This window comes from Melanostigma gelatinosum (genome assembly GCF_949748355.1).
Source record: "Melanostigma gelatinosum genome assembly, chromosome: 13".
In the NCBI taxonomy this organism is placed as follows: domain Eukaryota; kingdom Metazoa; phylum Chordata; class Actinopteri; order Perciformes; family Zoarcidae; genus Melanostigma; species Melanostigma gelatinosum.
In genome coordinates this window covers 14,823,994-14,950,952 of record NC_136646.1, presented here as the reverse complement: position 1 = coordinate 14,950,952, position 126,959 = coordinate 14,823,994, and the positions used below count along the sequence as shown (strand labels likewise).

The window sequence follows — 126,959 nt, the reverse complement described above, 5'->3', positions numbered from 1 at the left end:
AGAGAGAGAGAGAGAGAGAGAGAGAGAGAGAGAGAGAGAGAGAGCAAGAGAGAGAGAGAGAGAGAGAGCAAGAGAGAGAGAGAGAGAGAGAGAGAGAGAGAGAGAGGGAGCTTCAGTCAGGGGTTTGTGCATAATGCTGAGGTAAAGGGGACAGACGAGCAGGTAAACTAGTCCAGTAATGGCGGAAAGTATTGGAGCAGTTGGTAGAACAGATGGGGCGGTTGATATGGGAGAGTGAGGGTGATGGGCGTGGGTGTCAGGGTGGGAAGGAATGTGATCCTGGTTTTTCAGGCCTGTTTTGTTTCATAATACTGTAACTGAGGAGACAAGGTTCATTCCTGAGCAGCATATATATATGCCCGTGCTTGTGTGACAGGTTCGTGTGTCTCTCCGTGTCTCCCGCTCTCCTTGTCATTGTCTCGTGTTCAGGTGTGTGCGACTGAGCCGAGCGAGCGGCGGGCTGCTCCCCCCGAGCTGAGCTCACCCAAACGTGACATCTCGTTTACACTGTGACTGGCGTCCTCCTCCGCTGACCCTTTGGCCCTAATAGAAATGAATGGGGGTCGACAAGCAGAGGCCCATTCTGTACGTCCAGATTACTGAGGTCCAGGCAGAAGGGCCTCACTGTTTACACTGCTGCGACTGTGCACACAGTAGGAACAGTAGCCCCGCGCCGCGGTCATTTAGAACGAGGGGCTATTTGAACTCTTATCTCAACAGGTGAAAGCCATTACTCTCCACACTCTTCACTGTGAAGCGGAGCTAAAGCCTCTTCCTCATACTGAACTTTAAGGACTTCCCTGATAAGATTGGGATATTTTTGTGGAGTTGGACAGGTGCAACAATAAGCAGGGCGGATGTTGGGGAGTGCTGATCCGAATCAACACACGGGTAAGTGTGTGGCGGATGGCACGTAGCTCACCTGCGTGTCTGTGGAAAGGACACCTGGATCACGGGTTTTTGTCCCATTGATAACATCATCGAGGCATGTGCAGCTCCGCCAAATTCCATTTGCGAACCTCCTTCCCCCTGTTTGAAGTGATGAAACTGTCCTTTAGATGGAGATGTGAAACACACCACTTCCTAAAAATCCAAATCCAAAATTTCTTTGTTTTGGATTCAACTGCGAAGAGGAAAAGAAATTTCCTTGCAAATGAATTTTTGTCGAGTGAGAGCTCTTCGCTGTGGGTCTGCAAAGCATTCCAGATGTAGTCTCTGCAACTCTGCTGGCCTCTTATCCAGCTGTGGTCCAATTCTTAATAGAATTAAAAAGGATTAATGGACTCTTTGGTATGCTCGAGTTCAGACTTGCTCCAGCAGCCTGCTGCTGTGCATATTTCTAAATCCCCCACTTCGTAATTACTCAGTGGATACACTGGCTGCCGCCATTAGGACTGCAAGGGCACATTGTGTCCTGATAGGAGTCTGTGAAAGGCATTAGTTTGCATGTTCCTGTTAGATAAATCTTCTTGCTTCCCTCGTCTTCTCTCTCTCTACTCTCCAGGGATTAGGATGCTTCAAAAAGACATCTCATTGAACAACACCAACCCCCAAACCTGACGCACAAAGAGTTGACAGGAACTACAGGTGGACAGCAGGACAACAATCACCGCCAAATGTGGAGAGCTTGTTGTTTGTTTGTGCAGGTGTGTGATGTTTGTGCATTTCCTCACATTACACATCAGTCCAGCACATATGGTATGTACAGATAAGATAGTACATACACTATCTGATGAGGACAGTTTCATTGTCCTATCTGATGAGGATAGCATCACTTGGCAAATACAAGCAGTCGTGTACTCCACCACACATTCCGTTCTGGTCAGCTGAGGCTGCGTATTCTTTTTTCGAAGTATAAATATTTTTTAGATGTATGAATTACAAATACGTTGTCGAAAGGAGCAGGAACGAGAGAGTCACATTTGAGGGATGAAGTGACTCTGTGGAAGAGTTACTCTCCGCTACAAGATTAATAGCAGCATCAATTTAGAGAGCACAAACCTTTCTAAGAATCTAATTTCCTGTCAGCATTTTAAAAAGAACAGTAATACTTTTGTTTGTCTGCTCAGGGCTGAACATTTTCACTGGGAGACTTATTATATTCTGTTGAAAAGCAACCGTGGCTCTCCCTGAAGGTCTTTCCTCACTAGCCTCGCATGGCCGGTCATGACAAACAGCAAATTGGGCAGAAAATGTCCCACTATTGATCATCTTAGAGGTCATATTCTTGTCTTTGCAAGGGTGAGGTGTTACGGAAATACAACACAATGGGGAAAGGTTACCTGATAAGACCTGGCGCCACAATGTGAGGTGTGTTTATTTAAGTGTCGCGTGTTTTAGGGTCGGGTGACCTGAGCTACCTGCAGCTTCTCTTTGTGTGAGCACGAAGTGTTCCTCAGCTCCCTGTCATTTGCAGACACAAGCTAAAAACTGATTTGGTCCAGAATCACAACAAGTTAGACTTTGACATAACATTCTTCAATAAAACAAGCTTATCTACCAGAACCTAGACAAGACACGTTGTCGATAGAGATACCAAACCACTTTGTTTATATTGTGCAGGCTGAGAGATGTCTAGTGTGTGTGGGTGTGTTCATGTTTATTCCATAACCTGCAGGCTGCTGAAGGCAGACTGGAATGCAAAAACAAGATCATGGGAATAAAAACAATAGTTAGGATCTGTGAGGTGTCAGCGCTGACTGCAGCGGAGAGGTGGGAGGACCAGCCATGGGTTCCAAGATCAACAAGCTGAGCCTCCCGCAACACACACATTCACATTTTAGTGGTAATGTAATAGTGACATGACACTCAGCCCATGTTAACAGCTCATTCGTCACTGAAGCAACCCACAGTACTCAAGTGAACCTCACGAAGTCAGCCAACGTATACAAATGAGCTCGGCACTCTTGAGATGATCTCACAAGTGAAATGTCGAGAGAAAAGTCCATTCGTGTGTTTAGCTTCTTTGCGTATGTTTAATCTGTTTTTGCCGACATGTTTACGGGTTAAAATGCGTGTGAGCATACACATACCTGTATACACATCTGTGTATATGTACTGTTCAAGAGGTCATACGCTTCCCTAACACATCCCTTTATAATGTCCACTAGACTCTCGCTCGCCACACTATCATACTCTCCTACATATAACGTGTTGCCCTCTATATTGTAATAAATGTGACAACACTGGTCTTACTGTGCGTGTGAGTGGGATTTGTCAAAGAGAAAAAGAAAGAATGATCGTGATTGTTTGAGAGAGAATAGTGATGTGTGAATTTAAATGACGGTGTGTGGACGGTATGGTACCATACATAGTTTACTGAGTTTAATGTCTGAGTGAGGAAAGTCGGAAAATGTGCCATTCATTTCCTGTTTATTATGTTTTTCCTTTTCTGAAGAATCGAGATGTTGGCCAATGTGAGTAAAACATACTATACATGTGAGAATAACATAAATGTGTGTGTGTGTGGGACAGTGAAGTGCATGGTGTATGAGCGTGTCTGTGATCTAGTGAGGATGGTGCTGTCAGTGCAGCGTTGGTCCTAATTACAGTCCTCGCCAGGAATCTGTTTGAATAACATGGCAAATTAGAAAACTCTTACAACACTGCAGTGCACCAGAGAGCCAATGAAACAGGCTTGTTAGAGCCCCGTTAAATACAGTGCAGACCTCTCTCTCTCTTTCTGCTAATGTGTGCATGTGTGTGTTCATCCTTTCATCTTCACTTTGGCTGCATGTTGGTGTGATGACAGCTTAGAATCAATAGTTTAATGAGCATGTGCACAAAACAGACACCTGACAATATTCCTGCAATTCCTAGAATGAGGTGAACGAGTGAGTCATTTGTGTGTGATGCTGATCCGCTAACATCACTTGCCAATGGGAACTTGTAAAGGACATTAAGTAAAGTACAGTAAGTAGCAGATATGATCTTTAACCAGTCATTATTACATGTTATTAAATCTGTTGCACATGCTCATCTTTTCCACTTGTATTACCTGTCTTCTAGTATCTCTTAAAAGAAATTATCTTTTTCCTGGCACTATTGGCCAACAGGTGGAATACGGCAGCTTTTACGACGTATTGTTTGCAGGCATTTGGTGTAACTGTCAAACAATGTCAGTCTGACAGTCACGGCGGCTGGCTACCATTGTTATTAGTTCCAACCTTGGGGGGATGTTGAGTTGTGGTTACCTCTGTCCTGTAATTATGTTTCTCCTTCCACCGTGGTTGCGGTGACAGATGATGCCGGCAGTGGAAAAGCCGGTGAAGGAAACCTCCTGTTGGAAGATGAGGAATGATGTCAGTGACAGGGGGACGACCTGGAACCACAGAGGTATCTACACTGCACCAGCTGTCTCCACAACAAGCTCGCACACTGCAAAGAAATAAATCCACAAATCAGTAACCGTGTCAAAAAAATGGATAAAATAATGCAACATAAATTGTTTATTTGGTTTTTAATAAACATTATTGAATTGAACGCCATTATTTTGGTCCTAGTTATCAGCTGTGTGGTCAGCCTTGCCTCAAAGGCTGGAGAGAGAATTAGTCACACACAATAGGCCTTCTTCAGATACTTTGACTTGTTATGGCAGCACACTCACAGATGGAACAAATAACCTAAATGGTGGCTCCACTCAATGTGAGCGTCCCAGTAAGGTAGACCACTTCAGTGGTTCCTAATTTCACCTGTGCTTCTTCATGCTGTTACATGTCATACATTTCTGCAGTGCAAATGGTCCATGTTTTTACATCCTGTATTTAATTAAGTTTTTTAAGTTTGTTGACATGTGCATTTTTGTTTTTTGCAGTGTGCTGCTCCCCTGCTCTTTTCTGCGTTCTCCTCTCTCCCAATTGTTCAGGTGAGTGCCTGATCGCCTCACTGATCCGCAGCACAACCGAACGCCAGGCTTTGTTTATTTAACAATAGGGCTCAGCCGAGTGTGAAAAGCTGATGGCTGCCATAACAAAACATGACAGTGATACACATACTGACTTAACTGGCATTTTACAGCGACGTAGCAACTCCCCCCCTTTTTTTTAAAATCCCTGTCCCCTAAAACGCCCGTCATGGCACAGAAAGCACAGAGAGCAACAGCATTAAACACGAGGGGAATTTGATGGGAATTTCTTGCATACTTTCTCATGGGTTCACTCAGTGTGCGGTGCATGCTGGAGCCTGTACATGCACTGTACTAGTGTGTCAGGACAAATGCTGCCGATGTTTGTTGTGAGTTGTATTGTCTGCGTGTGTGCGTTTGTACGTGTGAGGCTGCAGGAATAACAGAGGATATAAAATAAAATCCTGATTGTTTCTGAGGGATTATCCTGCACAATGCAGAGCTTTATCACAGGGCCTGGACTGCTGTAACAAGACACGCTCGCCCTGGGTTTCGCCCAGCCAAATACTAAGATGTACGCCAGCAACGAATCACAGGGGGGGGAAGAAATGAAGAGAGCGAAAGGAAAAGAAACACAAGGGCGAAAAAACGATGGCGAAGGAGAGTGAAGAGCAGAGCGGGGGACAATGAGATGGCAGGGGGGGAGAAAAAATGGAGTGAGAGGGAAAGTGAGAGGGAAAACAAGAGCGAGGAGAGTGAAATGTACAGAGCAAGGCAGAAGTTGAACAAGTTTAACTGGAGGCCGTGCTTCAAACAGAGAGGTTTGTTTTCTGACAGAGATCCCTCGCAGGAGATTGAGCTGGAAAACAGATGAATAGAGGCTGTCCAAGTTGCTCTCTGATATTGCACAACATGTGCCTCAGAAGCATGCGAATAAAAGCTGCTGTGCGTTAGCTTGTGCAGTGCTTTGTGTGTGTGTGTGTGTGTGTGTGTGTGTGTGTGTGTGTGTGTGTGTGTGTGTGTGTTATAGCTCACAATGTATATGATGCAGCCCCACCAAGTCGTTATACTGAAACACTGATGGGCCCTCAGGCAGAGGTTGGTCTGTTTGCAGAAACCGTCCAGTTCTTTCTTGTTTGGCTCTGTGGACGAGAGGTGTTTTTGATTGGGTTGTTTCATTCGAGTCCTGTCATAAGACGTTCTCAGCAGGATCGGGTTGCTGTGCCCAGGCTAACCAAGCTCTGTAAAGGGGAGCTGTGGTTTTGGAAATGAGGGGGAGAGTTGGCCGCTGTGGTAGAGGGGCTTTAATGTGTGTGTCGGAGGTGTAGGTCGGGTGTGGGTGTACATGTTATTGTGTGGGGCCCTGTGACTTCATATATTCACATATTCCCATGACACCTCCACTCCTAGCACTCATGAAGAATATTCTTTCAGACTTGCTAATTCACTTTTATTAGCTGTTCATGTCTTTGCTATGTAAGTGCCATAGTGTAACCACATAGCATAATTGAATGTTTACGTATTACAGAGCTATCCAGTGGTTGAGCTGGGTGAAACCCAGACGCTTGTGATAACTGTGTACATATTTCTCTATATGTGAGTGAGTACGCGTGCTGGTGTGCTTCCTGTGCTGGCAGCGTGTAGGTGTTTCCTTGTGATACCCAAACTGTGCCACTGGGGGGGTTAGGGCTTCATACTGAGCCGCCTGGACCGGCCAAAGTGTCTGTAACAGTCCCAGCACGATCGGCCCTTTTTCTAAACTCACTCCTCCGTCGGTCTTGCATTCTGAATGAAGGGCTTATGCTTATTACCGTTTTACTTGAAATCACCCCTGACTCTAAGCTTTTGCTAGCCACGGTACAATCACTGCTAAGGTTGGGGTTCAGGGTAAAATGCCATGTAATTGCTTGTGTTGTTGCTCTCTGGCTTCATAATATAACAGGGGACATTTGTTATCTGGGGGAAAAGTCCAAAGTCCTCACTGTTAGGGAGTGAACATGACAGTTTTTTCTTTAAAGGAGTCCCTCCTGGCGTGTATTATGCTGTTTTGGTTGCGGTCGACTTTCTACCCGGTGTATTTAGAAACCGTTGTGGAGCAAAGTGAAGCCAAGCAGGGCACCGACTGAGCAGCCAGAACTATTGTGTCAGAGCCACTCAGGATTCTCAGGGTGTTGCTTTGCCTCAGCTCTGACCACAGCTCACACGCTCTGAATGCTGCACACAGTTGTTGTTCTAAACTGGGGTTCATAATGGTTATTTGTACAAACTTTAAGGGGGTTCATTTGCCCCTGTCCTTCTTCTTCTCATATAACAAATCTTCGACATACCAGAGCCAAAACTCTACCTTTGAAGCTCTGAGGGTCGGCCTACTGCCCTCATCCACACCGACGGATGGGGAGAGGACTTAAAAGCAGCAGATTTGTAATTATTTACCCTAAAAGTCCTGTTCAGACTGGCTGGAATTTACTCCATCGTTCAGAACTAGGCGCGTGGTGTTTGTGGGAGTGTGGGGGCTGTGGGACATGCACGTTCAGAGCTTTGTGTGTGTTTTCAGCCTGTCCTGCGTCATCGCTGCTCTCTGTTTATGCAGGGGCTCTGTGGACATGGAGAGGGATGGTTGGATATCCAAGCCTCCCACTGTCACTTGATATCTATGGAAAATGGATCAGATGATTGGACAAGTCCACTTCCACTCAGCTTCCCACCGGGGGAGCTGAGCCAAGTCCATTTGCTCTCTCTCTTTCATGCCTGTTGTGAAGCTATCATTTTTATTCAGTACTTGGGTCTGGCCAAGAGGCGATGAAGCGATCAAGAACAATGCAAACTTAAACTGGTTAGCCTCACCAAATTGGCTAAAAAGTAGATCTGCTTGGCCCCAATATCAATTCCCACATCGAAGCTAATGTGATATTTGTGGACACTTGAGAGTTTGTTTTTGGAGGTACTTTTTTGCTCGCTACGCTGGTTGACTCCTGCAATGTAAGAGAGCCAGAGAAGAGCAAAGGAGAGGCCGGGAGGGACGGAGAGGAAGTAGACGGAGTTGCAGAGATAGAGAGGGGCCCGTATTGAGTGACACAGACGATGGTCTGTGTTTTCTCGGTGGACCAGGGAAGATGCAGTGTAAATGAAGCGTGCTGTAGCATGGCAGCTTCTGCTTTATCCTTGCTGTGTGTGTGTGTGTGTGTGTGTGTGTGTGTGCGAGAGAGACAGAGGCCTCTTTGAGTACTCTGTTCTCTCATGGTTCTAATATGTCAGGAGGACTGCCACCCTCTGTCCCTCAACCACCTCCTATAAGATAAGAGGGTATACGCAACACAAAAGTGAACATGGATGAATACAAGTGCATCCACCTGATATGGAAAAACTTGCCACATTACAGCATCTGTACACTGCGCAGAAGGATTGAAACGTCTAGAGTGGAATTCGAGCGCTGTGGTGATTTTGTGTCTCTGACCTGTAGGAGAAGGGCCTCCCCTTGTGTTAGCTTGAAAAACTACAAATCCAAATTTTGCACACTCGCAATATACTAGTTCAATCAACAAAACAAGAGGTTAGAAACTCAAGGAATTGATTCATAAAATCCTAGCACTGTCCCAGATATCTTGAATTTAACAACTGAGTGATGCAAGGGAATGTCGGTGAGATGAGGAACAGGGGCGTCGTTAGCCCCCCTAAACAATTTTAGGGGGGCATTATTGGCTTTAAAAAAAAGAAAAATCTTTTATTTTGGTGATTTAAATTAAACTATAGTTTCTCACAAGTTATTTATAACTCTAACATGCTACATATGTGTGTGCGTTGTGGTTTGTATGTTTTCTCCCCCTTCAAATTACAATACAATAGCCTATCATCATACTTAACGATATAAACCCCGGGCACTAGGACCTTGGGGAGGCTGCTGCGCTGGCTTTCTCACTCTGCCAAGTAACGTCTCTCGTCAACGACAGCCAGGATTATAGCCAAGGAGTTTAGCTCAAAGTAAATGATGCACGGAGTGAAATTGTAAGTACATGTAAGTTCAGCCCATCATACAATATTTATCATTCGATAATTAAGATATACTTGAAATGTGTTTTTTTTATTTTTGTTATTCATGTTTTTTCTCCGTTGAATGGTATATTTGACACTGAACTAGTTCATCTTTATCTCAGCGATAGTGTCCAAATGAGCATAAAATATCACTGGTATGTAAAAACTACACGGACAACAAAATAGATGTAAATGTTGATCAAAATCTTATTCCCTTCTGCTCATAATAAAGATAAACAACTCAAAAGTTGACACTGTCAGGTCCATTCTCCATCTATTGTGTGCGGCCCCCCAGAATTAGGATTTGGGAGTGATGCAGATATGAAAGCTAGTTTATCCGTCTTTCCTTTACAAGCAGGAAAATTATTTCTCTCTCTTTATTTGAGAAAAGTTCATATTTGTGTTGTCAAATTTCACTGTGACCCTGAAATTCTGTGTCTTGTGTTATCATATACTGAATACAAGCAAAACTACAGAGCAAAATCACACTCTTTCTGATAGAACCAATTTATGAACTGTCTGAAACAATGGATATCCGCGGCCCCAAATGGGCCCCAAAACAAATTGCCCGCGCTTTGCGCGCTAACATGCCACTCCCCTTGAGGCTAAGCCCCCCCTTTCTTTGAAACCTAGAAACGCCCCTGGGACTGAAGCCAACTTTCTTTCATGACACACTTCCTGTACTTCCTCTTTGGGAACTCTGTTTGCGCGTGTTTCGACAGTTCTCTCCATTCCTTCGACAAAATGAAGCTTCAAACTTGTTTCACCATCCTGATTACTGTTGTCCGTATCGCCAACTCATTAGGTAAGAGATGGAGCTTTGTAAATATGTGTTTCTCTCAATTTCTTTCTGTTTTTCAGGATATTCTTTACTTCCTATAGCCTTGTCTCGGTTGTGATGACGCAGTTGCTATTTCAGGATGTTCATAGAGAGCTAAACGTGTGTTAATGATACACTGTACATCTGTATTGTCTCACAGAATGCCCTCGGACAAACATTTCCTGCAAAGACATCTACACTGGTGACAGATTTACGTTCTCACATCGGTGTCCTATAGGCAGTGAGATTGAAGTGACTGCCAATAAGGTATTTTTATTTGCTTTTTCACTCTGTAGTAGTTCATAGTTTTGTCTTTAAAAGGTGTTATGGGCCTGTACGATGTGTGTTTTTAATGAAAGAAAGAGACGGAGAGAAGGGGGGGGCAATAACTCCACGACTGCAGTTAATCACAGCAACCTTTTCTTTTTCTTTTTTCCCAACAGACCCTGGTTGCTTTTGCTGTTCTTGGCAATCAGATGACAAAGCATTTGAATGAAGTGATCATTGGCAACCATTCAGTCAATACAACCGACTGTCGAGACCTGAAAATAAGATGCATGGTTCCTATTGTGAGTCTCCTTTTATTTTAATATGTACTTCTGTGAATTGAATCAATAAAAGGTATACAGTACATGTGAAATACAAACTCTGCACTCTCACAATATAGACTTTCATTTTGCTTTTCAGGGAGACAGCGGTGTAGACGAGATCTGCTCGGATTATAAAGTTACTGGTAAAGCAATGAGAACAACTGATTTACTCTTGAATCTTACATTGCTGATCATTGATACATGTATTATATATGCATGATGTGTATAATACATGTTTACCTTAAACAGAGATGCCAACACCAACACCAACGCCAACGCCAACGCCAACGCCAACACCAACGCCAACACCAACGCCAACGCCAACGCCAACACCAACGCCAACGCCAACACCAACGCCAACACCAACGCCAACGCCAATGCCAACGCCAACGCCAACACCAACACCACGGAACCACTTCAGTGAGTGGAAGTTTGTTCTGAGTGACATTGTTCTTATTCTAGTGCCTCACAATATTTTTGTTGACAACACGTTTGCATTTGTCTTCCAGTCAGTTGGTCCGTCTTCGTCTGTTTGATAGTGCTCATCGGGGGGCGTGGTTATATGTTTTGGAAAAAGTGAGTTTGTTTTCCATCTGCAATTAGAATTGACTGTTAATGTCATACACACATTTACTTACACAGTTTCTTTCACGGATTCAGAAATGTTTGTTGTGTGTTTCTTATGTCAGGAAGCAGCACGTTGCATCTACAGTATCCTGGATTTTACGACACCTACGTATCTCTTCCCAGGCCGAGATGAGAGAGACCGAACAAACTAGGTCAGTCTTTTTCACCCGGCATTGTTGCACACATAAATGCACTTCTGTCATAAAAGCCTCTTTGATGCATACACATTAATGAATAGTAAAATAATGTTGCCTGCCAGGAGTCACTCTAGACAAATGGTGAACTGGAAACATGTAAAAAAAGTAGTTTAGAATAATTGTCTTTGTCCATTCATGACTCAACATTAGGCTAACTCATTTAAAGTGGACATTTTCAGTGTTCCTGAACGTAACTTGATTTGGACACAATCAGGTGAGGTAACATTCAAGAGCTGCTTTCAGTGGAGTTGAATACATCCTCGTCTTTTCTTTGTCATTGTAGGCTGAGTGAAATATCTGCCAGAGATCCACGTGAAGGTGGTGAAAATGATATCCAGCAGGATAACGCACTTGAAAGTGTGCATGTTCACAGGTTAGGCTGCCACGTTAAAAATAAAAACATGTTTGTCAAAAGTGTTTTTTAAAATAGCAATTGGAAGTCTCGACTGTAATCTGCTCAAAGCTATACCTTTGTCTCCATAGTATTGATCCTACGGCTGATGGCAAGGCTCCTCAGTCCTTTAGTCTGGACCGCAACCAAGGAATCCAGCCGACTGCAAGGTAAGAATGAAAGCTGTTTCCTTTTGCTTGTGCCTGTAGCTCATCTTCCTTTGAGGATTTAGGTGAAGTGTCCCTTTAACTGGACAGGTAGTGAATGAGATTTCTCAGAGGAGATTCACAGCCATTCTTATCCAGTATTTGTTTTGCAGGGGAGACGTGATTGCCTCTGATGGTAACAGGGCCTCTCATCGTCGAGCCGTGAGCAGGTACGCTTTTGGTGCTGGACGGACTGTCAGTGTGCTTATTATTAATTATTTTGTATTATTGGTTCATCAACACACGTATTCAACAACTGTTGTATTTGTCTGCCTCGGCAGCTTGAGGGATGATCCAGGAGGAGTGAAGGACAACGACGAAAAAGCCATTGATGGGTACGTCTGTAGTCTGCCAATTAGAATAGCATGTAGAGTTGTAGAGATTTCATTCTGTTTTGCATCACATTTTACAGCAACCAACAGGTCATGTTAACTTCTGTTTGGGATGTTTGCAAACGGATGAAAAATAAAGTAAAATTAAGAAAATATGGTGAAAGCTAGAAAGATGTGTGATCTTATCTCATTGTGCAGATGAGATAAGAATAAGCAGCAAATTGTAAAAATAAAGATAAAGAGCGAAAGAAGAGTATTGAAAGTTTTAAAGAACATGCCCAAACCCAAACGCCACAAGATACCAGAACTAAGGACTGAATTTTCATATTCTAGAGCTGACAGACAAACCTACTATTTCCTAAATCTTTGAGTAAAAGTGTACACAACAACGAGTTGTCATCCTGGAGCCGATCCCAGCTGACATTGGCTGAAGGCTGGGTACATCCTGGACAGGTCGCCTGACACACATAAACAGACAACCATTCACGCTCACATCCACTCCTACGGGAAATCTAGAGTCATCAATTAACCTAAGCTGCATGTCTTTGGACTGTGGGAGGAAGCTGGAGAAGGTTTTTTTTTTTTTTTACCTTGGACAATTTGATTTGCCATTTGCCACAAATCTAACTGTCCAACGTACAAAAAAATGCATATAGGAAGTGAAAAAAAAGACATAATGAGCTGAAGCACTCACCCTGAGGTTTTTCTTTGCCCATCTGTTCACTGATACCAGCTGTGAATTCTTCTCCAGGATCAGGGAAGTGCGCAGCAGACGGACTGTTGGTGATCGTGCTCCTGAAGATCATGGGAATGAAGGACAACCGCTGCTGTCGAACCAGCGGTGAGACATGCCTCTTGCTCTCCGTCACTCATAACTGAGCCCAAAGGGAAATCACTGTCGCTATCCAATTTCCAGTCTGCTTCATACCTTGTTTCATTTTGCCTGTTGTTTGGACAGCTGTCAGGAGTAACTTTATGAACTGCCCCCCCCCCACCTCCACACCAAGTCTGACTTGAGAACTTGTCTGAGGTCTGCCTCTGAGAGTGAGCATTAACCACGCTTTGCTGTTTCTGTGCAGAGGCTCATGTCTCCGTTCCTTGTTGTTTCTGTCTCCAGAGCTGCCAACCAAGGTTTTGACATGACAGCAAAAGCCGTAGCTTTGGTGGACAAGCGCGGCTTTGACCCAGACCAGCAGGTCAGCAGGCGCTCTACTGTACCAGTGAGTGGGAAGCTTTCTTTATATGCTTTTTAATATATTTTCTGTGAAAATGCTTTTTTATTAAGGTTTTTTGATTTGGCAATTGTTTTGTTTGCTGCACAGGACGCTGACGTGGAGTCAACGCCCAACATGAAGAACTGAAGTATACATAAATACCGATGAAATAAAATAGATGTATGAGGAGTAAATAAAAGATAATAACAGCCTATATTATAATAATAAGTATATTCTCACAGTCAGGGTATGTGGTGCATTTACTGGCAGCTCCTTTGGATCAACATTTGTTGAAATAATAATTTCATCCCATGATGCTTTTCTCTTGATGAGCATGCTCTGTTTTTTCACAACATCAGACGATATATTCTCTAATAGCCCGATGTGCCAAAGTGTTCTGCGATCACATCTTTAAATAATTCCGATGACGGTTTTCTTTCGTCCGACAAATGAGACAATCCCGGTGGAAATTGGTGTTGTCTCCGTGTTTGTTACTGAGAATATAAAGTACATGACTTGACCAAAGGATGGGTGGACCACAAACATGTCAGCTAATGTACCACATCCACAGCTGTATATTAATATACCTGTAACAGGTATGATATATTGTATAAATACATAATTATGAACTAAACTGATATATATATATTATATTATACTTCATTAGAGTGTATGCTTTTAATGAGATGATTCATAACATAAATGCAAATCATATACAGTATATAGTATGCTTTTTCTTTGAAACTTTTCTTTGAAGTTTATTGTAATTTCATATTAATCTAATCAGTTATAAGTAAGCCTGCCATTACTAATCATTCCTGCATAATCAAGCAAAAATGTTTAATCTTATTTCCTGAATCACATCCTTTTTATTTTTTTTATTTTGTGAACTAACTGCGTGCATTTCAGTCTGTATTTGTGAATTCAGTGATTTTATTGTGATTTTGTATTTTTCTTTTCTTGCGCTTTTGCTTTTTAGTTGATACATTTAATAAACGCATTATGTATATTAAAATGATCAATTCTTGGAATGATTTTAAAATAAATTATTTAATCCATCTTGGATTTCACTGCCTGGTCATTTTTACTTTGGTTTTCTAAACACCAGCTGGAGTATCAACTTTCTACCACATGGGGGAAGTAAATGTTCACGAGTCCTGCACCATGAGGTACATAAACAGCATAATTACGCCTCTTATTACTTTTGTTGAATGATGCAAACGCCTTTCATGCGTATTTATTCCTGATCATTTTACTTTCACCTACCAACCATATATTTTACACACTTTATTTATATGATCAAACACTAAGGCCTCCTTATAGTTGTAATTTGTTGCTTATTGAGTGATGATTTATGTGATCTGAGTGTATGTTTCATTTGACGTCTGTATTTTCTAGTATAGGGCTCTGATTTATAAATAAACCAATAAAGGAACGGTAATTACATTAAACATCACTTGGTAGTTTAAGTGTTATAAACCTATGTTACAGTCGCCCCTGTGGCTTGATGTAGGTTGTAATTACAGTTACGCACAAACACAGGTTTGGGCTGAATTTAATACTCTTCTCTCTGTCTCTTGGGATCTGCTGAGAGTTGTTGTTAGGCAATGTCTCATTCTATTTTAAGCTTCTCCAAATGTGCAATGACCTTGAAAAAGCCCCCTTTGTCACCTCTCAGATGGGCTGAGTACCAAGAGGAGAGTGTGTCAGGGTGGTTGGAGTTGGCTGTTGCCCGTGTTTGGTACGTCAGTGTGTGAGAGTGTCACTGTACTACCAATGGAAAGAGGGTGATTGAACGGTCACTGAGGGGACGTGAGCGAGGCAGGGGCTGGGCAGATGGGCGGATGGACGGATGGCTCACCACGCGTCACCCATACATGTGAAGGAGGCAGTGTGACATGGGTGGAGGATAAGGAACATGATAGAGGCTGTAATTATGGATGAATCCTGTATGCTCTGATGCACATAATAATTATATAACGGCTAATTAGTCACCAATCACACTCGGCTGTGAACAGCATCATTGTGCAGTGAAGGAAACAAAACTCGGTGGGAGGTGAACACTGATCGCACCACATCGGGCATAAGAAGGCTTTGGGGAAGCGAGATGGGCTGCAATAATAACCCAGACACTTAGTTGTGTTATCCCTAACTGATCTCTCGTTGATCACACTGTTTATGCTTCCTCGAGAGTGTGCTAAAGGTCGCCTGCAGTTGCAAGCAAACAGTGCTGCATTCAGAAGTCAGTTATGAAAAGATTACATGGGGGATCACACGCCGCTGTATGATTAATTAACCTTGACTGATGCTTTGTGAAGAGGAATCCAGCTGAGCGGGTATGCCCACAGGTCTGCATGTACATACATGTGAGACGGTAGAAGGCATCGCCGTAGTTGGTCACGGTAATACTGAGTCAGGCTGAAACAAAGCTTTCTCCACATATGTACGGGACCCGTCCTCTCGTCCTTCCCCGTGCGTAAAGCTCTTACTAGTCCCTGTCCAAACACGAAAAGTGTTGTTGGGTTTTGTCTCCTTAAACTGACATCTTGCTTCCCCCCCCCCCCCTGCACCTCTCTGATCACTTTGTGTAGTATTCTGTGGCCACAGACCAGCATTTGACAGAATCATCATGTAAACCACCGGGTCAAATCTGCATTATGCATCAATCTGTGGTTCAAAGGGGAGCTGACACAGGAAGGGGGCTGGGTTGCTTGGCTTCAGTCCCCTGCTTCCCGTGGTACAGAGACGAGCAGCACAATGCTGACGTAACCTGCTGTACGGCCCATGAATAAAACATAGACGTCTTTTCATTTCCAGTTTGAATCATGAGGTAGGTATATTGAAGTTCATACGCACATGGCACGGCTTTTCTGTGTGCTGTTGTTTTTATCACACTGGCACATGCGTCAGCACACAATCAATTGTGCTGCACATAGGCGTACAACAACAACAACAACTGAACGGATGTTCCCAGAGAAACCCTGAAGCATTTATTTTTCAAATAGTTTTTTATTAATATGTGCTGATACAAGGTCGCTCTGACCTGCGATGACGCAAACACTCACGGAAAAAAAAAAACATCCCCTTTGGCCCAGAGAGCTGTCAAAAGCAATGGTCGTGAGAAAATAAATCAAAAAACAACAAATTAACATTATTCCTCAAAGAAAAATAGAAACAGAATCAAGGTGTTATATTAACCTCGGTTTACAAATGTCTCAGTGGTACATGATAAATGATGTATTTCATAGAAAAGTCACAGAAAGCTCTGGAAATGGTGATGTAGAACCCCACACGACACAACATCAGCACTCATTGTTTCTAATGCCTACAGCCTGTTATGTAAAACCGCTATTTCAGGGATGTCCAATACTGTCCAGGTTCTACTGTACTGAGCTCATTAATACAGCCCCGAGCTGATACGCATGAATATCCCACTCACACCTGCTACAGCCAGCTATTCTACCTCTGATGATGAACACAGATCGTCTCAGGCAGCGTTTCCCGGCCTGTCGCCGTGGACGATCATGGGATGGAGATCACTACAGCCAAGGACAGGCACATGCAGGCACAGTTCTGCTCCTCCACGCGCTCAGAGACAGAGTGCACTCGGCGGAGGAAAAAGGAAGAAATAGAAGAAGGAAAAAAACACATGCCTATAGATTCAGCCCGCTCCTGCTGTATGTATATATATATATACGTCTTTCTCCAAGTCAGCGTATAAAACTATCCTGACTGAGGATACTATATGTCTGTGTGACAAAAGATATGTTTGTTTTGCTTTTGGACCTTGGGGTCTCTATGTAGAGTGGGCGTCACAGGTTTGAGAGAAGCCCGTCCTACACAAAAGCCCCTCTGATGTTGGTCCCACCCTGTGCATCAAAGATGGCCTGAATTTGCTGGCACAGCACCACGGACTACATATTCAACACGAAAGAGAAACAGCACAATCCTCATCGCTGGGTTTATGCCATACCCCTACATATTCTTATAACAACTCTAGAAGTATTCAGTAATCATGTGGACACGTAACAACAGACCAATAACAAAATAGTACTACTTTATCATTGTTTACATTTGCCTTTTAAAAATCTGTATAGGAAAATCCTGTCGCATTTGTTCGCTCTCTAAAAATCTCGCTTTCATCGGCTGATGCAGCAGTGGATTCATTTTCACATTTTTTTCTTAAGGAAGCATCCATTCGACCAAACAACAATCACATGATCTTTCTTCATCACTAAAGTGATGACCTCTGGAATGCAAACCACCAACAGAAAGCCCTCTGCAACAAAGCAGCACATCAATCTCCTTATCTCCAGATCCAACCCTGCACCGCCTTCGCTGCAAAACCCCCCCCACCCGCCATCGTCTCTCCCTATAACTGCCTATGGCTATGCATTTGTGACATCTGTGACATCTCTGCTGATGTTGTCCCCGCTTTGTCTCCCCCTCGGTCCAGTCTTTGCAGACATAATGACCTCCTCTCTGCTGCCGTTGAACTCACAAACCAACCTTCCTACCGCCCTCCTGGTGTGATATGGGCCACACAAATCACTGGTAAAAAAAAAAAAAAAGGTCTGTGTGTTGAGGGGTCAACTGTGAGTCAACGGAAAAGGCCTTCTGGGACCTCCGCTGTCTAATGATAGACTGAACAATGCCACAGCTCACTCTCCACTGACATTAAGCTGCAGGGGTGAGACGGCACTGGGTCAAAGGTCGGGCGTCCCACCTTTTTAAACAACTTTCCACCGAACCACTGGAGCACGTGCATGACAGGCTCGCCACCGGCATCGAAGTGAGGAGTTTCGTCAAACACTTGCCGGCAGAGATGGAAAAAGAGAGTAGAAAAAAAAGAGCGAGGGCGAGTTCACTGCAGTAAATTAGTACCCACTGTGTTATTAATGTAATCACAGGTTTGGAGAGCTTTGAATGGTGGAGAAAGTCCCGTTGTGTGAGCCTCCGTCCAACAGCATGGGCTGCAGACCTTCTGTAATCACTATAATTTACCACAGTACAGCACTCCTCTGTTTATTGAGATATTAATCTGGGACAAACAAAGCTTTTGACAAAACAAATTAACACTCTCAAAGAAGTGCTGCGCTAATGGAGTCCATTGAGATTGATATTAAAATGTGGATGAGATGCGGGGGAGGGCGAGGAAAAGAAAAGGAGGAAAGAGGTGCTGGAAAAAGAAAGACAGAAAAAAAAGCAAAGCAGGCCCAAGGTGACGCACATTCCTCCTCTCGGGGGGGGGGGGGGGGGGGGGGAGTGCCTGTCTAAACAGCGTTTCTCCCCTGGGGCGCGTCCCAGCTGAACAGTAGAGATCAGCATCAGCACATTATGTCAAATACAACGAGGGAGGGATGGAGTTAATGATGATGCTGATGAGGATGATGGGTATAAAGATGATGATGGCCGTCTTGTGTTTGCCATTAACACTTCCGCCCCGGAGTGATTTGTTTCATCTTCAGTCCTGCTTGTTAAAATACATTCATTTGTCCTCAGTTGACCCGCAGTTGACCCCCCCCCCCACCACCACCGAGCCACGAGATCCACGCTTCACATCGTCCAGCACTGCAGCGGAGCAGAATACATGTGCACATTGTCTTTTCATTTGTAAACACCGATAGCTGCCAGGTTCAGCTGCAAATCCACGTCATGTACCATCAAAGCAGTATTGCACACATCCCCCCCCCTATGGCTCAAGTTATGATGACTAGGGCCGTCTCCCTGAGCCTCATCGCGCTCCGTGGCCCATACAATGTTACCTGCGCAAGTGATTTGAATAACAAGAATAAATGGTGGTAAAGCCTTGTAATCCCTCTCCCTTATCTGTCTTTAACCCCTTCTCTCTTTTAGCCCCATGGAGCCACAGCTAAAGGCTGTCCTTTGGGTTCTCTTAGAAGTGGGACAGCCAGGCCCTGTCCAAATGTCACACTGCAGTGGATGCATCTATTTTCTGCTCACGTTCCGTCCACACACCACACACTTTTGCTTTGCGCAGGTTTACGAGGGAGACAGTAAAAAAGAAAATAAAAAGAACAATGCTCTGAATAAATCAGTGAATAAATATTCAAAAAAAACATACAAAAAAGCAGATAAATCAACCATAACAAATACCTATAAATACAGCGTAGAAGAAGGCAAACTCTCAGTTTTTTTTTTAAAGGTCAGACAGATTGCAGCTGGATGAAAGGAGCCTCTTGAGCGTCTCTGTCTCTTGACAGCTAATTTCTCAAATGTATCGCTTGCATAAGGTGGCATATTGGAAACACGTTCCTCCCGATCAGTCAACCTTGCTTGTCATTTTCATGGTATATGGTTATCGTACGTCATCCCGAGGCAGTCTGATTTCTCCTGTCCTCTATAAACACCACGGCAAGAGCAGCTTCCATTTGAGGCGGAGAAGTATGGCAGCTCTCCTCTCATCCCCCTTTTGTCTGATGAGCATTCAAGTCATGTCACACGGCCAAAAAAAAAAAAAAAAAGAAACGTTCAAAAGTAAGTGCACACACAAAAGTCTGGTGCACGGCTCGCACACACTGGACAATTAACACACGCACGCAAGCAGCCATTCGGACACATTCATACGTGCACGTGCACACAGGAAAATTATGAATTGTCCCATTAGGCTCTGGATAAATGCTGAATCTACCCTGAAGAAACAGCAAAATGCAATATTCTCTGATAGCAAAACAAACATCATTATCACACATGCTAAAACCCATCTTGTTAAAAGTATGTAATCTGGTTATATCTTCCAAATAATACCAGAACAAACCAAATCCCTTTGTGGATGCTGTCGTTCACCCACAATGCTTCACCGTGCCTGTGAGGCACACTATGACATTTGACGACATCTATGTTGCACCTCTCGCTGCCATCTGCAACTCCACCCCGGGAATGTCAACCGGCAAACATCGACAACATGTAACGTATTATGTTACATAAAAATTGTGCCAGGGATATTTTTTTTTGTTCCGTTTTGTTTTTATCAATAAAATCTACGACACATTATAATCCGTCTCTCTCTCTCTCTCTGCCTTTCTCCCTTTTCCACTAAGTGGCACAGAAGAGCGAGAGAGCGAGAGATCAAGCAACAGGGGGGGGGGAGAGAGAGAGTTCATCATTCAGTTCACAAACTCAAAAACATTTTATTTTTTTCTTTCGTTGGTTTGTTGCAGTACAAGAAGTCATTTTTCATAGTATTTGTTACTTTTTGTTGCTTTTGATCATCTGGTGTCTTTATTTACATAGTAGGAATAAAGTAGATTCATGTGTGGCTCCTATGTACACGGCTATACCGATTGGTCGACCAGTGAGTTTGCGGTGTTTACAGTCTTGCTTGTCACAACCACACACAGGAAACAAGTCCACTTCAACTGGCTAGGCTCTAATAGCAAAGTACAGGGGGGTTGGGGGGGGGCGACACCAGTCCGCTCTTGCAGCCCCCAGAGGATGCAGACCCAAAGTCAACAAATTGAATACTCTCTTCAAAACAACAGCAAGGCAGTCATTTAACTTTTCAAATGCCTGAAGCAAACAACCAGAGAGAACAGTGGAGATGATTGGCCAGTCTTATGGATGCAGGTTCCGCTGCTCTGGAGGGGGGTGGTGCCGCTCCGTCTCTGCTCCACTTCTGTACAGAGTCGTCGATTCACAGCAAGAGAAAATGAAGGCAACCTACTCTGAATCTGCTCCCACTGCCTGCTTGGAACAAAGGCTCTTGTTCCCTTTTACTTAGATGGAGTACTGTTGTCACTTTTGATGTTCAGTAATGAGCACTCCTGGATGAGTGAGCGTATGTGTGTGTGTGTTTGCTTTGTGAATGCTCTAGTTTCCGTTCTGGCTCAATAAAAGATATTTTTGGCAACAATGAAGAGCTTTCTGTGAGACATTTTTTTAGATTATAATAGTGTACTATATTCCCTGTCTCCGCAGCTAACTACTCCGATCAAATGATGACTCAAAAAAGACCTATGGATGGTACGAAAGGGAAATGAGACTAAATATAAAATGATATTCCCATCTCAGGAAGCAGGTCTGAAGATAAATTACAGAAAAAAACTTTAACAAAGTTTTAAAGTTTTGAAATATCTGAAGGTAAAGGGGGTGGATCGGTACATTCAGAGTGCTGGACTTGGCCTTAGGGTACCAAAGGAACTGGGGAGGACTGGGGTTGGAGAGAGCCGACGAATGCTCCGCAGAAAAAACCCCATCGCTCATCTCCTTAAGACGAGGGAGGGTTCAGGATAAAGGCTGCTTCTGCAGAGTCAGCCACGACTCCCCCGGAAGGTCCCTCTGCTCATCTGTTAGCTAAATAAAAGTCAAGAGAAAAGAAAGGCAACCAAACAAGCAGAAAGTGGAGAGACACGAGAACGAGGTGGGCTAGGAGGCGGCTTTGGCCATCACATTAGTCTCCAACTTCCTCCTCCAGGCTCCAGTCACAGGCTGGTGACCAGCTGCATCTGTCCGTCTCCCTCATTGTGGGCAGGCTCCTGAGCCTGGTGTCCCTCCCCACTTGGTCTCCGGAGTGGAGTCTGGTAGAAGGTCTGCATGGGGGCCCCACGAGAGCCCAGGGCGGGCCTCCCGGAGCTGTAGTACAGCTCCTCGGGGGGCTGGGCTGAACGGGGGACCACCTCCAGGGGCTCAGGACTGCTGTCGGGGTAAGGTGAGTCTCGCAGGTTGGTGATGCTGGTGTACAGGGAGTCACGGGCAGGGGAGTCTGGCGCTCTGTTGCCCACCTGACCGCCAGCACTCTGGCCACTGTGGCCGCTGTGGCCTAGGCTCTCGGTGAGGTCGGCCGTGTAGCTCTCTGACTCCTCTGGATCGCTTTGGTAGAGGACCGACTGGGCTCGCTGCAACAGCAGGGGCTCCTCCAGAGCTTTATAAAGCAGCTCCACATCCTGCGGAGTGCGCTGCCGCCCCTGTCTCAGAAAGTCCTGGTCTTCATCCATGCCCATAGACAGCTCTGGCCCGGCCCCCGTTGTCCCCCGACCAACCCCACCGTGAGGACGTCCCCTGGCCAGGCTGCCACACACCCTGTCCCCTACGTCACCTCCTCCACTTCCTCCTCCAACACCCCCTCTTAGGTTGTTGTGCACGAGCTCAGAGATGATCATTTTTTCGAAGGCAGCGGCGTCAGAGAGGTTTCGTCGGATGCCTCCGCCTCCCAGTGCCTCTGAGCCGCGGGGATTGAGGAGGGGCGGGGGACTGTCTCCGCCCCCACCACCGAGGAAGTCACAGCTGCCCCCGCCCACACCCCCTGGGCCACTGCGCAGGGAGTAGCTGTTGTTGAAGTTACCATTCAAGGGCAGGGTTTCCATCCCACAGGGGTCGCGGGCCTTTGATAACGTGCTCTCTGGACCCAACACAAATAGAAGAGAGACAGAGAGGCAGAGGGTTTTGGCATTATTATGATACAGTCAGATAAAACTGTCGGCAAGAACAGAGGAATACATATCAGATGGTAAAATGATGTGAACTGAGGTGAATTACACTTACTTGGATCACGGAAGGTTCCTACGCGTCCCAGAGAAAGTCATGTGGAGTGAATCAAATGAAAGACACTAGTCAGTAAGTGTTCTTCAATGGAGTAACATTAAGTCGATTTATTCATTATTAAGACATTTCAAAAGGGAACCATTAATGGAATGAAAAATGTCCTCGTCCATCGGCCCCTTTTCTTTTCTCTCCGTCTCTCTCACACTCAATATCAAACCCTCCAACTCTTACCACACGCGCGCTCACATTGACTCTGATTTATGCAGACTTGGATCTGTTTGTTTGACACTGTATTCCTCCAACATTTACATCTAAGCCAAAGAAAATACTCTGGGTATTTATTTACCACTGGCAGTGATACTTGGATACATACATAATTCATGCAAAAACCTTGTACAGTAGCAGTAAGGTTTATTTTTTTTTTACGACTTTCTTTCAGCACGCCACAGATGTTGTGCTTTTTCTCCCAAATTACCATCACACAGCAAAGCAAAAGCCACAGCCTCCCAGAAAGTTATTTTGTTTTATTGAATTTGAATGCGTAGTATGACTTTAATCAACGTTATTCAGTGGTGGTGTGGGTAATTAGACATTCTAATGAAGTGCTCTCCCTACTTCCTCTCCCACTCTCTTCTAAAAATGTCTTCGCTGCCAAGCCCGTGGCCATCAGGCTTGACGTATTGTGCAGAGAGGTTTTAAAATATTTAACAGAAACGCCGAAACGCCGCCTTAAATTTCAGTGCTCTGACACGAGGCCTGATACACTGCGGGTGCACACTCAGCCAGCAACTAGCCACACGCAGTTATAGTTCTCACGTACCAAGTAAATATTAGTACCGTAGTGGCGCAATTACCAGAACATTCAGCGGTTATATGCACCCAAAGAGTAGGGATGCAGCAATGCGATAAACAGCCATCGGGCTGTTTAAAGAAACTCTGAGATAGAAGCAAGTATACACACACACACACACACACACACACCTGAGTGACCTCCACTCAGATGGACTGTCCCAGGCCACCGAGCTGCACTGATCCTTCTCTACGGCCGTCATGAGTTAAAGCGGACGACTTTTTATGCCTGGGAACAGAAAAACTGTCCTCAAGATTTCTGGCAGTCGCAGCTGTAGCTAAACTTCAAAATCAATTTGTGGCTGTTCTCATGAAGATTCGAGATCTGACCAGATGGCTGGTTAGGCTGTAAACGCTGTTAGGCTCTCTTCTGCTCAGCCTCGTGAATCTATCTCACAGCTACAAAGTCTGAAAAAACAACACAAACACACACACACACACACACACACACACGCTAAAAGATATAAGCTATAAGCTAAAAAGAAATGACATGATGTGATAGTTGTATTTATTGATCATTTATTCATATTCAGGATTCATAATTTTATGAATTACTAGTAAAACTAGTATGCTACTTTTGGCACTTGCTCCTCAAAACGCAGGCTGCATACCAGCACGCACAATGCAAAGGTAAAGGTAACGAGAAACATTTTTTTAAAAAAACGCTGCGATGCCAAGCAAGTGCAAGGCAATAGCTCTGCCAATCAAGGAAATGTTGTTGAACATGTTGTGTTGTCAGAAAGAAATGATAAATAAGGACATTGCCAGCACAAGTCCAGTCATGAGTGGACATACTTTATATGATGCTCCTGGCACTGTACAAATGAAAGCCAAGTTTGACCGTTTTACGGGGCTCGATATCATTGGCTTAATTGAAAGAAAAGAATTCGCAGAGATGTCTGCTAAACGTGATGACAACACATTGAAGAGCCTGTCCACAGAATGCAAAACTCTTCGATCTGAATAGATTAAAGTCTGATTTGGTGGGAGAATGCTGTTCACAAACGCCTGTACAGCTGCTTACTTTTTGGACAGGCAGCGGACTGTAAACCCGAGGCCACGACACGTTTGAAGCTGGTCTTAACATCTGTGGACAGGACCTTCTTAAGGAAAGACTTCTGGAACCCGGGAGTGCAGCTAACAGGGAGGCCTTTTACTACAAAACCACTGTCATCTTTGTCCAGAGGGATCGACGCATGGACTTTGTCTACAAATAAAGTAAGTGCATGATTTATTTTTTATTTTTTTCAAGGGGGCTGTACCGAATAGATTCAAGTTTCAAAACTTTTCATGCTCTCTGGAAACACAAACTCATATTTTCCCCATTTGTTTAAGGTGATGTCATCGCAAACTGTGACGACAACCATTCAAAGCCTCATTCGACATCCCCAGTAGAAGCTTACACAAATACATTAATTAAAGCCCTAAATCATTTTTTTGTTCAACCCTTTTATTGGCGTTGTGTATGTTGTCTGATGATGGGCTTCTGGTGCGCCGCCACCAGACGCGTGTGTGTGTGTGTGCGCGTGCTATTGCGCACTTTGTAGAATCCTTAAGCTGTTTTTTCTACCAGTGCGCCAACACAAATATTTCTCTCTTCTTGTCTTTATCCTGGTGGGCTGTCGCCAGAGCATGTGTGTTGCACTTTTCCACATTTTGGAGAAGTGAATAAGCTGTTTCTGATGATGCACTACACCAGTGGTTCTCAAACTTTTTCTGTCGCGCCCCACTTTGGAGGAAGAAAAATGTTCATGCCCCACCGCCACAACAAAATTGTAACAAAGTGGTCCATGTTGAACTTTTATTGAAATAACATTTTGTGACTCCTCCGTCTGTGCTTTTTCAAATCATAGAATAAAGAAAATTGCAATCACTTTTAAGTAAACCAGATTGCTCCATCAGACAAAAACAAATACAATGTGCAATCACTTTTTTAGAACAATGCAAATAAAGTTATATCTGCAAAAAGCCTCCTGTGGACAGGTGTTGTAAATTAGCCTTTCTCTTCAAACACTTAACACAGTGCATCTGGGCTTTGTGCATAAATGTATGTTACAATTCTAATGCTGCTGTGAAGTCCATATCAAATAAAATAAACATAACATTATTATGAGACAGTAAGTCATTATTTTGAGATAGAATCTCATGATAATGATTTACAGGATCTGTAATTTTCCTCACAGTGGCGGAACGGGCTTCCATACATTTCGCCATGTATTTATTAATTACTTTAAAAAAAATAATTTCCCCCTGCCCCACAGTTTGAGAACCACTGCACTACACCAAGATTTTCACTTTTTTTTCTTTTCTTTATCCTGATGCGCCGTCGCCAGATGCTCATTGTGCGTGGGTGTGCTATTGTGCATTTTGTAGGAGTGAATAAGCAGTTTTCTACCACCAAGTGCTCTCTCTTTGTTCTTTGTCTGGCTAACTAATATTATTATACAACGATATTTGATTCATCCAAGTGTAATGTAGACTTATGATATGCCACACTGATTGTTTACTGCCGAATCAGGCAAAGAGTCCTACACACACACACACACACACACACACACACACACAGACTGGAGTGTTTGGGAGTTAACCTGTAGAGTTAAAGACACCAGGTGAGGGTGGTGTGAAGCTCTCAGCCAGCAGAGTGTTGTAAGGAGAGGTGCGAGTCTGTAACACCGGGTTCGTCAGAAGGTGGTTGCCCATGGTTGCTGCAAGACACAAACATTTTAGAAATAGAGTCATAAATAGGCTCTTATCTTTGTCTCAAATGCAAGCAAAGCAATCACAAGCAGAAACACAACACACAATAGGTGTAGCGCTCTGAAATTCACGTTTCCAGACTCGGTCATAACATCTGGAATCATAAAAAATATTTCCTGTTTATTCAGATGGGGTTATTTTTTGTTGTGCCGGTGCTTTATGGAGTAATGCATTTCACAGTGTTCTCCTCAATGTTTATGACTGCTGATTGTAACCTTTGAGTAAAAATACAATTGCAGGGGAAAGGTGCTGTTTGGAGCATTGCCATTATTTTTTGTTTTTCCTTTTTGGCTCCTGACAGTGTAGTCAGATGGGGTAGAACAGTAATGCATGCCATTATGCAGTCTTGGGGTGCAGCCATTGAAACACAGTTAATTTCCCAGTGCAATGTGAATGCCACTACCAGACAAATATAATTCAAGGGAATGGCACACGGAATGTTGTATAATGCCCATGTATGGCTCCAGCCTCAGGCAACTCCAACAGAAATGCCATGAAATTAAAAATAGGACAGCATGACGGAGAGTCGTCCTAGGCAAAGTGCAACCTTCAAGTCCCACGCCTACCGTTCATCACACGAGCAAGGGAGCAGGGGATTCTAAAAAAAAAATGCAATAAGACATGCACTCACACACAGCTATTTATTTGTCATTTTCCCTTCATACACTTCCGCTGTCCATCTTTCTGGCATGCCACACAAACCCCTCTCTCTCTCTCTCTCTCTCTCTCTCTCTCTCTATTCTCTGGCTCCTTCTGCTGTGTCTTGACTCAACCACATTTCCTCAGTTCCGCGTGCCAGAATTTTTACAAACAACACCAAATTAGTTGGGATTCGCTGCCTGTCTGTACCTCCATAGGAATATCTTGTAGAAAATGAAAGGAACCAGCTTGAAGTGGGGAGAGAAAGTAGGGCACAGGGAATCATGGGAGGCTGTGTGTGTGTCTGTGTTCTGCACGCCTTGTCTTCTGGACATTACTATTCTCAGGAAGAGATTGTGGTTCATAAAGAAGTGAAGTGGAGAAATCAAAGAGATCCGAGATGCCAGTTATAACGACGCAGCGTCTCTCCAGATTTGGCCTCTTTAATTACTCCTCCATGATGGCGCCTCCCTCTCTCACTCTCTCGCTTTTCTTCTCCCTCCCTCCTGCGCTCCCCTTCGTCTTTCACTTTCTGCCAACTGACAAACTTTTCTCAAAGCCCAAAAGAATAAAGGCTTCACAGCACAGTTGTTTGTGTTTGACAGCACAACATGGAAGGATCCACATTGTGTGTCTTAACAGCCCTGGTGATTGCTCCGTCGTGACGAAAAGCCCCGGAAACTCTCTCACACACACACACACACACACACACACACACACACACACACCCTCATCCATGCAGCTCGCTCGTAGCATCCTCTTCCTCGCCCCTGCCTTGCTCCTGTCACTCTCTTCAATTAGAATAATTACCCCCTGTTCATTCACACGCTAATCACTTCATTAAAAACAAAATGGATGAAATTAGCATAGAGAGTGACGGCTGATTTAGCAACTGCCTCTGTTGCCATCATCATCACCCTCCCACCTCCCCAATGCGGAACCTTAGCCAGCCTTGATCGTCTCCGTGTCACTGGCGGCTGCGGCGGTGACGCCACCAGTTGCTGAGGCTGAGACAATCGGTGACTCCATGCTCCATTTTTCACTTCTTAAATAATTGCTAGTGCGCTATATATATATATATATATATATATATGTACTGTGTGGAGTTTAGTGGGGAGGGCATGCGTCACTGCGTTCTGGCAAAGAAGAAATGGGATGCAATTGATCCCATGACACGATAAAAAGGCTGAGGGGACAGAGTTCAAACTGGGGCTGGCAATCTCGGGTTAACTCGCAGCTACAACAATATTTTTCTACAATGATGAATCACAACACATGCGATTCTGGAGACCCTTTTACTGCCGGCGTCACGATTACATCACGGTGTTGGCTGGATAGAAAACAGTGGAAAGACTGGAGGACAACACAAATCACCTCAAACAGTAGGCTAAAGTTACACATGGAACATGTCCTCTTGCTGTGTTGTTGGGTGCCAGAATCGATATCTGGTACATTTTTTAAATGATGAGTGGTGATACGAGGATCTAGCGAGCAGCGATGTCGGGCAAAAACGGGAAATTCACAAAACAAAAGCAACAAATGAAGCTTAAGATGGATGACTCATCCTTAATGATGAACTATTTCATCACAACTGGCTGCAAACCATTTCTGGTTATCGTGGAGAGTTGAGAAATAATTATACCCTGTGATGAATGGGATCTATGTCCACACGCCCTCTTTCTTTAAGATAAATTAGTATTAATGACATTAAATACACAACAAATATTGTAAGTCTACCTAATTACAATAACAGGAGTTTATTATGACCCACCCACACACATATTTACAGAACAAGTGTTTCAGCTCCGGAGTATTTAAGTGCTTTTACTGACCAGCAGCTGCCACAAACTGAAAACCCTCCAACCAGCCTTCAACCACATGTTATTCAATTCAAGCCATTACTGTTTGCTGGCTGCCCTTCTGGCTGTAAGGCGACCTGAATCATTCGTTGACCTTAATATATTAAGGACATATATTTCATCATCCTGTATCCCGTAACACTGAATAACAGTGCTTTTGCCTTGGCTAAGTGTCCACTCATGCTTTATTTGTCTTTGTGCAATAAGTCTTTATGAGTGTGCTGGACTCTGTGAGTTTTGTGTGCATTTAAGCGTGTCACACTTAACACAGGTTGAAAGCAGTTGACAGAGGGAGAGGCCTCACCGCGGTTGAGTGTCGGGGTGCTATTGATATCTCCCGCCATGAAAGACGACTCCGTCTGCTTTCGAACCGTGTCGTTCCACATCCTGCGGATCCGACTCTGGAAGAAGGAGCAGAGCTCAGTGAGTGGCGGCAAGACAGACAACAAGTTAAATATAGAAACGCGACGGGTAGACTTTGTAACTCAGTGGGGCTGCTGTAATCAAAACGGTTGGGCTCGCTCTAATCCGCAAAGAACAATAGGCAAACACGGCACACAAAGAGATGGAGACGTTGGGTAAAGAGGCACACAGCCATGTCATGTTATCACGAGGGGGGCTCGTAAACGGGAGATGTGTAAGACATGATTGCAGTCGCTGATGCAATTGTTCTTTTGGAAGCGACTTATTACAGTGTGGGGAAGCTCGTTTGTTGATTGTGAGGACTAACTGTCAACGTGTGTGTGTGTGTGTGTGTACAGTATGTGTTTGTGCCATAGCTCAATATGCCAGCATGCACAGTGGTTCCGGATGTCTTGTATGGCGCCTGTGTCTATATTTAGTACATGGACTTCAAAGGATATCTTTATTAATTGGTCATGTACTGTGTGAAGCACAGTAATGGATGGAAACTTAAAAGTAAAACCTTTTGCAACAGAAATGTGTAATGAACTCGTCATGTATATCGTGATGTCACGTTTGATTCTGCCTCGTCACTGTGAACAGCATGTGTTGTAACACTGGTGTTTCACTGGCAGCTTTTGTCTTTTTGTTATTGGCACATGCAAACAATTTGAACGTGTGCTCAAATGTAAGTAAAGTAAGTCGATTTGCGTGCTTTGCAAAGCAATCGATGAGTCGTTTGTATTGATCAGGTGCACTCACTTTGTGCTCTAGAATCTTACATAACAGACCTTTTAAAACGAGAGGAAAATATAGCAGCAGGGCGAGGAAATGTCCCTTGTTTCCAAAGCTATCCATTTAATCCTTGTTTTAACACCCTTTTGGAGAGTGTTCTAAAAAAAAAGAAGAGAGATTGTATCAAGACAGTCTGGAGGGCTGATTTCTACATGTCGCCGCTCGGGCACATTTACTTTTCATTTGTTCAAAGAAAAATCCAATTTTAAAACTCGACGGTGCTCAGGTTTTTTTGTGTGCAAAGCTGGACGAACAATTGCACCCGCGTCGTGTGTGTGTGTGTGTGTGTGTACTGCTTAGTGTGTCTGTCTTGCTCGCACCTGTCGGTGGGCGGCTGCGTGGCGAGCTTGGCTGCCGCTGTAGTAGCGGTTGTTGGCACGTAGGCCTGAGTTCTTCAGGGAGCCGTGGGAGCTGGTGGTGGAGGTACGGCTGCAGCAGTAGGAGTGACGCAGACACTTACTGTACTCCTTATGGACCTGTAAAGAAACAACACCACCGGCACAGCGGGCAGGTTTTAAAAAGCCACTCGTAAACACAAACACTGGGGCCGGGGCCCAATGTGGAGCAGCGGAGGCTTTTAACACAAGGCAACAGAAGAATCACTCTGAACATGTATGCTGAATATTAATCACACATGCACATCCGTCTCAACATTTCATCTTCTTATTCAAAACGTTATATATAGCAAGTCTTCAGACACTAGTCTTGTATCGTTACCTTCTTCTGAAGTGCACAGTGGAAGATGAAGATGAACATGCCCTGGAAGGCGTTGAAGGTGGTGAAGAGGTAGGCCATGATTACCGTGTTCTCATTGATAAAGAGGAGGCCAAAAGCCCACGTCATTCCCAGCAGGAACAGCAGAGCAATGGCCCCCAGAGCCCACGACCTGAAGGAAGTGGAGTGGAAATATTGACAAATAATGACTTGATGCACAGAGTTACTGAATCAATTTGGAATCCATCTGACGGCGTGGCTTATTTATCACAAGTGATTGAATAATTAGAACTCACTTGATGTTATCCAGGCGGCTGGAGTCGGGTTTGAGTGCTGAGGAGTTGCGGATCATCTTGTGTAAAGTGATCATGAGGAAGATGAGGTTGAGCTGAGGACGAAAGATGGGAAGAACCAAATAAATGTGTGGTGAACTTTACAGTCTGCACCAAAAGTACCGGCTTTGCACCATTAATAACCTCATAATGCAGGCACGGGGAAACAGTTTTAGTTTGACTGGCTGATATCAAAATAGAGAGGGAAATAATACTGTCTGACAATAAAGCTAATACCATAATAACAAATGAAACGGGTCCAATGAAGCTCCAGATGAAGTAGTTATCCACTCGCAGCCAGCATCTGGAGTGGCACAAAGGAGAAGATAGTTACACACAACTAAGCTCACCAACACACACACACACACACACGCACACGCACACGCACACAGGCAGGCAGGCACACACTATTTCCCTGTATCAGCGGATTATCTTATGAAGGCTAATCATCAGGCTTTGGAGAAGTGTGTTCAGAAAAGCCAGTCCGCAGGGAGGTGCAAGAGCCGTTCACACAGCGCTGCATATTACGGTTCCAGCTGGGGGAATAACATAATCCTACTTCTCAATCTGCAGGTGCAAAAGACCCGTCTTCACACGTACGCTTTCTTGGTCCCATAGCTCCTGTAGTCGATCGCCGCGGAGATGCCCACCACCAGTGCGGGGAAGCAGTAGCCGCACAGATAGTAGTACTTTTTGCGGGAGTACTCGCTCTCAAAGACCTCCACCAGCATGAGATAGAGTTGCACACCCTCCAGACACATCCAGGAGAAGGCAGCCAAGAAGAAGAAATGCAGAAGGCCGGCAAAGATGGGACAGGCAATCTGAAGACGACAGGAAGGGAGAGAGTAGAGAGAAGAGAGAGAGAAGAGGATTGAAAATATTAGAATGAAAGAAAGGAAACGGTTAAGATCAAAGACGTAGTTTTGACAACTGACCTGATGATGCAGAGTTTTAAAGCAGGGTATGTACTGTAGTGCAATTCTCTCTCTCTCTTTTTTTTTTTTTTTTTAAAGATATATTTCCTTCCCAAGAAAACAAGCGAAACCATTTTCATGAGTGAGACCCCAACATCCTGGACAGACATCCAGAAACTCACATGGTATTCCGTCTTGTCGATGCCGATGAGGAAGAGCAGCTCGGCGATGAAGAGATTGATGCAGAGGTTCTTGTGGATGGTGTTGCGGTCGGTCTGCAGGCCGCGCAGGAAGCAGAACGTGGAGATGCAGATGGCGAGACACACCAGGGAGATGACGATCCCCACCCAGGTGATCACGAACAGGATCAGTTCGTGCATTCGCCCCGGGTACTGAGGTCCGGGTAGCGACGCGTAACCGAACACAGGGGTCGAGAGAGTGGAGGGGAACGGGGTACAAGCAGAGGGCAGAGGGACGTAGACAAATAGAGCGGGAAAAGAATATAGGACAAGGCAGGGTAATGGGATATGGGGAGTAGAGAGATAGATGGGAGAATAGTGGAAGGAAGAAACAATAGGGGGATAGATAGACAGAACGGGGGGACGGGAGAGAAAGAGCAAAATTGCTTTATTTAATATTTGTAAATATATGCAAGGAGCTAAAGTGTAGAGACAAGAGACAAGACGTCCTGGAAAAAAAAAATACATGACATTCAAATTCATGTGAATGTCAGCTAGAAGTAGACATGAATTTTTAAGCATGTGCCTCCCTGAATGTCGGCGTGAAGGAGGGAAAATAGGAAATTCAAAACAAAGGGCCTGTCAGCCTTGAGAGGGTACATTAATGTGCATGTGTGTGAGGGTGTGTGACTGAGAGCCAGCGAACGCTAATGCTCGCACGAATGAACGGCTGCATAAATTACCCGGCTTCAATTTGTTTTTTAGCCGCGCCCCTTGTTTACTCACATCGGGCTCGCGGTGAGCCATGAGCACGGCGAAGTTGGTGAGGTGGCTGCAGGAGCAGGTGGTGTGCGTGCTGTTGGTGTCCAGCAGCTTGCAGCCCTGCGACGACCACTGGCCCGTCATGGAGCGCTCGGAGTAGTTCCAGAAGGAGCAATTCGGAGTGTTGTAGTTCTCCAACTGGAAAGAAAAGAAAAAGAAAAGCAAGGGATGATGGAAAAATGTTAGATTGGAGTCTATGTGAATGAAAATTGAGTTTGACAATCGACTGAAATAAGCCACCTGTAGGTGTTTGAGAGTGAAGACCACCGGCTCAATGAGAAACACCCTGCTGGACTCTTTGTTGATGGAGGCGGCGATGACGTGGGAGTTGACCGCCAGGCGCTTCTTATCGTGGCTTGGCCCGTCAAGTTCCATCTTCACAGTGGCGTTCTCAGTGGACAGGAAGGATCCCAAGTTTTTGTACAGAATGAACACCACCTTGACTTGTCCTGCACATGGAGGAGGAGGAGGAGGAGATAAACGAGGAGAAAGAGAGTGAAGGGAAAAGCAAGCAAAGAAAAGGCCGGCGTTATTTGAAAAGGGAGATGCAGACAGGAGGATAAAGGGAGGAGGAGGAGGAGGAGGAGGAGGAGAAAAAGACAGAATTCAGAAATGGGGGCATAATATGGTAATGGCAGTGAGAGTGACAGAGATAGAGGGTGGGGAGTGACAGGGTGAGCGAGAGGGAGACAGAGAGAGAGAGTTAGTGAAGGTTAGAATGATGGTAAGGACCGTTTCATTTTGACTGGTGGAAGAGAGCGAGATTTAATGTGGAGGGCAATGGAACATTCATCCCTCAAGCATTCACAGATCTCTTATTATTCCATATGAATATTTCATGTGCGTTTGTTTCAATCATTCTAATCTCGTTCCCACTGCAGAGCCGAGCGGAGACAGAAAACAGAAAGGGGGTATGGGATGAGGGGAGAGGGGGGGGGGTGACAGTGGTGGGGGTTAGAAACAAGAGAGATGAGAGAGGGGGATAAGGCGGCGAGGAGACGGAGCGAGGGGACGGGATGGGGAAGAGAGGGAGTGCTGAGATTGCTCTGTCAGACTGGGGCCGATTGTAATCTACACGCCTCCCCAGCTATTCTATTAAGAAACCATCAAGAAAAGAAATTGTCTCAGCACTTTTGTTCATCTGATTAGCCTATTATTGTGAACCAATAATGTAGTCCACTGCATGCAGATTGTTTTAAGCTGGCATGAAACGGAAACATAAAAGTGGGCTCCACAGGACAGTACAATTTATCAGGCCGTGGGGTGAGGATGGGGCGGGGCGGGGTGTGGCTGCTGACCGTTGCGACTGTACTGTTTGATGGTGGAAGCCGAAAGCTGGATGGTGCTGTCGCTGGCGTAATTCTGTGGGAAGGACAAGTCCTGCAGGTCCATCTCTGTGTTTAGGACATGCACCTCGAGATCTGATGGGGGGGGGGGGGGGAAACACAGCACGCAAAAGTTAAAGGAAGACTTCTACGCCGTCAAATACGCAACAAAATAAAACGCACAAAGAGAAATTCAGATTCACAGCCTGCGAGGTTTGTTTCCACAAACTGTGGGTCATCCACACATTCACTATAATCAGTGCTGCTTTTCTTACCAATGCTGTGCGCTCGGTCAGAAAACCGATTCCCGTACATGTTGTTGGCCAGCAGGAAAGCTCCCTTTTCCAGCACGTCCAGTAGCATGGTGGCAGTGTGCGCCTGCTCTGTGCTGTTCATGTCCTGCCACGACTCCAGGGCCTCGGAATGCAGCAAGTTGTCCACTATCTGCACCACCGCCTGGATACATGCAGGAGACACGGCGTTCTTTACCGTTACCGGGAACACGTCACAACAAGGTACACAAAACCCAGAGTAGTCGACGAGGAAGGAGTAACAAACGGATCAGGATCCAACCGATAAGTAATGAATGGCTTATGCGTAGTTCCAGATATGATGTGAATATTTATGCGTTTAAATGCACCGAATAATGTTTTTTTCGTTCTCATTTTTTCTTGTCTTTTGAGAACGTATAGCTTATTCCCACTTCATCTTTAGTAGCTATTTCTCAGTCCACTAGGATTTTTTTATTGTAAGATAATGATTATGTAAAGGTCCACTCCTGTTTTACTGTGATATTCTACTCCACATGAGGGTACAAACAAATCCCTTGTTTCTACAATAAGAATAACTTAATACTATTTGTTTTTGTGCCATGTACAAGTTGGAAAGTGATAAACGAATACAAGAATGTGTTAGTACGCAGAATCACAGATATCAGTAGTAGCTAATTATTACACACTCTGGAGACGGTCTGTTCTCAGTTTTCAGGAAGTGCCGTTTGATATGAATCAGCTAGTTGTTATCAGTTGGTTCTTCATTTGTTTATCGCATGCTCTTGGTAATCACTTTGTTTTGTGTCATTTTCTTAAGTGAAATCATATCACTTGAGCACTTTAAAGTACAAAGTCCCTACGATTCCACGATCATTTCCTCGAAACTCACCACTCCCCTGCACTACATTTATTACCGCGCTATGTCAGACATACTACTTTTCTATTTCACACTTACAATTCATTTAATGGCAATTTTGATGGTTGTATCAGCTATCCAATTTATCGGAGTAGCCTGCTTGATGAATCATGTAATTCTCTTGCTCAGGCCTCTCAAAATGAAGGATTGACTGCTGCGTGGAATAAAGAGCATTGCTGTTAACAAAATGAATTCGCCGTCAGAATGCGCTCTTTCGGGTGTAAAAAGAAAAAGACGGAGGGTGTTTTTCGGTTCATCCTCTGAACGGTACACGGCGCTAACTTGCAGCGAGTGACAAAAAAGAACGCTGGTCAGTTACACACGACGCAGCAGCTCTGAACTCCGTCACGCGCCAACAGAGATGAGAAGATGCGGTGTCGTATTACAGCACGCTGCAGACGGGTCAAGATACACGAAGGACTGTGTGCTGCAGAGCGCATGCATTTCATCATTACAGAGAGGCATGCACATGATATGAGATTACAGCGCTCTCACAACCAGAGATATTGCACACATATTGGAAAAGAACAGAAGGGCGTAGTAACACATACTGTTGCCTTTCATACAGTACTGTCGGCAAATTACATTTTCCCAGAGCCACAGATATTGTAGCCTTTTGTGCAATGCAATGAGGAAAGCTCCATATTACACACATGGGATCAATCGCAGGCCAACTTAAGCGAAGCTTATGTCGAAGACGGACGACCTCCACATGAGTTGAACTCGTATTTTATACATATGTACATCGTGAGCAATTGGAAAAACTACAAATCAGCTTTCACTACTCTGGGAAATACTGCAACGACGTCTGCCAGGAGTTGTACCAAAAGTTACTCCCACTGCTCTTTTTTGGGGGGGGGGAGAAAGCCCAGAAATTCTATAAGTGATGATTCCAAAGGCAATATGAATCAAAAATACAGAGCACTGAGCCAAAGGAATCTCATCCTGAAACCCAGTCGACTCAAGGATTTATCTTCCCCCAGTTATTCTAAGTCGCAGCGCAGTCCTACTCCACAGGCATGTAAAGCAGGCAGATAACCCCAGATTGGGTGGGCATAACTGGCATAGCGTTAGACTGGTTTACATCTTACCTCAGTGACAGAAGTTTCAATGTCTCTGTGGGTGCTTTTGTGTCTGTTACCTCTCCACTGTCTTGTGGTGTACCGCAGGGCTCGGTTCTGGGGCCTCTGTTATTTTCCCTTTATCTGTTACCTTTGGGACCGATCATAAAAAGCTATAATGTGTCCTATCACTTATATGCAGACGACATCCAACTTCATCTGTCATTCAAACCCAGCGAGGCATTCACATTAACTAGGCTCCTGGACTGTGTCAATGCCATCAGAGACTGGACGGCAGAAAACTGCCTGCAACTCAACGACTCTAAGACGGGGGTCCTAGTTATTGCTCCAGAGGAGTTTGTCCCCATGATCAGGCAGATTATTAGTCCTCTCTCCTCTGCTTCCCATTGCAACCTGCGCAATCTTGGGATTTTCTTTGATCGCTCCATGTCATTTGACCCTCATGTTAAGCAGCTGTCCAGGTCATGTTTCTTCCATCTAAGAAATATCAGTAAACTGAGATCTGTATTATCAACGCCTGAATTAGAAATGATCATACACACATTTATCTCCTCTCGCATTGACTACTGCAACTCACTTTTCACATCACTCAGTGTATCTGCTCTTAACCGTCTGCAGGTCATCCAAAATGCTGCCGCCAGATTACTCACCAGGACAAACCGACGGTCTCACATCACCCCCGTACTCCGATCTCTCCACTGGCTTCCTGTAGCATCTCGGATACACTTCAAAATTCTCACCATCACTTACAGAGCACTTCACGGTCAGGCTCCGACTTATGTAGCTGATCTACTTCGCCCCTATTCACCCGCCCGCACTCTCAGGTCAAACGCTCTAGGTCTTCTGTCAGTCCCATGCACACGATTTAAGACCCGTGGTGACCGAGCCTTTGAGGCAGTGGCCCCGAGGCTCTGGAATGCTCTGCCTGCAACTCTACGCCTCGCAGATACTGTGGATACTTTTAAAAGCCAGCTAAAAACCCACCTGTTTAGGCTGGCGTTTGTGTAAAAGTAAACCCATGTCCTAGACCTGCTCTTAACATTTGTTTTACATTTTTATTTTATTTTTATTTTATTCTTTAACATTTTTTATTCATGTATGTAATTTATTGACCCTAGGGTCACATTGTGTTTTTTATGCTTTTAAATGTCTGCTCTGTTAAGCACTTTGTGATAGTACTGTCTGTGAAAAGCGCTATATAAATAAAATTCATTCATTCATTCATTCATTCATTCATTCATTCATTCATTCATAAAAGAGAGAAGCTACCTGGATGTAGGCCCGGCAGGTCCGCTCTCGCTTCTGGAGCTGGAAGGGAGAAAACAAAAGCATGGAATTAAACTGCGAAACAAAAAAAATAAAAGTCCGTAAATCAAAAACTCACTCGTCCTTGCATGTGCACTAGGGGAGTAAATTCGTATTAACCTCAGCACCCTTTTCTAATGCTTGAATTAAATACAGGCGCATGTGTGTGTGTGTGTGCTTATGCGCGTGTTTGCACTTTGCTCTACCTTGTTGTAGTTTCGTGCAGCAGACTCCTTGTTCGCGGGCCTCAGGGCCTGAAGCTGGGCATCCAGTATGTCCAGCAGCTGCTCAATCAGTCGCACCGTCGAGCTCACATCTCCGGCCTGGATCCGGCCCCGCGTGTGGTTCACCAGCTCTCCCGCTATGTTGGCCGCATTCTCACCGCTCTTTATCTGCACGTGACCAAACGCGTACACATTTTAGATACAGCGACAGTGTAACGATGATACAGCCGATCTGGGTTTATTCGTTGAGTCATCTTCAAAGCGGGAGGGAAACTAACTGTTTAAGTGTTTACATGCGTACTAAAATGAAAAGAAACAACATGTTTTGCTCATCTCTGTCACTCTTGCATCGTTGTAAACAAAGATGGAACTTGTAGAACCCATCGTGAACTCTTTATGCTCACTTGTGCTGTTTCACTTGCAAATCGCACCCATGGCAACCACTTTGCAATTGATTTTTGCCAAAAGGAGAAGGTATAATGGATTCTTTCAACGATGTTGCTTGTGACCGTGATGCTGCTTTCCCTACCAGGCACATGGACAGACGTAAAAAAAAAACTTTACGAGAGCCGATCAAGGGCATGGCTAAATAATCTGGGTTATCTCCTGCAGAAATGTAGCCGCGTTTAACGACTTACTTTTAATTCACATTTATATGGACTGAAATCTGATTCCTGCCCAAATTGGGATTGATCAGATTATTACCCTGAATATCAGTGAGCCGAGGTCAAATCATGATGTTTACATATACTGCACAGGTATAATGCATTATGTGAGACTTTGAGAAATTGAAGAGGCAGAGTACTTTGTAAGCTGCAAGGCCAAAGGCCTGATTTTTTAAAATAATTCAACCAACTGTGATTAAACTATATTATGGAAAAAAAGAGAGTTAATTAAGTATCAAGAGCAAATGCCTTGTAATGAAGGGCCAGTTGAAATGAGCAAGTGTTTTAATCAGGCCAGCCTTGGAGATATGCTAATGTCTGTGTGGAGGTGGACAGGGAGGATGGTCGGGGCGGTGGGGCAGAGGACGGGGACGGACCCGTGGCCAGGGGGTACTCCAGGTCTCACCTTCTGGGCCACCTGGTTGACCCACGGGGAGGTACAGTTACTCAGGTCAGGACCCCGCGGGTTCCACATGACCTGCTCCACCATGCACTGGAAGGAAGCGATGCCTGGAGACGAGCAGAGGGAGAGGAAACGGAGAGAGAGTGGAGAGGGAAGTATAGCGGAGAGATAATAAGCGTTAGGTGTCTGCAATTAAAGAGGAAAGTGTGGAGGAATTATTTCCTCTACCCAAGAAAAACGGAATGAAATGAATTTTAAAAATGCAACAGTCAAAGTGTTTGAAGATGAGAGGTAAGAAGGAGGGAGGAGGTAGAGTAAAAATGGGTCACAAATGGAAACGGTTCAACAATGGAGTGTAGAGCCGTGAGAAGGTACGGGGAGAGAAAGGGAGGAGGAAGAGGATCGGGCCTTCATGGGCTGAAAGGAACGGTTCAAAAGGAATACATGCAGACGTACCACATGGCATTTACTGTGTGCACACAGACACACACCAAAGACATCAGGTATGATGCCTCACTTTCAAATAAAAACACCCTGAAGTGAAGCGCCTTCCACCAACTCTTATCTCCAGCGTGGTCTCTCTTGTTCCGTGGGTTCAGAGAAAGGACACCACGTGGGCATAAAACCAGAGAATATGCTGCTGCTAACACAAATAACCAACGTCAAGTCACAAAGACTGGGAGGCTGGGAAAAGAGGAGATGAGAGACCACACACAGAGAGAGAGAGAGATGGAAGCACGCCTCACAGTTGTAGAGGGATCAGAGAAGATGTGGCGTTGCATGTTCATGCCGCCTTCTTCTCTCTCTCCCAATGATTTTATTTCCTCCTCCTCTCTCTTGCTTTTCTCTATACTCTCCTCCATCGACCACAGATTGGCTTTGAGAGCTCTGCCACGATGCGGCAATTAAGCCAGCTGCTAATTTAACGTTACTGCCGTTCACAGAGAGAACATATACAGAAACGGCAAAACGGCGTTGGAGAGGGAGATGGAGGGAGATGTCTTTTTGATTGCTGCATGTTGAGAGGTATAGAAACTAGCATGAAGGGAGGTGAAGCCTGTGTTGTCTAGCCTTTCATTTCGTTATTCGCCACTTCCAATCAGCTCTGTTTCTGTGGGAGATGAGCCTTTCATGTGTCGAGGACTGGCTTTCATCTGCGAGTCCTCGGGGGACTGTGCCTGCTGGTGGGACCAACGCAGGGACAGAAGAGGACAGCAGTGGAAAACAACAACTGAGCGCACAAACATGCTGATCACTAGGGCACACGCTGAGAGATATGCTGCACGCACAAAACACCCGCATGCCTGGAGAACATACCGTGTGAGTACACTCTAACACGATGATGATGTTTGTTTAATGGAGAGGAAAAAATGCACACCAGTTTTTTAAAAATACACACGGGGAGACGTCCTCACCTAGAGACCCTTTGGGACATGGGCGGTCTACCGTTTCCCCTCGCTGCGTGGTGGGCCACCGGACGTCACGGACCAGCTTGGCCTCACAGACGTGGTTCTCCGGGCCTTGAGGAGGGCGAGGTGGCTTGCGGGTGACGGGCACGGTGGCCGTGATTGGGCGAAGATCAGGGTGCTTGTTGATGGAGCCGATCGGGCGCGAGGTCGGGGCCGCAGGGCGGGCGGTCGAGGGGCTGGCACTGGAGGCGAAGGGCCTGGTTGGAGGAGTGGTGGTCACTTGGGTGGTGGTCAGAGGGCCTGAGGTAAACCGAACTGTGGTACAGAGAGAACAGACGAGTTAGAAGCCACAGACCCAGAGTGAGTGAGAGACAGAGTTGCAAAAGGATGTTATGGGAGTTGTTGGAGAGCAGCAAAAGCCGACAGCAAAGCCGAAAAATATCAAGAGAGTGAAGGACACATGCATGTGAATTAAAGATGTTTCTCAGAAGTTGAGCTCAAAAGTTAGCCTGACAATAATTGGGGTGACAACTTATTTTTTGAGCCTCCCAAAGCCTGCTTTCCAGAGAGACGAGAGAAGCAGAGGTGCAGAGAACGCGCCATCTCAAGTCGGCGAGAAGTAAATAATTGATCAAATGTATCAGAGAAGTCACCATCACTAACAACCAAACCTAATGCGAAGTTAAAAGCAACACATCACAACTACAAAATCCTAGCTGATCAAACGCAGAGGCAGCGGCGCGCACGCTGAAAGCCGCTGCCGGCGTGTCTCTGCCTCTTCTCTCTCTCTGGGCCTATTTCATGCTTGATACGGTCCTTTATGCGGCTCAGATCGAGGCTCTACAATACAGCCAAACCTCCCTCTCATACTGATGGACTGCCAAAAACGCAGTGAGGTGTCCTCATTTTGTCCTCCCCCTTATCGCTTCAGGATGACTTTTTCATTATCCATGACACCGAGAAGTTGATATGAAGTGCTATAGCAGTCGTACCTGAGAGGCTGCTCTTTACTGTAACTAGTATGGCTGGGGATGGAAATACAATGGTTTGATATCCAAATGTCAGATAGGAAACAGTCACAAACACATTCTGCATGAGCACAGATCAAGCAAAAAACACGTTTCTTTTTAAAATACAGTCATTGCAAGTGCTTAATAAGAACTGGGTATCGGTACTCGATACCTTTTAAGTTGCCCACCGCCATGCATTTGATCCATTTCGTGTTCTTCAATTGAATGCAACGTGTGATTGTCTCTCTACTGCAGCAGCTACGAGCAATACAGATGCTAACCTTGCCAACGCCACCGCGGGTCAGGGGATGGCGCTGAACGAGTGCCATCATATGGGCACTGTGACGACATTCACATGATGGGTATGCTATTAAATACTCTATTGGCGTCTGTGCTTCTCTACTGTGTTTCTGTGTGTTCTCAGTGGGGTCACTTCTTACCTGTGGTGGGGTCCGGCGGTCCAAACTCCAGCGGGTAGCGCAGCACATTATAGTTGTTCCAGACATAAAGCTGGTTGTCTCGAGGGTTGTAGTCCACGGAGGAGATGTACTGGTAGGGGTTTGGGAAAGGGATGTTGACGGGCTCCTCGCGCGCTCGGTTGGTATTGTAGGCATACATCACCAGGTCGCCGCCTGCTTCGCTGTCATCGTCCTGGTAGACGGAGCGCACTGCGTAAAGCACGCCGCACGCCATGAAGGCGTTGGATGCCACCCTCTTGTCAAAGCTTGTATCCCAGGTGCCTTCAAAGCGCAGCGTGTAAGGGTTCACCTATGGGCAAAGAGGAAACGCTGAACTCGGTCATGGCTTATTGTACAATCGATCATACTGGGAAGCTTGAAGAGACAGTTTGGGGGGGGGGGGGAGTCAAATACAATTGCAACTAAAAGAGCAAGTCTATTTACATTTGATTTCTTGATCCTTTTTTTATCTCTGTGTGCCGTTTTATGTTTATTAAAGTTTGAAAATGCCATTAATGCACAGCACTGATTTTGTCTCTTCCCCGGAGTCCTTGTGCTTCCTCTCCTCACAGGTTTCCATGGAGCATGGTTTCATCTGGACCCTGGTCCTTCCTCCTACCATGGCCCTGCTGACTCCAACTGCTAATATCACTTTTATGATTACTCACATTGCTATTTCATACTACCGATACCATTAATGCACATTATTGACCTGCTTCTTCACCAGAGTCTCTGTGCTTTCTCGCCTCACAGGTTCCTGTGTATCCGGGTTAAACCTGGACCAGGTGTTGCCTCCTGTCGTGGTTGTGTCATACATTGAATGTGCTGTAATTACATTGAATGTGTTGTAATTCACTATCCTGTTCTACACAGTTTTTACACATTTTTTTTTTTGGGGAGTTTTTCCTGTTCCGATGTGAGGGTCCCGGGACAATAGGATGTCAAATGTGTACATATTGTAAAGCCCTCTGAGGCAAATTTGTAATTTGTGATTTTGGGCTATACAAAAATAAATTGAATTGAATTTGATGTAACATTTTCATTGTTGCGCATGTTTACATAAGCCCACAGGAGCACAAATGGTACTTCTGTACAATATTGTTTTAGATTCATAAGCACTTGGAAAAACATTCAAAAAGTAATTAAACCTCCAGCTTAAGCTTTGGAGAAGAGATATTTCTTTGCTTTTATGCAAAGCTGCTTCTACTCAATATATTGTACTTAAACACTGTATGCAGAGAAAAAATAGTTTGTTGCGCTCTAAAAAAAAACCCTCCCCAGAACCAAAACAATTCCTTGATGATGAAAGTGATCACTTCCTTATTTATTACTTTGTTGTGCCATTATTCTGCACCCTCATAGCTCATGCAGGGTTTGATATTTCAGATGGATAGCTTACCTTATACGGTTAGAAAAACAATTTCATGGTTAGGTCAAAGATAGTGATTATAAATGGGACCTGTCTATCCGAGCAACACATTAATTCAAACCCTGTTTGTGTGGAAACTTGCTGGCTGATTGCAGTTTTGTTTGTAAAGAAACAAAGAACCAACTTGTATTAAAATATGAATGCTCTGAAGTTCACAGAGACGGATCGTGTTTTGAGTTTGTCAAGTAAGCAGGGCAAAGAAATGCGATTAATTTAAAAACGGTCGACATGGCACACGTTTCTAAACTAGTTCGATACAAATGAGTAGACGACCTAAATATATCACATTTACATCCATTCATTATCTTTAACCGCCATTCCCCAGGCTACCGCAGGGCTGACACAGACAGACAACCGTTCACATTCACACCTACGAGCAGTTTAGAGGAATCAATAAACCCGAGAGAACCCACACTGAACACATGTGAAGTCATTAAATCGTACAATGTTTGCAGCCATAAAGAAACTAGTTGTGGACCTACAAAACGTATCATAAAATATTTGGACATGAGGGGATTTGAGGGGCCAGACCTTTTGCAGAAAATTTTACGTGACCCTTTTCATCTCATTTGTCAGTGCACCTGTGTAATCTCAATAGTGAGTCGTTCATCTGTGACATATGACCTTTCGCCTGACGAATCAGATGAGATTTAGATATAATCCGCATCTCATCCCCCTTCTGTGCAGCGCAGTGCTCTCCCACCTGGCTGACTACCAGCCGTCCATTGTTTGCCTCAGTGGCGTAGATCACCCAGAGGCCGTTCTCATCCACAGCCAGGTCGATGTCCGATTTCCCTCCCCAGCGGTAGGGCGAGGTGTCGTGGTAGTTGGCGTTGGTGATGATGGCCTCGCCGCTCTTGATGCGCGTCCGTAGGTCATACTTGACGATGTTTCGCGTGCGTTCTTTGTTGTAAAATACTGCACCGTCGTACACCACGAACCCCGTGCCGTCAACTCTGTTGGGCAACCTGTTGGGAGAGAATCACATGAGCGGAGCAGGAATCGAGGAGAATAAGTCCATTCATCGACTCCGCATGACTGTCGTGACACAATCCTACACGACGGCCACACTGTGAGCAAGCTGACGCCACAGTGGGACCATTCTGCTATCACCCGCCATATCCACATCAAAAGCCAATGAATCAATACAGCAACAGATGCTATTTGATCAACCAGGACTGTGGGAGGCACCCTCACTTGTAGGTGGTGGTGGCTCGGTTCTGTTTGAAGTCTTCCCAGGAGGCGTACTCGTACAGCATGTCAGTTCGATAGGGGGTCCAGGGCATGACGTACAGACGGTCCCCAGACTGCAGCGGGTCCTTGCACCACGCCCCCGCCTGGTGCTCCGCCTCCTGCAAAGAGCTGGCCGCCTGAACCCGCAGCAGCGTGCCCGGACAAACAAAGACTGGAGCGGGGGAGGCGTGTTGCAGCAGAGACGAGCAGAAGAAGGGAAAAGGGAAACGATAGAAAATGAGAACGAAGCATTGTATAAGTGAAAGATATCATGGAGATGGCAGGGGAGGGAGAGAGGACATGGGAAATAGCCAACGACCATGAAATATATAGAACAGGAGAGAAAGACATGTAGGAGACAGAACAAAGATGTGAGTAGATAACAGTAAGTTGAGGATTGAAAAGGAGACAACGAGTTGGAGGACAATTGGAGTGAGATGTACGATATAATACATAAACTGAAGGAACATATAAAGCAGGGGTGTCAAACTCATTTTCACTCTGGGGCCACATCAGCATCACGGTCGCCCTCAAAGGGCCGGTTGTAAATGTAAGACGGTGTAAATGTAACTACGGTACTCCTAACATAGTTAGTTTAGTTTCCCGGGATATCTGTGACTTCCACAACACGTACTTCCAGTTGTGTGATTTCTCCTCCGCCATTGTTTCCTGTTGCAAAATGCATTCTGGGATATTTGGCTGTCCCAAGTACAGACAAGTCACCTCCGATGCATCCCGGGTAAAATGGGCAGAGCGAGCCACATCCGGGCATTAGGGCCGTGCTTGGCTCGATGTGAACTTTGAATTGGAACAGTACTTGGGCTGAGACTGATGACGTTTCAGTACAGAGAAGTACGCATGTTGAGAAACTTGTTGGAAATCCTCTTTATGGGCTGTTGCATCTCCTGTCCACCTGTTGTGATAGTTTTAATGTCGGCACACAGACAACATGCCATCTCATCACTTCGACTTTCTATCTCATAATTTCGACCATGGGGATATTTTTATTTTCACATCTAACTTTAAATTTTTGTAAAAAAAAAAAAAAAAAAAATTTTTTTTTTTTTTTGCTGGCGGATTCGCGGGCCACATAAAATGACGTGGCGGGCCTGATCCGGCCCGCGGGCCGTATGTTTGACACCCCTGATATAAAGGCTCATTTGTAGAACATCAGCGTTGTAGTCGGAAAGCGTCTGGATATGATGAATGGGAGATTTCTGGCTGCAGCCGTGGCTTAGTTGTAGTCTCTAATCGAATTTATCTTGGCCTACCTTTTATTTGATTGTGCATTTTCTATTTGAAAGGCCTCTGCTACTGGGTGGTAAAACAGTAAGTGTGCAGCTTGTTTTATTAGGACTCAAATTTGGCTCTCAGTCAAGAGTAATGAATGCCTCAAAGAAAAAAGCATTCCAGGGCAAAGATGTGAGGTTGGCCAGGCCTCCCCTTCCTCCGCACCTGAAACTCGGCTTCACACACCCACACGCACAAATTCAGACACAAGCAACGGCCCTTACTCCAAACACAAAACAGACGCACACACAAAAATACATGGGAACCCATACACACAATCCGTATACCAAACAAGAACACACACACACACACACACACACACACAGGATGTTTACTTTAGGAAGGTGGACGTCATCCACTGGGGACTGGTGTAAATTGGCTGGCCTGACAGAGACAGTGCCCTGGGAACACTGGGCATGTCAGGTGATATATAAGGAAAGCTGCTGGCATCCTTGCCACTCTGATGTCACAGTGGTAGAGGTAACACAGAGAGAGCGGGAGAGAGAGAGAGAGAGAGAGAGAGAGAGAGAGAGAGAGAGAGAGGGAGTTGGAGGCACTACAGAATAAAACAGCTGAGGAGTCCCCACATCTCCTCTGCCAACTTATTTATGTGGCTCTCTGGCTCGGGGTTGCGACAGAACCAGACACCTGCTGGTCACCACATGATTGAACGCATCTCTGAACTAATTGGTCACTGCAGGGGCAATAGGACACATATGACACACAGCACACACAGATGCACAGACAGACACACACACATACCATCCCAACGCACACGACATGCATGCACAAGCTGACACACGTGCATACGCTGTCACGCGGTGACTGTTCCGAGTGATGGATCAGTGTGGGCTCAAACTGTCTTGAATATTGCATGGAGTCTGGAGCAGGAGGAGAACCATAATAGAGAGCTGGAGCAGCTTCAGGCTTTTGGAAATATCCTGCTTTCTCTTTCCGCTGCCTGTCGTGCTGCTGTTGTTGTTGTTAGTGGCTGGTGATCTGTGGTGCTGGGCCACTTAGGAATCTGCCTGTTCTGTCTGAGGGGGTCCAACAGGGATTGAGACCGGCAGCCAAACAGGCATCTAATCAAGCTCAGGCATAAACAAACAGTCTGAATACAAACTATTCACAGGGAGGAGGCTCGTCATGCTCCATTGTCGAACCAAAATGCTCCCACGAAAGCAGGGATGCCCGAGGTGTTTGCTTTGCAATCATGAACATGAAATAATGGTGGGAGCAATGGTTAAATGTGGCACTTTCAGACAGCTGAACAATGAATTTCTTGACTAACATCTATGCCAATTCGAATGGATATGACATTTTTATTAATCCGAACACAGCATGCGTTCACTGCCAAAACAAATACAAAAAAACGGAAGTTCTGCTCCAACGCATTTCACATAGAGGCTGTAAAAGGTGCGGTATCATCGGAGCAGGAAGCTATGGAGTGGAAAAAACAACAACCACTAAAAGTAGGACACTGCCTCAAAAGTACACTAGAGAAATAAACAACATGCAGAAAGCATTGCAGCATCTCTGCGTGTAGGTGACCCATAAACAAAGGCAGGAACACTCTGCCTCAAGGTCGAACGAAGGACAAAGATACACAAACATGCAAGCCTGTTCTCTACAGTCGCAAAAGAGGATGTCCAACCAAAGACGAGTAACTATTAATGTGAACGCTAAGCATTCCAACTCCTCTGGGAATACAGTGAGGCTGATGTATAGGTCCATTACAGTCGGGGCTCTCAGCTAACCATCTTTACCCCATCCTCCCGGAATAGGACCCGAAATGAATGTGGACCATCCTTAATTTTTAATCTTATACCTTATCTATCTTAAAAAAACTAGAAGCGGCCCTGCTTGCTGGTGCGTCCTAAAGTTGGAAGAGGTGCTGTACATGATGCTCTTGTCATTGGGAGAGATGCAGCTTGTTGCCAAGGACAAAAGGTAATGAAGGAATCTCCCTGCAGCCTTATTACCCTTCGGGGATAAAGAGGAGTAAGGAAGCAAACAAGCTTTTGCTGCTGACTGGCTAGCTTGCGGTTTCTGTAACGTTAGCTAACGGGTAATAATAGTTGCATGCGTACCTCATTGACCTGGGTTGAATTCCCCGATGCTGCTGCGGCTGTCGGAAGATCAGAGGTCAGCGGTATGCGCCGCGGGCGTGTGTTTGTGTTGTCTAGGTGGCTTAATAAGAACCGCATGCTACACAAAACATGCGGCCAATTTCATTGCATACTCTCGGCCCAAATTCCGTCCCAAAATATATATTCATCCCGGCAGATTTTTCCAATCCCCCGTGATGACGGGTCATCCTGAAGCTCAAGTGCAGTACAGTAAGGGGCAGAAAAACTTCCATACTGTATGCCTATGTCACTGGACTGATGGCTGAACCCTGAACCTTTATGCTAAATACCATTGCTCAATAGAAGAAAGCAAACGTAAATATACTCGTGTTTTCTGATGCAAGTCTTGACTTGAGTCTGAGTCTTGACTGGCTCTAATGTGTGTTTTTGTCTGCAATACAATTCACTGTCACTTCATGGAGCTCTTCACGGTGCCCCCCCCCAAATATTATTACACCTAACCTTCTAACCCTGTCCTAAATTGGTAGCTCTCTGTACTCTATTGGGCCCATCATCACAACAACGCTGTCTCTGGCCTCCTCCACGTTCCTCTCTCACCCTCCTCTCCCATGCCAACCCTGCTGGCTGCCGATCAGCGAGCCTCGGTTAATTCTAATGAACAGACCGTTGGGTGGGCCCGCTGTCAAAGGAGCTCATCAACGGCCTCCAGGCTGTACTGTACACGCAGGCCACGAGGACACACACACACACACACACACACACACACACACACACACACACACACACACACACACACACACACACACACACACACAGAGAGACACAGGCCAAACACAAACAGTGGCCACGCTTCACACCCTGCAAACTCTGCCTAGGGGGGGCTTCATTAACTCTGACCTGCGCTCCCCAGCCTCCCCGGCTGCCTTCCTGTTTACCAGCTCTTTCTGCGTCGCCTTCACTCTGTTTCTTTCTCTCTCTCTCCAGCTAACTGTGAAGGGCGATTACAGCAGTGGGAAGCCGGAGCAGCTAAACTCTAAAAGTAGAGACTCTAGTACAAAAGGCTATTGTGACGACAGTAGGAATGAGGTATTAGGCAATAGGCATTAGGCGTAAATCATGAGATTAGGCATTATCCTAGTCTGGCTAGAGCAGGTTAGCTGGAGTAAGAGCCATCTGGGATTATGTGCGATAGTTCGATTAATAGATCCGTTCCGGTTTTGGTGCGGATAGAAATCTTGCAGTCAGTGAAGTCACTAGGCAGCGCAGTCACAACACACTTCTTTACGCTACAAACTAGCCAGATGGCAAATGAAATTGACTTTATCAGGGATTAAAACCCAGGCTGTAGCTATCATACTCTAGCATGCCAATTACTGCCACACACATACAGGGAAATACTGCTGTAATCATTGACTATTTATCTCCATAATCCCTTTTCCCAGGCACAGGTCAGCTGTTACTTGTCAATATGAGGCTGCAGTATAAAATGATTAAAGCGCCAGTACTTTTCAGAAAATGACAGTAAATATCTCCCATTAGTGTCTCGCTGCAATTTGTGATCGACTGGTAACGCAATTAAAAGTGAGCCCTGACAGCTTTAGGCTAAATTTAGACTTTTCATTTTGATTGTCTTCTGCGATCCATGGTGTTTTTATGTTTGATGCGACAGCGCCACGGTGATGGTTAATGTGAGACTTTGATGATCTAAATACCCCCTGCCAATGGTTGGCAGCTGTTTCTAAAGTGGCGTCGTCGTGGTTGTTTGTGCTTTGGTTGTTTGTGCTTTGGTTGTTTGTGCTTTGGTTGTTTTTATTTGTTTTTGTTTTTTTTGCTACAGGGATCTGAGAGCTCTGCTGGCCCGAGCCTTTGCCCAGTTCACAGTCATGGCCTGCTTACAGGACTGACTGCTGAGAGCATGCTGCTCTAATTGAATCCCACACCTGTTACTGGCAGGTGCAGCACGTAGGCAGCAGGGGGCAGAGTGGAGCATGGCACGGTACCCCAAGTCCACGCTGGACAGTTAATGGGCTTTAAGGGTTAGTGTGTGTGCATGAGTGTGCAGTGGGTCTCCTGATGGTATGTTGATGTGCATTCAACAGCCCATTAGTGTGTGTAGGTGTGTGTGTGTGTGTGTGTGTGTGTGTGTGGGCATGCCTGTGTGCGTTTCAGAGAGACAGACAGGTAGAGAGATACAAGAAAAGAGTGAAGAAGGATTTGAGCGTGTTCTGTGTGTGCAAACAAGAAGAGAGAGAGGAGTGAAGTAAGAAAGAGTAATTAGGTTATTTCCTGTGAAATGAGAATTAGGAGTGAGTTAATCTGCTGAGGATTGACATATAGTGAGAGAGAGCGAGAGAGATAGAGAGAGAGAGAGAGAGAGAGAGAAAGAGAGAGAGAGAGAGAGAGAGAGAGAGCGGGAGAGAGAAATAAGGAAGGAGACGGAAGAGGTTCCCATTGTGTTTCCGCATCCTTTTAGACTACAAGGGGGTCAAGTCATGGGAGTAAATACACAATACAGGACAAACAGCCGTGCAAAGTAAACACATATACTCTCTTAGGACACACACACACAAACTCTCAGACAATACACACACACAAACTGTCCAGACTGTGGAAGAGGCAGGTGTCAAACTGGCACCTTTATCAAACCAAACATTCCCCCCAGAGAATACCCTTCACTGAGCTCGAGATAACGTCCATTGAAAGCAAAGTCTTATCTGTGTTGGAGAGAAGCTGACACTGAGTGACAGGAAAGTTGGTCTGGACACGGCTGCAGATACAGTAAACGACATGGGGTGGGGGGCCGGCTGTACAATATAGTTAGCTGTTAGCCTAGCCTAGCCTAGCCTAGCCTGCCACCGCCCTGCACATCCCTACTCTGAATCAGGCCTCCCGAAGGTGCTGTCTCTCCATAAAAGTCCTGAAAGCAGAAGCTGTGATTCATATTCATGACCACCTGCCTCACTCACTCACCTCCCTGTTCTTTTTTGGCTCTAACAATGCACTGACTTCTGCATGTGCAGTCAATCCCCACACTCTTCCCCATGTCCCTGTGCCACTGAACAGGGTGTCTGCACTTCCTCGCTTGTGTGTGGTGGGTCATCCCTAATGAGGCGATGCTGCCTGACTCATCGTCTCTATTGCGACCTCTCTCTCTCTCTCTCTCTCTCTCTCTCTCTCTCTCTCTCTCTCTCTCTCTCTCTCTCTCTCTCTCTCTCTCTCTCTCTCTCTCTCTCTCTCTCTCTCTCTCTCTCTCTCTCTCCCCCCATTTGCGGTGATCTCTTTGTGTTTTTCCCTTTCCCGTCACACGATGCAGTGATTTCTCACTCATTTCCTCTCCCTTTTCCAAAAAAATCACAGGTAGAGAGCTGTTTGTGTGAGCGATGGCTCTGTCCTTGTACCCCCCCCCCCCCCTTGTCTTTCCCCCTTTTTCTTTAGAAGCAAACAGACTGGAGGTGATAAAAATATAGCAGATACTAGTTTGGTCCTGTCAGCAGGGATAAATGAAATACTGTAATGATGTGGGTAGTGCACTGTGCTAGACTGTCAGCAAAAAGGGTGAGAAAAGGGACAGAGCGAGTGATGGGAAGAAGGGGAGGCGGCTGACGCCGACATGGTCTTAAAATAGCCTAACAGCAGGTAGGTTGAAAGAGTGTTGGACATTCATTGAACAGGATCTCCTGCATGTGACATCATCACCGCGCGGTGCACGTCATCCCAATCTGTCAATCAGCTGATCAATCAGTGAGGATTAATTCGACAGACACGGACAAGACACAGGTCTGGAATGTTAATTCAGCCATAAACGGAGAGAGGAAGTGTGTTTAGCAGCAGCGGAGGGATGGATTAAGGCGGGAGACAAATGTGAGACAATGTTAATGAAAATGGACACAACAGACGAAGGGGTCCATGAACCATTAATGGCAACCTCTATCGGAGTTAATTCCTCCAACATATGGATCCAGCCATGGGGCCAGACAGGGAAATGGCTGAGGCTGAGACAGATGTAAGTAGGGGGGGTTCAGAGAGAGTTGAGGAGGGTGAGGACCCGAGAGAGGGACTTAAGGCTCATTGGGACTCTGATGGCCACTACTCTCACCGTGACCTTCGCTATGGGTCAGCTCTAGCTCTCCTCTTTAAGACGTTAGTGATTGAGGTGCCTGGCCATGCTGATTTGGGGCTCTTTAGGAGTGCTTATGGCGATGCCCTGCTGTATCAGACAGGCCATTACGAGAAGCTGGAGCACTCCCTGCAGGGGATACACCTCCCTCCCCCATCCCCTCTCCTCCCCCTCCGGAGCCTCATTGAACACATAAGGAACCAGGAGGGATTGACTGATGTGGATGGGTATAGGGGGGTGGGGGTGGCAAGGGGATGGGGAGGGGGGGGCACAAGTTCACAGTGCATGTGCAATAAAAAGAGCAGAGACAAACTGTAGAAAGAGAGGAGGAGGAGGAGGAGGGTATGCGTTTCTCAAAAGAGCCTGCAGCTGCTTGTGATGGCCAGATGTGATCTGAGAGATAAACCAATCAGAGGAAGATGAGAGAAAGAGAACGAGAGAAGAGGAGGATGAGAAACGTAGACAGATAAGGAGTAAGGAGACAGTGAGAGAAAAGGAGTTGGATGGAAGTGTGATTATTTGAGAAAGGAAGAGAAAGACAGAATGAGAGAAGGACACTGAAGCACCTGGAAATGGGATACTGTGAAATGATACCGAGAGACACTTTGGCCAGTTACTGTGTTATTTTTACACAAAGTTTTGCTTTCTAGATTACAGCAACAACAAACTTTTGAATCGGTCCCGAGAAACCCAAAAGAAGAGGGGAGGAGATACAGCGTGGACAGAAGGAGCAGCTGGGTAATGAGAGAGAGGGGTTTTTATTTCTTACATCCGGAGGGTCAAATATATTGCAATAGCAAAATGAGCTGACTTGAGAAATGGAATGAGAAATGTGAATTGTCAGGTGTATGTGAGGCAACAGTGTAAGATAGTTTTGGAAAGGCATGGAAAAGAGGAGAGATTTGCCACCCATCAGATGATATGAATGTATGTGGTCTGTACGTTTAGGCTGAGATGTACTTGTTACAGGAAAGGAATGAAGTTAATCTCTCGTTTATCTCTCATAGATACTGGACCGACCCCCCCCCCCCCCCCCCCCCCCATGATGCCTTTTTGTGTGTCTGTGCGAGTGTGTGTGTGTGTGTGTGTGTGCGTGCGTGCAGGTCAGGCTGGTGTCATCAGAACCAAGGAGGAAATCTAGAAGGATTTTAGAGTTTTGGTTATAGTTCAAAGAGAGATAGAAAGAAAAGGGCAGAGGAGGCGATTAGAGATTGAGAAATAAAGGGGAGGGATATCAACATCAAACATGACCACAACACGAGGTGCTGGGTTAGGAGGAGATATGGGGGGGGGGGGAGGAAGGGAGACAAGGGAGGAGGAGAAGGGAGGAAGGGGCGAGCTGTGGTTGTTATGTTCATTGTGGTCTTTACCTTTTTGATCCACTTCTATTCAAGCATCGGAAAAAAGGAGAAAGAAGGAGATAGAAAGATAAAGGAGAAAGACAGTAAAGAAGAGAGAGAGAGAGAGAGAGAAAGTGAAGAGAACGAAAGAAAAACAGGTGCAGGAAAAAAGAGAAAATTGAGATTAAATAAAACGCTGTCCTTTCTCTCTCTCTCTCTCTTACTCTCTCTCTTTTTAAAGCAAGTTATCTGTCTGTGTTATGGTTGGCTACTCAGAGAAAGGATGGCTCAAATGGAAAATGAGGAGGGGAAATGGCCTGACCTGGGTTTAAAGCCATTTCCATTTCACTTCAGCTTTATCAATAATCCCCCAACAACACAGTCCTCCCCCAACCACACACTCTCGACCCCACCTCCACCCCTCTTATTGCCACATCCCTTACGCCCCGAAAAAGTGCAGCTCCGGGAACCTGTTGGGGAGAGAAACCGAGGGAGAGTCTCTTTGCGTCGTGGTCCTCTTCAGCTGTGGAAGCAAAGAAAGAATGGGAGAGGTCGAGGAAGAGATGAGGGGATGGTGGATGGGAAGGTGGCGATGGGGATGTCTCTATCTGTAGGCTAGTTGTCTTCGGAGGGATCGTGGAGTCCCTCCCTCCCCATGTACAGTCTGTGTTGACATTAGAGCGGCCCCTTGCTCTTAAGAAAGCGGTGCTTTGGGCTTTGCTCAATTTACAGTTCGGTTTACTAACAGAGTTAGGACGCTCGCTATAGAAGCCAGCGAAAACACTCAACCCATCGACCGTCCAATCAATGGGGAGCTGCTGGCTTGCCTGACCGATGCTGGCTCATCAAAGACAAAGAGAACAAACAACAGGGGAAAGGGAGGGCTTGACAGAGTGGAACGTCTCAGAAACACAGAGAGAAACTAACAGACACAGTCGGAGGGGGAAGAGAGAGAAAAAAAACAAAGATGGTAGAGACAAAAGAGAGATGAGAGCAGTGTCTAGAGCGGGCTCATCACACACAAATCAATAGGTTGGTGTGTTGAGTCACGCCGAGGCCTCTGCTGACAGCAGGTAAGGCGCGGCTCCCTCCACATCCATGACGCTGTTCGGCACCTGCTTGAGTCGCCTCGTCTGGGGAGGTCCGCCGGCAGCTGGAGACTCTGGCGAAGGATTGCTGGCGCCGCCATTTCACGCCACAGAGCCGGCGCGTGCCTTTCGTCGGTGTCTGCTGAGGCGCAAGCGGCGTGCGAGTGGATCGTCGTGTCTCCCGGGAAGACGCGCGTCAAAAGGCACACACACATGGCTGGTGGATCCCCGCTGCGGCCGTGATTGTCATGTATGTGTCGAGGGAGGCCTGATGTCCCCCGGAGAGCCCTGTGAACTTGTCACGACACCTCGCAGGGTTACTCATAACTAAGGAATAAAAGGGGAGAGAGAGAGACGTAAAGAGAAAAATAGCGAGCAAAAGAAAAAGGAAAGAAATAAAAAAAAAAGGGAGTGTTAGCAGCGGTAGCCTGATCGGTGTGGGGGATGGCCTTGCATCTTGCCGGTGATACAGCAGAGGCAGCATCAGTACCACTGATCATTCATCATCTTGTGCCAAGATCAAACCAGACAAACAAAGTCGCATGAAGACCCGGGGACTGGCAGCCATTTTCAGCCGAGAGGAGTAAACATGGCAAAGCCAGGGATGAGAGTCCTGTGAAGCTGTGGCAGGGGGCAAGAAAGCATTACATCCCCGCCACCAGCTTGTGCCTTTCATGCGAGTGTGTCCTCAAAAATTTGTATCCTAAATTAATGGACAACTAAGTATGTTTCCCTGAACGGGAGGAAAATGATGTGTGTGATGCACAGCGGTGACGTGTAGAGAGAAAGAGAGAGAAAAGAAAGAAAGAGGAAATGTCTTCAATGCTGCAGAAAAGGAGGAGAAGAAGAATATTGGAGGAAGACTTCATCTCTTCTACTCTTGGTCGACCTGAAAAATACGCACACACACACGCAGAGAAAAGAGACAGAAACTCATCAAACTGTCCTCACAGTGAGCAGGAGGTTAGTTTAAGGCCACCTTGGTTGTTTGTCTGATTCATTCAGCATTTCTTTTTCAGGGCCCTTTTGAGAAATAAGCCACTGCCCTCTCTCCCCTTAATCACTCTGCTCAGCACTCTCTACAACCCTATCAATTACTCCCACGCTAATAAGTACAGCTAGGAACACACACTCTCAAGTACACACACACACACACACACACTGTTGTACTGCAGGATATCTTCAGCCTTGTCCGTCTCCTTCACAGTGCTGAGAGATAGTGTGTCCTCTCCAGCTTCTTCCGTCCTCTCCCTTCCCCTTTCTCCTTCTCTCCCTTTTTAAATCTTTCATGGTAAAGAGTCCTCCATTTCCACGGCCAGAGCGAAGCCGCCTGCTTCTCATTCACCAAACATTTGTCAGCCACCACGTTTATAATGGTGCCCCTAAACATATTAATACAATTTCATTTTCAGCTACATCAAAGCGTTTCCTTTTCTTCCCCGGAAAACTTGTCATGTGACAATGCCGTTGTTCCTTCTGCTGACGAACTCTTCCCAACAAGTCAACTGTCATTTCCATCGGCTTGGTGTCCAGAAGGCGACGTCTCTTAATGAATCGAGGGCGCTGAATACATTTGTGGGGAAGAATCTATTTCATGAAGTGAAACACTGGCAGAGCCACAAGATATGAATGTAAAAGTGCAAGAATGGAGAGCTGCCTCTGCAGAAATCTCTACGGCGCTTCAGCTACCTGCACCGTGCACATCAGCAAGACAAATCGCAGCTGATGAAGTAGCAGAGGCACCACACTAAGTCTAACGGCTCTGGCATGGCTAGCATGGATGGCCCGAGTGGAGAGCGTTGGGAGTCAATAATGATGGAGCACTGTGTCCCGGAGGTGGGGGCAGGTGAAGTTCTCTCGCAGGGTAGATTCACTTTGACTCGGTGTACATCTGTGCTAAGTCTGCAGTGGAGGGTTTCCACTGCAGTAAATACACGCCGCAGCTGTGCGCGTGGATCTGTGATGTCTTAATGTAGCCCAGGAGTCTACAGCCGGCTGTGACAGTGCAAAATGAGAGTTGTGTTGAGCCGTTTTGTCTTGCTCTGTTCCGGCTGGCAAAAACAACGCTTTGTGGCGGGGAGGCCTCGCAGGGCTTTTTGACTTGTTGGCGGATGTTGTATTTTGCCAAGGCGATCCCACGCGCTGCAACAAACGCACTCGTTCCGGACCCTTGTTTGAGCTCAGCTGACAGAGTTGTGTGGGTGTGTGTGTGTGTGTGTGTTTGTGTGTCAGCTTGGCTGTGGCTGTCACCTCGCCGTTTCAGGTGACTGGTAACACGGCGCCTGTGTGACACGCACATAGAGGACCCTGTCAGATGCTGACATCACACAAAGTCATCAACGTGGCTGCGTGCCATCTCAGCTGCTGTGACACACAACCTCAACACATCATCTCTCCTTTGTTCACCTGTTTTTGTTTTGGCCTTGGGCGACGCCAGAGTGCCCGACGTTCCCAGCCAGACGTGAACGATGGGGCATTACCAGAGCGATTAGCAGCGGCAAATTCAATTAATCTTGACAAATCTCTGCTGAGGCAGAACTGAGGAGAGCGACGCGACGCGCCCCCCCCCACACTCCCTCCTGGTAATTAAAAGTGGCCGAGTTGAGTGGCGTGCGGTGCGACGGTGACTAGGTTTTGAGATGAACAGTTCCAGCTCCGAAGTCTGAATGTGTCAGGTCGTATTTACTTTGTCAAATGAGAACCAACACGTGGAGCGGCCGGCGGTATAGGTTGTGTGCGTACGCGTGTGTGCTTGTTTCTCTTTCTGGGCGTGCGAGTGACTGTAGCGTGGTCGTGCTTCTCCTGCGGAGGAGGGTGGCAGAGGACAGGGGTAATTGTCTCGTCGTTGTCACCCCAGACAGGCAGGACTTTTCATCATAGAGGGATCAGCTTCCAATTTTCTAAGCCGCGCCATACTTCAGACGCAATCATGAACGTGTTTTTTTTTTTGTTTTTTTTCAAACGGGGCGGGGAAAAATGCAAGTCAGCAGCTATTTAATCATCCCTTTGATTGCCTCGCAGAGAGAGAGAGCACAAGCTCCCTCGTGCAGTCAGAGGAGGGAACAAAACAAGGTTAAAATGCATGAGGAGTAGAAGGCAGGTACGCAATGAGCCTCCACGGACTTTACAAAACAGGACACTGAGCTACAGCACAGAACCTCCAGAGGGCTAACAACTAAAGTCAGGCGCCTGGAGAGGGTCAGTCTGACTGCAGCGAACATCGACTGAAAGACGGGTGCAGAGGGCAGGGGAGACTTGAGAAGAGCACGTGTTGCCACTTGGGCGGCAGTGAAGAAAAGATTTGCACCAGAGAATAATCCCCAATGGGAAGAAACTCAGCTAACTTCTTATCTGTGACTGCGGCTGCAACCTGACTCAACAAAGACTCTCAAACGGTAAACCAAGGGCACAAAAGCACCGAGCAGAGGAAGGGCAAAAGACTGAGAGTGGTGCTTGGACGTCCCTGAGTTTCTCCGAGCCTCTCCATCCGAGCTGGATGGTTGGAGATTTGAATGTTTGGTCGCACCTGTAAAAGAAAAGAAAACGACAGAGACAGCGGAAGAGACTGAATAGAATGATAAGATGTCGCAGTTAGAGAGTAAATAAATAGAGGACGAATGAGAGAATTCGGTTTGAAGACCTTAAAGTGTAGATGGGAGGTGAAATAGAGAAAAGCAGAATACAGAAAGAGAGGGAAAGGGTGATATTGACTGTGAGATTTAATAAGCAAAAGAAGGCTGAGGGAGAGACTTCAAAGAGATGAAATGAGATGGAGAATAAGAAGAGAGTGAAGGAGGTTAGCGGCTTGGCGACGACTCCAACCCGTGGCTCACCACAACATCTGTGCCTGAGGAAAGAGCAGAGAGAAATCACCCGATATTTCCCCACCCTGATCAATCAAACATCCCCCGTGCGTCACAGTTCCCCACCACCCAAACACCCTCAATCGTCCTTGCACCCCTTCCTGCACCCCAATTCTGCTTCTGTCTGGCGAAGGGGAGCGCCACTGCCCCTCCCCTCCAGCCAGGTGTTCCTGCACAGGGAGGGGATCAATGCCGAGAGTAATAATACATGAGAGGGAGGAGGGGAGACTGAGTGGGGATTTTCACATGAACGAGGATCAACACAACTCCGTATAATCCTTTGTGTGTCTGCTCCCTTGGCTGTGTGAGTGTGCTTTGGTTTGTTGTGTGCATGCTTGCTCAAGGGGAAGACGAGTGAGCGGGAGGAAGAAAGAGAGCAACTGTGTGTCCCCCTTTTTGCAAGTGTGAGGTAGACTTGTGTGTTTGTGTCACACCTGCCACTGAGCTCTGAGCAGTGCCGCGTGGAAGTCAGCTGTTACCATGGGGACATTGAAATGTGTGGCACTCCAGGTCTATAAAATAAGCCCTTTGTGTTTGTGTTAACATTCCTATTGTGAGGTGCAACACACACACAGACACACACACACACGCGCACACACAACGCCCCCTGCCTCACTGCGCCCAATTTTCATTTTTATTGGAAATCAGAGGGACAGCAAAGGTGTTTGGCACCAGATAAAGGCAGTGGCGTGCCCCCGGGGTCAATCAGTGTGCGAATGTGAGGCGGTGTGTGTTGCACTGCTGTGCTCGCCAATAAGGGCTGACCCCACGTTTGCAGTGGGCCTGTGTGAAGTGCTTATCAGACCCTGTGTTTCCTTCCCCCATGTGAAAATCCCTCTCGGCGACTGTTGCATTGCTCTGTCGATGAAAAAAAAAAGGTTTACGTGCATGTGTGTGTCTGTGCGTTGTAAGTGTATGAGAGAGAAAGAAAAGAGAGAGAGAGAGAGAGAGAGAGAGAGAGAGAAAGCAGGTGAGGATAACCGTCTGTCGTGTTTTGTTGTGCTTGTGTTGGAAAAAAAAGCCATAGAGGGCACGTGTGCATGTGTAAGTGTGAGAACGTCATTTGTCGAGGGCTTTTGGGCGGTTGAAAAGGGGGTAGGAGGTTCAGGTTGGGGTGGGGAGAGGGAGAGGGGAAGGATGGTAGAGGTGGTGAATAGGGTGAGGGGGTTGGGGAGGTGGGGGAAGGCGACAGGGTCTCAGTACTCACTGTAGGGGACACACTCGTACTGGATCTCCAGGTACTTGTAGGTCCCTGGGCAGGGATCTGGGAACACATCCGACCCCGCTACCACCACACACTGGGTGCGGTTATTACACCTGTGAGAGGAGACAGAGGGGGGAAGGACGGGAGAGAGAGAGAGAGAGAGAGTGGAGAACGTAAGTGATAACAAAAACAAAAAAATGACGAGTGCCATTGTAAGAAAGACAAAGAGGAGCGGCTGCAAAAAAAACATCTGCAGGCTCTGAAAGATGAGGAGAACTGTAGGGAAGGGAGTCATTTCACACTAGACTAGATCATGTGACAGCTGCACCCGAGGGGAGGTGGGAAACAGAGAGGGAGGGAGGGACGGGGGAAAGAAGAGGGATGAAGGATAGCGAGAAGGGAGGAGGGAGGTAAGAGGCAGAGAGAGGGCGAGTGACGTAAGAGGCTCCTCTCCTGGGGGATTGTGAGTGGGAGCAATTAGAGGTGAGGGAAGAGGGAAGGATGCGAGGGGCTGAGGAAAATACTCCACCGCCACATGCACAAGGAAAACATTCATATGCACATAATACCTACATCTAAACCGCATCGCCGCATGCCTTCTCACGTTTGCACACCCAGAGAAACACCCAGACGAAAAGATACACACACACACACACGTGCTCACTCATTCTCATCACATAATCCTTCTCTATCCAGCTTTTAGCAGTTCTCCCCTGCGCTGTCTCTCCTACTCTCCCTTTATATCTCAAATCTCTGCTGAACTCACTCTATCATCCCATCGTTTCTAGCAGTCTGTCTTCCTCCTTTACCCCCTCGATTCTCCACTCCCCCCCCCCTCCTCCCGCTGCCACTTCCCTCCCTCCCTTGCTCCCTCTCCCGACGCTTGCACCCTGTGCCTCCATTACATACGTGATGGATAGCTGGGAGAGAGCTTCCATTGATCTGAGCTCAGAGGAAGCAGATGCTGAGCGCAAACGCAGTGAGCAGCTGTAAGAAGCCCTACAAACACTCCAGCAACAATCCAGAACGTACGCATTCACACACACACACACACACACACACACACACACACACGTGATAAACCGTCATAAACGTCTCGCCAAGACGGAGTGGTGTTCTGCACGGATCGGGGATGGCGAGTTCAGAATTTCACTCAAGACATCAACACCTCAGGAGGAAAAGCAGGAAGTTCTGGAGGAGTGATGTTGTGAAAGAGTATCTTGTTTCTTTGGCCAATAGCAGGCTCTTGACTGCACAAACACACACGTAGAAGATCCAAACGGATCAGTAGTTACCTCTGTGACATTATCTTGAAGGCGTCGGGCAGGTAGCACTGCACGTTCTCCATTTGGAAGGGGTCCGCGTCACAGATCTTGTCATCGGTGCGGCCGTAGTTGGCCGTCTCGATCATGATGACGTCACTTCCGGGGCAGCGCAGCTCGATCGGGTAGCCTTCGCACGCCAGCTCTCGGCGCATCAAGCCGAAGGGCATCATTGACCGGCTCAGAGCTGGAGTGGAAAGAGGGCGGGAGAGGCAAAGTTATTGATGATTCAATGAACCTTAATACTTTTACGAGGCACTTTATTATTCGACCACATTGTAAATATGATGTGAAGTATTTGACAAGTGCAGGCGGAATGAAAGTGGTTCCCATTGTCCTCCATGTAAAACACAAATTAGCTGTTATCGACTCGCCTTCGCCGAGCAGTAATGTTTCAGCGCTGTTCCAGTTTTCACATTGGAACATCGCAGGTCACATATTGGCACGATGGATTTGCAGCCGCACCAGCTTCTCCAATAAGATATCGCACCACTTGTGAAACAAACTGAGAGTTTCACATGTTAACAAACTCCTACACACAGCCAGGCAGCTGCTTATCATCCTCAGCCCCACACCAAAGAGGAACTCTGTGTGTGTGTGTGAGTGTGTGTGTGAGTGTGTCTCTCCTGGCATCCTTCAAGTCTATTCCACCACCTCTGTGGGATGTCAGAGCAGCACCTTAGCATTCACTCTGAACAAGAGAAGAAGTCAGGGTAGAGGAAGCAAAGAAAGAGAATTAGTGTCTCTGTACACCTTCACCTCTGGTGGGCACACCATTTGCACAGCCGCTGCTGTTAAGCAGCGCTCTCAGAGGCATGTCAGTGCACTGCTGTGGCAAGCATCGGGGCTGTGTGTGGAGACGGGTCAGCGGGGTGTTCAGGGTTAATCGCTGAGCCAGGCTGAGAGGCATGAAAGAGGGCTGCAAAGAGGCTCTGAGAGAGACACTTGTTGCCTACCTAGCTCTCTCCATGACTGCATACCTATCCAACTTCTCTTTATTCAGCCACACACACACACACACACACACACACACACACACACACACACACACAAATGACAAAATGGCTGCCGGCTTCCTTTCCAGCGCAGGTGGAAACAGGGGCACAGAAACAGAATAGAAGTAGAGGCCGAGTGAGTAATCTGGCAGTGAACGTTTCTGTGGTGTTGAAGGACAGCCAGTGTTTCTCTGTGCTGAGACTCGTGCCAGCGACTGTGAGAGCTGCTGTCCGTGGTCCTGAACTGACAAAACGTCTTCGGGGGAAAATGACTGCTGCGTCAGAGACTACTCGGTGCTGTCCGCTGTCCTGAAGGAGGAGAGGGCTTTGACTGGGCTCTGCTTTCCATCGTCGGTCGGGGAGGACATGACACATAGTGAGCTGATGGTGTGCATGATGTCATATCTAAACAGAGCAGTTCTTGCGCCACTTAAGCAGGCTGGAATTTAGGAAGTTCTTTATGAACCGAGGCTCTCCCTGCACAGCACCCCCCCCCCCCTGCCAGAGGGGCTCAGCAGCAGACGAGGGCACTGAGTCAGCCCCTCTCTCCCTCTTCTGTTAGTGCTGAAACCCACAGAGCGGGGCTGTTTTTCACTTCCCGACACTGAGCTAGCACTGCTTAGGTTTCAGCCGCTGTCCAGTCAGGAGCGGTGCCCATCTGGGTCAATGTCAGTCATCCCCGACATGCTCCGCAGCGGTGCGCCACATGATTCACTGCCATCGGACTTTCTCGTATTTCTAAATGCCAGCCATTTATGCAGCAGGGACTTGAGTTCAGTTGTGTAACTAACGCCATTAAGGCTGAATGACTAGCACAGACAGACTTCAAATCTTTTATGCCTCGCCAGCATGCAGTGCCAGTGCCAAATTACAAAGGCCTAGATGCAAAAACGCAATCTAATTAAAGCGCACGGAGATGCAAACAGCAGTCGAGGCCAGACGAACGCATCCGCACACGAACGCAAAAAACCCACACAAGCAAATTAGCACATAGGCGGACGAACTGGGCAGGCGAGTGTGCTCGTTCACAGTCAAGCGCACACACACACACACACACTTGCGTGCATGCAAAGTTTTGGTGTCACAGTGGGATTACAATGCAGAGTGTCAGTGTGTGGTCTCGTTCTTTTAACTACCCTGTGGTGTAAGTACACTGCAGCGTACAGCTGGCCAGCTTTTAGAACCACAGAGTGAGCCAAGAGGAGTGTTAAACTGAAGCGGACCACCAGGAGTGATCGCGCTCCTTCCACTTAGCCCCTATCAAACACTACACGTTAAATATACTTTATATACAAAACACACTTGATGTGGTAACTATTTCTGGCCATTCAGGGCCATCTGTGACGCCACAGAGCGCTAATACTTCAGGGAAAGGGCTCAGCTCTTGGGCAAAACAGCCCAAGGAGGCAGTTCATTTAATTTCTTGGCTGCCGGTTGAGTTAGAACAGGGAGGTGTTTTTGACGGGACCGAATGACGGGAATCACCAGTCCACACAGATTGTGACGCATTAACCTGAATCCCTTAACTTTTCCTCGCATTTCTTTTTCTGACCTGACTCTATACTTTCAGCCATTATTGAGCTTGTAGACATCAATGGTGACAGCATCCGCCATAACTAGCCTATTTACAGCACCACTGCAATTCTGTACTTATACTACATTGTGTCATATTTCACACTTACAGTGTTTGACATGTTCCAGGTTTAAGGTGGAATTCAGCGTGTAAATTCAGATGTACCTTACATACCGATTTTTGAATGGCGTATTCACAAACAAGCGTGGGACTTAACTTCAGGGATTCACTGTCTGAGTGTGTGTGTGTGTGTGTGTGAGAGAGAGAGAGGGAGGGAGAGTGTGTGTGTACGTGGTTGTGTGTCAGCCAGATGGCCTGAGGCCTAGCTGGAGCCGTGGCTGGCTCTGAGATGAGATGAGCAGAGGATAAGCTTGGACTGGCCATGGGCTACGATTGTCCTTCACTCTGCAGGAATCCATTAAGGTTTCAGGGTCTCTTTAGCCAACACACACACACACACACACACACACACACACGTGGCCATTTAGTCGTGCCTGTCAGAATCATAATAGCTGGATGACTAAGTGTCTTCCTCAGCAGCAGCCATATGTATAGGTGGATCTAATCCCACACTGAGGCTATGACTCATCTCCCGTGGTATATAAAACTGTGTTAATACCTGTCATCCGCAAGAAATGGTTACCAATTGTCCCACATACTGATAGCGATATGAGCCAATTCGAGAATGACATGAGTGGATATGCACAGCAAGAGACGGAAATCTCACACACACACACACGGACCTGGTGTCACTCCAGGGCAGCTGGTGTGAGGGGCTGAAGCGTTTACCTTCATAATAGAAGCTCCATACAAATTAAGAACAAGAGAGAGAACTGATTTGATTTGACTGATTATCCTCACACAGTAATTAAAGCCTGAGGGTGGATAGATGTTTGAACCCTCAGACAAGAACATCAATTTGCAGAAGCTAAGCCAGTCTCATTCGTCCTCTACCGTTCCAAGTCTCCGCATCTATGCTCATTCAAATGTACACATACACACACACACACACACACACACACACACACACACACACACACACACACACACACACACACACACACACACACACACACACACACACACACACACACACACACACACACACACACACACACACAGACAGACAGATGTTTGCCAAGATTCAACATCAATTGGAGATGAGGAGACGTGACCTGCATCCAAGAGTTGTGACCAGCACTTGAGGAAAGTTAAAAAGAAAATCTGCTTTGTTATTTCAATACGGACTTGGAGAGAGAATTCTGAAAAGTTCACAGTACGAATAGAAAAGAGAGTTCTCTTCATTGAAACGTTCAGCTGTCAGCGGCGTGCTTTCAAATGTAAAAGCACTTTGATTTCAACATCATTTGACCCTCAGACTGTGTTATCACAGACACTCTATAGCGTGTTTTCTCAGAAATAATTGAGTGAGACGCGTTGGGCCTGACAGGAGCCAGAGACTATGAAAGCGACTTGGCAATTGACTCACAATAAGAGATTATACGTGTGGCGATCTGTGGCCCTGAGGCTGACTTGTTAGCTGGATGGCTGACCGTCTTTCGGGGCCCGAAATGTGATCAGCCCCTCTTAGCCCGTCTGCTCCAGTCGTCTCCTACTGTTACTCATCAGCATAGCACTGAAGCGTAGTGCCAGCGAATATTCTCGCCAAGTGGTACTTGAGACACTTGCCATGCTTCTGATGAGGTGGGATTCTTGTTACATCCCCGTCCTTAAAATGAACTTTAAGTGGCATTAAGGCTAATAGGAGAGTGTCCTCTTTTTGCCCAGCGATAGGAGTGGAATATTGCTGTTAAAGTATACTGCATACATCTACATATTTCAATCAGGAGAGACTTGTTTCATAAGTTTAACAATGATTTATTATACAAGCGTCAAATATGCAAAAGTGCAAAGTCTTTGGCGATTGGACTCCATCCTGAAGTACTATCACCGAGGGTAGGGATACTGAGGTCCAACAGGCCTAATCCCCCCTTGGAGTCCAGACACTGGTGGTGGTGATGAAAGGAGTCGCTGCTATCTGATGATTAATCAGGAGCCTGACTGTGATGCTGACTGGAGGCGACTGGGGTGGAGGAGGGTCGCATCTGCTTAGCTGCAATGACACCTGACAGCAGCAGAGAGGAGAACACTATTTAAAGCTTGACAGCAACGATATGATTGGCTTGAGGACCCGGTGTGCCGAATCTGGTTGGTTACTTAAAAGTGCACGCCCCCAATCAGCTGATATAGTATTTACAAGGCGAGGAAAGATAGAGATTACTAGTGAGTGTCTTCCTGATTGAACTTGCGCTTGAGCTACATGCCCTTGAAGTCGGCTTTGGACAAAATATAAATGAGTTTCAGGTTAGTTCCTTAGTAAACTTCTACAGCCATCGGACAAAACCAAGACGTATCAGTGATGGGAATCCCTCTCTGGTGCAGAATAAACCCGACCAATTTCTCCAGTACTGTACCAGCTTAGCGACTCATTTAGCACTGCGAGTTAGACTAATGACTCGCTGGAGCATGGCCTGTCAGCACAGACAAGCTGAGGCGATGCGGCCACGACTGTCACATCCAGGCAGCCTTCAAGCTGAGGAGTTGTGACAAAGTGACATCCTGCGACAAACCTAAAGGCTGTGTGAGCTTGTGACTGTGTGTGTGTGTGTGTGTTGATGGGACGGGGTAGCGCTGGCCTCAAAGCTAGGATGCTATCTCATCTCCTCTGCCTCCTCCGCCTGTCTAAGCGAAGGAGACAGGGGAGACGAGATGAGGGGCGACTGTATGGGGAGTCACCCGTCGTGCTATAAGGTCAGAACACAAAGCAGCGCCAAAACGACACGCATCTACTGTGATGGAGCCGAGGCCAGCTAGCACACAGGAACGGAGAAAGGGAACGGCAGAGCAAATTAGACCGGGTAGAGGGCAACAATAGAAAAAGGTAGGAACCGTCAAACCAGATGCTGGCCGAAGATGAACATGACGACCGTTCTTTGTGGAGGCACAAGGTCACCGACATAAAAGGAGTGAGGCAGACAGATTTGTGGGAGAGAGGACCTCCTATTGTTCTGATCCACTCAGCACAGACAGCCTCTCTCCTCAGCAGCCCACTAACTGAACTGAATTACAGCACAGCCCATAACATTAAATCATTCATAAGAGAATTTAACGTGCCCCGGATACACACACCCTCATGCAACCCATTCTCATGCATTTGCAATGATGCACACACACTCACACACCAGAGTTCTTGCAGGCACACAAGCCCTAACGCTCATCCACCCTCAACCTCGAGAAGTCTCAGTGTGTGTTGACAAACTCTGCTGTGGGAGGAACTAGCAGGCATAGCAGAGAGATCAAGACAGGCGGTTAAAAACGCCACTGAGACATGGAGCAACACACACACACACACACACACACACAACTTGAGGAGGGAGGCGAGACAGGACGTGCTCATACTGTCAAACAACTTCATTGCTGGCCCTGGCGCCTAATTATGCAATAAAAGCGCCTCAGTGGGGGGAAAGCAGCATAGCGCAAAATAAGAATCAGCCTGCCTAAAAAGTAAGAGATTCACCCAGTGTAAAATATCCCCCATCTCCCCAGGGATGGGAGCTGTGCTACAGGCCCAACACAACTCCATTCTGTTGTCTGTTTCCAGCACATATCACAAGAGGCAGGCCAGCAGACAGTGAGTCAGACCGAGATTCCTGCAAACATTGCGGTGGAGTAAAACTGCAGATGATGCAGGCAAAACAGCCACGGGGATGAGGGGAGAATAGAGAAGCAGAGAGAGGAAAAGTTAGCAAGGTGGTGGGAGACCGAAGCACATAAAGTGATAAGAAAGAGGGGTGGGTGTGAGAAATAAAGTGTGAAGGAGAGAGGGGGGGGGGCTGGGTGAGTATACAGTGCAAGGCCTGCTGTCAGAAAGATGTGTGTGCGCATTTGGAGGAGTTGCAAGTCGCATACAGAGACCAGTTAGGAAAGATGAGTGTGAAAGCCCAGCCCTGCCGCTGCATTAGACACTTAATTAACCTCCGTGTGCGCTAAGCCAAAGGCTTGGATGTGTGGACAGAGTGTGTGTCTGGGTGCATTTTTTTCTGTGCATGTTTATGAGCTGATCGATCTGTTTGCCAGTAGGTATCTACAGAGTGCAGCATTTCAAGTGCTCCGGTGCCGTCATTTTTCATACATACACATATATATATATATATATATATATATATATGTGAATAAAAAATGTATTTGGCTGTAAAACGCTACTGAATCCTTCTTATTCTTGTATGCCATCTGTTTCACCTGCAGTGCAATGAACATACTGTATGTTTCCTCCACTCTTTGTGTTTTCTTTTTTTCTTTTTCACCTCAGCAACATCCCTCGGTCCCTCGTCAAATTTCATCCACCCGGAAACTCCCTCATTTACCCTCCCCACCCGTCCTCTTCACCCTCCCCTTGTTCTCTCAATGTCTCCATCCCTCCCTCTTGTCCTGACCCTTCACCTCCAGTTGTCCCCTCTTTCCCTCCCATCCTCCTTTCTCCTCCATCCCCTCTCGCAGTTTTACCAGCCTCCTCCCTCATCCATCTCTCTTTTGCTGCGTTTCTCCCCCTCTCTCTCTCTCTCTCTCTCTCTCTCTCGCTCTCTCTCTCTCTCTCTCTCTCTCTCTCTCTCTCTCTCTCTCTCTCTCTCTCTCTGGCCTTGCCTTCCAGCCGTAAGCTGCTGCTGGCAATTATCAATCTGCAGTCCACATAACACGCGAGAAGCAAATGCACACACTCTCGAGCGCACAACACGCGTGACGCTCACACACCAGCGCTCCCAAACCAGCGCTCCCGGACACGCGCGCACAGTCCTTCACGACTACAAAGCCTCGAAGTCAACGCAGCAAGGCCCTGAGAGAAAAGAGGCAGCTATCACACGACTGCACAAACAGCAACACAGTCCCCAATCCGTTATGTAGGAGCTTGTTTGCGGTACACAAATCAATGTACACAAAGGAACGTACCCCGTTGCACACAACTACAAGCAACACGCAAACACACAAACAAAATGGGCACACGAAACAAACACACGTACACTAGCACTGTGAACGAATGAATAAACAAAAAAGGCGCCGACACATGAGAGCAGTGTGCGTCATCTTCAAAGGGAGGTTTGAAAGAACACACCGCCACTCCGCCCCGGCCTCTCCCTCCTTCTCCCCGACTACCAATATGTGTTTAAAGGCCATCCATTAACCTTTCACTCACACAGGCCTCTCTGTGATCTGCTGCTCTCAGCCGAGGGCTTTGAAGAGCACAGCAACTGCCAGCACCGGGAAGGCAGCAGAGGAGGTGGAGGAAGACGGAAAGAGGCAAAAGGGAGTGAGAGGAGAGGGGAAGGGAGGGAATGATAACAACAAGAGATGCGCCCCGTTGACGGATAGCAGGCAGAGGGTAAGGAAGGAAAGCAGAGCCAGGGGAGTGACACTCGAGGAGGGAGGCTGGACAGAAAGAGGGGTAAGGCGATGGGCAGAAGGGGAAGGAGGGGAAATAGAAGGTGGAGAATGGAAGCAGTCGAGGGAATAGTTGGGGGGGGGAGGACATCACGACGCAGAGAGAGGGAGTAATAGCTGAGGTGTTAGGGGAGGGAAAGCAGAGAGATTGGATGAAAATGAGTTCCGAGTGAGAGAAGTGAGAAGCGCCGACTGTTGCTCGTAAGATGGGGGAGGCAACGAAGGCTCGAAAACACACACAAGAGGAGAGGCGGAGAAAAAAAGGCTTCACAGCAGTTTGTTATTGCAAAATCCAAATGATACGCCGCAATATTCACAAGCCACTAGATTAGCAATTAGTGTCAGCTCGGCCCGCAGATTTCAGCTTTATGGCGGAGAAAAAAACACAGTAAAACGTATTAAAAGGTCATTTTCAGACAGAATGACAGCATTTACTTGTCTCTATGAACACATACATAACGAGCCGGTTCCGACGGTCTATAAAACACAAAGTTATTAGATACTTGAAAATGCAAGTTGTCTGTATTTTCTTGAAATTAAAGTATAAGTCATCTGCCTGTCTACAATTCTACAGCTTATTGTGAAAGCAAATTGTAGCTACGATTTGTTGTCGTGTTGTATCTGGTGATACTAAGACGCTTCCCAAACTCATTCAATGTATGATTAATCAGGAACCTTAACAGCTGCAGATGCGGCACCTAGGAGAAGTGCGAAGAGCGTGAGCCTTTCAGGTTAAGTTCGCCTCATTTAATTGTTATTCTAGTGTCACCTGATTCTGATCGGTTGACGCCACGCACGACTCCAGTGCTCTGCCTGAAGTGTGCTCCATTTTTCTGATTGCTCCAAAAGTGTAGAGCTTTAAGTTTACAAAACACACATTAAAGCAATATGCTGTTCAGCACATTTTACAACAACAAGAAGCACATACAGTAGCGAGGTTAGCGGCACTATCTCTTTATTGCCTCCTCTCGAGATATTATTGCTACAAGCCTGTCAGAGAATCAATTCTTATGAATGAGTGAGTAGGTTGCAATTTTAAAATTATCATTTTAATATTGTATTGCGGGATTGAAAGTCTACTCTCTCTCTCTCTCTCTGTGTGTGTGCGGAAATTAAATATTGGATGTGGTTTCAGGTCAAGTATTATGTTATTTACTTTGAGCAACACTTAGACCCGGAATAACTGTCAGCTGGGTCATAAAAAGCCATCTGGCTTGCAGAGGCGTAGTGAATTCTTCATGTGGCCCTCCGTGAAAAAAATATCTACCCAGCCCTGCATTATAGAAAGCAAAATACTGCATCAGGATCCGTCCCCATTCAGACATTGTCACCATCCAAGGACAGTCAAGAGACTAAAGCACTTTGTTGAGAAGATGTGTGAAAAGAAAGAAAAAAAAGAGCTCGTCCCCAAACCTTAAATAATAACTCCCGTTCAGGAGAAAAGGCACAGAAGACAAGAGCCGGGGAGAGGAGGGGGACGACAGATACAAATGTCTACGTGTGCACTAAAGGACCAGGGGCCTTTCCACGCGACTGATCTGAGAGCAGAGGCTTAAATACAGGGGAGGGGAGAGCAGATTCCACCAGTCAGCTGGCACCGGTGTCCTGATACGAGTGGCACACGCACGCACACACACACACACACACACAGACACACAGACACACACACACACACACACACAGACACTTTCACTCGAATTGCTGCGCACTCATGGACATACATGTACATACTTATAAATGAACAAGTTACAGGCTGTAATGTCTTGTTATGGTCTAGCTTCCACCACTGGTGCACACAAATACTAACACACACACACACACACGCACCGATGCTTGTGCTGTGCTAAATGAAAGCTGTGTCAGGACTTCATCATGCACGGCGCAGCTGCCTGCAATGCCTGCCACATTAAGCAAGCCTAATGGGCTTTGAGAGCAGCAGCACTACGTATGAAGGGTTATACATTCTCAGGCATTCTGTGGAACCAGCGGGACATTCGGTTTGTCGGGGGTTTGCGTGTCAGTCTGTCAGGGAGCCCGCCGAGTTGGGCAGTCGGAGGGGTTTTTGTACATACTGCAAGGAGCATGACTTTATTTGCCTCGGTTAATTTGAGTTTGCATACACAGATGAAAACATTGTTTTTTGTTTCACGCAGCCATTACATTTCGGAGAGGAGGAGACGTGGAAAATTGCGATTTAACAAGATAATAGGGCAGGTGAGTGAGGACCGTGGGACAGAGCAGGGAAGAAGTATGTCCACAAAGCTCATGCTGGTGTTACAATACAGAGCTGTTTCCATAGGAGAATAACTGTGTGAGTGTTGGGGGGGGTAAATATTAGAATGTGCAGCCAGGAGTAGAGTGAGGTTAAAGCCTGGCAGATTAGTCGGGACACGGAGGAGGAGCAGAGGTACACATTAGACTGTGAAGCCATGTGTGATGATTTTGCAGGTTTCCAAATGAGCTCTGATTAGCCTGAGAGTGATTTTGGCGACTCTCGTCACATCAAAAAACCCTGCCCTCTTCCTTTAGACTCTACCTCCCCCCCCCCCGCCCCCGCTTCCTTTTTCTTATTCTTCCCTCTGATCACACTCACAGTATAAAGAGAATACATTGCAGCCAAAATTCAGCTGCCAACATTATGAGCACCAGAATGGTGTGGGTGTGCGTGAGCATGTGTCTATATACGCGCATGCCCGTGTGCCTGAATCTATTAGAAAAATAAAAAAAATCTTAATTTCATCAAACCAAATGTTGTGCCAGTGCTTTGGGGCTGAATACAGATAACAGTCAATTGATTATGAATGCATTATTAATACCCCCCCCCCCCCCCCCCCCAAGTGCCAGGTCACACAGATAGTTGGATTATTTTTCACAATCACAAACAAAGAAACACGTCGCCAGAGGCCAAATGTGTCCGATGGAACAGAGCGTACGCTACTCAAATCCAATGTTACAAAAGCAGCCAAATTAAGATGGGGAATTTTAACCTCCACCCCTCCCTCGGTTTCGTCGACTCCTCCTGCTTCATCACTTGCCCCTCCCTGTGGCGACTGTGTTTCCACCTAATGCTCCCCCCCCCCCCCCCCCCCCCGCTCGTCCGAGCTGTCCGTCACCCAGCGGCTCGTTGGCACGGAGCTGACCGTGAGCATACAGCAGATGGTGTGCTGCTGTCTGCGTGGCAAGCCACTAGCAGGACACCCAACAGCTCCTCCCTTCCAGCCTCGGCCGTCCGCCTCTCCCTGCGATCCCTGTTCCGTCCCTCCTGCACATCCTCTAACACACACACACACACACACACACACACACACACACACACACACACCCCACCCTCCAGCATCTCTCCGGCCCAACCAGGTCACCTGCTGCCAGGCTAACAGCTAGCACACACACACACACACACACACACGGACACGCACAATGGAATTTCTCATGGTACATGGCACATTCAAGGAGGTCACGCAAATGGCGCCATTACATGCACGGACTCCCCCTTATATTCTTGCCACGCTCCAACTAACATCAAGAGGACGAGAAATTGTATTGACATTCACACACACTCACTCTCCAGCTCGCTCACGAGCTCTCTCCATCCCCAGTCGAGGCCGTTTGGTTAATCAAGTGCAGTGCTTCTAGCCTGGTCAGCAAGTCAATATACTTACAACCTTCATCACGTAGCTGACGCATAAATATTACATCCTCATTTGCTACAACCTGGTCAGGCCAGCTACAGTGAGCCCGACAGGAGCTCGTGTGCTACATTACAAGCTGGCTCAGTGGTGCAATATAAAATGATCTGTATTACTGTATATATATATATATATATATATATATATATATATATATATATATATATATATATATATATATATATATATATATATATATATATATATAAAATAAGTACAAATAAATACTGAATGAATGGACATGATTTTAGTGATTTTGTAATGTGAAAATGTCAAAGAAATTCCACAAAATGCCAATGTTGGTTACGCACCTGGCGAGGACGGAGCGACGTTGCTGAAAGCCACGGCACAGGTGAAGATGATCCAGGCTGCTAGAGCCATGTTGTGGGCGGGGCAAGGGGGCGGTGCCAAAGCGTAGAGGCGGTCAGCAGGCACAGGCGAGCAGGCGGCACTTCCTCAGCTTACACCCTCCCCGAGGGTGATCCTGCAGAAAGAGTGGGATACAAATATCAGAGAGGTGAGGGCCTCGTAAACATTTGTGTGTAACTGTATGTTCATAAAGAGTTCTCTTTTTCAATTTCACCCCTCTCAGTATGGCATTTGAATTCGACGGCGTCGACTAATTTATTCTGCATTCATCACTGGAATATGTGATAATAACTCTGCACAAAACGGAATGGCTCTCGAGTGGTACAGCATACCAAATGGTACCGGAGGAGAGGAGAGGAGAAGCTCCCCCTGTGGTGGTCAGGTATAATGATCTAAGGCCATTTTGTGCAGGACGGCATGGCAACAGCTGTTACCACTCCACCAGCTCATCACTCTACAGCGTTTGAACGCTTGATTCAATCAGACGCGCAGCAGATGTTTTCGGGCCGTAAACGGGGCTACGATCAACACGTGAGAAACGCTCGTCTCCTTTATGTTTGCGTACGGGCACGCACACAAAGCGAGACGGTAAGAAGCGGTGACTCGGTCAGCAGTGCCGTGGGGCTCACACAGCTCTGTTGCCTAATGAAATAAATCATAATCTGGAACTTGAGCTGTGATTTCTTCTAGAAACTGCTCTGCCCCTCCGGGGGCTGAGAGACAGAAAACAGGAGGGACGGTATTGTTGGAGCTAAAGCTCCTCCTGCTGAGCGTGCTGATGAAACAGACAGATTGGACTGCGTCTGTCTGTATCCGTGTGTGCAATTTTTTTTACATTTTATTTTTGGAAGGGGGTTTAGAGGATTTCCCTTGATCTCTCCAACCTTCTATCTCCTTTATTTGATTGATCCTTACAACTTGAACTGTAGGAGGGCATACTATCATAGACTAAGCATGCTGAAAATGCTAGGGCTCAGAATTTAAAAGTCAATACAAGTTCTGTATAACCTATACAATCACCACTTCAGCCCAACTCATTTCTCCCTGCAGCTGACAAGCCAACAGACCTTTTCAGAGTCAAACATATTCGACGGTAGCAAATATGTCATGCTTAAATCACACACCAACTCAAATGTCATCACTTCATGATGTGTTTCAGCCATCAAACGTGATAGAAGCGTACAGATGCCGGATTGAGCACATGTAGCAGAATATCTAAAAATGTGTGTTTTACTGTGAAAATATTGAAGGTAAATATTGAGGAATATAGGTGCATCATTTTTAACACTCATGCTAATCTAATCAAAATATAAGTAAAACATTCGTAGCTCTAAAACTGGCATGCACATTCCTAATCTTTTGATCTGTGAATGTTTGCTCAACAACACACAACGTGCCGACACGGCAAAGCTCTCTTCTCCTGGCAGCCAAGACGGCAGATCCTGAGTGACTGGGATCACTGATTTGGCTTCCCCTCATCCTTCCTGACCTTCTCTGATATTTACCCTCCTCCCCAGTGGCGACGCCCGGACCGCAGCCAGCGACCGACCTGCCTGGGTGTCGCCGCGAGGATTCGTACGTCTGATGTCGTAGAGTACGAGCAAGACGGAGCGAGAGAGAACGGGGGAGTGCAAACAGCGGAGAGGGAGAACGCAAGCAGAACAGGGTACAAAGCACATCCGCAGCAGCTGTTCTTTACACCGACGTTTATTTCGATCATGTGAGCACAACACACAAACACAACCTCCGCACTGGTGCAGCCTGTGCCTTAATTTGTGTTTGTTTGTGACCACCCTCTATGACCAGGAGCTGAGAGAAAAGGACACGCTCAGAGGGAGGGCAGGGGAGACAAAGAAAGAGTAGAAAAGCAGTAAACAAATAGCAATGGACATGTGATGTGGTGCTGTGGAGGGCCTTGGCGGCGCCGCTCTCTCACGGCCTTTCCTCCCCCCCCTTCCTCGCTGTGTTATTAATGGTTAAAAAGCGATCCCCTCCTATGCAGTGACAGGCTGTCGTTATTTTTTCTCCACCGTCTGTGGTTTTAAAAAGAGAAATCTGTCTTTCCTCTTGTTTTTTTTGACTGTGCTTCTGTCTGTACTTTTCAACAATCCCAGTGAGCATTTTTCGGTTGAATAGACGTTGTGCTCATACTAATATATCACGATTTAGACGTTCAGGCTCCATTTCAACGCTTTTTCAACCAGATATCAACGTTGAAATCCGGGTTAGTGCTCACTGGGATAGCTCTCCTGTGGTCTTGAGGGAAGGAGGGAATGAAAAGTGCAGGGTGGACAAATTGACTTCATTTTGTGACAAAACGAAAGCCAGCATTACACAACACTTCATTTAAATGTGTGTGGGGGGGGGGGGGGGGGGGGGGGGAGAACAGAAGGAATGGAGGAAAGAAGGATGTAGCGGTGGCCAAAATGGAGGAAAACAAGAAACAAAGGAATGAAAGAACGACGGAACAAATAAACGAGAGGAAGCATCACGCTGCCTGACTAAGCAATAAACAAGGGACAGAAGGAGCAAAGGTAGTAAGGAACAGACAAAGTCAGGGAAGGATGACTTTCTGCATAACGAGAATAAATAAGAGTGGGAGGAAAAACTGCTGAAAATAGCAAGAACAGAACAGAATAGTAAGAAAACAGGAAGTAATGTCAAAGGAGAAAGCATTTATTCTGCCTGTGTCTGTGAGTCAGTCTGCCTCTGGGGGGGGAGGGAGGCTAGGAGTCTTTGCTGGGTGCGAGATGGGTGTCTTCACCCTTCGTGCTCTACTTGGTGGATGTTACCCGTCAGAGGCTGACCTTTTCTGCGCTGATCACGTCCACAATTATTATCATCGCTATTCCTCTTCTAATAGAGTGGAATATCGAGACCGGAGCCATCAAAATGGGAGGAATGGACGGCACCTTCAAAGAGGGAGGCAGGCCGAATGACAGGCATGCGGCTCTCTGAAGGAAGCAGCGGCACAGTTACCCTTAAGTGCACAGCTCCGTCACCCTTTTTTGGGATGCTTCCCTTCCGTTTCTCCAACTATTCATTTCCACGCTGCCTTGATCGAAAGCAAATGGCCTTATTATCCACTTCTATTGCATCGTTGCGATAATGGCCGTGATCATTAAGGATCTGTTTGCTTTAGCGGACGTGCTCTTGCAGAACAGGGTGTCACAAAGTCCTTTTTATACAGGGTGTGGGGTGGGGGTGGGGGGGGGGTGTTGTGTGTGTCTGTCACGAGAACCATTCATGTTCACCCCATCACGCGCAAATTATATCTGTACAGAAGAAAGTGGCATTTAGGAGCATTACCCGACCAGAATCAAAAGGACGGAGAACAAAGAGTTTACGTCGTCAGTTTTTTTTGCTGCATAATTAGAAAAGCTGGTGGAACTCTGAGAGCTCCAGGCTTTCTCTCTCTCCCCCCCCCCCCCCCTCCATGAGGGAATCTGATATCAAGGCGGGAGAGACGAGTATGATAAGTGTGAGTCGACTCGGTGCGTGACCGTGCAGTCCGTGGTCAGAAAGCTAGAGATCCACACTGCTGATTGGACTACCACTGCAGCTTTAAAGGAAACACGTCACTAAGAGCTCGCCAAAGATGCTTTTGCACACGTAAAGTTCTTAATTAGCATTTCAATATATTTGTAGATGAGGCACGTGGTATGAACAAGTGAAAATCATGCAGGGCAATGGGGAGCAAAGCGGGGAGTGTGCCAACACAAACACGCAAATTGATTTGGTTCAAAAAACACTCGTGATTGATTTAAAGATTTCGACAGTCACAACTTGTGACATGTTGCTTTATGCAAAGAGCGTCTTTGCATCCTGAGATGAAGCACAAGCATTTCCCCATGCTATTAGGATTGATGTTTGTGCCTCAGATGCTTCTACAACAAATAGCTGGTTCGGTAGCAAAGCTCCCGCTATGAAGGAAATGATTGCCTCCATAGCCACCGACACAGTCGAGCGTGCAAAACTGAATGGCAATCACATCTCACTTACAAATCAAAAGCTGATGCAAACTGCTGCATTAAATATTTGTAATCAAGTGACAAATTCACTTCAGATAAACTTCCGACATCCGCTTAAATTGGAATAAATGTAAAAACAAGTGTTTCTTTTTGCAAATGCTGTTGGGATTTGCTTTCAGTCAGGTCTGAGACAGGCACTTTATTTCAGAGCAGAGTGTCACTCGACTCAGTGAAGGCTAGCCATGTAGTATTAGAGTCTGATGAGACTGCAGAGAACGACAAAGAACGTACGCTTCGCCTGGGGGCCTCTAAGTAATTCTCCCTCTGACTCATCGCTGCTGAAGCTTTGTCACACTCGATACTCTTTTGTACTCTCGAGTTGGGCAAGAGGGAGCTATACAACGGAGTGTAACAATAAATGAGGATGAAATAGAATTCATTAATTACTTCTTCACCTCCATAAACCGAATCACTCGCCAAAGTGAATATAATGATCCTACTTTTTCCTTTTGAAACGTAACAGACATACGATGAAATATCATTGCCGTCGCCATCTGTGACCGAGCTTTGCTGAGTGGTAGGCTCTGTTTTTACTGTCAACCCTTCTCAACCCTGCCAGGATGCCGAGGTATGACAGTCAAATTCAATTCAATGATTATTCAAATTGGCCAGAATGGTGATTTGGACACACTTCCACTTGCAGTGTGTGCGTGTGTGTGTGTGTGTGTGTGTGCGCGTGTGTGTCAAAATCCCCCATTAACGGAGCGCATGGAATCCGATTACTTTGATTATGAGAAAGAGTTAGCTTCAATCACTGTGCAAAAAAAATCATCATTATCCGTAGGAATCCAAAACAACAGGAAGTATGCACTTTTAGCATTTAATGTCCTAAAACTCTCAACTTAAATTTCCAAAAAAAAAATTACAATTCCACATCTGTACACTTAACGGATGCCAAAACAAAATCGAATCAATGTCACTGCAAAAAAAAAAAAAAAGACCGTCCTCCCGCCCCCTTCAATGTTATCTTCCAGTTGGGCCAATCGCTAATCTCTCTAATCCTTTTTTGGCGAGGCTATTGCTAGCAAACACAACATAATAGCATTAGATATTATTCCTGCACAAACAGCCTCCGTCACATTTGCATTGGCGCGCGACAGCCCGCACGGTCTCGGTCATAGTGGGAACTGTACTGTTGACACTGGAGCATTCATTCAGGATGGATAATGTTGTTAAGATAGCAGCGACTACACGAGCGCATTCAGGCCAGCTCATCCCGACACTCCTCCATTTACTGGGGTGGGTCAGTTAAGGCCGGGTGCTCTGGTGTGGTCGTATCTCGCTGGCTGCAGCAGCAGGGCTGTTTATATAATGACACCATTGTGCCGGCTGTGTGCAGATGGAACATCAGAGCTCTTGTAATGGCCTGTGTATTAGGGCCAATGTGTTTGATTACTGACTCGGGGAGAGCGTGGATATGCTGTGTAGTCAACAGGGAATAAGGCTCCTTCCAAAACAGCAACCAAGGGAAAAAAAGAAAGAAAAAAACCTATTTGAAGAAACCGAAGGAGAGCGAGAAGAGACAAAAAAACAGAGGGAGACTTTAATGGAAGTGTGCTTTAAGGGAATGCAAATGAGACAAGGGAATCTGCAGAGCTGCAGAGCACAGCGGAGGGATATCAAACACGGCTAGTGTGGCTGTCAAAGAGGTAAAAGAAAAAGGAAAGGGCGAGAGAGAGATCCCCACTCACTTTATTCAATCGACACTCCTGAACCACTTTTTCCCTGCTTCAGCGTCCGATCTCAGCTGCAGTTCTGCACAAACCCCAACCCACATGCCTCCTCATCTCTGGAGTCTACACTTTGACTCTGATATGTTTCTGAAACAGTATAGGCCTCGCTGCCAATAAAGCAGCCAGTAAGAGTCCAATATTTCCCGAGTGACGGTCGTACTTGCTCATCAGAGTCCACAAGTATCTGAAAGGGTGTTGACTGTGTGTGTGTGTGTGTGTGTGTGATAATGTGGCCTCGTCGGTGAATGAGATAGTCTGCCCCGAGCCAGTCAGTCCGTTCGTCAGCAACGACACCGCGCAGCAGACAGAGCGTGCTCTCCGGCCCGGTTTTCACTGTCTCCTGTGTGGCCCGTGATTTATCGTGGCGGCAGAGAGCTTGTCACTGTTCATTATTACTGATGCAACAGGAGGCAATGCCACCACCCATCAATGCTCGCCCTGTGATGCCGGCCACAGCTGCCAGAGGAAGTGACCTCAGCACCCACCTGTCTGCTAAACACAGACAGTGGCTCTAATGGGATCTAATATCCTACAGGGGTGGAACCTCTGACCCAATCTGGCAGCCAATCGCAAACTGGTGGGAAAAAATATATACATTAATTCAGCCTGGAACATTGCAATTTAGCAATGACAAATGGGAGACATTTTTGTGATTTGTGGGGTTTTTTTAGAAAAAAACTGAAAGTTGAGCGGCCCAGTTGTGCCACATCTGTCTGCACTGACTCATAACTTCCTCTTGTTTGTCTTTTGACTTTTTCCCCTCTTCATCCCGTTCTCGTCACTTCCTTCTCCCCTGCGTCTCAGCCTCGGAGTCAAATGAGATATACTCCACATCAGTCAACCTGCCGCTGTCAACTTTGTCAGCACAAGTTGCGTCGCGAATCAATACGAGGCAATGAATAATTCACTGTGGCCATTAAGTCCACACAAAGAGTGATAACTGCCGGCCCTGACGTTAATCTTATGAGCCACCAACAATGGATTATGATATAACATGATAATGTGATGAAATTGTACTCTCTGGTGAGTCTTGCTCCCTCCCGCCCTTTGCATTGAGCGGTTCCCAGATGTCACTTGGCTGTGACTGGCAGGCTGCCACCCCGAGTGCCTGTGCACCGCCAGGCCCCGGCGAGATCCATCTTCATTAAGGACAGAAGCGCTGTGAGTTGTGTGCGTTATTATCAGTGTCTATCTATTCATCTGAAAGCTCCAGCAGGGCAACCCCCCCGCCTCACTGTCGCGCTACGGTTCGCCGTAGCCAAGCGTACGCTTTGTTGAAACACACGAGGATGCACGCCGCACAAACACACACACAGACGGAAATCATTTTACACTCCCGCCCATCCACAGCTCTCTCTAGTAATGAGCACAGCAACAAGACTTAAACAATTTGTAGATAATTCATGCTCGCTCGTAATTGTGGGCGATAGACAATAATTAGGGGGAAAAAAGCCTGATTTCTTTTTTTCATTTTTCCAAATTCTGCAAACTGTAGACACCCCCTCCTACGTGTTGATGTCAGTGTGGAGTAACACGCACATGATCGTGTCTTGAAGCACTCCCATACGTGTTCACTCACACATGCACACACACACACACACACACACAGATGGGCCCACCAGGGCGCCACATGTGATGTTGACCCAGTTTAGATCTGTGGCACAAAGTAGAGCAGGGATTCAGAACAAAAAGAGACGGTGACATTTAAAAATAGGTTGACATTCTTTTCATCTCATCGCTGAGGCCCATACAATGATAGTGTCCATCTTTTGTGTCAGCGGCACCATCAACTAATTATACCGTCACATCTTCAACGTACAACTTCAGACTTTCCTCTGTTGAGGCTGAGGTTTGGTTCCAGTGGAGCTAGTCGGAGGAGGAGGAGGGTCCGACAGACCAAAAAACTAACTAAGACGTATTCATTTTCGTTTAGAACACAGACATTGATCGTTACTCGCTTCATCAGTGCTGACAACAACTTTTTATTGATCTCATTTGGTGTGTGAAGTGAGCCGAGTAGTTGGAACGATTGAATGCAACGCACTGCTTTTGTGTTTTGTGTCTTATTCGCCCAGATGATTCGTTTCCTCCTCTTTACTTGACGTTACGTTTAACATGCTTCATCCCTTTCAATGCATGTGGTTTAAAAAGTGCACCGCAGGCGGCTCGTTGAACATGAGGCCGACATTGTTGTTGTGCTCTGGTGCGTTCAGTGTTTGTAAGAACGTTCAGCTTTTCCAAATCTTGGCAGAGCTGCCTTTTATTAAAAACAAAAAAAAACAAAAAAATCGATGATGTCCTTTTGACAACGTCAATATTTCATTTGCCAGGTTTATGTTTGTTTTCAGGGTTTGGATTGCTGGCACGATAGCTCGAGAGGTGCTGTTTATTAGCGATACTCCTAATGTCGGAGCTTCACAACTAGCATGTAAATGACCCCCCCCCCCCCCCACACACACACACACATATGCAGGCACAGCAGTTTGCATTCAGAGCGCCTCATGAGCCTTTGATGTGAGTGAACATTAATTAAACCGCAGATGTGTATCTGCATTTTCATCAACCCAGTGCATTCTCTCTTTGCAACAGCCGGGCAGCAGAGAAACCAATTCAGGACGACTTTGGCAATTCTACCAAACTCCCAACTCTTCCATGACCCTCTACATCTGTCTGGAGTTATTCAAATGATTTTGTTGTGCATTGCCAGAGCACAGCAAGTTTGCTTGCTTATGCGAACATGTCTACCTTATCCAAATGCACACGTCGAAGCGATTTGTGTTGTGCACCGGCGTGTGTGTGTGTGTGTGTGTGTGTGTGTGGCCGACTGATGTATCTAATTTGATAGTAGTGACCCCAATCTGCCTGCCTATATCCAGCTTTAGGATCGGCAGAGTTGGCATCAGGAGATTCTGACACAGCAGGCCTTGCTGACATGCCCCAATTCTGAAACATGGCTGTCACTCACTTCCTCTCTCGTTTCTGCTCTCTCACCTTTGTCACACACACACACACACACACACACATGCCCCCCCCCCCACCACATGATGGCCCACTGACACTGTCCCACATACATACAGCACAGTAGCAGCCTTCATAGCTACAGAGACGCGAGCTCTCTGTAACACGAGCATGCGGTCGTCTTATTAAGCTAAATCTGAAGTTAATGCTTGTTTATTTGTCAGCATTTGCAACTTGAAATCACTGACTCAGAGGCAGAGAAATTGCTACCTTTTCGTATGAAAAGTTCTTAACGGAGGTGGCAGAAATAGAGTGTTGACACATTCTTATTAGAAAGGTAAAACCAAGTCTTTAGCGCAACAATAGTTAAATCATCACACAGCAGCCTTTGCATTTGTCTATTACTCAGCTGTCTAGGAACCAGACAGGTAAATGTTAGACAACAGCCTGCTCATTTTTCTGCAAATAACACTCAGAACCACACAGAGCCTCGGGCAATGTGCGGAGCTGTACCATTACGACTGAAGGAGTTGTGGAGTATCTCCTCCTTTGTCTCCACCTCCTCTTAATCTGCCTCTTTTTCTTTGTTATGAATAACCCACGTAATCACACAACACACACACGTGCATGCACTCATGCTGCGAGGTCCCGGAGGAGGAAGGATGGGCGGTGCTGGTCTGATTATTAGAGAGGAGCAGTGTGGAGACACAGCCCGGAGCCCAGAGCTCAGGGCCTCAGTCAGTCAGGCTCTAACAGGTGCTGCTTTCCACTGCCTGCTTCTGTTAATTACCAACAGCACGGGGCTGGGATCCACACAAGGTGAACACCCATTAGTGCATGGAGAGGATCCAGAGGGTCTGAGCCGACCCCCCCCCCCCCCCCCCACACACACACACACACACACACACACACACTACTGCTCATAGTCTAAAGCGAAGCAATTATACACCAGAAAACACACACACACACACGTAACAATCCCATGCATTCAGTACATACGCACTTGTGTATTTTTCAGTTGTTGTGTTATGGTGTAATTACTCTGCCTTCAGACACGTACACCCTGACAACCACTTTTAAAGGTACACACGTACACACACACACAGCTCTACACCCACACTTTCTTTTTCGATCTTTCTGTATACAAATGTTTCCCTCCATGTCCTCCTGTCCCCGGAGGCCTGAGTACATCAGTTCATCGAAACATTTCGTTCTGTTCGGTGGTCTCGGTGGAGCCCCCCCCCCCCCCCCTGTTTCATGTGACCTTTTCCCCCGTCTGTTCCGGGAGTCTCGGGCGTCTGGTCACTCTGAATCACTCCCTCCGTCTGCCTTTGTTCGGCTAAAAAGGTTCGGCAGAAAGAGAACCGAGCGAATAAAGGGAGATGAATCAACAGACATCTCATGGCGTCTGCTGCTGATATCCAACTGAAAGATAGTACTGTTAGTGCTCATCCACCTTATCACCCCTCCCCCTCTACATATCTCTCTGCAGCCTCACGCCTTTGCCACTCCATACCCCCCCCCCCACACCGCCTGTTTTGTACTCACACGCTGCCTCCATCCCTCTGCAGTTCTCGTACCATTTTTCGCATCTCATCAGATCCCAGTTTGCGTCATTCCCATCAATAATGGAAGAGTTTATGAGTGAAGAATAAATAACTCCCAACCAATCACGGGGGTGCTTACAGGCATTCCACCAGCTGCTGTCAGCCAATGGGAACAGAGCTGCGGTGGCTCAAATGAGATCAGATGTGAGCCGGAGCTCTGATCCCATTGAGAGTAAAAGTAAATTATTCAGGTGGCACTCTTTTCATGCCAACCCCCCCCCCCCCCCCCCATAGGCATTCACTTACTGTAGCACTCAGTCATAAATTGAAACACCCTGGAAGATAACTAAACACATGCAAATGAGCTGATGAGCTGAATATGCAATTGGATGCGTTATTTGCATTGGTATGTTAATTGGCACAGTGGTTCACTGTAGATTAATTGTATGTATTGAACAGTTAAGTATAGAATAATCCATAGCAATGGATACAGATTAAAAGATAAGGATAACAATTAGTTGCTGTTAGTACATCTCTTTCTCTCCCATTGATTTGACATATGGCTCTGACCCAAGTTACAAATTGAAGAAATCTCATTCTAATGCTCTTGAAGCGGAGTAGAGCTCCTCTGAATACCCACGTCAAAGCAGAACGCTGGCTCTGCATTCAGAGAGGATGGGGGGGGGGGGGCGCTGTAGGCGACTAGCTGTAGGCGACTAGCTGTAGGCTCTGTAGGGTTCTCGCTCTCGCTTTTACTGTCTTTTCATCCCCACTGTCTCGTGGCCCTCTGACCTGAACAGGTCTCACATTCCTGACTCCTCTCAGCAAGTAGCCGATCGATACACGGATCTGACTTTACCGTGACTCAATAACCCCTCATGCACATCCTCTTCCTCTGAGGAGGGAGTGTGCATGTGCGTGTATGAGTGTGTGTGTGTGTGCGTGCACCAGTAGCAGAAGGGTTTGGGTCTGCATGTGCGAGTTTGTGCTTGCAAGGCATGGTTTTTGGGCATTGTTGGCAGAGCGGCGCATGTGTGTGTGCGTGTAGTGTGTCTGTGTCTGCCAGCTCCAGTCGCTCACCCCAGGGCCTAGAAGTCACGGCAGTGAGAAAACAGATAGATTTCTCCTCTCCCACGCACAAACAATTAACTACACAGTGCTCAATTAGACACACGCTGGAGAGGCCTTCAGACAAGCCTTTGCCTTGACCTGGGATCTGTTTCCCGCAAAACCAGCCATATAGTACTCCTTTACCCCCCGACCAAGCGTCAGAGGTTTGAGAGGTGTGAGCCAGCGAGATGACAGTCGGAAGGCGTTTGTGTGCCCCGCTCTGGCACGATGAGCTCTTCCTGTTGTTCGCCGCATCTTCCTCGGATTATGTGTCCCAGCACAAAATGAGCCAAGATTATCTTTAATGATGTCGACGGTGTGCAGTTTCATTATCGCCAGTGTTCACACAGCTTGTGCCGCTAGCTGAGTAAAGTGCTAATTTAAAGGCTGGGGGATTCCAGCGGAGCGCGGAACCCTCTGCATCAGCCGCCCCGTGTCAACCTTTGGGACCCATATCCGCGTGACACATGTTGATCATCCAGTAAAGGACAAAACAAGGCTGTCATCCCTCCGTCAGCTTTCTGTCACTTTTCATTTTTCCATGTGAAACACGCTGGTGAACATGTCTCTCCCTTTCCTCTGAGCCAAGACATTTGTCAGAATTTCAACAGTGTCCTCCTACTGCTTCAGTAAACCGGCCTCTGTTTGTTGACTGCCTCAGAAATAGACGTCTATTGTCTCTTTCTATTCAAGGAAATAAAATAACCGTCTTTAATTCTTATCCTACAGTCTGGCTGATTTAGAGCTGTGTGTTCAATTTGATAATGGAATCGTAACATGACGAAATCATACAATATGTTTCGTGATGCACAATTACATGTTGTTATTTGATATACTTTAGACTATTTAAGCATTGAATTACCAGAACACATATAATACCCTGATATATCGTGATAGAAGATTTAGGCCATATCGCCCAGCCACAGTCTGATTAATCCAACTGTGAATTCAGTAATTAAGTAATAATTTCTCTCCTTCCATTTTCACCTTTTTCACCTTTCCTTTTCGAATGCACTGTAATTACCAACTTATTCTCGCAATTCAAATGAATTAGCAAATTTGCACAACTGCACTCAACAAATGAGTAATGCTATGTACAAATAGATGTGAATTAAAATTACTTTTTTTCCTATTAAAAGTAGGGGGAAAAATGGGTCATCAGCAAATTAAAATTGAGCTGTGACAATTATTTCCACAGATGCTGGCGTTAATGTTAATTGTGATCCACTGCTGCACGGCCAAGTCATTCCAGGCTTTAAGTGTGTCATTCATAACACGGGCTGAGGGAGATAATATAATTTGAGAGTGTGTGTGTGTGTGTGTGTGTGTGTGTGTGTGCGTTTAGACAGCCAGGAGAAAGCAAATGAGAGAGAGAGAGATGGAGAAAGAAACTGAGAATTCATAGAAGTACAAGCTCCAGTGAGTGTTAACATTTCTAATTATCTCACTGTCACGTTTGGAGGCTAAGAAGATAACACCTGAAGTCACCAGGGCGGCAGAGCGGGCACATACAGAGCACACACACACACACACACACACACACACGCACGCACACACAGTCCCACACCTCCCACCTCCTGCACCTCCATGCTAGGCTCTCAGATTTGTTTCTCTCTGCATGATTGCCTCCACCTCTCGCTCTTCTCTTACTTCTCCTCTAATTCCATTCCCTGTGTTTCAGTCACACTCTCTGTGTGAAGTGGGAGTGCGGTCCAGCGTGTGGGCTCTCCCCCCGTTTACTTACGTAAGTGCTGATGTCAAGACGCCGCGCCCTGCCTCGCCCCCTGCTGCCGTTACGTATGCAGCCAAGGCCAGCGAAATACGCCGCGTGTTTCCCACTGATGTTTATCCTCGTCATGCCCATTGAACACAGCTTATGGCCTGTGTTTGACATTAAATCCCATGCTGGGGGGTTAGCTGGTTGCGCCACTGATCAGATAAGCACCAGAAAGAAGGAGGGTGGATTTATCCATCCTGCTTAAGGGCTGATGAAATATTCACAGACCTGAGTGTTACAGCAATGTATGGCGCTGTGAAGCTTCTTAAGGTCAACTTTCACAGAGACGCTCCCTTGTCACCCTGTCCTGTCTCCCCTCTGATGCCCTGCAGAGAGAGCCTTTCGGCAGTGACAGCGACTCTCCTGAGACTCCCCTCTCTCTCTGTCAGCCAGCCGTCCGCCGCGCCTCTGGCCTGCTAGTGGTGAGAGAGCTGGGAACAGTTCCACCGCAGGTCCGGGATCAGGGTGACTCGCTGGGCTGCACTCTTGGAGACTGTTTAAAATGGTAGAGGCGTTCACACGGAGGAGAGCCTTGAAATATAAATCGCGTTAGAATGAACAGGGCTGTCAATCACACCGGATTCAGTGCTTTGTCCTCGCGCCCTAACCGCGAGGGCTACAGTGGCACTGCCGTCATCTGCAAAGTCAAACAAAGGCAGGAATGCGAATTTTCATACAGTAAGCGCACCAAGAGCACAAGTATGTGTATTAGACTGCCATGAATAAAGAAGGAGCTTGTGTACAGGCTAACGATTCCTTCTTGTCAGTAAAGATGCACAAACAACGCTTCCCACATTTGCAGGCTCACAAATGACAACAGCCTGGTTTCAGTGACCCAGCATCCCGGGTCAGCAGCGCGGTTCGCTGTGGCCCAACTATAGCAGGCTTCACCGGCACAGAGGTCCGATGTGATTCATGGCATTCACCCCTCCCGGGCTCCCATGAAGCCCAGAGCTCCGCTGCTGTGACATCACAGCCAGGGCCCTGATTGGTCACCAGATGGCTGCCCTGATTGGATTCTGGCCCAAACTGTGCAGGCTGAATCAGTGGCTCAGTGCTGCTCTGGATACTGATCCAGCCCACCTGCGCTGCCCGGCAAAAACACACACACACACACGCGCGCGCGCGTTTGCAGACGTGGACGCATGCACATAAGCAAAGACACACGCACAGAACAAGTCTCAATGACATTCAATGAAACAAGCTCATTCATAAAGATGAGTCACTGAACTGCCAACAACTACACCTTCCTCTCAATCTGTCTTTACCTTTTATATGTCTTGTCAATTGATTTTAAAGCGCCCCTTTTTGAAGATTATGGCCCTTTAAAATCGAAGTGCCCTTGTTTAACTTAGCTTAAACGACTCTCCCTCTTTGCTTCGTGGGTTAGGCCCCATTTCAACATTTGTGAGCACTGTCCTGGGAGACATAAAGCGAAAGAGAAAGCAAGGGCATTCAAAGAGAGAGTGAAGGAGAGGTTTGCTTTGCTATGTGTCAGTCTCTGAGTGTACCAAGGCTTTTACGCATGTATCTGCTTTCGTTCCCTGTCTCTGTTCTGCTACGTGAAGCAATAAGTAGCCCTTAAGTGCATGCATTCTCTTTTAAATACACTACAAATGGACGTTAGCTTCTACTTGAGCCTTGAGAGGTACTCCTGAAGCTTTCCAGATTGAGGCCTGAAACCGGAGCACTCCTCTATTCCCTCCCCTTCCTGCATTCCCAAAGGGATGCCCGCAGCGTGCCTCTCTAAAGATACCCCTGGCACACACATCCGCACCAAACACCGTTCCCCCGAGGGCAGCTGCAGGCACACTGCAGTGTCCGTACAGCAGGACCTCCACTTCATTTCCGGTCTGTCCCAGAGTTGCACAACACACTGACACACTGAAACAATTGCGTCACCGGCTGTTGTTACTTATTCCAGTCCTGCGAAAATCTCCATCCGAATTGTTCTCCTCTGCTGCTTCAATATCTTTCGTTTTCTGTGTGCACTTTCGACTCGCTGTCTCCCGTTTGCCGTTGCATCGGCAGGCTGATCAAACACTTGCATCTGCAGCTTTTTCAATCCCCCCCCAGAAGCGAAAGAGAGAGCTGCACAAATCCACTCATACGCCCAAAGGAAACAGAAGCACAACATTTGGCAGTGGGACAAACCCCCTGCTGCACCTGTGCCCGTTCAAGCAGATCAGTCTTTAGCCGGGGCCGCCTGCTGCCCCGGGGACAATGCGAAGGGGAAGGACGGATGGGCCGAGGATTTGAGAGGAGGACTTGGACACCGTTCCCCACCCTGTGTGCCAGCGTTATGGGTCGAGTGGACCAAATGTCTACTCATTGGCACTAACACACAGCTGTTTGGTGATCTGCCTTTGGGCCAGCCCCACACAGACACACACGTGTGAAGAGGAACACATCCAACATCTTGTCCAACATTGCCATCTCCTCTTTATCTCTGGACTATAAAAGAAGAAAAGGGAAGAGGGAGGGTGTGTGTGGAGGGATGGGGATTGAAATGATGCCCACAGTTAACAAGCACTTGCAATTCACAGACAGTGTTTGGTATGAAATGGCTACAACCAGGAAGTAACAGATTTAAAAAACGACAACGACTATGCGCTTTGCAACTGTATCCCCATCTACAATTTACTTTAAATGCAGATTTGATATTTATTGCAGGATATATTAGCAGGGGCACAGCAACAGCTCACATAAAATAATACGACACTTAATTCGATTCGTTACCATTTTCTTCTTATATTATACTCATTAGTTTCGATGCCGAGGTGGCTCGGTGGAGCTGGATTAAAGATGCGATAAAAAAATCCTTTTGGGGTTTTTAGGAGCGAAGGTCCGGCCGAACCTTCGACTCCTCCTGCGCGACCAACGAAGTCCGTTCAGCGATCCTTCAGGCTCGGTACAAAGTCTTTAGGGCGGTTGAGTCCATCCGTTGTCCGGTTGTTAAAGTCAAACAAGGGGGAGAGGAAAATCTCTGTCTTTCAATCTTTGTCCACGAATGGCGGTCTTCTTTCCGTGAACAGAGATGAAGTCCTCCGATGCGGCTGCCGAACGAGGTCCAGTGTTTCTCCGTGGAGCACTTGGTTGGCTCCCACGATGAATCCCGTCTTGCTGTTTGCAAGTTACTTCTTTCATTACACTTTTGGGCTGTCTCTCTCCCCCCCCCCTTCCCCAACACTTCCTGCCTCAGCACATGATTTACATGACATCATTGATTTTGTGCATGTGCTTCTGAAAACACCCAACTTTCTTGTGTGCGTGCGGAAACCACCCCAACTCGGACAACAACCAACATCTGTTATGATCTCATCTTTTAAGGCCAGCTCTAGCTCTTTCCACACACACAGACTTCACTACTCAGATACACATACATTATTATTATCAGGTTTACATTTGATACATCACTTTACATTTGCTATGTAATACACGCTTGCTTTAAAACGATTATTCGATTTTATCCTTTAAACTATAATTATACGCTTTATGTCCCTTTCGCCTCATTTACATACCGGACATGTATTCCCTCATTTAAGGCAGCTTCCCTGGGATCGCAACTCTTTTTGACACGACGGAGGGAACGCGGCAGCGAATGTGTTATCTGCTCGGGAGCTGTGACGCTGCGTTGCTGTGGCAACACTCCACCCGGTGTTACAGTCACTTTGCTGTCGTTTCTTTCATTGCCAGCTATTGTGTGAGACAGTCTGGGAACTGTAAAAAAATGAAAGAAAAAGGGGCCAAAAGGAGTGAACTCAGGAAAGGAAGCCGGGGAAAAGAGGGGAGGCTGAAGTCTCCCACGTATGCACGTGATGTTTGTTTTGTTTATTTCCCCCTGTTTTCGCTCCCTCTCTCAGCTTAACAATTAAACCTAACTTGGAAGAATTTGGGGGAAGCGCCCAGACTGTTCAATAACCGCGTTTACAGCTTATTATTCACAAAGGAAGATGTAATTCATGAATCCATTCCCCTATTGACTAAGAGCTATGTTTACCTAATTATGCATAGAACAGCCATTCATCAGAGTGGCGTTTGTTTGTGCCTATGTTTCCTCTTGAATAAATGAGCACAGGAGCCTGTGGCGAGGCTGTAACACCCCCCCCCCCCCCCCGGGAGCCCGGTGTCCTGCAGCATCGTCGATCCACATGGTGACAAACTGTTGTTCCGATCGATACGGCCCATTATCGATCATTTGCTGATGATCAAAGTCTCCTCCTTGTCTCTATCATTATTGCAACGAGTGACATTAATGAGCCCTGGTGCTCTCATTATCCAAGCCTATATATACTCCTCACTCCCTCACACCTTGTATTTTGCACTCACACTCACTCGCACTGTATGAGCTCTCAGGCACACAGAGGGAGCTACGACACCGTATATGCCATTTAATTAATTAGAACATAACATGTGCAGGCAATCACACACACACACGTGTCTGAGTGCACACACACACACATTCACACACCAAAGGCAGAAATCTTGCGGTGGAGTCTGTAGCAGAATGATAAACTGGACCTCAGTCCACAGAGGGGAGAGATGGAGAGTGAGAAGCAGCAGAAGGAGAGGCAAGATGAGAGGGCAGGCTAGAGAATAAAAGACCAGTGGAGATGTACACCAGCCATATCACTCTCTCCTTCTTTCCCCTCGGGCTCTGGAGCTTTGCCGGAGAGAGGGGAAGGAGAAAGTGTGTGAGTGAATGAGAGTCAGGGACGAGAGACTGGACGCTCTCTGAGGCTACAAAGGGCTAAAGGGGGAATGGGGCGTGCAGTATAAAGGCAAAGCTGTATACGGACGACCACCTCACTAACTCCTTTCCACTTATAACCCCACCACTGAATGCAAAACGCATACACAGAGACGCTCAGGGCGTAAAACAGACAGTAATGGAGACACGAGGAGGAAAGAAGGAGAGAGACAGCAGCGCAGAGGGGTGCCTGATGGGAAAAGACAAAGAGGATGGGGAGGGAGGGATCAGGAGGGAGATCGAGCACATAAAAGAGTTGTAATTTGCCGAACGAAAGAGGAGAGTGACAGTTAGTTGAAAATGTGTACGTTGAAGGAAGCAGAAAATGATGGGTTAGGTGTTGGTGGGTTGGAGAAGGCTGAAGGAGAAACGGCATGGATGAAAATGGGAGAAGGCCAGAGATGTAATTGCGGGTGGAGGCGGAGAAAAGAAAGTGAGAAGAGTATGTGAACTGCTGGGGGGGGGGGGTGCATAACCAGGTGGATAGAAAGATGGCAGCGGAGTAAAGGAGAGCTGATGAAGACGGAGGAGGGCCGGGGTGGGGAGGGTGGTCTTTAATCAAAATGTTTTTCAATTAATTTTACAATTAGGGCGCTGCTCGTTAGCTTTGGCACACACAAGAGATGACATTGCTAGCAGTGCTATGCGTGCCATTAATATAATGATGACAGATTGGCGCTCCGGTGGGACTGCCGCTCCTCCGTGACAGCTGGGCCCCTCGAAACAACGTCACCTGACCGGCATGACATCACCTAACCTCATTCAACATGGCTGCCGGTGGCACACGGGACACGGCCAGTACACTACAGCTACTGCACACCCACTTGGCTCGATGACACAGACGGGGAAGCTGCTCCTTTTTACTCCTCCCTCCCTCAGTCACTCACACAAGGACATACCACCAAACAAACGGTAGAAGGAGATAAACTCACGCCCACCTCCTTTTACAAAAAAAGAATGCCCACGATGCACGTGTGTTACGGTATCGTACTGTACATTTTCTCACAGACAATCAATCACTTGAGGGGCAGAGCACGTGCACACACACACACACATCCACATACCACAAGCTCTGCTGGAACCTGACTCTCTTATACACTGTTGTCATGGCAACCCCATTAAGGGAGGACACTCAGGCTGCAAATGTGGTGAAATCAGCCTGTCTCTCTTCTGCCTCTCTCCCTCTTTCTTTCACACACACACACACACCTTCCTTTTTCTCTCGCTGCCAGCCACTTCCATTTGTCTCCCTCCATTACTTTCTCTTCCTCGCCCATTGTCCTTCTCCTCCTATCCTTGCATCACCCTTGGCGCACCTCTCTGCCCGTCTCTCTCCATTACTGTGCTACCTTTTCATCTTCTCACCTCCCGCTTCCAAGGCAAACGTAAATATGTCATCTCACTCCTCAAATCCTCATTGTATTTATATCTCTGACTTTTTGTTTGGTCTCCACCCACACATTCTGAGGATTCTTCTGTCCGTCTGACTCTCTGCCCGTCTGTCTCTCTCTCTCTCGTCCATCCTTAGAGACACAGAATTTGTGATTGAGGCTGCACCTCTCTTCTTGTGCCCTCTCCAATTAAAGGGGAGATTTACAGGGGGAATCAGTCAGAGGGCAGCCTTGGAGGACAGCTTTAATAAGGGCTCCGTGCTGGACCACTCTCGTTTTCATGCTCTCGCTCCTTCTCTTGCCATTTAGCAGGTGCGAGGACAGGAGACAGGAGAAACAGGTTACATGATAACCCTCCCTGACAGGAACATTAAACAGTGGCCCAGCCGTTAAAAAGCCAGCCGACCAACAATGATCAATGCCAATTTGCGGCCGGCGCAGTTGAAATAATCACACAAAAAGCAAGCTCGAGAACGTAACTGCGAAGCCAGATATTATTCAAGCTCATGCCTTGAGACTCAGCTGCCACATTAGTTCCGGCAGCCGTGCCATCCATCTTGTAGCTCACTAGCAGTTGGTGGGCCCCACTGCGTAGCTTCACAACTTCATGATATTGATGGTTAGCCTTAACAAGCAATGGCTTGTTTAGAAACCACGGCAGTTCAGAAAAAACATTGCTATGGAAACACGACCATCATCATACGCTTTCGCACTTACCGCTGTTAGTGCTCGTCCCTATGGACCACCTGTTTGCCACGAGCCAAAGCATGAAGCCCCACCCGCCCTGAACCACTCCGACCCATTTGATAAGCTAGACAACACAGTATGGTGGAGAGCATACACAGGATGCCCCCCTGAGAAATAATGTGGAGATACAACGAGCGAGTACGGAGGATAAGCGGCAGCTCCCGGGGCGTGCAGGCGGTCTGCGTGAAGAGAAGAGTATGAGGATAAAAGCAAAGAAAAGGGGACAGAGATGGAGAGGAAAGGAGAATTTGGGACAACATAGGGAGAGAGTAAAGAATGGCGAGGTGGCTGAAGGAAAAGGAGGGTAGAACAAGTGTGGGGGGGCAGTCTTCATTAAAGGAGAGCGAGAGAGAGGGGGATGTGAGATGTAGCGAGTGAGTAGGTGGCTGGATGTGAGTGGAGAGGACGGGAGGAGCGGGCATTAGAGGGAGACGGAGGCATCTGCTGCTGCTACACATGGATGTTTATCCAGCCTGTAGCTTCCTGGGAGACACATAGAAGAAGTTCACCCTCTCACATCACTCCGTGGGCCTGCGTGTTTGTGTGCGCACTGAAGTCCTGATGCATTTCTGCGCTTCTCGATCTTCGCTTCTGCTACACACTGGCCCAGTGTGTGCGGCCGTGGTGCCTGTCTAAGTATGGCATTTGTGTCTCTTTTTTTGCACGTGTGCTAGTTTGCCCTTCCCCGACTCCGGCTGGGTTTCAGCGTAGTGTTAAGCGCCACGACGGCGGCAAAGAGTGTTTAATATTTAGCTCCGTGCAGTTGCAAGGCCAGACTGATAATTCAAAGCCCTGCTTAATACTTATAGTACGACCTGTTAATACACACTGACCGCAGAGTAGTTGACTCGGAGAACAGGAGCCGTGTTCAGGCTAACGGCGGCTGCAGCCGGAGAATTGCCTCTCAAAATGGAGAGGCTGCAAACACGGAGCGGGGAGCTTCGTGTTTGCAGCGTGGCCGTTATGAATATTTGAAGCAGCCATATCGCTAGACTCCTGGTTTTTGCTTGAGGGGGGAAACATGGGCGCGAGCACAGAGTGGTTGGCAGTGCGGTGAGGCCGAGATGGAGGGAGGGGAGGGGGGGGGGGGGGGGGGGGTGTGAGGGGGGGGGGGAGGGGGGGGGGGGGCTGGTGGCGGGCAGTGGCAGAGGCAGCGGCCCATCCTGAGGCTGGCAGCAGGCGGCTCAGTGAATGAAAGCAGGACAGGTCATGTGTGGGTGGGGAGGCGGGACTCTCCTGCTGCTGAGACAGATGCCACGGTTGTTAGGCTTAATTTCTTCTGCCAAGCACCACCCAGCACTGGCCAAAAACAAACTCAAATGCTTGTGGCCAGTGTGTGTGTGTGTGTGTGTGTGTGTGTCAATAGAGAGAAGGAGCACTGTTGGATTCAGTATCAGGCTCTACCAGGAGCGCACAAGAGCAGAGCAGTAATCGTTGACTGTTCAATCCCGTCCACCTTCTATCTCCTCCTCTGTTCTCTGAGTGTCTTTCTCCGTCCTATCTCCATTCCTCAACGTCCATCTTCCTGACTCTTTCTACTCCCCCCCCCCCCCCATCTTTACTCCATCTTTCCCTCTGCAGCAAAGCTAGCTCCCACTGCAGTGAAAAGGAAAAAGGCAGAGAGAGAGAGAAAGAGAAAAGAGAAGCGGGAGATGAAGAAAGAGCAGCTTTGTATTTGGCTCAGTGTTGCATTATTGCTCTGGTTGATCTGATCAGAGCAGATTACAGGAATACAATACTCACAAATCACGTTCTGCCTCCTGAGCCTCACACCCTGTCACTCGCACACACACTAACGCCCTCTCACACACACACACACACACACACACACTCGCCCTCCCCTGATACCCACACCTGTGGCCTGTCTAGCCTTTCTGTAGTCGCTGCTCTTTATACCCGACATTACATGCTGCCGCAACACTTGAGCGCACGAGTCATTCAGCACACCGCTGTCCTTCCTTGACAAGAGGCATCACCCATGCAGCAAGACATAATTACCTCTCAACTATATAATTAGTCAAAGTAATACAGCAGCAAAAAGCTGAATGCATTCCAATTCACCCCCCATAATGTGTTCGTTATGAATGAACACTTATTTCTTCTCCACACTCTCTGTTGCTTTTTCTTTCTCTTCGATCCTCTCTCGACTTCTCCCTGTCGGGGCGGGGGGGGGGGGGCAGTGCGACATGCTTTGACTCTTTACTTTGACATTAATTCAAGTATTGATCATGTTTGTGTTAAGAGCGCTGGAAGAAGAGAGCTGGGAAGTCAGAAAAACACCAAACAGAATTCATCAGACACCACAGCCACCGTTGCCATTCAGGAAACAAAAAATGCACAAGCATGAAAACACACACACACACACACAGTTGGCACACGCCCCTCAACTCCAAAGGACAAAACACATCACACAAATAACTTACACACCTATGCATTTGAAGAAGCATCAGAGCAGCCTGGAAACCAAGCGCCCGCCGTGTCTTACTGACAAACACACGCTGCCACCTCTACGTCTATTTCATCTGCAGCACAGCAGGTCTTTGGATGTCGATCCACAAACATTGATTCACACTTCCACAGCACTTATTCATTTATCTATTCGCATTCAAAGATGTGCCATCGGCCGATGGTGTAGGACTTTCTTTCTTCTTTTTTTTTTTGTTGTTTTTTTTTAACTCATTGGACACAAGAATGAGAGCGAAGTTTCTATTGTGGAAGACCGTGGTGCTCCTATGGACTTACAATCTTCAGATCGTTAGACTTTCTTGAATAAAACGAAGCCAAACTGCAGCTCATTTGAATTACAGTGCTTTAAAAAAACAACAACACACATCACATTACAAGTGCTACACTTGCCACTGTGCCACTGTGCAGCACACAGCAGTAATCTCTCTCTCACACACACACACACACACACACACAATGGTGAAAGCACTACCGAAGGGCGTCATGGTGTCTGGGTGGTAGACAGGCTTTGGAGACAACAACGGTGAAAATTAAATTCCATTTAAGGATAATCCCATTTCCAACCTCTGCTGAGTCTCACTGCTATTGTGACAGTCAAGGGGATCGGTCTCGATTGTTCCACTGCGGGAATTGACGGTGAAACACGATACAGCATAAATAATGGAGCTTGATCACCAAGACACAGGCCCTGAAGGAGACTACGACAGGGTCAGACAGGCATGCTGCAGCCAAGGGGTGGCGGAGAGAGCACGAGACAGAGCCATACCGGACAAGACGGTGAGAGAAGACGGGCCAGCGGAGAAAGTGAAAGGTTCCAAGAGACGAGGGGACAGTCGACAATGTGTGCGCATTAATGCAATGCTAATTCTCTTGACATTTCACGCGCAGTATTGTTTTGCCGCTGTCGTTACTGACAGACGAGGTGAGAGGGGGGACAGATTTGAGCGTAGCGCAGGCTGCAGGACAGACAATAGTCTTGTCCCAAACGTCCCTACATCAACACGGCGCATAAACAAAACGTACACACGCACACTTTCTTTGCACACGTTTGAAAGCGAATTGGCCATTGGCATCCCAGGGGGAAGAGAGCAAGAATAAATTATCTCGCAGCTCTCCAGTAACAGCTCCTCTCTAATGGAGCACTGGCATCGCTTAGTGTTCCTCTCCCTACGCGAGTAAATATACTCATCTATTACATAAAACAAAATGGTTCCCAGTTACAGCATGCCAAAAAAGGTTGGGATTATTATTTAATGAAGTTAAATCTGAATCAAAAGTACAAACCGTTTTTGATCATGACAAGAGGCAAGGATAGAGCATCCCACTCGCTATAATTACACAGAACGTGAAGGTGTTCAAATAGCTGCATTCATGTGCCAAAGGAGACTGAAAGGAAGCTCATCTCCTGCTCATCTGAGATGATGTTGGACCGACAGGAGACTGACACATCGAGATAGATGCGCAAACACCATCCACCTACTTTCCAAATTTGCATTCATTTCACATCCAACACGAAATTCACATCCAATTTTACAGTCAGTTCACGACCAAGCTGGGACTCAAACTCAGCCGCTTGTGCATGCAGCCTGTGCACGCGGGTCAGTGTGGTTAAAACTGACACTTTCTGTCAACACACCCATCACTAACCCCCATTACTCGCTCACTTAAGTCTTTTCCGTCTTTCACTCATTCATCTGCCTGCACGCATGCGCCCCCGCAGTCTGCACAAACACACACACACACACAGACACACACACACAGACACAGTCATCACCCACTTGTTTGTTCAGCAATTTGTTCATTTGCTCAGGCTGTCACTTGATCACAATATCCTCACCCCCGATCTCTGCCACCGTTCCTCAGTCACATGCTCGCTGTCGCTGTCACCCGCTCACTGCTTCTATACTTCTCACCCATTGTTCCCAGTCACACACTTTCTCTCACGCTGTATCTGTCACACACTGCACATCCAGAGTCCCCCCCCCCCCCCCCCCCCCCCGGCCCCCTGGATGACACATTCCCTCACCTTGCCCCACTGTTCATCCTCCATAACTCTCTCCGGCTACGACTGCTGTCTGCTGCTCTTTATAGATTGCCTCCACCCATTCCAATAAAAGATTTAAGAGCTCCTTTAAGTGCTAATCAGGTTGTCATTTGTGCAGCCAAAATCAGAGGCTTGATAAATAAAGGCTTTTCTCTGTTGGCTATTGGCTCACTGTGTTTAAATAGGTGACACCGGAGTGCATTCTGAGCACACCGGATCGATGCCAGAGCCCCTGGGGGTCCCCTGAAACGGTGAACAGAGACAAAGCTTAGCGCTCGATAATAATGCAGGAATAGGCAGCTTGCTCCCTATTTTCAGATGAACTCTCCCTGCGCTTGCCCTCCACTCCCCTCACTCTATTTCTTTTTCCTCTCTTCCTCTCATCATGACGGGCCTTTTCAACTCGCCAGTTGGCAGAATTGCATAAACATAGGGACTCTAAACCTTTATTGTCGTCCATTACACAGAAGGTTAAGCTGTTGCGCTGAGAGAAGTGCATCAAAGAAAAAACAGACACAACAAGCGCTCCGATCTTCAATCCCCAACCGGCACACACTCTGCTGTCCAATCATCCCAGCACATCCCCCCACGGCCAATTTACCGCTATGCCCAATCTCCCGTCCGCCGTCAAACTGTTCGCCATCACTCGAAATAGCATCTCCCCAGCCATCGCAGTCACCCGTCACGCCATATCACCAAAAACTCCCGCCCTCGTCCAATATATCCAGCAACCAAGCCCGGCTTGACATGTGCCGTCACTGACCCATGACAGTCCTCCTACCTGATGTGCTCCTCATTAACTCTCCTCATCGGCCCACACCTCATCTCACCTTGCGTCCATTCCCTCCCATGAAAGCTCTGCACCCTGTGATGGTAATGTAAAGGTCCACCGCTCCCTCTGTGGTTCTTTTTCCCTCACTTTGATTTTCTGTCCATCAAGGGGGGGGCGTGGATTAGCGTTCCCTTGTTTATCTGCTCGTCAGTTTTATCTATCTATCACTAAGCCATCCGGCGTGCTGCAGCGGCCTCAGCACTGCATTAATCCCCTATCGGCCAGCCGGCCATCCATCACGCCGCTGTCTATCACGTCAGATCCATCATCCGCCCATCTGTCTCGCGATGCCCCTGCTCGGAGATGATCTCCTCGAAAAGCCCCACCGGCGACTCGCAGAGGGTAGAAAGGGACAGCGCGGCAGGAGGAAATTAGAGGGGAATACAAAAACAGGAGACGGAGGGTGAGGGAGGGAAGATTACACCCTGCCCTTCCTTACCTCTTCTCAGTCTGCACGCTGCTGAAAGCGTTCTCCTCATGTCGCTACATGCTTATTAACCGTTATGTTTGTTTCCTTGTAATTTGTTTGTTTTCCTCGCCTGCTAATTGTAGCCAGTGGAAGAAGGGCGAGTGGAGGGAGAGATAGCTGCAGGGGACGGGGGTCATAAATCCCATAAAACCCCGATGTAGTGAGAAACCTTGGCCCCTCCTTCTCCAGCACGTCGGAGCAAGGAGGGGATATTGTCTAAAGCCTCCAGCTTTAAAACAGCTCGATATCTGGGTTCATCAGGGGTCATTTGTATTTCAATCCATATCTGCTGCCATCGGAAGGTGAGTGAGGGGAGCACATGAGCAGGAGAGAAGGTGAGTGTAGGGCAAATGCTAGTACAGTCGCAGAGGAAGGGGAGTCCACACGGATGTATGTAAGTGTGACGTACAGGGGCAACACAGTGTAAACAGGCCCATATTCGTAGAACCAGTGAGCACATAGATATTTAGATCGGTAAACGGCAAAAGGTAGGTGAGCAAACAGGTGTGTGGGCTGAAGCGCCGTCATTACTTAGACCAGTTGACAAACGAGGAAGCTTAATAATCGAGCAGCTCTGCAGTTAGTAGGTCTGTGTGAAACAGTTCGTTTAAATACTATCACCTGTTTGCTGCGAAGGTGATTTATGATTTATGAAGTATTGTAGCATAAGAGAAGCTATGTGAAAATGCTGCATGATGCTGAAGGTTAATGCTTCTTTGTGTCTGTAGAGGCAGGTAAGCAGTTCCACAGTCTACACGTTAGCCTTTCTCGCAATTTTACACGGCTTTTGGTGAAAACCACCGACGATACAAAACCTAATGAATTATATTCAATGGTGTTTCTTACTAAATGTAACTACTTCCCTATCCTATCTTGCCTGTAAACACAAGGACCATACCTTGAGTATCTTCAGTCGTTCATCTTATTAACTATATACACTGTAATGTAATGCATAGCAGGAATGCCAGTAGAATAGAGTGCTGCCCTTTGCATTTGTTTGAACGTGTATGGTAATTATGACCTGAGTTGTGGTCCATGTCACATAATTAAACAAGCACATAGAGTAGGAGTTCAAATGTCTGCTGTGTTCCGTTACATGAATGAGTTTGCCCTCCAGGAACAAGTTCTCACTGGACCTACAATCGTATATGCTGCCTTTAATTGAACCACATTCAATTAATATATTCATCAATTTCCTGCATTTCTGCATTTTACTACTGCATTTTATTTCTTACACTGTTTCTTTAATTGTTTTTAAATCTCCTTTTCTTTTGCCTTGTGTTTTGATGCTTTTAATGGTTTTATGTGAAGCACTTTGAATTACCTTGTTGTTGAAATGTGCAATACAAATAAACTTGCCTTGCCTTGCCTATACTGCACAATAGCATGCAGTCTTAAGATTCTACTGTTACATGCCAAGCAAAGTCATCATTTTCTTTGCTCCTGTGTTGAATATCCTTGTAGGATTAGGACCGCACAGCGTCTGGTGAATAGAAGCATCTCTGTGAATGCGTGCCGCCGAATTATTCTCTTCTGTGTAGCATCAGCATCGGTGGTCGTCCATGTCACATGGAATAGGGGGGACAGAGATGTGTGAAGCTTTTTGTTTTTATCCATAATGAGCCTCAACAAACATCTTCAAGCTAATCCGCGTCAGAAGAAGAACAGCTGTCAGAAAGCATCCGTATCCATCCTGAGTTGGCTCTAATTGGAGAACTGCTCTCCCTCCTCTGGCCCTACTTGACAGATACTGCTCAATCACCGCACCGGTGCTAAACGCCGCTCCAGCCCTACAACGCACGGCCTGCAATTACAGCACACACTGCTGTTACACAATGATACCTGCAAGCCTATAAGCACGGTGTTCTCACACGCGGACACTGTTAGTTTGTGTGGTGTGTGTTTGTGCGAGCGTGCATGTTCCCATGTGCATTAATGCTGACCGAGCATGTGCTGAGGCTGCATGTAATGTGTCACTTCACAACATACGATAGCAGCTTGCTTTTGCATGTGCAGAAGAGAAAGGTAAATTGTAAATGCTGTTTTTCCAATACAAGGACCTGCAGTCCATAACAGATGCAATTACCAGTTCCGCAAATATAGAGAGAGAGAGAGAGAGAGAGGGAGAGACACACAAACAGAAACACTCGCACAGCCTCGCAAATGCACACCTACATTATTTCGTACACACTGAATTAATCAGCTCTTAGACAAATAGCTGAATAAATACTGTGGATAACCAGATCAATATTGTACACTCAATTCATCTGAGTTCACGGAGATGTCAAATTCTGCACAGTTCCATAGCACACTGATTAAACTGGCACCGCATTAATTCGGTAAATCAATAAAACCAATCTTTCAAATAAATCAAGTCGCCTGGGCGGCTTGAGCCAATTGGAGGGCAAGAACACATTCAAATTCCCTTTTGCTAAAACTGCGTATCTATGTCGTGCAGGCAGCCCACTGATTTGCTGTGTGGATTCCACAATTTGTGGAATGGAAATGATTAATCCATGAAACAATAACAAGGGTGCCAAGAAGGCACATGGTAATTCTATAATGATCAAAGACTCAATTAAATCCTTTTCCATTCTGTTCCCTAAATGCCTCGTGTCTGTGGCTGCAAAGCAACTCTGTGTGTGTGTGTGTGTGTGTGTGTTTGTGTGCCTTTAGTGGTCAGTTTTTGTTGTGTGTGTGTGTGTGTTTTGTTTGTGTTGTCTTGGTGCTGTGAGTTGACCAGAGGTTAAGCTGTGGTCTGGCAAGTGTCATTGGTGGTCGGATGACGTATGACGTGTGGTTCGTTTTCATATTCTAACAGCACTACAGGATGGGAGCACAAGTGGTGCGTAATCGTTATTGGATTATGAGAGCGTTCATATCCTGAAAAACAAGCCAGTGTCTTTTATTAGAAATATGCCCGTCAGCATCCACCATGTAGCTTTTCATGTCGCCCAACATTTTCTTCTTTGAAACTCAATTTTTTTGTCCCTGTAGCAAAGCATTCAGTTGCTAAAGATTGATGCACTGCGCTGCAGTTTGTAGAAACAAACTGCAAACATGCTGAGCGAGCATGGTCATTTTTAGCAGCAGTTTACTTCACAGTGACTTTGTTAAATCCACACCTGCGTGCATCTTCACTGGAAAACATGTGGCATGGGACATTACAATCCCAATCCCATTTTAACCATAAACCTAACGCTGTAAAAAAAACAAAAAATGGAAATCTGACACCAACAACATCTGCTGCCTCTGTCTCCAGAGGTCGCCAGCACTGCCCGTCTCTGCAACGGGGTTAGAGTTGAGGCCATTACACACCGGGGGCTTGACGCGAAATGTCTCTTAAAATGTGAACACTCGTCTGCAAATGTTTTGAATCGAAACTATTCATTCCGGCACCGCTGCAAATTTTGCATTCATGTTTGAATACATTTGTGCTGATGATGAGGTAACTTGTTGTACAACCTAAGCTACTGTAAGCTATTCCGTTGAGTTTCCTTTTAACAAAATTAGTTTTTTTTGGTCCAGCCGTCGCTCTCATCAACCCTTCAGCTGGTGATGTAGAAAAGCTCTGATACACCCACTGCACGCTACCTGCTTAGCACCGAACGACAGACAGAAAGAGTGAGAGAGTTGAGAGTGTTACATTCGTCAGAAATAAATCGTGCTGCTTTGTGTCTGCTGGATGTGTAAATATGTGACTTGTTCACCACATCAACTTTATAAGGCGGTATTATGTCAATGTTATATTTGCAGCGTGCTCCACTGCCCCCTAGTGGCTGTAAATGTGAAGTCTGAAAATAACTTGCATTCATTTCTCTTTAGTACCAGTTAGTGATGTTCATAAACCACAGTCTTTGTCTGATAACAAACCTTAATGTACCGGGGAAAGTTTTATTACACTCCAACAATTTGCAGCACACCGATTAACTTGGCACATTTACAGCGTGAACACACAGTAACAGTGTTGTAGTGGGTTGATGCAAAAAGAAAAAAAAAAAAGGTTAATACTGCCATTGCACTCATTCAATCTTCTGCACAGTGTCATGATTAGAGGTGAACCGGTGATACCGCAATTGTGAGTAGTATTTTCCTGTGGTTTGTGTCCATATGTGCAGAGGAGCAGAGGGCACGAGGATTGGAGAGGAGCGGCACGGGGCAGTCTCAGGTGGGACATGCATAGTCCCAACATAATTATAATCCTTAATTAATCCACTCCGGATGCTCTCTCTCTCTTTTTCTCCCTCTCTCCCTCTCTCTCTCTCGCTCTCTCTCTCTCTCTCTCCTGAAGTTCATTGCTCTAGGTGTTTATGGACTTTTTCCATCATGGTGCACCTCCCCCTCCCTTTCTGTCTCATCTGGCATCTGCCTACTGCATGTATTATGCTCTAGGTGTTTTTGCAGCTGTTTATGAATACACGTGCCCTCTCACACCTCCATGTAGGAGCTTCATCTTTCTTACCCCCCCCCCCCCCCTACCCCCTCTCTCTTTTCACTACCGGTTTCCCTCCAACTCCCATATTGGCAGATGGATAAACAAACAGCTTTCTTTGGCCCTGTGTTGTTTCTTGGCATTGCCTCTTCTCACAACTTACAGCATGGACACACACACACACACACACACACACACACACGCAGAGACGCAAACATGCTCACAGCGGTCCAACACCAGATACTCCAAGGGGAGTACTGCTGCTGACACAAATACGAATCCACCAGAGCCGTCCTCGGTGGACTGAGTCAGGTGAGTCTCAGGTGAACATCACTGCTTGTAAGGGCCAGACAGCCAGACACACACACACACACACACAGGCACACACACAAAAGTAGATCCTGTTTATATACACGTCTCTCCTGATCCTGCTGCCTGACCAATTGCGTTGATAGCTGAGACGATCTTGAGTAGCTCCTGTATTAGTCATTAAGAGTGAGGGGGCAGTGGCAGGAAGCGAGAAGTGGATCGTGTAAAGGGAGGTGTAATGAAGGAACATTGAAGTCCTCTAGCAGCAGATGAAAGGCCCGTACATGGCACTAAGCTGAAGGTAATGAGGACAAAGGTGTCAGCATTGACGCTGGTAGAGTGAGAGAGCACCAGGCGTGAGGAGGGGCGACGACTACTCCTGCCATTACCACTCAGCCTCCCGCTCGGCCAGCTCTGGCCAAGCCAATTACAGGGGCTCATCCGCCACTCAGGTATGCACCCTCCGACAAGCTATCAGAAAAAAACATAAGGATTGATTGGACAAGCTATTAGGTCAATTGATCCCTGTTTCCTTTCATCTGTGTGCGCCTCCTTTTTCAGACGGACGGATTGGACGTGGAAAGCTACTCCAATTACCTGAGGACCAAGATGGCCCGATGGACCTTCTCTCTGGTGTCTGAGGCTCTTTGTCTTCCGCTCTTCAGTGAGTTTTAGTTTTTTTATGCAAATTTAGCACTCAATTTGTGTCGACGGATATCATAATCCAGCAGAAATACAGTTGTTATTCTCTGCTAGTGCCGCCGAACATGCGTTTTGTGTTTGCTTCCTGTTTCTGTAATGGCATATTTTTCAGCAGTCGTGCGTTTCTCTCTTTGCGTGTGTGCTTTGCTACAGAAAGATCTGAATCCAGCTCACAGGGTTAAGAGCACCTTTGCCATTATGCACCTTTGGCAGGAGCTGCCATAGCTGATTTGCTAAAATGGCAGGCAGCAAGCAGTGCAAGATTATATTGATTTGTGATCATTATTCCCAAGTGCCTCCAAAATTGTATATTGGCACGGGGCCTGAAATAGCCATTAAATAAATGTTAAGAAATGAAAACTGACAAACACGGAGTGAGCTGATAACTGGTATTTGATGTTGCTTTTAACAGCATGAATAGGATAATCAGGCAGGCCAAAGAGGGCAATCAAAGCCGACCATTGCAAACGGCGGTTAGAGTTTGGTCGTCGAAACGCCAGTGACTCACTTTTCAAACACCGGTTCAGAGTCCCCTTCTCCCTGACAAACCTGTGTAAAACCAAATGAATTGCTGGTGAGGCTGATTGGTCACATTGATTGAGCATCGCAGGGTCTTTTCACTGCCGAACGCCAAGTTGTCTCCCCAGTCGATAGGCACCACCCAAAATACACCGGGCACTCAATCCAATGTGTTGCTACATGGGCCCGCATCCAGCTAATTCAACACCCACTCAATTCATGAAAAAGAGTCCTCATCGATTTTCTTTTCTGTTCATGTGCGCTTGTTGCTCCTGCTCATTTTCGCCACGCCGGCGCCTACACAAGCCTGGCAGCTATTGAATTGAATTAGTGTGTGGTAGGGTTCCTGTAAGATTGGCTCCTCAAAGCCCACACCTTCAGTCTTTCTAGATGAAGCAGAGAACAGCAGTCACAGCCTGCTGTGTGCATGGCTACATTCACAGAGATCTCCACAGCACAAAGGCCACAAGCCTCAAAATGGACGCACGCTGCCCATTGCTTTTGCACCTCGGCACACCACAGCAAAGATTTATGCTTTGTGCCCATTATGTACCTCTCCTCTTCTGCTATTGCACTCTGTACTCTTCACCCTACTCTATTTTCTTTCCCCCTCTTGTCCTTGCCTTGTCCCTCTCTTTCCAATCTGTTATTGTTCATGCTCCCAAAATGTAATCCAGCATTTTAGCGGAAAACAGCCAAAACATAACGAAAAAGCCTTAGAAAACATAATAGGGTATTTTCGATGGCAATAATTAGTCCAACAACAGCTGTTTAAACCCATTTCCAGTGTGTTTTGTCGGCTGTGGTAAAACCCTGAACCACAATAACTGTCATTATAATCATAATGGCTTTCTTGTCAGCCTTATCAGGCTGGTGACAACCACAGAGCTGCCAGGTAAACAGTGCCACCTACGAAGGGAAGCGGTGAGGAAAAGCTACCTGGCACTATGCAATAAACTGTTTCTAGGTCAGTCCAGTGAAAAACTTCCCTACAGAGACGTAGCATTTTGACATAACTGTAAAGGGCATTAAAGATTAGAAATGCATGCATCCCAATGACATGGAAGAGGTTGGAGAGAGCTCACTGATCACCCGCTGAAATGAAGCTTCAGTCGACAATTTCAATCTCCAAGCCATTCTGATTATAGTATCAACCAATGCGTATCAATTTTGTTGCAAATGTCAGCAAATTGGTAATGATAGCGTGGCAAATGCTGCTCCAAAATTGTTGTGGTAAAGGTTGCCGCTACATCATTTTGCGTGCGATGCCAAAATTACATTTGTAAAAAGAAAAAGGTAAAAAAAAACAACAATTCAATCTTGCAGAGGGTTGTTTTGAACGGATTACGTTTACGAATGATCTTCAGAATTACGTATAAATCAATATGGACTCTGGACATGATTATTCAAAATGAATCCCCCTGTAGAGGACCACGAGAGGGCCGGTAGACTAGCTTGGAAGGCTTGTACTTCTAATCGGTCATCGTATCTGGGAGCTTTTAATCATCAAAAGACAACAACGAGGTTAAGTTTATCCTCAGAACACACTGCCGTGCCAGTGTAGACGTCCTCTGCTCTGAACCGCCACGAACGATTCTCCAATCATTCCCTCCTGGAGGTTGAACAAGCTTAAAGTGGCAGCATGTGTGTACAGTAAGTAACAGCGTGTGTGCGTGTGTGTGTGTGTGTGTGTGTGTGTGTGTGTGTGTGTGTGTGTGTGTGTGTGTGTGTGTGTGTGACTACATCAGCAAACATCGGAATAGGCTGAATATGTGGGGGTGTACTGTAACAATTGAACTTCACATAAAAATGTGAAAGTTATTAAAGAAAGACACAGGATTGATGCTTTTACTGCGATTCTTAATCTACTCGCACAAAGTTTCCTCGCAAGACTATACAAAAGGAAAACGTGATGGGGGGAAAAAAGTTGAATGGCGACATATTTTGTGGCGCGTAGTTGTAGATAAACGTATGCGGGATTATACTTGTTCATTGTCTCTTTTGTATTGAATGGTAAAATCGAACAGCGGTACGTTTTTTCCCTGAATGGATATTTGTCATTGTTGTGCAATAGAAAAGCCATCACTTGAATTGACTGAAAGGTGTCTTTTGGAATTTGTAAAGGTTTTGTGTGTAGTTTTTTATTTTTCCCATTTCTTGATAAATCAAATCTGATTAAGTAAAAATCCTAGACGGGTCAAATCGTCTGTGGAGAAATTGAAGACAGTTTTTCTTCTCAGAAATAATAAATACTAAAAAGAATCATGGATTTGGTGAATTCTTGCAGCAGTGAACATAATCTCTCCCTTTCGAATGATGTTATTAGTTACCCGAAGGTCATTGCAACTGCAGAATAATGCGCTGGTACTAAAAAACACATTAATTTTCATTTCACACCATCATATGCGTGAAAAAAAAAAAAGAATATATACGTGGCCTTCACAGGTTAGGGTCAAATACCCATGCCGTGTCAGAATCAACACTCCTTTATTGATATATACATTCAATAGGTGTCCTCTGCTGTAATTAATAACCATGCTAGGGGAAACTGAGACGTGGTCAAACGCTATCTTGATACAAAAAGCTTTCAATGTCTTCTAAAATCCGGTGAATGTTATTCTCACATTTTTCTTTGGACGGGCATATGTGCATTTAACATCATCGGTCATTTTTTGAAATTCATAGCAGTGCTGTATCTTTCTGCTTAATTTCTATTAACATATTAATTTAGTCAGACTTGTCAAAGTGCTATAAGGGGGGTACATACATATTGCATAAAGGAGAGAGTAACACAAATGCAAAGAGCACTGACTTTTGGAGACAGCACTTGTATTCTTATTCATAAAAAAAAAAAGCATGTGTGTGTGCGTGCATATACACTCGTACTGTATGAAAGCATGAGGCTGTGCATTTGTATTTGTAGTGTGCACACCTGCACCAAACACCCATTTTTAAAAACTAAATACAGTATTTCCTTCACGACTATATGTCTGTCGAAGCCATGGCCACAGTATTGCAGAGCAACTGAAATAAATCTAATTATGATTAGTGACTTATTCAAAGTCTGACGACCATTAATGCCATGCTAATGTACGCCTATTATTCACTCATTGAAAGCCGAGAATAATTTTTCTGATGGTGATGTGACACACAGACAAGGGGGAAATAAATCCTTCTGTCTTCCCGGGGAGAGTGTTTGGCGGTAAACCAATTCCAAGTCTGGCTTCTTGAATGCCCAGATAACGCAATCAGACAGTTGCAATATTGCTGTTTTACCACCTGAAGAATTTGAATTTCATTCAGCCCCTTCAGAATAGTAGACATGCCAATTTTTCCTCGAGAATTGGCAGGACAAACACAATGCACCCCGGTGAAATGAGGAAAAGGCTTACCAGCAGGAAATAACTGTTTTCAGGGTCTTTCATGTTCGCCTGCTCAGGTTCAATTTTATCATAATAACACACAAAGAAAAATAGCTTTTAGGCCTGTCGAAGCCTTTTTTATTAGCTGTTGTTTTATTAAATTGGGAATTAGTTCAGAATAGTAACAAAATGAAGGCGCCTCAATTTTCATCATGCAAACCCCTGAACATTACAGAGTCACATTTGATCAAATTTGGATATATGGGAGTGTCTTTCCTGCTGTTGTTTTCTACGCTGTAATGAGGTGATGCATTTATTATTGTAGACATGAACCCATCAGGTTTGCTATCTGGATACGTTCTCTAATTGTGAGTTAAATTGGAGGGAAATCAAACCAAGTCTCACTTTGTCGGGGCCCACATTCCTCAAGGACTCCTGGGGCTCCCCAGACCCCTCTGAGAGCAGCTGGTCCAAAGGTAATGTTTTGAAGAGGTACAGGATTAATGGTGTAGTCTGGCACATGGGGGATTGGGCAGAGGAGTTCACTTTCAGGCTGTACCCTTTGCTCTGATGCATTTATTCCTCTGATAGTCAATGAGGTTTCTTTCTGTCTTGGAAAGAACTTGTGCTCAGATAAAAAAAAACAAAAAAAACAAGAAGAACCAGTGAGAGGGATGTTTGCTAAAATCACACGTGGAGCCAGCATCCCAGGACATCTTGGCTACATTTCCTTTTTCTGGTGAGCAATTTGGAAAGAATGAGTTGATCATTTCTCATAATCCGCCCGTTGTTTTTCAGTGTCACCTCCCTACATTTACCAAGCTGACAATTTCTTCCACCACTTTGCTTTCATGGGACAAGAAAACACTAATTTCCCCCACTTTTCACAGACTGTACGTATTAATACATATTTAGTGCGCAGGCCAGGGTGCAACGCATAGGCCCACAAACGGTTATCCCACACTTTCAAATCCGACTAATTTAGAGCATCTAACACGCATTTTAAATATGAAGCGACTGCTGTTGACGCACCGTAAGCACGAACTCCGTATCTGTCAAAACAAAGATATACGAATAAATAAATCGGCTCACACGCCTGAACACCTCACGAAGCGTGATACTGGAAGCCCGGGTGGTGCACATTACATGCTATTATTGTCGCGCTGGCATCACATGTATGAAGAACATATAACATGGAAACTGTGCTTCGTTCCTACCTTGGATCCTCCAATCTCCTTTTCCTTGATTGCTCAGTGTGTCTCATTCATTCTCGCTTCCCTCCTCACTTGCCTCCTTCTCCTTCTCTCCCCCTCTGGTTATCACTCGTTCTCTCCTCTCTGGTCCCGTCTTCGTGCGGATGCATAAGAATTAAAAATGAATGGCCTGCTATCTTAAAGACAAACCGACGAAAAACGGGAGAGGGGAAAGAAAAAAAAAATCCACCCGACTAAAAAATATGATAAAGGCAGCGGGAGAAAATCCTCAGGGACAGAGCAGATTCTCACGAAAATGCGCCCGTGTGGGCATCAAAATAAATAACAGCGACGACACCATTGTCCTGCTTAACAACAGTAACAACATGCGAGTTACTACGACGTTAAGCGGAGACGGAAATGTCAAACCGAGGAGGAATATGAACACGTTTGAAGTTGTAACCGTGTTGTCCGTCCGTCGGTGAGCATGTGAGCAAATGTGCCACCGTTGCAAAACGTCTGCGTAACACGGATCAGACTCTTGGATGTCTGGTGTGTGTATCTATTCACAGGACGCTTCCATTGTCAAACTGTGGACTCTTCGCCTTCATGTGCTGTAGTCTGAAAGAAGAAAAAGAAGAAAAAAAAGCTCTACGGATTTAAATCGGCCGATCTAATTCGGATAGTGTACACAGGCCATCTGCGGTTGTCTTGTGCGTCCTGACGCACCGAGCGGATCACTCGTCTGTGTTTCCCTCTTCGTCGGCAGGCAGCGCGCACTCTCATCAGGACCATTCACGCGGTGTTCTCGACCACTGCAGTTCTGCATCAGGCCTATTACAACCTGGCGCACTCACCATGGCCTCTCACATGCAGTTTGGTGGCCTAAAGTCGGGTTCAGGACAGTTTTTATAGCCGACCCAGACTTAAAGTTGGAAACATGTGCCACCTCTGCCCGCCCACTCGTATAATTGATTTTTCTTTTCTTTTTTTTTCTTTTTAGTTTCCTAACTAACGCGGTTCCCCGAGGTGGGACTCAGGGACCATCAGGCGTCTGTGAAATGGCCATCTCTGGCTGCCCTGCAAAATTAGGGTTTAAATTTGCTGGTGTAATTGTCCAAAAGTACTGAAGACAGCTGCTTCCACTGTTATATCCCAGCTCACTGTGACACATTTAATACTATACAGTATTTATTCCAGTGGTGTACAGTAACGAAGTAGAAATACTTCGTTACTGTACTTAAGTAGTTTTTTTTGGGTATCTGTACTTTACTTTACTACTTATATTTCTGTTGACTTTTACTTTTACTTCACTACATTTTGCAAAGAAAACTGATACTTTTACTCCGATACATTTCCCCTGAAACCTTCGTTACTCGCTACAAAATCAAATCTATCTTTAGAAAAAAATGAATCATGAGACCAACGTCGGGGACTGTGGTGGAACACAGACTGCAAGCAAGCAGGTTTGATTTTTTGCTGAACATAATATTATGCATTTGCCCTCTTCCTCTAGTCTAATGAGCAGACTTATAAACGCACTGTTACAACCCCTTCATAGTGTCATACTGCTTTTTCTGAGAATTATGATGATAAGTAGTAGATGCAAAAGTATACTGATGTACAATATATTATATTGAACATTGTTGTTGAACATCCTGGATGGATCACAGCCAACCCAATTGTGTTCATCACAGCTCCATGTCCTTGGTCATGGTGCCACAGCACTTAAAAGAATAAACTTCATAATTCTCAAAATTCTGACCCTTTGCTTTTTTAGTAACAGCATTTACTTGTACTTTTACTTTCAATGAACAGGTTATGATGTTCATTTAATGTTCAGGTTGTGATGTACATTTAATATCAGAACATTACTTTTGATACTTAAGTACTTTTGTACTTAAGTACAATAAATATCAGATACTTTAAGACTTTTACTCAAGTCGTATTCTAATCGGTGACTTTTTACTTTTACTGGAGTAGTTTTCCAGTAAGGTATCTTTACTTTTACTCAAGTATGGCTTTTGAGTATACACCACTGGTGATGACTCATCCTGCACTCAGGGGCATATATGTATATATATATATATATATATATATATATATATATATATATATATATATATATATATATATATATATATATATATATATATATATATATATTGCCTCCAATTAAACGCTTTTACTGTGATATAGACACAAGCCATCATTGTGATGCATAATCACTGGGTCTCGGCTCTCACTTGTATGCTTCTGACAAATTTGGTTGTTTGGGGGGGGGGGGGGCAGTCCAGTTTACAGTTACAGTTTCCTGCTTAATCCAGCTGCAACAGACTTTATGTTGGAAGTATGGCTTTTGAGTACTTTATACACCACTGATTTATTCAATGTACATTAAGTCATTTCTAACAACTTAACTCTTCTCAGATGTGGTTATTTTGATATAGCCTACATATTTAAAAATATATATATATATATAGCCAGTAATGCAACTATTTACTACCTGTGTCTTCGCTGCATTAACTTTAAAGGGGTAGTGCATGTGAGCGTGCCCTGACTGGCTCTACACCGCGCTCATACTACGGTTACAGCTGATAACACCGTCCTGATCATCGTGGAGGCGTAGCGCCCACCCTCTGGTTAACACTGTTGGTTCTGTTGCCGTTGTTTGCACTGTGAGCACCGTTAGCTGCGGGCCGCCGTCTCAGCCGTCGCCACGTTTAGAGCCGTGTGGGGGACAAAGATATGCTCCAAATTTCAAATTTAGCACCGTTCCAGTTATTTTCATACCGTACATGTATGCTCAGCGAATTGATGAACAAAACCGTAGTAACATCGTGTGGGAATCACATACATGCACTACAACAACTCATCTGACTTCTTCATCAGGTGCACCGTCTTGAATTGAAATGCATCTCAATGGGCTTTTTATATTTTTTCATTAGTTTTACAGCACTACAGGCGATGTGTTGTGTCAAAGCACTGATTCTCAGAGGAGACAAAATCCTTCCAAGATAGTTTGTTTCCCTTGCGCACATGCACGGATGTATTTTTCTTGAGATTATCTGCCACTGACAGACAAGTTGCTGAAGAATCAAAATGACTGGGCTTGAGGCGTGTCAGAAAACTGGCAGTTCAGGGACGGAGAAAAAAACTGAAAATAAGCTGAGGAATACAAAGTTACAGGAACAAGTTAAAACCTTTTACTGGAACATGATTTAGCCACAGCACGTACGCTCTACGGGTGAGGGGGTGAGTCAGGGGATGACACACAGCAACAGTTTCTAGCAGAGTTGGACTTCCTGTGTTACTCCTCAGCCTGCTGAACTACCAGCATGCAATACACTCAGTAGTCAGGATTCTCACTTGCAGTTTTATTCTGGAGGTAAAAATAGAAAAACTGTCCAGAGACCACTTTTTCTAAAACACAGTGACAGTGCAGGTTGGTGCTGTACTGCGCAAAGTAATTGACAAAGAACTTCCAGTATTTATTGGTAATTAGCAATGTTATCTTATTACTCTATTCACATATCGGAGACATCAAAGAGTTTGTATTTGTACACATAAGAATGGGTCTACATGCCATATAGTACACTGTATTTTACGATACACTGTACTGTAGTGTACATACAAGCTACATGCTGCATATCCTCTATTTCCACTGCATCATATATGTCATTTAATACACCACATGATATGATATACAGTAAGTCATGTCCGGTATTGGGCTTATCATATACAGTACCACAGTACATAACAACACAGGGGAATGTGTAACTCCAGGAGGAAGCAATATATGGTTGTGATAAATATTATATTTTAGTAGCATTTAATGTAGTCATGAACACATATTTAAACATTCACATTGTTCCCGTGGCATTGCAGTAAAAGAGTCCAGCACCGTCTTGTTATTAAAGTGGTTCAGATCAGCCTGCATATTTTCGTAGAGAACATCATAATCGGGACAATCTGGTGTGGAGGAGATTGATGACGCTATTCTCTCTCCTAAAGCCACAACCTTCTCATCTGCACCCTCAGTGGCCTGATTTATAAATATACTGTGTGAAAACACTCGTTAACGACAGCTCCGTCCTTAATTGTAACAGCTGTTATTCACTTTATGCTGCCGAGCCCACTTTTTTCACTTCTGGTTCAAACACAATTGTATTCGTTCTTCTGGTTTAGCACTAGTTATGTTTCAAAACAATGAATGGTATTTTGGGGAATATACATCAGCTACAGTGTGGCAATCGGATGCTTTCTATATTACAACAGTACAACAGAAGCACAAAGAATAAAGTGAATAGTTGTTGTAAGTGGTTTGAGCTGCAAGTATACTATTGCTGCGTTGTAAATGTCACTTTTATAGTCGCCAACAGTTGTAATAACGTCTGTACGGCAACACCTGACTGTCAAACCAAATAAAGAAAGTTCAATAGAATAACATCTCAGTTTTCAAATGGAACTGGATGAATTATAAATAATATATACTCTAACAATAAACAAATGTTCTTCTCTCGTTTCAAGTAAAATAAGGATTGGATTAATGAATAAATTACATGACAGAAAGCTTTTGAAAAATGTGCATCTTAAAATAAAGTACTTCATTGTAGAATAATTCATTTCACTGAATTGCCCTGCAGCTTTAAAGTCAGTTCATTCATGTGTGAAGTGATGTCACCAACAAAACAGGATTTTATATTCTTGTCATCTTCTAATAAGAGACATTTGTATGCAGGGACTTTATCTGTGGTTATTAAACCACTTGTTTCAGCTCTACTCCTCTCTGTTAACATCACTGTTGGGAAGTGAATTAACGTGTTAGGATTCTGATCACGTTGGGCTCTCAGATTGTTTATTGTCAGTGATCTTTTCCGTGTTGAGTGGGTACGTTTGCTAAAATGTTGAGTGGGTACGTTTGCTAAAAAAAAAGAGTCCACTGCCTCCATCAGCCAACAACCTCCGATTCTTTGCCAAAGATTTGACAAAACGAGTGGCCTACGCACAGACAGCAGAGAATAGTCAAACCAAACGACGTGTGTTCGTTAACCCCCTGAAGCAAGCCCGCAAAGACAGAGAAGAGGAACACGACGCGGCTGAGGCTGCCACGAAATCTAAGGCTAAACAGCAACAACAGCTGGTAGTCCAACCTGCACCGGCTCCACCTCCAACGGCACCTACTCCCTCTGTCCCACTGGAGGTCATGATGGCTATGATGTCAGCAGGCAGTGAACAGTCACGCCCATGGGTCCCTCAGGGCCAATGGGGGATTGGATTCAGGCTCTGAAGTGGAGCACGGACAAAATTGTAAATATCTTCACAGATTCGGCTTACGCCCATGGAGCGGCCCACATCGATGGCCCTGTATGGCGAAGACGCAACTTCACCACTTCAAATTACCACCCCATAAAACACGAAGCAGCTATGAGAAGGCTGGTAGAAGCAATCCAACTACCAAAGGGGGTGGCCATCATGAAATGCAAAGGACATGACACAATCGGATCACGAATCAGCGCCGGTAATGACGCGGCAGACAGAGCAGCCAAGAAAACTGGAGGCTACACACCTCGCCAAATGGTTATGAAGCCAACATCCGGCCCACCTGAGCTCACAATCGAGCACATCAAAGATCATCAAAAGAAAGCAGGACCTTATGAATGGTCCGAATGGACACGAAAAGGAGCCTCAAAAGACAAAGAAGGTCTGTGGAGAGCCCACGACGGCAGAGTGGTTGCCTCAGCAGAACTGTGTGCAGCACTCCTACCAGGGGCCCACGGACCTACACACGAGGGAAAGAAATGGACATTGGACAATTTAAAACAACTATGGTGGCATCCGCACATGGAAGCGATATCTTTCCTCTTCTGCGATGAATGTCAAATTTGTGGAAAATACAACCCAAGAAAACCATTCAAGACACCGATGGGATCTTATCCCGTGCCCTCAGCCTGTTTCCAAGACATCAGCATAGATTATACAGATATGGGACCAGAGAACAGAGTGCAGCGAAAGAGGTACATCTTGGTAATGGTGGACAGATTTTCAAGATGGGTGGAAGCAATTCCCACCAAGAGAGAAGACGCGCAGACAGTTGTAAAGTGGCTGCAGACAGAACTGATTCCCCGTTACGGAGTACCGAGATGCATCCGCTCCGATAACGGATCACACTTTAGCAACACCATGCTCGCACAGGTAGAGCAATTTCTGGGAATCACACACCGATTCGGGTCAGTCTATCACCCGCAATCTCAGGGCCTGGTGGAACGAGCGAATCAGACCCGTAAGGCCAAAATTGCCAAAGTTTGCGCGGGCTCCAAATTAACATGGGTTGAGGCCCTGCCCCTGGCCCTTATGGCCATGAGGTCCGGAAAAGGGGGAGAAACACATCTCTCCCCACACGAGATCATGACTGGCCGGCCGATGCCAGGTCCACCCAGAGATGGAGGTCATATGCCACCTCTGGATGTACAGCAGATTGAAATGTCTGACTATATGAGTGCCCTAACTTCTCTTGCTGAAGCTCTCTCCAAGCAGATCGAGAGGACTCGAGCAGTACCTGAAGCAGCGGCAGCTGGAAAGCCGATACAAGTAGGTGATTGGGTCAGGGTCAAGGTTCACAAGCGGCGCTTCACATTACCGCTTTAAATTATCGCCACGGTCTCTGAACATATGAGACATATCGCCCGTGGGAAGAATGAACACATGAGAGTCTGTCCATTCTTGGTTAAAGGCTCTGGTCTCGCTGGTCTCGCTGTCCACATGTGAAATAACTTCTCTGACTCACGTAATAATTCTCCTGCTCTTCGTTCTCTTTCCTCGTCTCTCCCCCGTGTGTGTACATCTCACTCGAGTCGGGAAACTTGTCGGAATACACACATTTGATTGGCTGAGCAGCGTCACGTGATGTGATTTACAACGCATGTTACTGGTCGTCGGTGGGCTTCCTGGACCGCTGAACGAGTACCGTAAAGACTGGAAAAGCTGCGCCGGTTAAAATGGAAGCACCCGTAAAAATTCAATAATTCTAAATGATCTATCGGTTTTAGGTCCAGGGTCCGGATACAACAGGGTCCGGATCCGGACCGCGGTCCACCTATTAGTGACCCTTGGTCTAGACCAACACTATCTATAGACCTGCCGTAGTTGTACAATCTGTACTTTTACATCAGTGAGAAAGAGGAGACACGTAACATCATCCCCATTTCTCATCAGTTCTATCACTTAAGGTCGTACGTTTGACATATTTAATAATCAAGCCTTCTATTTTTCTTCCATTTTCGCTGCCATCTAAGTTCACCCAGTCTCCTCTGTACTTTGATTTGCCTTTACTCTCATTGATAAACACATTTTTTGTGCGGTCACAAGGTGATAAGTCATAGATCTTCTTTTGTAGATGACGGGTCAGGTATTGGAGACTTATAGGTCCCAGTGACCAGCTCTGGTTATTCCTGCCCTTTTCCTGGCTCATCAGTAGTGGAATGGGCCTTCTGTGGTTCTTCTTCTTTGGTATTTTTCCTCTGGGCTCAACAGGGCTATTATCTGGCCTTCTGCTTTCATGGCGCCCGTAAGATCTCTCGAATTTGCAATCGACTTCCATTTTTCGGGTTTTCTTTGAAAACATCCGTGAATACATACAGAACATTTGAACCACGACAGATATATTTTTCCTAAAGCGACACAATGCAAACTTTAAAATAAGAGATGATAATATTTCTTCTGCTGCAAAATGAAAAGTTGAATTCATTATTCAAATCTTTTTAGTAGAATCTATTTTACTGCATCTGTTGTGAACCCACAAATGTTTTATTGAACTCATCATGTCTGTCTGAATGCAGATTATAGAATGGTTTATTTTGTCTCCAGGTGAAAACAAAGTGGGCTACACATGCCAGATGAAATTATTTAACTTCCATATCATATGCAATATTTGCACCAGACCTCCGTGCATGTTGCAATCCTTCTCTCCCCTTCTGAAAATGCCTTTGTCAGTTTCTATTATGATAGCTAATAATGGGCTCTATTGAATGGGCTCTACACGCCTTTGCCACTTAGCCTTCTGTCACACAGTAGCCTACCTCCTCCGTTTTACTGCTCTCAAGCCCAGTCAATTGACCTTCATGGGCCGCCTGACTCATTGTGCCAATAAGCAGCTAGCGTAATGTAGTTTGTGCTCATACGGCAGTCACACACACGCACACACTCAGGATTTTATTTCTCAAGATCAAATGCTATTCGTGCAAAGTCACGGTGCTCCGTGCAATCAGAAGAGACTGTATATGCAAACCCCGTCGCCTATTGCACACGGTGGTCCCGGAAGAACCGAACACGGCCAGATTTACAGCATCGAGTCGAGCTTTGCACCGTCTGAGCAGTTATTCATCGCACCCCGGTCTCTTAGCAACAACAATGGTGACGACACACGATTAGGCGACTGCGGCGCTCGCTGCTTGATCACGTAGCTCAGTAGAAAGTCAAGAGGAAAGACTCCTAGATGTTACACTTGGACATCATTACTTTACCTGGTTGTGAGACTGAGTTGTATTCTTTTGTAATGCAGTCAGTGCTGTGGTCTTACTGTACGTAAAATACACAAACACAACGGGAAAACCTCCACACGTGTATACAAACACAGTATACAGTGACCTCATAACTATGAACAACATTAAGACAGTTCCAAATATATGGATTGTCCATGTGCAACTGTTCGTCTGCCTTCCAGTCCTTCCAAGCTCCTGATGGTGGATGATGTCAGATTGCTCTTTGTATGGTTGTGTTGTCCGAACAGACTCTCAAAGCAATGGTTGCATCTCAGAAACACACAGGCAGAGGGATCCATGTGGATCGGGTACACCGATCAAAAGTCCAGCAGCTCCAACTTTAAAGTAGACTCAAATTATTTTCGACACCACATCATAATTACCTCCCGTCTTTCGCCCCAAATAAAATGATCCAGACAAGTGTTGATAGCTGCAGTGGTTAAAATACACAGTGCGTGAGGGAAAGAAATGAAAGGAATTCCAAGATAAGAGCCTGCCAATGGCAACAGCTTTGTAGTGGTTTTAGTACGAGTGTGCGGAGACGTTCTAGCTCTGAATAAATTAATTCGGGCTCGACCATGAATTTCAGTCGCTGTTGATGACAATAATTTTTTGTTCACTTGTGTTGCATTTGTATTCTCAATAGAGCGATGTCTTGCCCGATAACAGACATTATCAACAAAGCGTCAGTGGTCCCGTTTGCCTGAATATTTCATGTTTCTTTTTCTTTCTAAAAAGGAGGAGAAAATGGAGTCATACAGCTGGCATATTTTAATTTGCTCGAGCTCATGTTTGATTAATGCCAATTTTCCCCTCGTCAGGGCTCATGCTTATGCAGCACCATTATTTACATAACACCTTGCCCTATTTGCAAATAGCGCTTACTTTCACAGATCTAAAGCTTCTTGTTCCGCAGTCAGAATGATCACGATTGCCACGAAACACAAAATCACATTTTGTGTTTTGCTATGAGACCTTGTTATGATACATTATGGTACATTTTCCAATGTGCTGTATGAAATAATCAGTCCAATAATTATATTATTATATTTTGGTTGAAATACAATTATTTGTTATAATGTCTATCTGTTGAAAGCAGCAAAGAACTACGTCAAAATGCACCTGTTTCATACAAATCACTATTGTGTGATTGTTGGTATTTTCGTTGGTGGCACAATAACACCTGCATTTGTTTTCATGGCTTTGACATTTTTAGAATAGATATGAACACAGTGACAGGAAAGGGAACTGTGTGGCATTTTCCAGTCGTGGAAGAGGAGGAAACAAATGAAAAGGGTTTAAAAGTCCAACCGAGCCAAACAGACGTCGGTATTTGGAGCCAGAAAAGCGTCTGTGAAACACCTCAGCTTTTATACCCCGTGACCGCCGGAGCACTCTTCCCATCATGCTCTTTCCTTTGGATGGACGTTCACAACAAATGCAGCATTTCAACAATTTCAGAGACCATATCCATAAAGACACCTCCACCACCCCTCTCTCTCTCTCTCTCTGTCTGTCTCTCTCTCTCTGTCTCTCTCTCTGTCTGTCTCTCCCTCCCTTTCTCACTCACCCTCTCAATCTTTCTCTCTGTTTCTCTTTTTCACTCGCTGTGTCTCACTTTCCTTTTTGCAATGTGACATAGTCCATTATCTGCTCTTAGTACTAATTGGTGTATTTACGCCATGATGTAGGTGACACAGTGAGGGAGAGGAAGGGAGAGAGAGAGAGAGAGAGAGAGAGGGAGATACACAGACACAGGATGAATATGGATGAGGCACAAGCAGGGTGGGAGTGAGGCTCTGGGGGAGGCAAGTGCAGAGTGATTCTGCGGGAGTTAGAGAGAACGGGAGGCCAAGGTAAATCTTTTCAGCTACACAAGTGGTTAAGAGCAGCACGGCAAAATGACGAGTGAAGGGGGGAAAAAAAGAGAACCATTCTGTAATGGCTTGTGTTTTTTCTTCTTCTTTTTTTCAGTTGGCCTTCTCTGTATCCCTTTCTATCCTGCTTTCACCGTCACCACTTTCAACCCAATTATCCACTCTCTCTGGCGCCACTTGCGGCATATGGAAATGTAAATTGCAAAGCGAGATGTTTTTTTTGTTTTGTTTCAAAGCTGTGGAAGGTAAGCAGCTCTTGAGGATGTGGAGAGTAGGAGGAAGAAAAGAAGAGACAACAAACAACTGAAACTGAAGGACCGCCTTTAGTCCCAATAGCTTGTCAGTACTACTCCATCAGATACACAAATCCACCCACGGAAGAAAATCGAGTAGACTGAGGCTGCACGCACTCTCTCTCACACACACACACACACACACACACACACACACACACACACACACACACACACACACACACACACACACACACACCTACACACACACACACAGTAAAGCCAAAATACAGGTAGTATAGAATGCGCATACATTCGCCATGATGTTTACAATATGACTTGATACTGGACACTCTCAGTCGTTTAAATGTACATGAAAACATTATCCATATCTGCGCACTCTCTCATTGCTCACACTGGCCCAGTGCTGAATTCACACGTTTAATTAAATGCAGAAACTCCAACACAGTTTGCACCACAGAGGTACACTTCCTCTGTGCTTGAGAGGCTCTGTCAGACTGGGGGCCAGGATGTAAGCCCTCAGGCTGCCGAATAGCTGCTGAGGCTCAGGATGCAGAATCAAAGGTGCTCATCTTCTCCCGAGCACGTGACATTGAGACGTGTACGGGCAGATTATTCAGATGAGCAGGTCTATCCTCGGGGGGGTGGAGGCAAAATGGAGGCGAGTGTTTTGTTCATTATCATTAAGATCGGGCTTCTCCTCTGCTCACCTCTCTTTCTCTCTCCGCATGCTTATATTCCGCCCCCGCGGTGCTGATGAAGCCAACTTCTCAAATCCGCAATTTGCTCAATTATTTTCAATTATCCCGCCATCGCTGCTTCTATCATTCCCCTTAGTTCAATTGTGAACAGAAATCACTTGTTGATTGACAGCAAAGGCCAATTAGAGGCGGGAGGAAAAACTCAAACCCCTACGGTAATTACTGCTGATTGGTGTCACACAGGCCCTGCCCACAGAACTGAACCCCTTGTACTGATAAACGTACTTTTTTACCATGCGGCCACTCTTATCAGCGGCATACTGTGTGTTTTAAATGGACTCCTGCTTGGGTAGTTTAAAGTTTGCAGAATGACATAAAGATATACTTAAATGTTTCTTTGCATGTCCAAATTAAATTGAGTACTGTGAGTCCTTTTTAAAGAAAGTTTTGAGATGGTATGAATTCCTATCTAACCAGAGCACCATGTCTGTGTGCCTTCAGCACTTTAACTTCAAGGTAGTGCTGTCTCAAAGCTTTTGAAAAGCTCGTCGGCAGTGGGTACAGGGCTCAGCGATGAACTGCTTTTGAGCACGACAGAGACCCAAAAAATGAAATATACCTTCAGCAGTGGGTTTGTAGACGGGTTTGTTTCTTTTAGTAGCTTAATGTAGGGTAATGTCAGGCAAACTCAGTTCCTTCATATATTTTCATTTTGTTGTGCATCTGTGGCTATTTTATGATTTATTAGGTTTTTGTACACAGTAATCCATTTATTTCTTTATTTTGCAGTCTGTAATGAAACTTTTGAATTTGACCTTGCTCCTGCTTTTGTTTATGGGGGTGTAACAGAAGTGACATCGTCTACTTAATAATAATAATAATAACTTTAATTTATATAGCGCCTTTCAGGGGACCCAAGGCCGCTTGTTATTGATCGCTTGTTCTTTCAGCTAATTTCTGGAGACAAATAAAAAGTTATTGTGCATATTATGTGGGTGAGGTTTTCAGGGTCAACACAGGAGTTGGTCACCGCTGAACCAATGTTATTTAGCTGTTATTTAGCATTTAGCACATTTAACTATACTTGGTCATGACAATACCCCAAAATAATCATAATTACAAACATTCCTATATTACAGCTTAATTTAGTTTCTCCTTAGATTGAAAATGCAGCCCTGGGTGGCTGTATATCTACACGTGTGTCAGCATTGTATTATCCTCATTTAAAGCAGTGTATGAAGGGACTTCAAGACTGCATGAGATCTTTGAAAGGTCCTTTTTGCAAATTCCTACCATTTTTTGAACTCTACAAGAATAACTTTGACTCATGCACTGCTTGAACTTAAACATATAAATAGCTTCACTTTGGGTAAAAGAGGTTGTACCGTTATGACTAGAAAGACATCCTGGCTGCTACCACGGCCAGCATTTCCATCTTTAAGTTGTTCTCACGGATGTGAGGTTGAACCTTTTCATTTTCTCCAGTTTGATAGTTCTTCACTAAAACTGACTGAACCTCCTCTCCTCGGTGCTACCCTTTACGGAGCAGTTCACATGGGCCACAGCTACCGACTTGCGCCATTGTTTGTGACGAGTGGGCCGCCTATGCAAGCAGTGGTTACTCAAGACCCCCCTAATGACATTATGGGCCTAATGAGTTTTAATTGGGAGGAGATCTTAACTTGCAGGCCTAATTGCATCTGATTAAAGACAATATTAGTTTTACTGGTGAATTGCATGGGGAGGGTGGTTTGGGGGAGGGTTGGAGGGATCGATGGTGTCCTTGTGGAAATATCCTAAATGCCCTCCAAATAGTGATGAAGAGATGGAAGAAAAGCACAGGAGGAGGCAGGTGAAGAAATATACTCAACATGCAGCAATCGTGTGTTGAGGGGAAGGGATTAGACGAGCAGGGCTGAAGGTTAAGAACTAATTCAGAACACCGCTTTGTCTCACCTGAACAGCTTTTTGAGTGCACACACACTGTGATTGTGTGAAAGGTGCACCTTCCGATTTCAGACAAAGAAAAAGTGTAGTTGACATATCTTGCCTTTTGATTGCTCCATCTGCTCCCAAACAACTTTCACTCATTAGCTGAGCTGTTGGCGCCTCATATGTGTATTTTTGGATATGACTTGCTGTAGCTCACGGTTTTCTCAGGAGTGATACACATGTGAAAATCTACCCTTACACTGAATTTGAGTAGTAATTTGTGTGATCTACGACAAGTAAATCAATATTTGGGAAAACGAACAGCTAGCTCCCAAAGCTGGGAAACCAGTGAACCTGGTGTTCTCATCTCTGCAGCTATCTATCTCCATGGATGTCTTTCGTTGAGATGTCTGTATTTGCTTTATTTCCTGTAAAGCTCACTGCCCTGAATCTAAAAATATGGCCATCTCTCTACAAAGTTGGCGTCGTCCGTTGTTACACCCTGCGGGACGTATTGGTCTTTGAGGACGTCGTCTTACCTCCTGAGGCGTCTTCACAGAATCGAGACTGTTCAAAAATAATAACATTAATATGTAAGAAAAATGCAGTTCAGGGAAGGTTTATAATGGTTTCACTGGGAGAACAGACTTCCTTTTTATAGATCTTGCAGTGACATTATTAAATAATTCAGCAATTTGCATTTAAGTAACAGATTAAAACTTGCAGTGCAACCACATCAACCTGAGTTATTATCATAATTATTTACATCCATACACCATAGGAAAACATACGCATGCACACGTGTTTGCCTGCACACAAACATACACACACTGATGCAAATCAACAAAAACACATACAGTGATGGTTCCCTCTCCATGCCACCATAAATATGTGGCCTGGATCGGCGGTGATTTAAAGCCAGACACAAGAGAGTTTAGTAAATTATGCGTGTATGAGGCTTCATTTCCTCCTCTTCTTAAGCACTCGCTTAATTGCCATTCTCACCTGAGCAATTGTATAATTTCCTTTATTTTTTCCTCCTCTGCCCAGAATATGAGTCTATAATGAGCTGTGGGTGTCCCCCAAAGCTAAGCCTGCCGCCTTGAAATAGGTTTCACTAATTTACCAATTAGTCATAAGATACAATTAGTGTGCAAGTTCCCTAAGTCCCCCCCCCCCACACACACACACACACACATCAGCCTCCCCACTTTGATTGTTCAATCTCTGCAGTGATCATCACTCCATTATTTGTCTCATGCTCCCGCCTTGCTTTGTTCAGCTTCGCTACGAAAGCGATGTCCCACCTGCACTTTGGATATTACTCTAACCCGATGTGCCTCAGAGGGAATCGGTGAGGGAGTGGGAGTGTGTGAATGTGTCTACGTCCGCAGCTCTGGGTTTCTGTTTAAGTGCAGCTGGGACCGGTTTCACTGACCAGGAGGATGAGAGTTGGGAAGGGGAGGACGATGGGAGGGGAGCGCGTCTGGAGGCTCGAAAAACTCATGAGAACTGAGACAAGTTACCGAGTAGCAAAGTGAAAGTTTGCTGGAGGTGCAAATCTAATTTATGTTTGGAGAAACGTTGTGTTTCTCTCCTCGGTAGCTGCAGCCATTAAAACTAAACCTGAGGAAAAATAGGAATTATAACCAAAAAAAAAAACTGATATCAACGCTTCTGTGCTCGCTGTTTGTTATTGTGCCGTGTGTGAGGCCTGGGAGAGCAGCACTCAATATGTGAGAGGTCATTTGTCAAGGATAGGTTCGTTTTTCTTTTTGGCAACACAGTTCTCCTGAATGTGATTTCTTGTTCTGTAGTTGAAGTCGATCCCCTGATGTTTTCATCATATAAGCGTGCGTCTCAAGATCAGATAAAATCACTATTTTATTTTGACGTGAAAACGAATGTAATAAACAAGAAAGTGTGATAGTTATTATGTCATTATCTTAATACTAAAGTTCTTAAGACAAAAACAACAAAAACAATTATCGTGCAGTTTGTGCCTCAGATTTATGAAATAGATCTTTGGCCGTCTCTATCTATTCATGAATATTCCATCTTCCCCCCCCCCCCAGGACAGCAGGTGTAATTTACTAACAATTCACAGGTTTACAAAGGAACAAATGTGTCAAACAAAGTTGCATTGCTCAAGAACATCTATATTTTGTCCTTGTAACTGTAAAAACTGTTGTTTTTTTTAGCTTCAGCGGCTTCTCAGTTCGCAGAGACTGAGGCAGGAGTGTATGTGTCAGTTGCCGGAGCATGAGGGGACACTTAGAGTGTGATCACACCAAACATGTTTGGACCAGTTTATTGGAACAGTGGAACAGTTTATGTTTCATTGAGACGAGCTAGAACAATGCCATCAGTCTCCAAATAACAGCAAATAACCGCGCTGAGACTGGCGGAGCGCTAACTATACGAGATAGAAGGAGACACTCTCTTTATGAGCTCTGTAGGCTTTCACAGTTTACTACAGACGAGTGACTAATCACTTTAACAGACACGTGTAAGCTACAGAATACAGACTCTTTCGTCTTATTGGGGAAGATTCACTTGGTACCACAGAGTAAAGCTCTTTTTTATACCCTTTTACAATTGGTGATGGATCCATTATTTAAAGTTGTAATCCTTAAGATGTCAGTCCTTGATTTGGCGAATATGCAGCACATTCGTCAGAAATACAATTATTTTTGCTTGATCTGTTTGTGTTCTTGGTCCACACTTGTTCTTTCATATTTGTGGCTGTACAATTAGCCACTGGTCATCGCTGACCCCTCAGTGTATTAAATTCAGAATGTATGTGTTGTTGTTTTTTACACTTGCTTAGAGTTGACCCTGTTTCATGCACTTTACCTGCTAGTTCTGCCGTCCATACGTATTGTTCTTGAATTGTTCTATTGCATTTCACTATAAACAGTTGCCATCTTACTGTGCTAAGACAACCGCACTATTCCCTGTGGATCGGATAGACTTACAGACTCACTACCTGTCAATTCCACTCTGGATCAACACTTTTAATGTAATTTTATATGTGAAGCTCTCAGGCACCAGGAGCCATGGAGCCTTCTACGTGAGCTTGAATTTAAATATCCGCCCCCCTTCTCGCTGTTCAGATGTAGGAAAATAGGCGGGCGTTGCCATTGGCTGGGATAAGGTTACATAACGTATACATATATTTGTATGTGATTGTACAACATCAATAAACGAGTTGATCGCAAGTATACTACGGGCTATCTGCATTGACCTGAGCAGGAAGGGCAGAGGAGAAATAAAAGAAGCTGGTTTTTCAGAAGTTTTCAGTACTTTCCTGGAGTCTCCAGGTATGAAAATGCTCAGATATCGGTGTAAACCTTACCCCCATGGGTGACAGTGTATAATTAATGCAGATAATTTAGACAATTAAGCTGCTTGAATGAATGGAAAATGTTCTATCCCATCGGTGCATATCAAATATGCATTGTGCATTTATTTACTTGTCATTCGCTTCACAGTGTCTTTGACAATTCTTTATCTCAGCCTCTCTCTCTCTCTCTCTCCTTCACTGTACCTTCCTCTCTCACTCACTTCCTCTCAGAGGTTCATTCCCCTCATGCTAATGGACACCCCCCCCCCCCCCCCACCCCACCCCCGTCCTCATGTCTATCTAATCAAAAATCAATTAAAAACACCTCGCCGCCGAGTCTCCAGAGCCGAGCCTAGGTTGAGGGTGGAACAGAAACGCTTCCCGCACTCTCTCCCTCTTTTTCTCCTACTCTCTCTTCCTGCTATGGTCTGCCTCTCCCCCCCCCCTCTCTCTCTCTCCCCTAAGCTCCGCCCTCCTGTCTACTGGAAGTTGGCAACATGATTTACGAGAACGAAGAACTTAATTTATATATTTTTTTCCTCTTGCATCCTCTCATTTATTTATTAGATTTTTCTCCCAGCCGCCTCTTCCTGTCTCTGGCGTGGAGGGGAGGCGGAGGATAGAGGGAGAGAGAGAGAGAGGATAGGATTAGATGGAGAGTGGTCTCGGGGCAGACCAGTAGACTGGCAGGCCTGCAGACATGGAACAGATCTGTCCCACACTTAATGGCATTAGTGCCGTCCCTGAAAGGGGGAGGGGAGGCC

At 45.9% G+C, this 126,959-nt stretch overlaps 2 protein-coding genes across 2 annotated transcripts; one reads left to right on the top strand and one right to left on the bottom strand.

Moving 5' to 3' along the window:
• Window positions 1-9,616: 9,616 nt before the first annotated feature.
• Window positions 9,617-14,209, top strand: LOC306787402 (uncharacterized protein; the record flags this gene model as incomplete). Its single annotated transcript, XM_079282522.1, has 14 exons — window positions 9,617-9,677; window positions 9,853-9,959; window positions 10,136-10,261; window positions 10,380-10,425; window positions 10,532-10,702; window positions 10,792-10,858; window positions 10,972-11,061; window positions 11,390-11,479; window positions 11,590-11,667; window positions 11,817-11,873; window positions 11,985-12,038; window positions 12,787-12,876; window positions 13,153-13,255; window positions 13,358-14,209. The coding sequence occupies 14 exons, from the start codon at window positions 9,617-9,619 to the stop codon at window positions 13,394-13,396; spliced, it is 1,179 nt and encodes a 392-aa protein (XP_079138648.1). The 3' UTR covers window positions 13,397-14,209.
• A 6,216-nt stretch (window positions 14,210-20,425) lies between these two features.
• LOC306787162 (adhesion G protein-coupled receptor L1-like) lies at window positions 20,426-89,235 on the bottom strand. The gene is made up of 26 exons (XM_079282229.1): window positions 89,069-89,235; window positions 73,116-73,288; window positions 61,031-61,244; window positions 59,739-59,848; window positions 53,611-53,625; window positions 44,708-44,915; window positions 44,214-44,478; window positions 42,064-42,391; window positions 40,620-40,928; window positions 39,208-39,311; window positions 38,119-38,304; window positions 37,877-37,915; window positions 34,613-34,793; window positions 34,311-34,433; window positions 33,253-33,461; window positions 32,977-33,150; window positions 32,194-32,403; window positions 31,698-31,918; window positions 31,335-31,401; window positions 31,062-31,153; window positions 30,769-30,937; window positions 30,372-30,527; window positions 29,159-29,255; window positions 26,188-26,304; window positions 22,751-22,768; window positions 20,426-22,607 (listed from the first exon to the last, which is right to left on the bottom strand). The coding sequence occupies exons 2-26, from the start codon at window positions 73,183-73,185 to the stop codon at window positions 21,691-21,693; spliced, it is 4,599 nt and encodes a 1,532-aa protein (XP_079138355.1). The 5' UTR covers window positions 73,186-73,288; window positions 89,069-89,235; the 3' UTR covers window positions 20,426-21,690.
• Between the last annotated feature and the right edge of the window lie 37,724 nt (window positions 89,236-126,959).

Bases quoted from the DNA above. Each gene is read 5' to 3' on its own strand.
- LOC306787162 (XM_079282229.1), bottom strand. From the start codon at position 73,185: ATGGCTCTAGCAGCCTGGATCATCTTCACCTGTGCCGTGGCTTTCAGC. The intron at 44,479-44,707 runs GTGAGGGTGCCT...CTCTCCCAACAG, and splicing joins CGAGCCACCACCACCTACAA to GTTGCCCAACAGAGTTGACG. The intron at 32,404-32,976 runs GTGAGTAAACAA...CCCGGACCTCAG, and splicing joins TGGCTCACCGCGAGCCCGAT to TACCCGGGGCGAATGCACGA.